General features: G+C 37.8%; 7 protein-coding genes and 1 long non-coding RNA gene across 24 annotated transcripts; 6 read left to right on the plus strand and 2 right to left on the minus strand.

The window, feature by feature from the left end:
* The first annotated feature begins 13,717 nt into the window (after window positions 1–13,717).
* LOC104608994 (uncharacterized) lies at window positions 13,718–15,140 on the plus strand. The gene is made up of 3 exons (XM_010275144.3): window positions 13,718–14,555; window positions 14,684–14,788; window positions 14,880–15,140. Exons 1-3 carry the CDS (start codon window positions 13,833–13,835, stop codon window positions 14,991–14,993), a joined length of 942 nt encoding a protein of 313 aa, XP_010273446.2. The 5' UTR covers window positions 13,718–13,832; the 3' UTR covers window positions 14,994–15,140.
* A 10,271-nt stretch (window positions 15,141–25,411) lies between these two features.
* PP5.2 (protein phosphatase 5.2) lies at window positions 25,412–46,525 on the plus strand. Of its 4 annotated transcripts, none has more exons than XM_010275146.3 (14): window positions 25,529–25,644; window positions 26,278–26,318; window positions 30,783–30,978; window positions 31,238–31,407; window positions 31,490–31,561; window positions 31,782–31,932; window positions 38,005–38,113; window positions 38,205–38,322; window positions 40,471–40,618; window positions 41,685–41,933; window positions 44,290–44,415; window positions 44,511–44,611; window positions 45,943–46,017; window positions 46,146–46,525. In XM_010275146.3, the coding sequence occupies exons 3-14, from the start codon at window positions 30,900–30,902 to the stop codon at window positions 46,203–46,205; spliced, it is 1,458 nt and encodes a 485-aa protein (XP_010273448.1). In that variant the 5' UTR covers window positions 25,529–25,644; window positions 26,278–26,318; window positions 30,783–30,899; the 3' UTR covers window positions 46,206–46,525. The 4 variants fall into 4 exon arrangements, with proteins under 4 accessions (XP_010273447.1, XP_010273448.1, XP_010273449.1 ...); XM_010275147.3 differs by having other exon boundaries at window positions 25,554–25,644; window positions 26,248–26,318; XM_010275145.3 differs by lacking the exon at window positions 26,278–26,318 and having other exon boundaries at window positions 25,412–25,644.
* A 2,014-nt stretch (window positions 46,526–48,539) lies between these two features.
* On the minus strand, window positions 48,540–53,373 carry LOC104608997 (cyclic phosphodiesterase-like). The gene is made up of 3 exons (XM_010275152.3): window positions 52,858–53,373; window positions 52,342–52,396; window positions 48,540–48,849 (listed from the first exon to the last, which is right to left on the minus strand). The coding sequence occupies exons 1-3, from the start codon at window positions 53,161–53,163 to the stop codon at window positions 48,650–48,652; spliced, it is 561 nt and encodes a 186-aa protein (XP_010273454.1). The 5' UTR covers window positions 53,164–53,373; the 3' UTR covers window positions 48,540–48,649.
* Window positions 53,374–53,472: 99 nt separating this feature from the next.
* LOC104608996 (ARM repeat superfamily protein) lies at window positions 53,473–58,535 on the plus strand. 4 transcript variants are annotated; one of them, XM_019199713.2, is made up of 3 exons: window positions 53,473–53,805; window positions 54,208–55,871; window positions 56,019–58,535. In XM_019199713.2, exons 1-3 carry the CDS (start codon window positions 53,606–53,608, stop codon window positions 58,223–58,225), a joined length of 4,071 nt encoding a protein of 1,356 aa, XP_019055258.1. In that variant the 5' UTR covers window positions 53,473–53,605; the 3' UTR covers window positions 58,226–58,535. The 4 variants fall into 4 exon arrangements, with proteins under 4 accessions (XP_019055258.1, XP_010273450.1, XP_010273451.1 ...); XM_010275148.3 differs by having other exon boundaries at window positions 53,514–53,805; window positions 54,208–58,229; window positions 58,310–58,535; XM_010275149.3 differs by having other exon boundaries at window positions 53,514–53,805; window positions 54,208–58,229; window positions 58,319–58,535.
* An 8,502-nt stretch (window positions 58,536–67,037) lies between these two features.
* On the minus strand, window positions 67,038–71,405 carry LOC104608998 (inositol polyphosphate multikinase beta-like). Of its 11 annotated transcripts, XM_088899748.1 has the most exons (4): window positions 69,822–71,404; window positions 69,564–69,600; window positions 68,783–68,917; window positions 67,038–68,461 (listed from the first exon to the last, which is right to left on the minus strand). In XM_088899748.1, exon 4 carries the CDS (start codon window positions 68,308–68,310, stop codon window positions 67,429–67,431), a length of 882 nt encoding a protein of 293 aa, XP_088755874.1. In that variant the 5' UTR covers window positions 68,311–68,461; window positions 68,783–68,917; window positions 69,564–69,600; window positions 69,822–71,404; the 3' UTR covers window positions 67,038–67,428. The 11 variants fall into 11 exon arrangements, with proteins under 11 accessions (XP_088755874.1, XP_010273461.1, XP_088755875.1 ...); XM_010275159.3 differs by lacking the exon at window positions 68,783–68,917 and having other exon boundaries at window positions 67,038–68,403; window positions 69,822–71,405; XM_088899749.1 differs by lacking the exons at window positions 68,783–68,917; window positions 69,564–69,600 and having other exon boundaries at window positions 67,038–68,403; window positions 69,822–70,014; window positions 70,111–71,404.
* Window positions 71,406–85,232: 13,827 nt separating this feature from the next.
* On the plus strand, window positions 85,233–103,567 carry LOC104608999 (integral membrane protein (Protein of unknown function DUF92, transmembrane)). Its single transcript, XM_010275161.3, has 5 exons — window positions 85,233–86,039; window positions 86,207–86,460; window positions 91,792–91,915; window positions 102,345–102,449; window positions 102,638–103,567. The coding sequence occupies exons 1-5, from the start codon at window positions 85,650–85,652 to the stop codon at window positions 102,731–102,733; spliced, it is 969 nt and encodes a 322-aa protein (XP_010273463.1). The 5' UTR covers window positions 85,233–85,649; the 3' UTR covers window positions 102,734–103,567.
* Window positions 103,568–103,703: 136 nt separating this feature from the next.
* LOC104609001 (uncharacterized) lies at window positions 103,704–107,497 on the plus strand. The gene has a single exon (XM_010275163.3). The coding sequence runs from the start codon at window positions 105,798–105,800 to the stop codon at window positions 107,229–107,231; it is 1,434 nt and encodes a 477-aa protein (XP_010273465.1). The 5' UTR covers window positions 103,704–105,797; the 3' UTR covers window positions 107,232–107,497.
* A 29,894-nt stretch (window positions 107,498–137,391) lies between these two features.
* Window positions 137,392–138,169, plus strand: LOC148801727 (uncharacterized). Its single transcript, XR_016083360.1, has 3 exons — window positions 137,392–137,613; window positions 137,716–137,954; window positions 138,057–138,169. It is a non-coding gene; the product is annotated as an uncharacterized LOC148801727 (long non-coding RNA).
* The last annotated feature ends 6,010 nt before the right edge of the window (window positions 138,170–144,179 follow it).

Below are 144,179 nucleotides of genomic sequence, written 5' to 3' on the forward strand. Positions count from 1 at the left end.
CTTTGGAACTTCATGTTTGAACTAAGAACTAAGTCGGTTTGGGTCGGGTCAGTTTCGATTTTCTTGTGTGAAAACCGAAACCAACCCGAATCATCGGTTTAGGAATTTGCACAACCCGAAACTGACCCGTGCTGATGAAAACCCGACCGACTCGGGTTGGATCAGTCCGGGTTGATCGGTTTGATCGGGTTGGGCCTTCTTATGAACATCCCTACTCATGAGGTACACTCGATTTAACACACACACACTCTCTCTCTCTCTCTCCTACTTTCTAGCTCTCAAAAAATCAAACTCGCTGACTTAAGCATTAGAGTGCCCACAACGGGTAAAAGTATCTCAGGTACTCTGATCTTCTCTCTTTCTTTGCAACTTGACCAAGCAACCTACATAGTCTGGCATCCGAGGTATCCTCTAGTAGGGAGCTACCAAATTGCACACCATCAATTACATATACTTCTTTTTGTAAGTATTTCATGAGGGAACCTATCCTTCTTTTCATATTAATTCAAATATGTTTTTATTAGCCTATAAAAAAATTAAAATAGTGTCATTTGGTTTGAACTTTGAGTTGCTCTCTATAAATATGGAAAAGGGATGTATCAATGTCAGATTAAAGAAAAGTAATTGTTTTTTGCATAATTACCGTGAATTGTTATTCCTTGTGAAAACTCTAGTGTTTGTCCTATGGAAATATGGAACCTTAAATTTGTAATTTCTATTTTTGCTAAGAAATTGTAGATTTCATTAAATAAGCATCAAGAAGAAAATCCAAGTGTGCATTGGGAGAGAGAAAAGAGAAAAAGAGAAGAAAGCATATCAAATTGGGTTTGTATTATTGAAAATTATTCTAGTTGTGTTCTATTATGTCCTATCAATAACTACCTACTACTAAACATGCTTATATTGAAAGTTTTATTTTTTATTTTTGTTTAAATATGCGTTTACGCTTGGTAGAAATAAATGTTTCATTCATAGAATAGAGAACTACGCAATATGTATTATTGAATATGTAGATTTGCAAGGGACTTTAAGTACAGATGAACTGTTTAGTTGGAAACATCATATTTGCCAAGAATTTGTGGTGACTGATCTTTGAAAAGAGCCTACTAGTTCCCGGTGGACATCAAATTCTTTGAAGAACACATAAGTCCTATTTAAGTCTCAAAGCCTATGCATGTAAGAAAGCCTCCCAATCCAATGGCATCTCTACCTCCATGTAGGTCTATGTTTGTATTCACCTGTCACTACAGATTTCCATAAAGCATAAGCATGTTAAATAGATTGTGATGTTGTTATCATAAATATTCTTATGACCTAAGATTTTGAGAGAAAAGAAATGTTAATCCTGTGCTTTGATATTAAGGTGCAATTCCACTTTAGAGCCACAAGTATCTCTATATTTTGCTCCTAAAATTGCTTTACAATTTCCAAGAAAACATGACAAACCAACAAACAAGAATTCAACCGCAGGAATAAAGACATTAACATAACTTAACCTAACTGATGGCACAATCATTTAAATTTTAACAATTTGAGCCATTCTTGACTGAGACAATAACAAAAATGAAATTTCTAAAGAAACAAAGATGAAGAAGAGAAAGAAGAATAATAAGATGAGGAAGGGGTGTTTGACCTGGCACCCATCCCTAAGAAGAAATCTAGATGATTGCTGAGAAATCAAGAACTTAGCAGCACTCGGCATACTATAACAGAGCATCTCCAAATCCAAGTTGGAAAGATGTAAGTCAGTGAGTGTGGGAAAAATTAGGGGAATTCTCTGTGAAACTATGTTACAACCAACTACTCAGTCACCAGAATTCAAATTCCCCTCATAAAGAGGACTGGATACCTCAGATTTCTTGAAAGGCAGCTTTCTTACTATGGTCTCTAGTCTTGAATAAATGCCTAACTAGAGAAAATCTAACCAGAAGGGGGCATTAACCTACAAGTTACCTATTCTTGCACCATCTAGTGGTGAGAGAGGTTTATGCTCATTTATGTAGACTGGTCAATCTGAGTTGGTGTATGCCAGAGAAGATGACAGATCCTTGGTGTATTCTAGAGAATATTTGAGGATAATTTTCACTCCTGGATGGCTGCAACAAATCTTTTTATAGATGTTCCTCTTCAGCCCTATTTTGATCATGTTGTTTTGTTTTGCAATAGCAAGCAAGAGATGTCCACTACTGATTTTTTTTTCTTGTGAATCTCTTTTTGGCTTGTTGATAATCTGCTTTAGGAGAGGAAAAAAGTTTTACTCTTGGTACATATAATCATTTATTGTCCTGTTATTAAATAACTTATAACTACGTTATGCCTTATTATTCAACCTTTTATATTGTTTCAATATACAATAGAGAATATTTGTCTTTCTTGATCATCCTTTGTGTAAGTACATAGTGGTCGCTTAGGCCATCAAAGTACAGAACATACCAAATTGATATCACATGGACGCTCGTGATGAGTTCATAATTCATCGATCATTTGCGATGAGTTTACAACTCATCAAACGTCCACGATAAACTTGTACTTGATACAAGCTGGGATAAACTTTGCCTAATGTGAACATGCATTTAAGTTTAGGTGTGCACAGTTCTGCGATAAACCTTGGACGCACACGGTCTTGCAATAATCCTCGGACGCATAATTTCGTGATAAACTTCGATCGCATGCAGCTTTGTGATGAACCCGAGACCATTATAAAACCACGGATCACTATGAATTGGACTTAAATATCGATCACACATGCAACTTTAAGTTAGGTGCGTGATGAAGTGTCACGTAGGTTTAGTGAAAGCGTGCCTGCTAAATAATGATGCCACCAGCGCCACATAAGTTAAGTAGGTCATGAAAGGAAGTTGCACACACGGATTACGAGAATCCTCGGACAAAAGAAAAGTCAAACCTTGAGAGATCTCATAATACACGTGGCAAAACCCTAGCAGTGCTTCTTAATGACCGACAATGAATGTGATATTCCCTTTCCTATTGGGAATTTAACACTTCTGACTCCTTCCTTTCGGGACCTTGGGATCTCTCCTTATAAAAGAGGGTCCTCCTCATAACAATTCATTCACCCAATCATTCATTCATCCAATCATCTTATCCTGCTACCCTATCAATCCATTTACCCTAATCCCTAAAACCTACTTCCTTCACCCAGTCTTCCTCCATCCTTCAAGGAGACCCCCAAGCGTAACCTTACCACCCCACTTACACTTTGAGGAATCATACAATTTGATCTTCCAGCTCCCACCATAGAGTGATTTTCAAGATAGTTGGTTCTCTTTTATCCTTACTTCGTACTGTAAAACGACAGTAATCTTGTATATTCTAGTTCATTTGATAGTTGATATATAGGCTCATGAAGGGCATAGTGTTGGAACTACCACATCAGATTACTGTAAAACGACAGTAATCTTTTTGTGGCATTTTTCTTGCAACCATGTTAATTGGTTGGTCGCAGGTACCTGATGCAAATATGTGTCAAGGAGTCGAATCTATTTGTTCTCTAGTGTTGGAACATAAAGTTTTTCTATGTTAAGATTGGTCCACCAATGAGTTTGAAAAACAAATATGGTAAATGAATTTGTAACATGATAGTTGCAAACCAAACTATAATAAAGCATTCAGAGTACACATCACATGACACTAACGGAGCCCTCTTGGTTAGGAATTGTGTAGATCTAAATTTCAATTTCAAATTATAATATTCTATAACAATATGAATTAATAATTAATACCAGATGCATGCCAAATTAAGGTTTTACCTGCAGAATATGTCAATTGTCAAACTTCACATTGGAAGAAAGGGTACATATTTGGTGGTTTGAATGCATATCCTATACCCACACTCACATGTGTGCTTTGGTGTCCAGTATAGGTACTTGGGTAAAATGGAGTCAAAAGAGTGGGATTGAAACAGAATTTATGCAATTTGAATCTTGATGAAGCACAATCTAACAGCACCCTGGTGGTTGATGACTCATAAGTCAAGCTGGAGAATTCCTATTCGAGTATGGCTTGAATGTCGAACAGACTAGGCTGGATTAAGAGGTTGTTCGGGTGTCGAGCTAGGTTGGTTGCTGAGTTGTGTAGTTCTCTAGAGAGACCTGCAAGGAAACATTGTCAAAGTGTCAGGGTTGCTTTTACCCGGTGTGGGTGCTTCAATGCTTAAGTTAGTACTGAGTTGTGTGAGCTGAATACTAGTATGCTAATGAGCTTATAAGTAGTATATCGTACCTTGTGTCATTGGGGTTGGTGCCTTTATATAGGTGTTGTTTGGCATGGGCTTCACGCATCACGTCTGAGATCTCTAGGAGGTCGTGCCTAACCGGTCCAAAGTCCTCAAAGGTAGTTGTGCACGTAGACCAACCTTCATGCCTTGTTCGGTTTCCTCTAGAGAATTTGGTGTGGGGGCCAACTTTTGAGAAACCCGGGAGTGACAAGATGTGTATGCAGAATTGGTTGGCGAACACATCTCGCAAGTCGCCACCAGGGCCCCAATCAGGTTGGCAAGCCCTCGATGGAGGTTGCTCCTCATCGAGATCACTTCAACAATACTGGCAAGGTTCAACAGGTCGGCCCTGGACGAGGTGTTGCAAGCCACCCTAAGTTGTGGTTAGGTCGGCAGAGGAGGCAGGCCGCCAGGTCGGTGGCAAAAACGCATCGCAACCAGGAATTCCATCACTTTGGCTAGGGCAAATCATCGCCTAGGTGGTGCCTAGGTGTCATCCAACTGTTCTGAGATGCCATGTGTCACGATGTCATTGGAGGGCCAAATCCTCCCCCATCAATTGGCCCCCACTCCTGAGTTGAGGGCAGCTCGACGAAGGGAGTAACTTGTTTCTTTGGCCTGGAATGACTGATTTGATGAGCTCGAAGCCATATACGTTGGTCTAATTTTGCTCCCCAAGTCAGAAGAGTCTAAGTGTTGAATGCAACCTTATGTAAGACCTCGCTATCTTGATCATCGGGGCAAGAGAGTGAATTCATCCGCTCGAGGAGAGGTCGAGCAGATACCCTGAGGACATCTACCTTATTGGGGATGCAATCGTCAAGGAGTTTTGCAATCCGGCTAAGTACTTCAAGAGCAAAGCTCATCATGTTGTCCTCAAGAGGGGGTTCTAATTGCGTGACAGCCTCATCGGGCCGCTCCACTCAGGTAGTCTACAACACAATGTCTCTCGGGCTGGTTCTTGAAAGAGTAGCTGGCAAGGTTGATGCGGAGCCTAAAACCGAGGTAGAGGTCGGCCGTAAGGAGATTAGCAATTTTGCGTATCTACAACAGTGCTGAAAGCGAACTAGTTTCCCCTTCCTTCGTTTCTTTTTCTCTCTCTCCCTTTTCTTTCAGGTTGGCGGTGAGATGTCGACATCCTTTGAGGTCGATTTATGCATGTTTCCGAGCTAAATAAACAGGGGGCCGACCTACTTAGACCGGTCTACCTATTGTCGTCGTGTTTTCGAAATTGGCTTGAGGGCGCCTTAGCTAAAAAGCGGTATGGCTCTCTTACAACTCAATTTGACTAGGTCACCAAAGCGGATAGTCATTCTGCAGTAGCTTTAACTATGGCTACTTCTATGCCATCGCATGGGATTGGCTTCCCCGGGTAGGTCCTTGTGAGTAGACCTGTTCATGGGCCAGGTAGCCCGACGAGCTGGGTCGGCCTGACCCGATCTCAGTCGAGCTTGGACAATATTTCATGCCCATGGGCTTGGGCTCGGGCCTAAAATATCAAGCCTGACTTTTTTCAGGCTAGGCTCGGGCTTTCTCAAAAAGCCTGGCCCGAGCCCAAGCCCGACATGATAATATATCATATTAATAAAAATATATTTTATAGAATAAAAAAGCATATATGTAACATATTTTTCTTCTCTTTTTTCAAGTAACAATGAGACTTTTCATTATTTTTTTAGGTTTTGAGGTCTTTTAGTATAAATAAAACAACTTTTTATTGAATTAAAAAGGAAAAATCTTTTAAATTTCTAGTCGGCCTCGGGTGCGAGCTCAAGACCTAGGCCCGATGGTCGGACTAGGCTTGGGCTCGGGCCTGAACATTTTCTGTTAATGTAGAAGCAAAGCCCGGCCCATGAACAAGTCTACTTGCGAAATCATGGTGTACATGTATTGCACCTGCTCATAGAACTGTTGGCTGCCCACTCCTGCTGGAGCTATTGGAGGCTCACCTTGAGGGGGTTGCTCTACTGTCTGCAGGTCACCTACTCTCACGAGAACCACAAAGGGCTCAACCTATGAGGCCAGTTCTACATTCAGTTCGCTTCCAACTCTCAAGGGAGCCATGAAGGGCTTGATCAGTAGTGAGGCTTCGCAGTTCGGGCTAGAGACAGTCTAGGCCAGATCGTTGAGGATCACTTGGGCTGGTTGCTCATTTCTGTCCTTCTTGTGAGTTTGTTGATATGCATGTCACTCTCTGTGTTGGATGGTAGGTTGATACCATGGCTAAACTGCATCCGCCCTCGGAGACACTGGTCGTCTACTCCTACGAGAATCAACAGGGAGCTCGACCTGTGGGGGCAGCTCTACTAACTGTAACTCGCAAACTCGCACAGGAGCCTTGAAAGGCTCGACCCGCAAGGGAATTTGCATAGTCCGTTGGTCGCTGATTCCCATGGGATCCGCGAAGGGCACAACCTGTAGAGGAGATCTCGCGAAGAGTGCTGATGAGGCTCATTTGGGCTGAATTAAGGTCGGCAGAGCTACTCAGTCTGTTGGCCATCAACTCCCGTGGGAACCATGAAGGGCTCGACCTATAGGGGCGGCCTTACTCCGAGGTGCTTGTCGCCAAACTACTGGTTGTTAATGTCGTTCTGCTGTTGATTATTCTACGGTGTCATGAATGCCCCAAACTTCTCCTCCCATGCCCACATTTGGAGATTCATGCTTCAACTCATAAAATTGTCGCGCTTCAATCCCGGCAGGAACCGCTGATGGTTCTACCGCAGGGAGAGGGGCATTAACAGTGTATTTGTCTAGGGTAATGGAAGTGCTGGGTTTGACACGGTTGCTACTCTAGGAAGTGCTAGGGGCGCTGAACTTACTTGATTGTCACAAAGGGTTCTCAAGGTTCATCACGGATGCTCTTGCCCCCCAATAACTAATTCTTCATTCTTGATGTTGGTGCTGCTAAAAAATGTCATTTAGTTGATAAAGGCAAAAACTACATGGCGAGAACTTAGCAAACTAGAAGGTGAGAACTTAGCCTTTTGTTGCATTTCCCATAGACGATGCCAATTGATGAAACACGATCTAGTAGCTCCCTGGTGGCTGATGACTCAAAAGTCAAGTTGGAGAGTTTTTGTTGGATTACAGTTTGGATGTCGAACTGACTGGGCTGGATTAGGAGGCTATTCGGGTGTGGAGCTAGGTGGGTTGCCAAGTTGTGTAGTTCTCTAGAGAGACCTGCAACGAAACATTGTCAGAGTTCCTAGGTTGCTTTTACCCGGCCTAGGTGCTCTGATGCTTAAGTTAGTATTGAGTTTTGCTAGCTAGATACTAGTATGCTAATGAGCTTCTGAGTAGTATATTGTACCTTGTGTCATTGGGGTTGGTGCCTTTATATAGGTGTTGTTTGGCATGGGCAGGGGTGCCCATGGGTATTTTTTCAAACCGAACCGATCTAATCGGTTTTTTCAATACCCAAACCGATGCAACTGGTTCATCGGTTAACCGATGCACCGGTTAACCGTGGTTCGGTTTTTAGATTTTTTTATACACTTAAAATTAAAAAAAAAATCTAAAACTATCAATGGATCGGTGGTTGTTGTCGCCTGTCGGTGCCGATCATTCGTTACACTCCTATTTTTTGCGAGAATTGTTTAGCTGGCTAGCTCCATGAATTTCAGATTTACTGATTTTAGGCCTTTACAAATGTTGGATCTCTAACTTATGTGATGCAAGATACACACCCGATCATTGTCGTCATCTGTTGGGAGCTTTAGAAGGTTAGAAATGACCTCATTTTTAAATTGGGAACATCGTGGCCCAATTCAGATCCTGCATTGAGCACTTGAGAAGAGAGATGAGAGAGGTTGTTATCGGTTGTTGCGGTGAGAGCTTAAGAGGTGACTCTTGGCGGAGTCGCAGAAAGGAGAGATGAGAGAGAGAGAGAGAAGAGAGAAGAGAGATGCGTAGATGGTGTTGTGTTAGTGCTTGCTTGCTGGCGAGGTGGCGACCGGCGTTGCGTCGTTGCCACTTGGTGCTAGTGGTTGGCGTCGGCCACGCAGTGGAGATAACATATGAGATGCCGAGAAGAGAAGTAGAGAACTGAGAACTGATACTGATAGAGGTTTACTGGTTTAGGTTTCGACTTTGAAGTTGAAGAGACAAAGTGAGAACCGAGAGAAAAAGAGAAAGGTTGAATGTTTAGACTTTCAAAGAGACAGAGTGGCAGTCAACAGACTTTCAGCCTTTTTCTTGGAACTTTTTAATTCGATTTTCAAAAAAATAAAATATATATTATTGTATATATATCGGTCATTCGGTTAACTGCCGATTTTTTTAAATGGTTAACCGAAACCGAATCGACCGGTTCGGTTAACCGATTTTTTGGTTTAGTTTCGGTCAGTTCGGTTTTTCGATTTTTTTTGCTCACCCCTAGGCGTGGGCTTCACGCATCGCGTCCGAGATTTCCGGGAGGTCGTGCCTAACTGGTTTGAAGTCATTGGAGGTAGCCGTGCACGTAGACCAATCTTCGTGCCTTGTTCGATTTCTTCTGGAGCATTCGGTGCGGGGGCCAACTTCCAAGAAACCTAAGAGTGACGGGATGTGCATGCAGAATTGGTCGGAGAGAAAGTCTCGCAGGTCACCACCTGGGCCCCAATCAGGTTGGCAAGCCCTTGAAGGAGGCCACTCCTCATTGAGGTCACTTCGATAGTACTGACGAGGTTCCACAGGTCAGCCTTGGACGATGTGCTACAAGCCTCCCTAAGTTGTGGTTGAGGTCGCCAAGTCAACGGAAGAGGCAGGCCGCTAGGTCGGCGGTAGAGGCAGGTCACCAGGTCTGTGGCGAAGATGAATCGAGATCTAGAATTCCATCACTTTGGCTTGGACAAGTCATCGCCTAGGTGGTGCCTATGTGTCATCCAAATGTTCTAAGATGCCAAGTGTCATGATGTCACTAGAGGGCCAAATCCGCCCTCATCAAAACTTGTTAAGATTCATAGCCATCCAAACTCCTAAATGAATGGTCATTATTGATGTGGCTTTTGGGTAGATGAACAACAATTTGAGGGTTTGGAATATTTATTTTCTAGGCCATTTGTATACAAAGGGTAGAAAAATCTTTTTTTTTTGTCCAACCTTTAGCCTTGTTTCTCTTATTCATTTATTGCTATTTTTCTATTCCTTACATGCTAGATAGTCATTAGTTAAGATTTCATGAAAAGAAACTGTGTCCTTTACTCCTTGCTTGTGTGCAGATCTTTTAGGTAATTTATATGATCTTTCTTAAGCTCCTGAAAAGTCAAGGAATTGATTTTAAACAAAATAGATAGTCAGTAAGTGTTGGAAACCAGCAGGTGGAATCTCCATTCTTAGAAATTAAGGGGATTTGTTTTGTCGCATAACTGTAAAATGATCTCTATATCTACACGAAAACTCATAAGAAGTGATTTGTTAGAAGTTGAAGGGGCTAGAAGAGTTGGGGGCACATCAAATAAGATTTTGGTGGAAGTGGTAAGAAATGATTTGAGTGCCCATATAGTTTTAAATAGAATGGATTGACAAAGTAGGATTCATGTAACCAACCCCATATAGTTGGGATAAGGCATGGATGATGGTAATGGTGATGAATTTGATGATAGATATGATATTGAACAAATCGGAATGTTGAAATGAGATTCATGTAGCCAACCCCATATAGCTAGAGTGTCTTTGAGGTGTTTCTGTAAACCCCTTGCTAAAATTGCTAAAACTCTAGCTCTTTTTGGTGATCTTCCAACATATTGTAGACCTACAAATGGCCCTGGAATCTTAATTGACGTCAAAGATAAACCAAGGTGGAAGCTTTTTTCCACATGGACCATTAAGATTCTTAGAAAATGCCTGACTGGTGAACTCTATCTGAGGAATCATCAATTCATCAATTGTTTTTCTGCATGTGCCCTTTTATGTTATGGAGATGCTGATTTACATATGGTGGGTAGCATCTTAATTAAAATTTAGGTGCTGGTTCTTTTTGTTGTTTAATGGCTAATTTTTCATTTCACTTTTTTTTCATATTTCTCTAATTCTATATCCTATGGTAGGCTTGTTTTGATTTTGCCTGAATCGCAACAACAGTGATGGATGCTGAGTTTGTTCCCTATGAGAAATTTATTTGGTCAATCTCCACTATATTAGGTGAAAATGAGAAGGAGCTTTCAGAACTCAGGTATAGAATTAAAATGTAATCCCTAATGTTTATAATCTCTCAAATTTGGATGTCATGCTGCTTAAAATCTAACTGGAACAAGTAAAGAATTAGAACCTTTGTCCCTTTCACTGTCTCTGTTTGCTTGAGTTAGACAAAGAGAGAATCCATTTTCTTTTGCAATCTGAAGCAACTTGCTTTTAGATCCTTGTGTCAAAGGTTGGAAAAATAATTAGCATCTGTATTTTCACAAGATTTGGGAAATGGTCAGATATATAGATGTAGATGATACATACTTTTTTGCTTATTTTCTTCTAAGAACTTATAATGAGCTTTGGTTGTAGAAGCACAGTAGATGATGCCTCCATGGGTGCATGCCTTCATGCACTATACTCTATTTGTTCGGATGATGTTGAATGCACAACTGGAGATATAATCAATATTTTTTCTCAATCATTGCAAAACACAGAAAGTCTAGAACTTAAGGGTAAATTGGTATCTCAATTGTGTTATTTTAGATAAACACCGTCTTTGTTTCTGTTTCATTCATTAGTAAATATAGTTGTTGAAAGGAGTTAATTGATTGCTGTACATTTCATGTAGCCATGTGCAATGCATACATTCAGATTGTTAAAACTTGCCCCCTTCATGTATGGAGGCTAGAATCTCTTCTCAACATGCTTTGCTACTCAAATCCTTGTTTGCCATTGATATATTGCATTTGTATAGTGATAGATCTACTTGGGCCTGATCTTATTGGAGTAGGAGCAATGAGTGATTGTAGTATATGGGAATGGCAACGGGACAGAGATCATATTCCCCGTCTCCACCCCTAACTCTGAAATTAACCCCCACTCCCGTCTCTGATCCCCGTCGGGGACAAAAATTGTCCTCCATCCTCGATCCCCGACGGGGATGGATTCCCCACAGGGACCTGAATCCCTGAAAATTTTTTAGATAATAGTATTTTCTTGAAAAACAAATTTACTTACAATAAATAAATATTTTAAATTAAAAATAATGTTTTAAATATATTTTGATATATATATATATATAATCAGGGTTGAGGCGGGGCGGGGACCTCAATCCCCATCCCCGACCCTGACCCTGATCGGGGATTCCTATTAATCCCCACTCCACCAAAACAATCCCCATCTTCGACCCCATTGGATCAAGGTAGTTGGGTCTCCGTCGAGGATGGGGAAAATTGCCATCCTTAATAGTATATCGATTTCAAATGGCAAAGCAAATAAAAGCTTGAAAATTGGAAAAAAGAGGCTTGCTCAGAACTTAGCCTCTATGAAGATTAAGCGCCAATAAATGGATAATGATATATTGGTTTCCAATCCTAATGCCCAAATGGGGTTGGAGCTTACTTATAGATATACAGGTGAAAGTAGACCTGTTCATGGGCCGAGCCGGGCTCAGGCCGGGCTTTTACTCTTCACTAATGGAAATATGTTAGGCCCAAGCCCGAGCCCGGCCCGACCAATGGGCCTACAACTTGGGCTCGAGCCCAGCCCTGATAAAAAGCCCGAAGCCCGAGCCCGAGCCCGAGCCTGACCTAATAAAAAAAAATAGAATTTTTCCCTATTCAATAATCAATATAATTCAGAATTTATTTACACTAAAAAAAGAATATAAAGAAGGGAAAGAGGATGTGGAGAAGAAGGGTTCGGCTGGAAAAATAAGGAAAAGAGGTGAAAAAAAGAGGGGTATTCGACTAGGGTTTTTAGGTTTAATTATAAGTCGGGCTAATCCCAAACCCGACTCGAATTTATTATAGGCCGGGCTTTTTGGCCCGAGGTTAAGCCCGCGGGCCCATACACCTGTTCAAGCCCGGCCGGACCAGGCCGGGCCACCTGGCCCATGAACAGGTCTATGTGAAAGAGACAGTGATTATGCAAATTATATGCGAAGATTACTTTTTGTGTTTGTTGGCCTTCTAAACCTCTTTGGGATAAAGCTGATATGTTGAGACCAAAGGTTGCGTTAAGGGCCCTTAGCATACTTTTCATTGTGTTTTGTAATTACCCGCAAACTTTTTTATATTTGATCTTTTTTTTTGTATTTTATTTCAATTTGGATGAATAGATATAATTTGAGGTAAATTATAAGCTCATTTAATAATTGAAAATAATTATAGGTTATTTGGAATGAATTTCAGGTTATTTTGGCATGCGTAAAAAAGTGTAACTGCTGCTACATTCAATTGTCGAGATTTAGAGAAAATTAGCATCTGTCAATGCACTTGGTAGTGGCGACTGCTGCTAAAACTATAACTAGCGGCAATTTTTAATAATTGTTTTAGCGGAAATTTGCTGACTGCTGGTAAAATCTTTAGCGGCAATTTTTAAGACTTTCAGTGGTAGTTTTGATTTTATTGTAGTGTGTGGTGTTAAAGTGGTTAGTCAATAATCATTTAAGATTGCATGTTCTAAAAAAGAATTGAATTCCTCCTCTAGTCTTCCGAAGTCAACGAATCAAAATGCGGTTTTGTGGCCTAATGGATTGGTATCAGATAAGTGTCTCAATGGACAGAATCTGAAAAATAACCATTCCCTTCATCTTTCAATGGGAATTGAGATCTGTTCCTCACCCTGCGTGTCTCGCACTTACCTCACAGCCACATCCCACCCTGTATTGGGAACATCTCCTATGAATGGGAGATGTTCTCCACTTACGGTCAAGACAGACTGTGAGGTCAGCGTGAGGCGTGCTCTGTGATGAGCAGATCCAGATGGACTGCGTAGCTGTGTCAGGACAGAGCCCATTTAGGGGTGTCAATTGGACTGGATTTGGTCCAATCTGATCAAGTCCAATGTGAGTCCATTATAAATGGACTGGGTCCAATCCAATCCAATGAATGTTTTGGACCAGTCCAATTCAATGTCTGGACCATCCAATCTGTTTAAATTCATTTTGATTTAGATTGGTTTCAACCCTAACCCAGTCCATTGACACATATATTCCTATCTTATATCAAGGGACCAGATATTTGCTTAATCCAACCCAATCTAATATAAATTTGTTATGGACATGTCTAATTAAATCTAATAAATATTTTGGAAAGGATTGGTCCAATCCAATATGTCTTGTTAGTTTATTCAATCCATCCAAAATGATTTTGAACTGAACGGAATTTGTCTTGTCTAATCCAATATGTCTTGTTGGATTATCCAAATTGATTTTGGATTGGACGGGGTCCAATCCAAAACCGGTCCATTAACACCTTTAAGCCCATCCCCGTCTTGGGTCTTATCTTCTTTACACCATCCACTAAGCCCAGCCCAATCCAATATGTCGCGACCCGCGGGCCTTCTCATTATAAAAACCACTCAAGGCATTCGAGCTTGGCCTCGGCTCCAGTCGTACGTAGCGAATAGCAAGCACGAAAGCAGAGCAGAGAAGAGAAAACGCAACACAGATTGCGATCTTGATCTTGATCTTGAAGGCGCAGATATGCAGCAAGAGAAGGGGAGCGATCACGGCATGGGTTTAGACTCAGTTATTACGCATCCCATGTCTATGCTCCAGCTCGGGAGCACTGATTTCAGCCACTGTGAGTTGTGTGGCTCCTCCCTGAAGAAACGATCATCTTCGGATCCGCAACAAGAACAAGAACTCTGCACCTCTGAGCCATTAAACAAGAAGATCATGGTCGATCCAACGTTATCATACTCGTCACCGCCAAAACCTCGCTCAATCTCAGACATGGTCTCATCTCCTGTCCCCACAAGCACTGTTCTTGGTTCTTCCTTGTGTACTCTCCGCCGGTGCAACTCTGAGTCGAACCCTCCCTCCGAAAATAAAAAATTTCCACCACCTTCCCCACAGAAACCACAATTTCTTGGTCGATCACAATCTTTCCCCACGCCATCACCACCTGCAGCACAACCGCCGGCGGCGACTGGTTTAGACAGGCTTCATTCTTTTTCTAGCTCATCCGACACACCAAAGACACCCATGGAAACGGGGATGTTGCCATCTTGTCCACCTTTGGTTCCGTCCACCATTCCCTCTGCCGTTCAAGAGCCGACCAAGAAAAATGCCGCATGTCAAGAAACTACAACGACACCGCCCACAAAAGATACAGTCCGATCATCCGATTTCGGTCAGACGCTCTCCAAGATCACCAATCCTGCACTGTCGGATCCTGTGAAGGTGGAGACTTCTGCTACGAAGGTAATTAAAGATTATTTTGGAATCGGGAATAACTAATCCGGCACAAGCTTAAGCTGGGTTTAGTTCAAGCTGCTTTTAATTGTTTTCTATCAGATGTAAATGACCATAGGAGCTCTGTTTAATTACAGAGATCGGAGCAGATAAAGAAACGAGTGAGACAGATAAATGAATGCTGTAACGAAATGATGCAGGAGGTAATGGAAGAAGAAATCGGTGATGGAACCAACAACAAGGTCTCAGTCTCTATCATATATATCATTTTCCCTTGATTTTGTTTTTGTTTAAATCAAACTTGCTTGTTAATTAGTAATGTTTGGGGTGCAGGAAGTTTCAGAGATTAACGAGGAAGAAAGTGTGACAGTTAGGAGAGAGGGAGAAGGTTTCAGTGTCCATTACAAGTGTGGCTGTGGAAAAATGTACCGTGTTCTTATCATCTGAGCTCTAAGAAGACTATTTGTCTGTTTTCTGTGTTGTATATATAGAGACGTAATTTTGATTTGGGTTTGTACTTCTGTTAGTTTACATATATTTGTGCTATATTTTTAGACTTTCTGCAGTTAACACGAGTCCAGCCTTAATTTGCCACGTGGCTAATTAAGCAATTTTACATTGACCATTTTTATTCAAAGAGATTACATCCAGATGCTTGCCTAGGTCTAGAAAGGGAGTTTACATTGGAAAGGTCCATAATCTGATGGACAGGATGCATTAGCCACCTCATCACTGCACATGGATTAAAATGGGTCCATGGATAGGGCCCATTTTGATATAGACCCAGGATAGGGGAATGAAGTTGGAACCGACCTTCGATCATGATTCAGCTATTCCCCCTGTCTTTTCTTACCAGGAGTTTGAAAAACAGAAAAGCAACAGTAATAATAACTGTGTTCAAAACCATTGAGATTGAGGAACCAAGCACAAGCAGAGCCTGTTCACAATTGATCCTTTCGAATTCTACGGTTAAAAGAAGTGTAAATGGAGAAGTGAAGAAGAACCGAATTCTACGGCTAAATCATATGGACTCTAGTCTCCATATCAAGTTCGACCTCTAATCTGTGCTAAGCCTTCTCTAGGGATATGGGTGGGGTTTAATCTAGACTTAAAAAATACACTCATAATATTGTAAAGACCATAACTTCTTACATGGGACTCATGTATTCTATTTGGGTTATTGGAAATTATAATTGGGAGAAGATCTAGACATCCAAATAGACATTAACTAATCCTTTTCCCACTACTTTTGAAAATAAAAAAAAAGAGAGAGAGAGAGTAAAAAAATGAAGAAGAAGATTTTTGAGAAACTAGCATATGGGAGCATGGTTTGTACGTAAATATTCAAGGCCCATTCACTTTTTGGTAAGTTATTTACCTGGGTAAATGCAATTATCTGGCCAATGGAAACTAAAATCGGATTGACCAACTTTCCTCCCTCTCAAAATCTAAAAAAAGAATACCCCCTAAGTATTATATAATTTCAAATCAAACATGTAAAAGTATAATACAAAAATGTAACGGATCATTAGTTCAAAAATAAACCCTGAAGCAATGATGTTTTAGAATTCTACTAAGTTGAACTATAACTAGAGTCATCAATTTGAAGTGAGCTATGTGATCACAATCCAAAGGTTAAATAGTTGCTATAAAGTTGGTCTCTTCCTGTGGTGCTAAATGCCCATCAAAGTCCACAAGTTCCCTGCATTAATTTTGACATTTGTAAATGTGAACTAAAGGTCAACCCAAATTTATATTAAGAAATTTCAATATTTTTTATGACATTATGAATATGGAAAGGAGTGGAAATTAACATTTTTAGTCTAGTTTCTTAATTTTACCTCCCAATAGAAGAAATAACACTCCTTTATGAGATGAAACTTGGCTTTGGAGCAAGTAAGGAAAAGAGAACTCCAAACTTGCATCTTAACATCAGTTACTATACCCCTTATTAACTTCAAATCTCATCCATACTAGTTTGAGAGAGGAAACTGATTAGTAATTACTGTTACTACTATTATTATTATATTTACATGTTGGACGGTTTATGTTTAATTGTTAATAATGTTTTAAAACGCAGAGGTGTGACGCGAGGCATTCCACTACCTAGAGGCATGAGACATAGTTCAAAATGCAAGATGCGTTAGCCTCCTAAATACAAAGAGGCATAAGCCTCCTTAAGAGGAGGGGGGTTAGGAGGAGGAAGGGGGATCTCATTTTTTTCTTTATTTTTAATAAAAACATTTTATATTAAAAAGAAAAAAGATGGATAACATTAGTGGAAGGGGGGGTCTTGTCGAAGCAAAGGCGAATGAGCAAAGCGTGGTAAAAAGATATCACAATAAAAAAATGAAACATAGATATCACGATAATGAGGTTTCCATCCCTCTCTCCCTCATCTCTTGTCACTCCTTCAGCAGCTGGGAACCAAACTGAATTCATCTCCGGCGAGGTAAGTCATTGATTTCTTTCTCCCTCTTTCGTTTTCTTTCTCTCATTCTCTCCATTAAGCATGATGCCCACAATTGTATGTCCTGCCAGTAAACCTTCACAAGAAACCCTAGAATCTATTAAGAGGTTGATTGATATTTTTTATAGATTTTTTTTTGAAATTTTCAAAAAATCAGAATTGATTGCAATAAGGAATATGTTCAGTAGACCAGTTATGTTTGATCTGTAACATATTTCTAAAGACTATGGAAGTGCTCCTATATTTTTTTTTGTCGTATTTGAAAATTTGGCAACTTTTTCTTCCCTCTATTTTGCTTCCTATCTTTATCAGTCCATTTGAGTTGTTCTCACTATCAAGATTCCTAAATGGATGTATCCTTTGGATGGACTTTATTGTTACTATTAATATTATTTATGTTTTTTTTCTTAATATTTTCTTCAAATAGTAGAGATGAACTAAAGATGATAATCTATTTCAAGGTTTGATGCTTGAGGTGATTTTGGAATTTTTGTTTATAGTATTGCCAGTTTTTTATTCCTTTGTGTTTTGTTCATGGTGCCTGTATATAGAGGTGTGAATTAGGCCATGTCACCCACGGCATCGGCCTGGCAAGCCGGCATGCGGGCAGTGCCAAGCCCGACATGATCATGTGGGTCATGTTGGGCCTGGGTTAAATTTGGAGTCCACGACAAGCGACACGGTCCATCACAGGCCAGCACGGCACAGCTCGTAGGCCTGTAGCGGGCCGTGCTTGGCCCACCTGAGAACTAGCCGTTAGGGACCCCCCAACGGCTAGTTTCAGCTTTTTTTTGGGGGGGTTATAGAAGCACCCCCTAACAGCTACAAACAGTTATATAAGGGGTATTTATGTATTTTGGTTATGGTGGGAAGAAAAAATGACACAAATGCCCCAAACATCTATATAACAGCAAGTTTAGGGGGCATTTTGGGTAAAGTGATAAGTAACTTTATAATGACCAAAATACTCATCCAACAACTAAAAAACGGCTTGCTTTTAGGGTATTTTGGGCAATTGAATTATTTTCAATTCCTATAAATAGCTATATTCTCCACTGTTCTCATCACACCAATTAAAAATTTCTTTTAATCTCTTCCTCTCATATATTTTCCGAAGTCTAAAGTGATCTGAACTCTAATTGACTGATTCTCCAATTCTCAACTTTATTGAAATTTTAACAAGAAGAATGCTTGCTCAACCAGGTCAAGTATTTCAAGTTAATTAGCAATTTGAGAGGCTTGGACTCTTGGAGTTGAAAGGCTTCAACCATTCAAATCAAGTTGGAATTCAGAACTGGCAATCCAGGTAAGTTCAATTAAATTAATTTTATTTTTTTATAATTTTAAAAAATGGCCAACTCCTCCCAAAACCAATTCCCCAACATTGTTCAATGTCAACAATATTCAGTTGTATCATGATAGTGTTAGTACCGATATGGATGCTATTGATGTTGATGGAACTTCCACCCTTAGTACTAACACTAGGGGAAAGAAAAAGAAGGCATCTAAGTTAATTAACTCGGTTTGGAAAATATTTAAAGTATAGGAGGTTAAGGGGAAGGGAAAAATAGTTGTTTGCCAAATATGTAGGAAAGACTTTAGCTATTGTAGCAAGAATGGCATTGGCCATTTGGGCAGACATTTGCTCAACCATGAAAAAGAAGAAGAAGAAGAAAAGAAGAAGAAGTAAGAGAAACAACACACACAAATTGGGTAGAGGGTTTTGGTACATTTAAATATTCTCAAGAAAAAATGAATCAAGAATTAGCAAAATACATTTTACATGCTAAACAACCATCTTTGTTAGTTGAAGATACTAAACTTGAAAAATGGTTGTGTAATTATGTAAATCCACAATATAAAAAAGTTTATAGGAATATTATTAGATTAGATGCTTTAAAAATTCTTTATTCATGAAAACAAAATTTAATTTACGTGTTATCAAATCTTAATTCTAAAGTTGCAATTACTTCTGATGTTTGGACTTCTAAATTTAACATAAGTTATATTTGTGTTATTAGTCATTTTATTTATGAAAAATGGTTTTTAAATAAAACAATTTTATGTTTTACTAGGATTGAATGGTCACATACTTGCCCAACTATTGTTGCAAGCATTTTAAATACTTTACATGCTTACGGAATTGAGAATAAATTATTTTCTATTAGTTTTGATAATGCTAGTAATAATGATTATACAATAAATATTTTAAAATATAAATTAAAACCATGTTTAAATGGTAAACTATTTCATATTATATGTACATGTCACATCTTAAATTTATGTATTATGGAGCAAGAAAACAAGAATTTAAATATTTATGTCAAAATTATGGTTTAAAATATAAACATTTTATATTAGATGTTAAACATAAATGAAATTCTACCTATGCTATGCTAGAAAGTTGTATTTCTCATAAACAAATTCTTACTGATCTTTATAATGCAAAAATGCCTAATGATATTATATTTGAGGAAGACTAGGAAATAGCAATTTGTATAAGAGATTTTTTAAAATATTTTTATGATGCAACTAATGAACTATCAAGTATTTGTTATCCAATTAGTTGTAATTTATCTTATCAATTAATGGTGATTAGTGATTGTTTTGCAAAATATATAAATAACCCACAATTTAAAAGTATTGTTGAAATAATGGAAAATAAATTTAAAAAACATTGGGAGAACATTTCTCCTCATTATTGCTTAACTACAATATTTGATCCTAGGATTATGAAAGATGGTTTAGATATTTTACATGAAACATATTATGAAAATATGAATATTGAAATTGAAAATAAAAAATAAGAAATTAATAGTTTATTATTTTAAATGTACAGTTTATATGAATATAGAGTAATAGAAAATAATTCTACAAGTTGTACAGATGCATCTTTTATTTCTGAATCTGAAATTGAGCCCAGTAGTATAAGAGAAAAAAAACTATTTTATTTAATAAATAGAAAGCAAAAATTTGCTACATCAACAACAAGTTCATTTATTGAACTTAATTTTTATTTACAAGCATTTTTTTCTACTTTAGGTTAGGGAACAAATAATTTTGATATTTTAGCTTGGTGGAGTAAATATTCAAAAAAATTATCCAATTATCGCTGCCATGACACCTGATTTACTAACCCCTCTAGTGTCTACATTTCCATTGGAGTCTTGCTTTAGTGAAGGTACTAGGGTTTTGGACGACAAGAGAAGTTGTATGAATGATGAAAGTATATAAATGTGCATCTACTTTAAAGATTGAGTGGATATTGAAAATAGAGTATAAGACAAAGGAGAGCATGACACTACACCCGATATTTCACCTGAAGCAGATGATGAAAGTCATGATTCATGTATATTAGTTGTATAGCATTTTTTCAAATCATTGTAAATTTTGTTTTAATTTTATTTAATCTATTTGCTATTTTTTAACAATGTAATTTTGTAATTTCAATTTGTAACTATATTGTATTAATTTATTTCATTTTCCAATTTTCATATTTCATTCATCCAAGTGCCCAACCATTATATGCTTTGTAATTTGTATAATTTAAATTTAAATGAAATAAAATTTCCATTTTCTTCTAATTTTTTATTCCATTCTTATTTGGTTAAGTATTTTTTCATTTATTTGTTAGATTTCTCATTTATTTTTTATTTTTCAAATAGTTCCCAAAGCCCAAAGGAAAGTTAAATATTTTAGTTTTGCACTTTTACTTAGCAAATAAATAGAAAAAAATCAAAAAATCAAAAATAACAAAAAAAGGTAAAAAACCAATCTAGCCCGATTCAGCCCACGCCCAAGGCCCGACCTGTGGCCTAGCCCAACACGGGCCTGCATGGGCTTGGGTCGTGGGCTGGGTCGGGCCGACCCCCCAAGTTATCCCTAGGGAGGGCGACACAGCTTGGAACGACCCGTGGGCCGATACATGGCCCGCACTTTGCGTGGGCAACCCGTTTTACACCTTTACCTATGTAATATTTTTTTGTTTTCATTGCACTTTTCTTTTGTTGATGGTGTATTTCATTATTTTATTGGTGCTTTGTTTAGTGTATAGTATGATCACTTTTGGGCTATGCCATATACAATTTGAAAATTTTAATTTTTTTTTATTTCATTTTATTGTGATGAAATGACTTATGTTTTGGAGTTTTAATGCCCCTGAGTTGGATGCTTGAACATTTGTTAGTGGCGTCTGAACCTCTCTCTCTATCTATCACTGAAGATGGCCTCAAAACCGTATATCTTTTGCGATGTGACTATCATTGTATAATAGACTTGTTCTCTTCAACTCCAAGAAAAAAGATATTATAAATTTTCTCTTCAACTCCAATAAAAATATTATAAATTTTTCTATAATAACATCGAATTGTCAAAGCAGATCAAGGGTTAATGGGGTTATGTACAAGGTTTTTCTCTTAATTTTAAAAGTTGTGATGAAACAATCTATGAGTGAATGTTGTGGCTAATTCCCACTCTATGTATATTATTTTTATAAAATATATTTATTTAGAGATGACTTAATTGTTATAATCACTTTGATATAATTATAAAATAAATAATATTCACTTAAAGCAAAAGACTTGTCTTATCAATTTCATTCGTCATAATTAATTAAGATTTAGGTAGTGTTTGATAGTGTAGTGAACCCACGAGATAGTGGGTTTACCCCTCTCCTTATCCATTAGTTCACATGTTTATTAATTCATACAATATTCTTTTATTATTTGTCTTCTATCTAACTAATAATATTTATCTTACCATTACAATTGTTAGTAATTGGTATTAAAAGTGATGGTGCATGATCCGGTCACTCCTAACTGGCACTTACATGGCTCGTAGAAGGTACCTGAGATGGAGAAGAAGAAGAATCTCCAGGGGCTTGTCCGGCAGGAACACTCCGATGCTTAAGTTAGTATTCTATAGGAGAAGAAAGGAAAAGATGAAAGCGAAGAGTGCAGATAGCACGAGAGTAGAAGATGATACCTCCGTCCCTTGATATTAGCTCCTTATAACAGAAATCCGTTGTATCAGGTCCACCGGCCTCTGACAGGGCAGGTATAACCACCACTATCAGTCTGTCGTAGCCGTTACTGGCTGGGCTGAGGTGGCACGCGTGGGGCCGTCATCGCAGGGTACGTGCCTGTCAGGTGTAAGACACCCTCTAAAGGTGGTAGGCACGACGCTGTCTAACGAGGGATATGGCTGCTACCCCTAGATTTGTCAGGTACGGTGGTCGGGCAGGAGATTTTCCTGCGATACGCCGAGCTACCCTTCCGCGAGTTACTCTGTGTCGGGCTATCTCGTAAGCGACGAGCTACCTGTGGCAAGCTAAGTTGAGCTGTCTGGCCCGAGGTGTCTTTACCTCGGGGTATCTATAGGCGGATCGGTGTGTTCCTGTCTGGGAGAAGCTTCTTGAGGAGTGCTCATGCGGCCCATTCCTAAGCTACTTTGCAGCGAGCTCGGAATACTTCAGGATTACCTTTAACAGAATTGGTCCTTGGGGTGACTTGTTTGCTTGGGAGCTTGGGCGAGCTAGTTCCCTTAGCTCGCGAGCTAAAGTTACCTCGGAGTATCCCTTCAAAGGTAGCTCGGGGAACCCGAAACTCGCGTTGTGGCAAGCTTCTCCCTTTGTGGGCTATGATGTAACGAGATGCTTTATGGGCCCGTCACCCGGTTGCACTAGACTACAATGCTGAGCTGTTGTTCGTGCTGGGTCAGTGTTCGTGTGTCACCGTTTCATAGGTCGGGTCAAATCGTCCCCCATCAAAAAATATGAATTTTACTTTTCTATGTTTATACTAATTTTAATAATTCTAGATTAATTTTCATTAATTATTTATCATGAATATTAGTTCTCTTATGTGTGTTTTATATTTTTATATAATTGTTAATTTTTTAGTGATTATTAATATTTTGAATTCATTTGTTAATTTTTTATTAATTTGTATTAGCTATGGCTAAATTGATCACATGTTAAATTAATTTGTATTATTAATTAATATTTTGATTGAAGAACACAAAAACTTATTACTCTTGATCAACATCGTAGATAATCTCACATTGTGTATCTGAGATACATAGAATCAAAGCACAAGATGTGGCATGAACCACACCACAACTCACCTATTCTGATATGGCATGTTGTGATTGAGAATATACTAACCAATTTCTCATCCACACTACAGAACACCCCCTTAGGAGGGCAAAAATATGTAAGAAACCATTCAAAACCACTTGAATCTTGGATTAGGTCCAATCCAAGTCTAATTGATGTTAGGGGTTGAGTTAGATTAAATGGATGGGATTCAAACCTCTTTTTTGGAGTTTTAATGCCCTAAATTGGATGCCAAACCCTTTGTTGGTAGAATTTGAACCTCTCTTTATATGTCACTTGAGGGTCTTGTCTCCCTTGTGATGTGACTATATCACTGCATGGCAAATTTTTCTTTTCAATTTCTAATAAAAATATATATTTTTTATAATAACACCAAATCATCAAGAGAGCGAATCAAGGGTTTCATTTGTTTTTACAATATGCTTATATTTATTTATTTAGAAATTGCTCATTTGTTATCATTACCGTTCAAATATAGTTGGATATTTGATCGGATTTGTTGCGAGTTTGGTTGAGGGTGAAAGGCCAATTTAGATTAAAGTGATAACGTTAGTCAGTTTTGTGTTATCAAGAAAACAAAAGAGGTCATTAGATATTCACCCAAAGTAGGGAGATTGGGCTTACATTAAATATTCAGCGAGACACGGATTGCATTAACTTTGTGTGGCCAATTGATGTTTAAAAGAGAGAGAGTGATACGATTTAAATTGTAATATTTACAAGGCAAAATTTATATATTGCATCAATTTTCATACAATGTATTATAGATTTTTCATAACTATAACTTACTTTTAGATATTTCAATTAGGTAAATTAAGAAAATTAATTTAGCATAGTTTAATTAGTTATCTTAGTTAATATATTAAAGTTAACTTAATTGATTAAAGATGGTAAATTGAATAAATTATTAACTTAATTACATATTTTAATTGCATTAATTACTTAAAAAATAATAATAATTTTACAATTACAATCAATAAATTTAAAACAATTAATAATTTCTTTTTAAGAAATGCAGTAAGTGAATTTAAGTAAGTTAACATACATTGGAGGGGAGGGGGAGAGAAGGGGATGTAGGTATTTAATCAATATCTTTTCAAGGGAGATGTTCCCTAGCTCAAAATAAGCTATAATAGAGATATTGACATTTTTATTTTACTACTTTTTTTTTTTTTTGGATCATCTATTTTACCATGGCAATTGATATCTCCAAAACCCTTTGTTGGATTTTTTATCTAATTGAGGGAACCAATGCTTGCTGACCTTATCTCTGTTGGAAGCTGTTTTTTCCTCCTTAGCGTTCCTACATTTTGCACCACTTGCAAAAGGATTCTCGAGTTAGTTTCTCAAGTTCAGATTGGCGCCCCACACGCACATCTCAATATGCATTGGGAACATCTCCCACACTTGTTATTGGAAGATGTTCCTGATTTTATTTTTTTTGACATTTTGGTGATACATGAATTAATTCGGAAATTGAACCTGCAGGACAAACCAGCTAACTACCACCCTTCAGTGATAAGAATGTAACACTTAAATATTATCAAACCGGCTCATATCAAATTTGATAGGAGTGGGTCCAAATTAATTGGAAACAATCATAACCAGATAATTTAGTTGGATTTAAATTGGAATTTAGACAAATTTATACCTTTTACACCTAAGGCTGCAATTTGGATCATGCTAGTTACAAGTTGGGTTGGAGTTCGACTAGTGTTAATGATTGAAAAAGCATGAACCCTAACTCAACTTCAGGTTAGGTTGGAGTGAGGCATTTGAACAGTCTAATCCAATCGAAATGTGACATGTCTTCGTAGAAAAAATCTATGATGCCAGAAAGACGTGATATCAGAAGAGTTTTGCTCGAACAAAACTCATTCATGAATTTTGACAAATTTCACCTGTTTAGTTATATACCAATTGATGGTCACAAAATTTTCAGATATCATGTCTTTCCGTTATCATAGTCAAACCTCCCTTCATATTTATATGTATAAATATCATACAAATATATACATGTATTACTCTTACGCTAATATTCCTGAGACATCCTAACTATATTCTCTAAAACTAACATTCACCTACCATTCTTTATGTTTAACGAATAAGTTTGGGATGAGAACAAATACAACTATGTAAAGTGAGCATTTTTGTATCTGTATTTGTTACTCTTCCCAAACTGAGAATTTTTACACTTCTCCGTTTGGCAAATACAAGATGATGTATTGCCTGGACAAACCCAAAATATTTCCTGGAAATCTTCTCATCAAAAAGCATTTTCCCGGTCAATACAAAGAAAGTTTGGGGCAGATTACGTCAAATTGATTTTCTCGCCAGTAGATCATCTCAACCGCAATATTTATATTTTATTTAATTATTTAGAAAAAGAATAAAAGGAAAAACTCTCCCTCAGACTAGGGTTTCTCTCCCCTCGTCACTCAGCTCTTTCCTTCCAAACCCTCTCCCTCTATCTCCAGAAGAAGAACCAGAGATAAAACTCACAGTGGCTTCAGGTACTTTCTTATCTATATATCAGAAGCGTAGAGATAGTGTCATATATCCGTTTTCAGTACGGGATTTTCAGGGTTCAATGTAATTTAATGGAGTTTCTCGAAACATGTCGGTTTTTCGGACTTTAATGGCTACTGCAGTGTCTCAATCTGTTACTGTGGAGCCAAAAAAGTAATAGGAAAGGTGAAAACGGAAAGGGTAAACGGAGGTGTGTGTTGCAGTTTCGAATGGAGTTTGGCTAAGATCAATTGAATGCCTGCTATAAACCCTCCGTTTGATGTAGAGATCGACACTAAAACAGTCTGTATCAGTTACTTTATCCTTGTATGGTGTGATCAAAATTTGAGAATATAATTAAATCGGTTAATTTGAGGAAATTTATCCTGAAGTGGAAATAGTGTATAAAAGGGAATATACTAGTATCTTCTTGAATCTTTGATTCTATTCACGTTCACTATATTATCTTGTTTGATTGTATATGGAATGCCGATGTCTGTGAAATCTTAATTCTATTCGAAGAGAATTAATTATGTTTAAGTGTTTATATGCCATTCTACTGTATCGAATTTTGAAAACTATTTTACCCGGAAAATTATTTCATGAAGCCAATTCTCAATGACTGCGTCTGGATTCAGGTGGACGAAAAGTGAAACAGGATTCTGCCTTCCCTGAATCGGTAGGTTCTAAATGACCAGCCCATCCATGAAAGCGTCATCCATTAAACTAGAGAATCTGCTATTTTCCAGGTTCCGCCTAGCTTTATTTTGCAGCCGAACAACAAAACATGGAACGTAATATTGTGGAAAGCGGGATTGCATTTCTGCCCCACGTTACCGTTTCCCCTCCAATCCATGTTCTGTATATTGTTGCGAAATTTTTTGCTATTGATCCACTTATAAGTCCTCATTTTCTTGTAATTGGTATATATGGGAGAAGAGCTTTCTACCTTTGGGGATTTACAGAATTGTTCAGATGCATTCTGCTACCCATCTTTGCCCTTTCATTTGTCATTGTTGACATCCTTCCCCTTGCCCACAATAAAGATGCTTGGGGAGTGTTGAATACTTGTACATTGAGCTTTCTTCTTATGTTCTATGATTGATTCCCAGCACATTTTTAGCTGTTCTCTTACTGTATGTGCCTAACATATGACTACACCATCTAGATTCTAAATTCTATTTTGCAATTATTTGTTTCCAAGTTTGGACTCAATGCTGTTTATCTATTCTAGGAGGCCCTGACTGTGTTTTTGCACTTAATTTTTGTATTAATGGATATGAATGTAATTATTAGTGTGGCATCTATTTCCAATTAATATTTCATCTGGGAGATCTTTGGGGTGGAAACCACTTTAGCAAAAAACGTGATCTTTCTATACCTACAACAATCATAACAACAATAATCTAACTTGATGATCGTTTCAATAAGAAAGTGGAGACACACACCCATGACTGTGATAGAAATTGCTGGTTTTGCCGTTTTTTTTGTTCTGCAAATTATTTGCATCATACTGAAGTTTAACCATGATTTCTCTTACAAGCATTACTTTTCAATTGGTTTGTCATCTGTACATCCTTGATTATTTTAAGCTCAGTTTATCCCTTACTCGTCCATATATCATGTTGGATTGATCATCTTGCTGTACTAAATTGAGCAATATCTGCATCACTTAGCAAGAATTTTATAAAATTAAGAGAGCTAATATGCTAAAGTCATTGTAGTTAAAATATTGCTTGGGCAATTGCCTTAGGGTTAAGGAAGACCATCCCCTAAGTCACTAACTAGGTGGCTGTTTAGATATAAATGACATAGTTGGGGCAAATCATGCCCCTTTACATATTAATATGAGCATGTATAACCCATTTTTGGTCCATATGAGTGTATGTAGAGCTAAAAACTAGGTCTCTTAATCCTTGTTTGTGGCTTCTTGATAGTAAAACTTATGAGGTTTTTGTAACTGACTTCTTGATAGCTTTTTATGTGGGAGCTTATTTAGCTTTTGATGTTCTTAATATATTATGGACTCCATTTTCAGTTGGGAAGACGATAATTTTGAAAATGAATTTCTACCTGGAAATTGATGGTGAAAATTGTTCAAGGCAAGAATATGGAATTATTATTTCACAGTATTTACTTACATGACATGAAAAATCTTTGGAATTTTCTAGATATATAAATGTTGCTTACAGATCTAACTTTGGACTAAGCCCATCCCCCCAAAGGTCTCTGTTTTCTGCTGGAAAGTGATCCTTGGGAAGGTTAATACTTTGGAAAAGGTGCTGAAGAAAAGGCCTTACTTGTGCCTGTTCCCAAACTGGTGTTCCCTTTGCAAATCCAATGGTGAGGACTGTTTCCACCTGTTTTTATCTTGCCCTATTGCTATAGCTATTTGGTGTTGGATCTTTGCCTTGTACGATTGCAAGTTGATGCTGCCAGCAGAAGTCTCTCAGCTATTTGAACCCTCAGTCCTTGGCAGGCAATCTAAAAGAGGAAGGTTAATCTGGAGGAAAGAAACTTTGGAATCTTCCAAAATAAGGAGAGAAGCCTCTTCGAGCTGAAAGACTGCATTTTGATAAGGGCAATACACTGGTTGAAAACAACAAACTTATCCCAGCTCTTTTCCTTTGATGACTTCTGGAGGAACTGGTCAATGGTGGCTAGCACTTCTTCCTCGAAACAGAGTTTCGTTGCAGTTTGGGTCCCTCCTCCTGAGGGTTTTGTTAAACTAAACTTTGATGGGAGCAGCCAAGGTAACCCTGGCCTCTCTGGCATAGGAGGGATCTTGAGAGATTAGGACAGAAATGTCTTAGCGTTATTCTCAGGCTCAGTCGGTTTAGGAGATTCTACCAAAGCAAAGCTTCTAGCTGTTTTACAGGGGATTCAGATAGCTAGTCAACTTGGTATAGAAAGGCTGATAATTGAAGGGGATTTCCAGGTTGTTGTGGGCTGGTTGCTGAATCTAGATTCAACTGTCTGGGGTCTAAGAGATCTTCTTAAGAAGGTGGTTTGGTTAACAAGAAATATGATAGTAAGGATCCATTGGATAAGAAGATCAGCAAATGAAATGGCTGATTTTCTTGCAAAACAAGGGGTTAACAGGGACTCTCTGTTTTGGGCAGCTTTGTAATTGTGAACTACCTCTCTACTAGTGGTTTTCTGTTTTTCCTGTAGTTCTGATATTTTCTTTAGAGTGAGGCTGCACCTTGAGCCTCTCTTTGGGTTTATGTGTAACAGATCTCTCTTTGATTAATGAATTAATTCTCAATTATCAAAAAATGAGCAACCTTTATGGAAACCTTCCCTTATCTGTTTATAGTTAAGGACTGCTACGGATTTCTAAATGGAGCTGTGGTATGGAATCCCCAATTCAGGACAAATGTGAATGACTGGGTGACTGGATCAATGGCGGATTTACTGTAGAAAATTCAAAATGTTATTCCACAGGTGGGTGAAGCAGACAAAAGGTGCTGGGAGGGGGATAGGTCAGGTCCTTTCTCCGTCAAGTCTTTCTTCAAGAAGCTGGGCCATCATCATAGTCATGACTTCCCCAGCCATGCAATTTGGCACCCAATAGCACCTTCAAAAGTCTCTTTTCTACTATAGATTGCGATTCTAGAGATAGGCTATTGAGCAAGGAATGATATTAGAAAAATGTTGTAATTTTTCTTGGCTGATATGGAGATGGCAAATAATCTATTTCTTGACTGCAAACATATGGTTTGTAGCCCTGTTCACATTCAGATGGAGTGTTCCCCCCGCCCCAAAGTCTTGAACATTTTCTCCTTTGATGGCAGATGGAAGGTTTGAGCAAGAGAGGAAAAGAAGTTAGGGGTCTAATGCCTTTGGCCATATTCTGGTGTGTCGTGTGTGTGGTCTGAAAGAAATGCCCTGGTGTTTGGAAATAAGTCTAGATCTAGCACATGTTCAGTCATGCTAGATTGCTAGGGAGGATCAAAGGTATGATCTGTTCATGGCTAGCTGTTCACAAAGAATTCAAAGGACTATCCTATATTCCATCATAGATTTTTTGGCAAGGATATTTTGTTCATATGTTAAAACAATACCAAATATACTATGTATAACCCATACAGTGCCTTGGTGTACATGGCTGTTGGATCATCCTGTAATAATTTCTTTCCCAGTGAAACAATACTTGTTAAAACAAAACAATGCAATAGTCAGAAGGGTTGATTTGTTTCAAATTGGAGGTTACACAAAGGAGGTTGGGAAGGACATTGATTTCAGTAATGAGCACGATTTGATCACTTTATTCTCTACTCTAAGAGAAGATACTGCCCTAGAAAGGATAGAATGGAGGAGCTATATTTTCCAATTTTGTTGTAGTAGGATTCCACTTGTGGAAAATGGAACAAATCTAGGTGGTGTTTGGCACGTCTTTTGGTCTGCGGGAAGCTCAAAAGGCCATCTCAAAAGACCAAAAATGGTCTTTTTCCGTTTCGTATTGCATAGACCAAAGGCCAGAAGACAAGTGTGCGGAAAGACTGAAAAAGCTGAAAATTAGGAAGACCATGACGTGAACCAAACAGTTTTGATCTTTAAAGACAAGACCCCAAAAGCTCAGTGTCTTATTGTCTACTGGGCTGTTGAAAGATCTATCTAGACAGACTTGCCAAACAGCACCCTAATTATTGTAGTTCTTTTAAATGACCTTCACTTGCTATGAGCATTTAGTATGTTGTTTAATCTAGGTTATTGTCCAGGATAGAATGAGAATTACTTTTTTGTGAAGGTGATTCAGCTTAATAACGTAAGAGCTCTTATCTCTTTCTCTCTGTCACCTTTTCCTGATAAGTAATAAAAATGATCTGTTAAATTGATGGGAAGTTATTGATGCAGTTCTTTCATTTTAAAAGTATGAATATATACTTTTATTTGTCTTTGCGGGATTTTGTTAGGTCTATAATTAATGTGTTTTAGATACTATACTTTTCTTTTGTGGGGCATGTGTTTTGTGTTGACTAAAAGTGAAGTTGGAAGTCATTGCTTAATATCATTTTTTTTTTGATAAGCATCATGCTTAATATCCATTGACCAAAGTGCTAGTAAACAGGACAGAGCTGCTTCTTGCATGCTTATAGGTCATTATTATTGGCTTTTCTAATCAATTTTTATAACACAGGTCTTCTTATACAAAATGTTTGAGCATTGCCTATGGAAGGATTAAGATTGGTAGTGGAATCTGTTACGTGGTGACTTAAAACGGTCTGACTTCATATACACAACAAACCTTACACAGATGGCAAGTGCAGACATTGCAAATTCAGTTCTTGCACAAGCAGAAGAAATCAAACTTCAGGCCAATGAATCATTTAATGGTAAATCTTGTTCTACCTATTTTGTAAGTTTATGTCTTAAGGCAAAAACTTGCCTATTGGGTCCTTGTTCTAAAGTAGGTAGGTTTGTAACCTTCTTTTGTAAAGAATGGACTTTAGAGCAAGCATGGTACCACTACAATATGATGATGGTTAAGTAGCATTTTTATTTCTTCTTTTTTACACATGATGTTGAAAGATATTCTACTAGATTTTTTATTCTACTTTTCCTGTTATTGACCTGCTGAATTTTGCTTTTCAGCTAACAAGTTTTCACAAGCTATTGATCTGTACACCCAAGCCATTGAGTTAAATGGTAAGAATGCTGTATATTGGGCTAATCGGGCCTTTGCCCACATTAAGTTGGAGGAATATGGTAGTGCTGTTCAGGATGCATCAAAGGCTATTGAAGTTGACCCAAAATATGTTAAGGCATGGTTATTGCACCGTACCTTTCTGCCTTTTGTTTGTATCAAAGTCTCGGGTTCTTGTCTGAAATTTATGAGTTATGCAGGGCTATTACAGAAGAGGTGTAGCTTATCTTGCAATGGGAAAACTTAAAGAAGCTTTGAAAGATTTTCAACAGGTACGTTTATTTCTCAAGGATGAAAACTCACGTGCCTCAAAAAATTTTCACATTTGGTTTATCCTTCTTATTTCTGCAGTGTAATATCTACACAAAGAATTTGTTTCAATTTAGTTTCTAACCTCATTTTTTAATGAAAGATTGTAATAGTCCAACTCGAAAATGATACTAATTTAACTTATTCCTACATATTTTCTTTTCTTCTTCCCACTTCTGTTAGGTGGTGAAAGTCAATCCAAACAATCCTGATGCTGTTAAGAAGTTGAAGGAATGTGAGAGAGCTGTAATGAAACTGAAATTTGAAGAAGCTATTGCAGTCCATGATGTTGAAAGACGATCAGTAGCTGATTCTATTGATTTTCATACTATAGGTATTAGTTTGTCCTTACTATTTGGTTGGCAGCATCTTTGCAGTGTCCGTTTTTCCTCTGTGGGTTTGGTTTATTTGATTACATTCATGCTTATTTTTGCTCCCTTCTAGTCGTTGAAATATATATTTAATTTGAGATGCTTTTTTGCAGCCCTATTTGTGCATATTTCATGTATTATCAATCTCTTTCTACCTTCTCATTTTTTTGATAGATAAAAATTCATTAGATTTCATTAGAAGCAAAGGATAAAGAGTCTGTTACAAGCATCCCAATATGAGGTGCGAGGTGCAGCCTCACTCATTAATACAGAAACAACATAAAGTCATAAGTGGGCCTAGTACAACTGATCCCTAGTTACTCCTTGTTTACCTTGAGAATCAGCAAAAGCATTTGCCTCCCTCCCCACCCATTGTATAGTAACATCCATCTATTGAGTTATCCATTTAAGTTTCTTCATTTCATTTCTGTAACACCAAATCACTGAATCTGGGTCTTTTAGCCAGCCCACCACCACCTTGGAGTCCCCTTCTATCACCAAATTTTCCAATCCCAACTCTCATGCAATCTGTACGCCTTGTAGGGCTGCGTACAATTCTGCCTTTAAAGAGTCTCCACTCCCCACAGGTCCTGAGAAGAGTGCTCTTAAATTTCTTTCCTTGTCTCTGATTACCCCCCCCCCCCCATTCCAGCTGGGCTTGGGTTGCCTTTACTACTCCCAATTGAAGTTTAGTTTCAAAAATCCTTCAATGGGTGGTGTCCAAGCCATCCTTGCCTTAACCTTCTGCACTGAGCTAGAAGCCATTACCTGCCAATTCTCCAAATTTAATCAAATGTGAAAATTTTAAATAGTTCCAGAGTTTTTAGCCAGTGTACAACCCTAGCCGTGAAGATTCTGGCATTTCTCTCTTCCCACAAGGTCCACACCACTGCTGCTCTAGTGTACCTCCACATTACTCTTCCCCTCTTCTTCGGTAAAGTAAAGGTAGATGGGTCAAACAACATTTTATCTCCGTTGGCATATTCCACCTGCACCCAAACAAAGAGAAAAACCAACCCCATATATCTGTAGCAAATGAACAAGAAATTAGTAAGTGGTAACAAGATTCACCATTAGATTTGCTTAGAGTGCACCAATTCGGGGAAATACACAGAAAAGGCTTCTTCTTTTGCAAGTAATCTAGAGTGTTAATTTTCCCACGAGCGACTTCCCAACAGATGGGCCTTAATTTTAGGGGGAATCAGCTGAAACCACACTTACAGAGAGGAAGGGGATTGGCAAAGATCTTTAAAAATGGATACACAAGAAAAGGAACCTTTGGAGCTTGGGAACCAAACTCTTCTATCTGGACAAGAAAACTCTAAAAAAACACTATCAAGAAGAAGGAGAAGCTCAGACAAACAAGTTGCTTTCTCATCCCTCAAACTCCTTCGAAACCTGGGATCTGATTGTCTTGAATCCAGGAACATTGAAAATTTGAAATGACCTTATTTTTATACAAAGAAGGAAACAACTCCTTTAAAGGACAATCACCAAACCAAGTGCCTTCCCAGACAGTTGAACCATTGAACCATTGAAGATAAGAGACTGGTTTAAAGTTGAAATCAATTCCAAGCATAAAAATACATTAATTTTAGGTATAGTATTAGAAAATTTCTCTCTTTTTCCACATTCTCAGGTCCATATGGTTATCCTAATCCTATGATTTTTTCATTCCAATTTTTCCAAATTCTATTTAATTTATCTTTGCCATTTTCTCAATTGCCAGCTCCATATAGTTGGGACAAAGCATTGTTGAGTTGAGTTGCGTTTTCCATGTTCACAATACCAAATTTCACCAACTATAATGAATTATAGAAACTCAAAATAAAGTGCATCAACCTGTTTATCATGATGGTGGTCAGTAGGCTTTTTCTTGTGGGGTATATTTTGGCAATTGGGTACTTGGATTTGGAATTTTGGATATCAAAATTGAGTATGACATGTTCTATAAAAAAAGAAGAAAATTGTGTATGACATAGGTTTTAGCTGCCCCCCCCCCCCCCCCCCCCCCCTCAATGTGATCTCTTCCATTAGCTTGGTTTGGTAATCCCATGGGGGAGAGATTGAAGAGGATGTTGTTCATAGAATAAGAGCAGGATGGGCACAATGGAGGGGTGCATCTGGAGTCTTATGTGATAGGAAAATACCTCTTGGGTTAAAAGGAAAATTTTATATTACAGTTATAAGGCCTGCAATGTTGTATGGAGCAAAGTGTATTTATCAAAAGAAAAATGTTGTATGGAGCAAAGTGTTGGGCAGTCAAGAAACATGTCCAAAAAATGAGTGGCAGAAGTGCAAATGCTAATATGGATGAGTGAAAAAATTATAAAAGGATAGGATCAGAAATTAACTTGTTCTAAAGAACCTAGGAGTAACTACAATATGTGATAAAATTAGGGAAAGCTGACTAAAATGGTTTGGGCACGTGCATAAAAGACCATCTACAGAACTGGCAAGAAATGATGAGGCTAGAAGGGCTAGGAGCAAACCTAACCTAAAAGGACATAGATTCAAGTAGTGAGAAATGCTTTAAGGGCCCATAGTTTAACAATTTATATGACACTGAATAGAATGGAATGGCAGAATAGGATTCATGTAGCCATCCCCACACAGTTGATGTTGAAGTAAGGTAAGATTTGTATTGATAGTGTCAGTGGAAAGTGGGAAAAAATCATACAAGTATAGCTTGTGTGCTATAAAAACTATAAAAAAATGCTAAAATAAACTTAAAAAAATATGAACAAAAATGATTCTCTTCACACATAAATAGTATTATCCTAAAAATAAGAGTAATCTCAAGAGTAATTTTGTCATCCCTGAACAATATGTGTACTGGAAACAGACAGTTACCGGGCCCACTGCTATGCACCCAGTACTGATTCATCAGATTATAGTGTCCCTAATTAATATCTTGGTGGCTTGTCTAGGAGCTGGTCTGCAAAGCTGGACCTCATCTTACTGGCAAGTGGCACCTGAGATTGTTGATTGCTCCTACTCAAAACTTAACAATCTTTTTTGATAAGTTACTCAAAACTTTACAAGTTTCTTGAAGAGGAAAGTAAACCCAACTTAAAAGATGCTTGTTAACTACTGAATGTACTTGATAGACCTAGTCCCTGGATTCAGAATCTGACACTGAATAGAATGGAATGGCAGAATAGGATTCGTGTAGCCATCCCCACACAGTTGATGTTGAAGTAAGGTAAGATTTGTATTGATAGTGTCAGTGGAAAGTGGGAAAAAATCATACAAGTATAGCTTGTGTGCTATAAAAACTATAAAAAAATGCTAAAATAAACTTAAAAAAATATGAACAAAAATGATTCTCTTCACACATAAATAGTATTATCCTAAAAATAAGAGTAATCTCAAGAGTAATTTTGTCATCCCTGAACAATATGTGTACTGGAAACAGACAGTTACCGGGCCCACTGCTATGCACCCAGTACTGATTCATCAGATTATAGTGTCCCTAATTAATATCTTGGTGGCTTGTCTAGGAGCTGGTCTGCAAAGCTGGACCTCATCTTACTGGCAAGTGGCACCTGAGATTGTTGATTGCTCCTACTCAAAACTTAACAATCTTTTTTGATAAGTTACTCAAAACTTTACAAGTTTCTTGAAGAGGAAAGTAAACCCAACTTAAAAGATGCTTGTTAACTACTGAATGTACTTGATAGACCTAGTCCCTGGATTCAGAATCTGACACTGAATAGAATGGAATGGCAGAATAGGATTCGTGTAGCCATCCCCACACAGTTGATGTTGAAGTAAGGTAAGATTTGTATTGATAGTGTCAGTGGAAAGTGGGAAAAAATCATACAAGTATAGCTTGTGTGCTATAAAAACTATAAAAAAATGCTAAAATAAACTTAAAAAAATATGAACAAAAATGATTCTCTTCACACATAAATAGTATTATCCTAAAAATAAGAGTAATCTCAAGAGTAATTTTGTCATCCCTGAACAATATGTGTACTGGAAACAGACAGTTACCGGGCCCACTGCTATGCACCCAGTACTGATTCATCAGATTATAGTGTCCCTAATTAATATCTTGGTGGCTTGTCTAGGAGCTGGTCTGCAAAGCTGGACCTCATCTTACTGGCAAGTGGCACCTGAGATTGTTGATTGCTCCTACTCAAAACTTAACAATCTTTTTTGATAAGTTACTCAAAACTTTACAAGTTTCTTGAAGAGGAAAGTAAACCCAACTTAAAAGATGCTTGTTAACTACTGAATGTACTTGATAGACCTAGTCCCTGGATTCAGAATCTGACACTGAATAGAATGGAATGGCAGAATAGGATTCGTGTAGCCATCCCCACACAGTTGATGTTGAAGTAAGGTAAGATTTGTATTGATAGTGTCAGTGGAAAGTGGGAAAAAATCATACAAGTATAGCTTGTGTGCTATAAAAACTATAAAAAAATGCTAAAATAAACTTAAAAAAATATGAACAAAAATGATTCTCTTCACACATAAATAGTATTATCCTAAAAATAAGAGTAATCTCAAGAGTAATTTTGTCATCCCTGAACAATATGTGTACTGGAAACAGACAGTTACCGGGCCCACTGCTATGCACCCAGTACTGATTCATCAGATTATAGTGTCCCTAATTAATATCTTGGTGGCTTGTCTAGGAGCTGGTCTGCAAAGCTGGACCTCATCTTACTGGCAAGTGGCACCTGAGATTGTTGATTGCTCCTACTCAAAACTTAACAATCTTTTTTGATAAGTTACTCAAAACTTTACAAGTTTCTTGAAGAGGAAAGTAAACCCAACTTAAAAGATGCTTGTTAACTACTGAATGTACTTGATAGACCTAGTCCCTGGATTCAGAATCTGACACTGAATAGAATGGAATGGCAGAATAGGATTCATGTAGCCATCCCCACACAGTTGATGTTGAAGTAAGGTAAGATTTGTATTGATAGTGTCAGTGGAAAGTGGGAAAAAATCATACAAGTATAGCTTGTGTGCTATAAAAACTATAAAAAAATGCTAAAATAAACTTAAAAAAATATGAACAAAAATGATTCTCTTCACACATAAATAGTATTATCCTAAAAATAAGAGTAATCTCAAGAGTAATTTTGTCATCCCTGAACAATATGTGTACTGGAAACAGACAGTTACCGGGCCCACTGCTATGCACCCAGTACTGATTCATCAGATTATAGTGTCCCTAATTAATATCTTGGTGGCTTGTCTAGGAGCTGGTCTGCAAAGCTGGACCTCATCTTACTGGCAAGTGGCACCTGAGATTGTTGATTGCTCCTACTCAAAACTTAACAATCTTTTTTGATAAGTTACTCAAAACTTTACAATTTTCTTGAAGAGGAAAGTAAACCCAACTTAAAAGATGCTTGTTAACTACTGAATGTACTTGATAGACCTAGTCCCTGGATTCAGAATCTGATTGTCCTGGGAGCCTAACTTGGCAAGATGAAAAAAATGGACTCATGAACATGCCTACAGAAAATTAAATAGTTTTGAATTCTAATATTATATACCCATAGAAAAGGGACTAAAAGTTTGTTTTTGAGCCTAGTCCCTGTCTTGTATGAGGCGTCTTCTGCTAATTGTTTTCCCTTCCAATAGAATCTGCTTTACTTATCAAAAATAAAACATTCTATAGGAAAACATGACATTCATCATGCACATTAGCTGCTCACTTGTGTTAAAAAAAGTAAAGAGAAGAAGGAAAATGTTGGGTAGAAGTGTCCATCAAGAATCTATTGAATGTTGGAACCTGATGTGTATCTGACAGACACTTCAACCATTTAGAAGAGTGCATATAAGACCGTTGGAAAGATAATAAACAAAGAAGTTGGTTCATTTTCTTGATGTCAGAACTTTGTGTCCATGGAAAGAAGGGGATTCATGCGGAAATACCATAAATATTTCAACAATAAATATGAACTGAATATGCTGATTGATGGGATAATATGATTATTTGGTCTTGTGGTGATATTGACATTAATTTCTAATGTATCTTTCTTTCTGCCTTCTGTTTTCAATCACAGAGGTGGAGCCACAATATTCCGGTGCAAGGATAGAGGGTGAAGTTGTAACTTTGGATTTTGTTAAGAAAATGATGGATGACTTTAAGAACCAGAAGTGCTTACATAAGCGGTATGTGTATATTGAGATAATAATCGATATTTCTATAATACATCTGCTGAATATTATATACTTAGGATGAATTGGTTATTCTCTGTTGTAGATATGCATACCAGATTGTACTGCAGACAAGAGAAATGTTGCATGTTTTGCCTTCTCTAGTTGATATAACTGTCTCAGATAACAATCATTTCACTGTTTGTGGCGATGTACATGGCCAGGTAGCTATATTACCTTTTTCCTTCTTTGACACTTTGATAGTGGATAGAAGTCTGTTTTTGAATTTAGTTCTCAGATTTTTCTCATTTGCTGTCTTGTAGCCTTATTATCATATGATTGATATATTCAGAGTTTCAGACTTTTTGCCTACTGGTGTATTAACGTTGTGCAGTTTGTGCCCTAACTGATTTTGACATACAAGGCTCATTAGTTTATTCTCACTTGTTATGGATGAATTGGCTAACATATTCAGGTGGATGTCTTATGGTGCTTGTTGTTTGCTGATGACATATTATTAATTGATGAAACTAACAAATGACTAAATGCAAAATTGTTATGGACAAATACCTTAAAAAGATTGAAGTTTTAAAATAAGCAGGATTAAAGCATAATATTTGCAATGTAAGTTTAATAACAATAAAAGTGCAAATCAGGGTACACTTGCAATTGGAGACCAAGAGAACTTTTTTTTTTGAAGAGTAAAACGAAAATTCGTTATACAAAAAGGAGATACAATCCGATAGGTGACAAGACGGCACCTAACAAAAAGGAGAGATTCAATCCAAGAGAGAACTTAATGTAATCTCTTGTGTTTCCTTGGTTCAATAATCCATAACAAGGGAGAGATTGAGGAGGATGTTGTCCATGGAGTTGGAGCAGGATGGGCAAAATGGAGCGTGTTGCATCTGGAGTCTTATGTGATAACAGAATACCACTTAGGCTAAAGGGAAAATTTTATAAAACAGCAGAGTGTTGGAAAGTTAAGAAACAGAGTCTGACAATGATACCAGAAAGGCATGATATCTAAGGAAACTCATAACCAAATTAACCAATCAACCTGTACCATAAAAGTGGTAATCAATCAGTTGGTGTTCATCAAATATCACCTAGGGGGATAGATTGGTCATAGATATTGACTAAGAAACAGCATGTCCAAAAATTGTGTGAGGCAGACCTGCGAAAGTTGAAATGGTAAGTGGGAAAACTAGGAAGAGCAGGGTCAGAAATGAACTCATTTTAAGGAACTTAGGAGCAGCTCTTATAGGTGATAAAATATGGGTAAGCAAACTGAGATGGTTTGGTCATGTAGTGAGAAGATCATCTACAGCACCTGTACGAAGAAGTGATCTTTTACAAGCTGAAGGGGGGTAGAAGAGCTAGGGGCAGACCAAAAAGGGCTCATAATTTAACAATATATGGCACTGAACAGAATGGAATTGTGAAACAGGGACTGATGTACCTGACCCTATATACCAGATGATGATGAACAGATGAAGGCTCATTAATTTGTATGTGTATCATATTTGGAATCTCATGAATTTTTTGGCATTTTAATTATTTTGCTTAATGTTGTGTGACTGTGTGTGCAAATGGTGAACTGGAATTCTGAGAGCTGTAAAACTTGGTTAGCCTGGTCTGGTTGATTGTTTTATCTGGTGACATGGTTATGTTGGTCCAAGTATGTGTGTAGTGAGCAATGAAGGGAGAATGATGTCAGCCTAACTCTACAAACAGATAACAGGAAAAGTTTCAAGGAAGAATTATGGTTATGCATTTGGGAGGGGAAAAATGAAGGATAAAGGTAAAAAAATGGAAGAAAAATAATGAGGCCTTGTGGGAAAATGTAGGGGTAGGGAAAGACAAGTTAGTGTACTAGAAAAAGGGATAGGCAGAGAAGGGAGGGTAACTATATGCTGATCATAAAAATGGAGGGGGACTATAAGGGGATAGAGAGAGAGAGAGACAATTATAAAAAGGAGTTGTTTGGAGGATGTTGCTATTTTTGTGATGGCCAGTTATTATAATCATTACTCGCACTCACCATTGTAATTGTGGAAGCATCTTCAATCCTTTTCTATAGCAATCATTAGAACCATTATTACTCTGGAGGATTTTCACACTGATCATGTTAAAACTTCAAGAGGGATTATTATTGACTCGATTATTGGACAAATGGATCATAATGATTCGATTGTCAAGCAGTTTTGTTGCCATGTGTAGCACATAGCTACAATTTCATTATCCATATTCAATGGGCATCAGAATTTGGAATTGACATTAAGTTATTGTGTTTACCAATAATTATGGCGCATGTCTTTTTCTTCATATTTTTTTCTGGAGTTTTAACTCTCCTTTTCTTAAACTTGCAGTTCTATGATTTGTTGAATATATTTGAGCTCAATGGACTTCCCTCAGATGAGAATCCATATTTGTTCAATGGTGATTTTGTTGATAGAGGATCCTTTTCACTTGAAGTTATTCTCACTCTATTTGCATTCAAGTGTATGTCGCCAACAGGTAAGCCTCCTGTGCTTTGTGTGCTAAAATGCTCAAAATTCTCAGCTTTTAATTTGTTAATGATTCTTTGGTTTAACAACCTTACTTATTGGGAGAATACAATAAGACAAATATAGACATGAAAACTATGCATTACTGGAGAGAGTTGAAAGAAAGGAGTGTACAAGCACCAATTCTCTGTAAATATCGGACACCAAAAGACCTGTAGGGAGACATCCAAAAGCCAAAGTACAACAGAACCCAAAAAGCATTAAGCAAATCCCAGATGAGCAATTTCCCAGTTGAAAAATACTCCTTTCAACTAACACTTCTAGTAATTACTGAGCTGGAAATTTATTTGAATGAGACTTTGGGGGGGGGGGGTTGTACTCCAACTCTGCTGAATGTAAGATTAGGAGCAACCAACCACCCAATGACCTTGTGCAACCACCCCCTTAATTTTATGGAAGAGGATTCTTCTCTGTGTGTGTGGGGGGGGGGGGGGGGTGCAAACCATGGATTAACTCATCTTTTTAACTTTCATCTTTGTCCTTCCTTAGCAATGATAAGCTCTTTACTGGAATCTTGCCTGAACTCTAATTACATGCCAGTGAAAGTACTTACCTGCATACTTGGCATCATAATGTTTTAATATGAGGAGACCTACAATTTAACAGAAGCTATGGCCCTTGGTGGAGTGGAATCACAAAATAGGATGTATTAAAATGGCCTCAAGTATTTGGTATAAGGATGAGCTGAGAGGTTGATGCTTCCATTTTCACATGTTCCATGATGACAAATCAGATTTTCTTTGCAAGCTCTAGGCATTTTAATGTTGTATATTTGCCATCATATATGTTGTTTGCACTGATCTTTTCCATGTCTTGCATTTAATGCTTATACTCGTGATGTTTGTTTTAAAGATAAGAAAGGCCTTTCTATATTTTCTTTGTACAACATGCATTAACTGTGTTTTCATATGCCATTTTGGTGTTTGAACTTGTTTATAGGTGCTATATGCCTGTAATCTAGTAATTTTGAACTTCATCAGGTTTCATTCTTTTAACCATTTTTTGAAATATTTCAGCTATTTATTTAGCAAGAGGAAATCATGAGAGTAAGAGCATGAACAAGATATATGGTTTTGAAGGAGAGGTCAAGTCAAAGTTGAGTGAAACATTTGTTGAAATCTTTGCCGAAGTATTTTGTTGTTTGCCTTTAGCACATGTTATAAATGGGAAGGTCTTTGTAGTTCATGGAGGTCTTTTCAGTGTTGATGGTGTAAAGCTTTCTGACATTAGAGCAATTGATCGGTTTTGTGAGCCCCCAGAAGAAGGTAAACTTCACAAGTCCTTTGTATTTCTTTTCTGCTTTACTGAAACTTGCTTTTCTGTTGTGCCTGGACTATATATAGTTATATACACACATGTATGTAATATAACATAATTTCTGAGGGCGGTCGCTTTGTTCTAAAATGCCAAAGGTTAGCCAGCATTGGGTTATGGCCTTTATATAATATAACATAACATAACACATGTATTTCTCAATTTCTGATGATCCAAAAACTGCATTCCTCAGTTTCTTCTTCAACTGCCATAAATTAATTGTTATTTTTTCCCTTCTCTATCTGTGTTATGCTGGGATTGACTGGTATAATCTGACATCAAACCTGAATAAATGCAACTTAAAAAAGGCAGAAAGTGCACATATTTTATTGATAAAAAAAAGAAAGTGCACATATTTGTAATAAAGAATTAAAAATTATTTTGCTATGTTGTATATAATTTAGGTAAGCACATTTGTCCATTGGCTGTGATGATGTTAAAGGATTAGTTGGTGACTCTATGGTTAGTACCATTTAAGTGTACCTGCAGACAAATTAAGGGACTGAGTGAGATATTAGTCTCTCACGCCTTTTAGTTGTTTCCTTCTTATGGTAGGAGGTCAAGTGAAATGCCAGAGTCAGGAAGTTGGCAGAGGAAGAGGGAGGTAAAGATGGTAGAGGACATGTGTAAGGAGTGGCAAGGTGGTGAGCATATGTAAGTTGGATGTGGACAGAAGGAAAGAAGCCATGGAAGAAATATTCTCCATAGTCTTAACTCATGTTGGAGAGTATTTATAATTCTGAGAAGTTAAAGTTGCAATGAATTCATCAAAAAAAAGTTGAAGTTGCAACGTTATCACTATTCTTTTTTGTCCTATTTTTCAAGGGTCAAAACTAGTTCATTTATTATAATTTTTGTGCCATTAGAAGGTTATTATTCGGTTATCTATCCCACAAAACCAAGATCTTGTAAATCCAGCATATTTTGAGATCACAAAGAAGTACACCATGTTAAGATGGTAGTCCTGTTGCTGAAAACGTGAAAGTTCTTAGAGCTCTTCAATGTCAAATTTCATCTTGTAGGCAATACTGGTGCTTAATGTCCAGAAGCAAGAGATGGAGGTAGGACCAAGAGTTTGGAAAGGGAGCAAATCATTGGATCAGTAATTTTGAGAAGCTGTAAAGTTTTGGAGGATGTCTGGAGCATATGTGTATATGTGAATGTGTTTGTGCATTCGTATACATATGAATGCGTACTTACATATGTCTCAGAAGGGCATTAAATATAATTAGTTAGTTCAACTATTGTTTTTTATGAGATGTTATATAAATCTCTATTAAAGAATTAAAGAATTAGTTGTATTGTACACTTAGACACATATTCACATGGGAAAAGGTAAAAAGTAGATGGAGTGGTTTCAAAAGAGATAAAAAGGGGATGGTAGATAAATAGGCAAGCAATTTTATGGTGCAAGACTTACCTTGTACTAGGATTCTCAATTACTGGATTGTGGTTCACAAAACCTCTGAATTGTGTTCCAAATATGGTTCTGTTCCAGAATTGCCTGATCCACGATATGACAAATTTTCAATTTTTTGGTAATTTGAATTTTTGTAAATGGGGTTCTTTGAAATAGTTGGGATTGAGCTATCTGCACTGTCTTTTGATATGGTGGGGAAGGTGGTGATTCTTTTTTCTTCTTTTTTTTAACCCATGGGCATTTTCCGTTTTCCCCACATGTGATCATATCATACAATCCAATCTATTTGAGATTTTGTTCTTGATAAAAAGAAGAATAGGAAAGCATCTTGTTTAATTATTCACTTATTAAAGTCCACAATAAAAATGATTTGAATTATAGGTATAAGCAAGGTGCCAACCGGCTGGTTGGTAAGGTCCCCTGCTGGTTGTAGTGGAGACTTGGGATCGAATCCCGCCTGCACCTGGGTTGGGGGGGGGGGTTATGGTTTGGGGGATGGACTTTCAAAAGATATAAAAAAAGCACAAGTATGATGTACAAAATGTACATCAGACAATAAATGGTAGTTCATCACAAATCTGTGGAAATTGTACTGTTATAGAAACTCTATAAAAGTAGGGAAGGCCTACCATACATCTTGATTCTGAAAACCCTGGACTTTGCCTAGTTATTACCTATTCTTTCCCTTCCTTGGGAAATATGCTTTGTTCCCCAAACTCCATTCCGCCCTTTTTCCAGATGCCTTTTGTTTCTGTTTTCAAGGAGGTAAAGCAGGGCGTCATTGAACAATGAACCTTCAGAATGCATAAACTTGGGTATTCTTCAACAATTTTTTTTTGGTATATATGTTTCACGTTTCCTTACTTTTTATTTTTCCTTTTTGTCAGGATTGATGTGTGAACTGCTTTGGAGTGATCCCCAACCTTACCCTGGAAGAGGCCCCAGCAAGCGAGGCGTAGGACTTTCTTTTGGTGTAGATGTTACTAAGAGATTTTTACAGGAAAATAATTTAGGTAATTTGGTATCCTATTGTTCTTTGCTTTAGTAGATTCTTCACTCCCCCCCCCAAGGAAAAATAACTCACACATGTGCATGACTGGTTTTTCAGATTTAGTTGTTCGATCACATGAAGTGAAGGATGAAGGATATGAGATTGAGCATGATGGTAAACTGATTACTGTGTTTTCAGCTCCAAACTATTGTGATCAGGTAATAAAAAGTATTGCTTTCATCTCTCTGGCTTTTCATTTTTGACAGTTATAACAATTTCCTGTCAAATGTTCTTCAGTAATTTTTCCTCCAATAGCATTATGTGGAAAATTTGAGCCATCAGAGTATCTATTTTTGAGACCCTCAAAATTATCATGAGGAAAGGTTTAACCATAACATGGTTTATATTGATCTTTCAAAATCCCTGCTCTTGTGCATTTTGTATTCCACCTGGTTTATGAATTGGGGTTTCTTTTGCTCAAGTAATTGTGATGAGAAATTTCAGGGTGGTTTCATCTTCTTTATGAGTTATGGCAATTACATGATGGGCATGCATGAGAACATGTCTTCTTTGATTACCAATTCACCAATGTAGCTCTGGTTATCAGTTTGAGGACCACATTCTTTTGCATACAGCATGCTTGCTTGTTTAAACCGGTTTTTTCCCTTTCTTCATTGAACAAACACCTTTACAAATTACAACACAGGAATCATATGCACATCTTTATGTACCCTCTGATTTGTTGGTATGCACTTAATAATCAACTTTTTAATGAAGCACACTCTCTAGGGATAAGCTTTTATTTTTCTTTTCTTTTCTTTTCTTTTTTTGATTAATGACTGAAATTAAGCAAAATCTAGAAGAAAAGAGGAAACTATGTTCACTGATTTGGTTCCTTATGATCTGTTAATTTTCCTTTCCTAGTGCAAGAATTTTTCATCTATTTGTTTTACAAAATAAAATAGTTTGTAGCGCAAAACAAGAATATGTTGTTTGATGGTATATAGATTGTTCAAGTAGGTATTGCACATTATGGTAGTTTTCATTATAGTTCTCTTCTTTCTATTGGTCCCTTTCTTTTTTGGTTAAGATTAGATTGACGATTGATTGGGCCAAACTTGTAGGATAAACCAAGGAATCCTTTTAGTTTTTTTAAGTTGTATGTTATTCATTTGTTTTTTCCCCTACAGCATAACCTACACAAGCAATACATTTTTAAATCCATTAATGCTTTTATTTTTTGTATTTTCGTTTTTGAAAAAGCGATTGGCAATTTCCCCTTAGAACTAATTTGAACTGATTCAGAGTTCATCCGATGATTGTTATCTTGTTGTTGTGTACATTACCTTGTTTGTGATGCCCAAACATTTTCTAAAAATCCATGCATACTCTAAGCATTGAAGGAGTTGAAGAATCCAGTTTCTATGTTCCATGCTGCATTGTTGCCAATAGTTGGATTTAAAAATGTCTATTGCTTTTGACATTTTAGCTATTCCTTGAGAATGGTTTCTTTCTAGGATTGAGATATATTCATGATTGCATGATGCAGATGGGGAACAAGGGTGCTTTCATACGGTTCCAAGCTCCTGATATGAAACCGAACATTGTTACTTTTTCAGCAGTTGTGAGTAAACAGTTTTTTTCCCCCTTTATCATCTCATTCTGTTAAAATTATTTAATTTTTACCATTTTCTGAAAGTAGGGTCTATACTTGTTAAGGTTTCTAATAATTTTTGTTTGATCAATGTGCAGCCACACCCTGATGTGAAGCCGATGGCATATGCCAATAACTTCCTTAGGTTGTTCTCTTGATTTATTTGCCTGCTGACCGTCCCTCCTTTTGTTAGATTTTGGCATAAATTTCAATCTAGGCGATGAAATACTGGGAATACACCAAGTGCACGTTACTGTTGGACTGACCTGATAAACTGGTTACAAAACAGAGAGGTCCAGTTTTTGTGTCATGGAAGGAAAATATTTAAAGATGCATCATTTTTTTCTCCTCCCTAGTTTCAGTTGTGATTTACCAAAAGGAACTTATCCCCCTTGTTCCAGGTGAAGATACTGGTAAAAGGAGGCCGTGTAAATTATATGATTCTTTATTGGCTACTATTTTTTGCTTGATTTTGCTATTCACTGTTCATATTTTTGTTTCTTTTGTTTCGGTGCTCGATTGTTCATAGTTAACATGCATAATGCCATGCTTTATTAACTTTTTTTTTTTTTGTTTTACTGCTATATTCTATCTAATGACCATAGTACAAAACTTGATTTAAATGAGAGAAATGTATGAATATGCAAGGAAAAGATGAAGATTGTGCCTTTATAGAAGAGAGAGACCGAGTTAGGATCTGGCCTTCTGCTGCCCATAAATATGCTACCCACTTATACCCACAAGACACGACAGCCGCAAATCAGGATTTCCAATGAATGACGAGTCCAGATATGCTCCCCACACCAATCTCAAAACACGTCCCAGCCGTACGTTGGGAACATCTCCTGTACTTGTGCATTATTTATTCACGGGGAGATGCTCCTAATACATGGTGGGATGTGCTGTGACGTCAGTGAGGTAAGCAAATTTTGATTCATAAATGACAATTGAGATATTCTGTGGCTGGGACCATCTTATGTATTACTTAAAAGTTAAAAGTTAAAAGCAAACGTCTGTGCATACTCTGATTGAACTTGATCATTATAATGGGTCAGGTTTCTCTTATTCTCTGATTTCAACTTAGAAACTGACCAATAATAACTTCTAACTGCTTTTTAAAACTATGGGCCTGTTTGATTTGCAGGAATAGGGGTCAAATTGGAATTGGATTTCAACTGTTTGGTTAGTCTAAATGGGAATTCCATTCCCATTTGAGGGAATGGCTATTCCCTCCTCTTCCCTTGGGAATGAAATTCCATTTCAGGTTATTTCAATTCCGGTTCATGTCTGAACCAAATAGACTGGGAATAAACCCATTCTAATTTCAATTCCAAAATTAAAATTTTAATTTTGATTCTGAATGAACCAAATTGACCCTAATAAAAATCCATAACTTGCCCCTAACCCATAAAAACTGGAATGTACTCTAAAAATTAGTCCTTACCATAAATATATACAGTATTTGTATTTGTATTACTTCCAAACTGAGCCTAAGTGGAATAATGGAAACATCTAAATGTGGTTGTTTTATCACTCCCTTTGAAATGAGCACGATATGGCCGAATTTAACCATTTAATGTTACTACAGCCGGACAGAGCATTTCATTCACCCATCTTGCCTTTCTTGGGTGCAAAGAGACGTGTTCGCAAGTTTTTGGCAAGGTTCTAAATATCAACATGGATCGGCCTGTATTGGTGCTTTTTTTATATGTTTTACTCTTTTTTGAAACCAGTTCAAAGGGGTTGGTTTAAGGCCCTACTACCCTTTGACTCAGTGGCTGGCCCAATACAACCCGTGTAGGGGCGTGTTGAAAAGCCACCGGCACGATACGTCTCTGCTTGAGTTTTTATTTCTTAAGGTGCTCTTATGTTATAAGAAATGGCTTTGTACTTGGTGAATAGATGGTATCGCTGGAGTTCCCGCTTCCCGGTTTAGATTTAGATTGGAAGTCTTTAACAGATTTATAATTCCGGCTGGTTTTTGGATGGTAGAATTGATATTAACCATGGTCTTTTGTCTGTCAAATCCAATAAAGTTTTGAAAAGATCTCCACCATATTTTTTACGAGGCACCAATCTCCATGGCACCAGCACCTGAAAAACTTTAACCAATCAGTACACGTTCCCTGTGATGGATCATGGATCCCTGAAGTTTGGAATCATCAAAAAGAAGGATAATGCTAACATAAGAAGTCATGAAATTAAATTTATGAAAATTAATTTCTCATGGAAATAAAAAAGCATAAGGAATTTCTCAAATCACTTCTCATAAATCATATAGGTCATACTTGTCAAAAATCATTGCCTAAGCCTAACTGGTCCACCTAGGCGCCTGCCCAATCTCTAACCAGGTGACAAGACGGTACCCCATCACTTGGTTGTGCACAATTTCTTTGCATCCTGATTACTATGTTTCCCAGTTCATTTTTATTGGGTTTGGACAGTTTGTTATTGACTACAAGTTATGGTCATCCACTTCCATCATAGCACGGTTGATCACTGAATCCATGGCAAATTACATAATACCTTGCATGTATGTTACAGTTTGCATAAAGAGCATCATGTGCAGATCTTTTATTAGACATCCACAGGAAAAAAGGGACTAACTGAGACTGCATTCAGCAACCTTCACCCAGGATTTAAGGGTTTTGTCTTCAGTGTCTGTTTTGTATAATGCAAGGCAAGAGATCTGGAAGCTTAGGGTGTTGACGTCCTCATCAAGAAGTGTAGCTTTCTCTTGAGCACTTTTCTTCTCATCATCAGTTAAATCCCCATAAAGAAGACTCAAATGCGGCATATAAGCTAAGTCAAATCAGAAATATTGCAAAAATATTTGTTAGGCAAAAATATAGTGACAAAAGGTAACAGAATGTATATGTTTTGTATATTAGATGCTGGTGAAGAAGATGCATAGATGTATATGTTTTGTATAAACAAGGAATCTTTATAAACAGTAGAGTTAAATTCTAATTTGCTTGTGCTCCAGAACTTTAAAACGAGTTTTCCTATTATAAAGAGAGCAGGGTAATGCAAGTTGGGTCCAGGGCCCTTCAAATTTTATGTTTTTTAAGTAATACTCAACCAAAGCCCACCCAATTTGCACCCGAATTTTATTTTGCTCTTTGAAAGGACTCAAATTGGAGCACAATTTGCATCAACCTGTATTCAAATGGATTACTTCTGCTCAACTTCAGGCCAGTTTGGATTGGGTTTTTCCTTGTCATCAGGTGGTTGAAAGTATTTAAAACCCGACCTAACTATGAACCAGACAACCAGGGCCAACTAAAAAACAACCATATGCATTTGTATAAAGAAAATTTGTGGACAGCCAACAGCAGTAATATGAAAAGGTAGATTAGTGCCAAGTCTTGTATTAAATGATAAAAGGTTATGGCACAAGTAACTCATATGTGGAATGGAAGTTGATCTTAGTGTAACATGTACAAGACCAGAAAAGATGAAAGAAGACAAATGGTAAAGCAAACAGGGGGGCATATAAAGACAATTTGGACACATGCACAGCTGGAATCCTTTGTCTCACTCTGAACTCCACTGCTTTATGTTTAATAGAATACTATCTTTACTGATCCAAATTGTACAGTTGTAAAAACTACCCTTATTTTTCACATCCTAATTCACTTCATTAGTGTGTCATAAAAAAATAAAGGTAAGGGGTGTCAGTTATGGCCAATGCACTTTAAAGCTAACCTAGATAACTTGGGACTCTTTCATCAACTTCAAATCCTTAATAGTCTTTTATTTTCTTAGAAACTGGATAAAAGTATGCATTTCCATACCAAAGTTCTCAATTTTAAGAGTTCCATAGCGTTGAGACAAGGAGACCCATTGTCTCCCTTGCTCTTTCTAATTGTGATGGAAGGTCTCACCGTCTCAGTAAATTAGTTGGCAGGGCCTCAGAACTGGATCTCTTGGAGGGTTTTGAAGCAAGTTCTAATGGGACAAAAATTCCCATTTTGCAATATGCTGATGATACCCTCCTTTTCTGCAATGTATCAGAAGACTAAATCCTAAACCTGAAATATCTACTTTTCTGGTTTGAGATTGTATCAGGGTTGAAGGTGAATTTAACAAAAAGTGAATTGTTAGCTGTGGGGGAGGTAACTAGTATCCAAAGCCTGGCTGATCTATTGGGCTGCAAAGTGGGTTGGCTGCCTTCAAATTATTTGTGTCTGCCCCTTGGCGCCAAATGCACCTCTAAAGCTATTTGGGGTCCAGTCTTAAAAAGGATAGACCAAAAATTGGAAACTTGGAATACAAGATACCTCTCTAAAGGTGGCAAGGTCACACTAATCAAAAGTGTGCTAGCTAGTCTTCCAACTTATTTTATGGCCCTATTTCCTATTCCTTCAGAGATTGCAAAGGAAATGGAAGAAAAAATGAGAAATTTTCTTTGGAAAAGCTGGAAAGACTCCCATAAGTACCATCTGGTGAGCTGGGAGCAAATCTGCAAGCCCCAGTCACAGGGTGGGCTGGGAAGGTTATAGAGGAGAAATATGGCTTAAGGAATAATGGGTGGAATGCTGGATTACCCTCCTTGACTTATGGATGTGGGTGTGGAAAGGAATTTGTAAGGTATCCAGGCAGTTCAAGACTTGTATCAGATTTAAAGTGGGAGATGGAAGAAAAATCAGATTCTGGTTAGACCACTGGACCAGTGACAGCACTCTAAAAGGGTTGTTCCCTGCCTTGTACAATGTGGCTTCAGATAAAGAGACCTTAGTGGCTTATTCTTTCATGATACATGAAAGTAGACTATGCTGGGCTCCTTCCTTCAGGAGGAGTTTTAATGACTGGGAGATTCAACAGGGGTGCAGATTTTCTTGCTCTGTTACAAAACCAGCAGCTAAATCTTCATTTGCAAGATTCAAGAGTTTGGAAGTGGACCAAGTCTAGTGAATTCACAGTTAAATCCTTCTACAATTTTCTAGTTGGGAAGACCAAAGTCCCTTTTCCCAGTCAAGCCATTTGGGGGATTTTGGCTCCTTCAAAAGTCGAGTTTTTTTGTTTGAGTGACAGGTTTGGAGAGGTGCTTGTCCAAAGCAGTGTTTTAAAAGGCGTGGGAGGTGTATGCTTGGAGGCACGCTTCTAGGCGAGGCACTCCCAAAACGCCTTGAGGCATATACCGGAGGCGCTGACCTCTGAGGTGTACGCCTCATGCACACATCATATAAAAAGACTGAATAAAAAAGAAAAAAGAAAAAAAGGAAAGGAAAGAAAAGAAAAGAAAGGGAAGGGAAGGGAAAGAAAAAGAAAGAGAAGAAAAAAAAGAGAGAAAAGGGAAGGGAAGAGAAGATAAGGGGAAAGAAAGTGGTCTGCCCCTTCGGCTGGGGGGCTTTGCCTCTCAGAACCCCCCGCCCCCCTTTTTCCATGCCAGCCCAATTTGTTTTTTGTATTAGGGAAGGGGGGGGGGGGGTCTTGCTCCGCCCTGGCTCGCTCGCCTCCATTTCGACAAGACCCCCCCCCCCCCTTTCAACTAGTGTTGTGCATCTTTATTCTTCTTAATATAAAAGATTTTTATTAAAAATAAAGAAAAAATGAGATCCCCCCTTCCTCTTCTTCCTCCTTCCTCCTGACCCCCTCCTCTTAAGGAGGCGTAAGCCTCCTTGTGTGTTCGGGAGGCTTATGCCTCTTATGTTCTGAACTATGCCTCATGCCTCTAGGTAGTGGAACGCCTCGCATCATGCCTGATCCAAAGAGATTGTGCTGAAAAAAAGGCTTTAATGTTTCAGACATAATGTGTTGTTTATGCAATGTGTAGGTGGAGTCCTCTGGGCATCTATTCCTTCACTGCAAGTTTAGCTCTGCAGTTTGGAGTCACTTCTGGAAGCTCTGAATCTAAGTTGGTGCATGCCAGTCTCAGTTAAAGCTCTGTTAGAGGAGTGGCATCTACCTGGGTTATCCAGGAAAAGGAAATTCTGCTGGTCTTCCATCCCTCCGGCAGTTCTATGGGCTGTATGGTTAGAAAGGAACAAAAGGATTTTTGAAAACAAAACTACTACTGAAGCCAAGGTCATTAATTCGGCTATAAAGGCTATTAGGAGTTGAATGTCTATACATTCTGAATTCAAAGACAATACTTCAATACTTCTGATTATACTTTTTTGAGGGTGTCCTTTCTTTATGTACAGCTACTCATTGTACACAGGACCTTTTATTAATACAACCATACTTTACCTTTTCTCAAAAAAAAAAAAAATCTAATCATGCCACTTGTCATTATTAAATCTGGATGACAAAAAAGTATAGACAAAGGCAAGAGTATGGAGAACTCACGGGTTGAGCTCTTGTATCCAAAATGGCTTGTGCAGTGTGAACTAGTTGACATCACCTACAACAACAAATTCATATCAAATGACCAAGGAATAATTCCAGAGAACCAAATAAGAAACTCCAACATATACTGCTCATAGAGTACTCTTTTGTGCTAGGAAGGAGAGATAACACATTGTTGCAAAGATCAGTAGAATTCAACCAAGACTTTATTCAATTTCTCTGCAGTGATCGAATTTTCATCACTATAGAATATCAACTCCAACCCTAATATCAAACTACTGACAATCACCTTAGACACAGAAACCATCACTCATGGATTTAAGTTTAACAACCATTAACCATGAATTTTGGAGTAGTGGTAGCTCCTGCACATGGGTGTGCAGTGTTGGTAGACCATCATAATTATGCCCAAACCAAATTTACCAACAAAATCATACAAAAAAAATCCTTAATTTATTAACAAGATAAATTAAAAAAAAAGAAATTTTGATTTATTAATCTGATGAAATATATTACCTCCGGAGTGGTATGAAGGAGGAGGTACACGCACTGGTAGAAGAATGTCCCTGTAGAAACCGAATTAACACGGGCCGTGTAGGATTTGAGACCTTCACAGGCAGAGTTGAACTTGTGCAGAGCATCGGCCTTGGTGAGGTGAATGGCTCCAACGACGGTGACGTGGGGTTCGAACTCTGGACCTCCGAACTCTGATCGGAGACCGTGCATTACCTTCTTTAACCTATCCCTCACGTCTTCCATCGGAAGTGCCCACACCGAATAAACATCTTTTGGTTCTTCTGAGACCCCACTGCCTACTTCCATGATAATTGATCAAAGCAACAGAGAAACCACCAGTAAACCTAGAAACCCCACAAACCTAATTAAGAAAAGGCGTCGAAACATTCACCGGAGCACAGAAACAAGGGAATGAGGCTGAGGGATTCCATGTTTATATGATTTCTGTTCCTTTTTTTTTTTTTAGATTTTTAGAGGATGACAGAAAAGCAGAGGCTTTTCTTAAGAAGAAGGAAAGGATCGAAGGAATATACGGTGAGGCGGTGAGAATTTGTAGGGTTAGATGCTGCGAACAAAGACGTGCAAAACTAGCTACGTGACCAATAACAAGTGAACACGCCAGTGTTCTGTAGACATGGGGCCCACACCATTAGAGGCATTGTCTTCCAACCTTGGTGCTTATTCAAAATCAAATTCTTCTCTGTAAAACATCTTTGGACTCTGCTTATCTTCGAAACAAAACCCTTCAATGGAAGAAAATACAGAAGACAGCGGAGGTTTCAGCGCCATGAACGACGAAACCCTAAGTGAAGTCTTCTCTCATCTCAAACCTTACTGCCTAGAGCTTCTCGAGCTTCTCCAAAACCCTAAAAAGAATGTTAAAGCGGTTTCTGAACTGGCGGAATTTCTTCGCCGAGCTCCACCTGATGCTTTACAGCCATTTCTTCAGTATGTGCTCATGGTCTTTTGCGTAACACAAGTTTGATTTGTTCCTGACTTTTCATTTTGAATAGATATTCTCCTGCTTTGGTTTCTTCTGAATACTTGGGTTACTTTCTTGTTTGTTTATAGGGGATGGTAATTGCTGTATTTGATAGAAATTGAGGTCCTTTGAAGGGTTTCATTATTTGTTGGAATACTTTGACACTTACTGCTATTTCGAATTCCTCTTCAGTGTATATATTTACGATATTTTTATCAGGAAAATTTATGTAATTTAAGTTTCACATATGCTGCTACACCGAAACCTGTTACTTACTGTAACCTGTGTGTATTGCAATTTTTTTATTTTTTCCTTAATTGAATTTTGACATTTGGGTCATTTTCTTTTATGGTTTTTGGTTTTCCCAGCTATATATTGTTCCCTTTGCTGCTTCTACTGGATGCAGCAGTCAGTTGCAGATCTGCACAAAAGGCTGATTCTGATACGAAATCACCCAATATCCCCAAAATGATGAATACTGTTAGTGATAGTGTGGCAGAGGGTGTGCTTTTGTGTCTTGAGGAGCTTCTGAAAAAATGTCATTTAGGATCAGTGAATCAGATGGTTGTTGTGCTGAAGAAATTAACATATGGAGCTATGCTTTCGCCATCTGCGGCAGCAGAAGAATTTCGAGAAGGAATAGTTAGGTCACTCAGGGCAATGCTTTTGAGACTACCACCATGCTCCATTGAGTCTTGCATCTGTAAAAGGATTCCTGGCTTGCCTGCTTCTATAGAGAGCAGTGGTTTGCAATTTCCACCTTTTATTCCTTCCAAATATCACTCAGAACCAGAAGAGTGTTTACTTGCATTTCTACAGTCTCAAAATGCCTCTTCTGCTGTTGGACACTGGCTATCACTTCTTCTCACGATTGCAGAGAATGAGGCTGTGCGAGGACATCGTGGAAGTGCAAAGCTGCGTATAGAAGCCTTTTTAACACTCCGTGTCCTTGTTTGCAAGGTTGGTACTGCAGATGCACTAGCTTTCTTTTTACCTGGTGTTGTTAGTAAATTTGCCAAGGTTTTACATGTCTCAAGGATAATGATAAGTGGTGCTGCTGGAAGTGTGGAAGCTGTTGAACAAGCACTAAGAGGTTTGGCTGAGTTCCTTATGATAGTTTTGGAGGATGAGGCAAATCTTTCTCGCTTTAATATGTCCATCAATGATATTAACGGATTCTGCGAAGACAAAGATAACTCTTCCCAGTCGCTTCTGGAGGCTCTTCGTCATTTGTGTTCTAGTGCTGAACGTCAGACGGAGACATTGACAGGAGCTTCAATTGGTCAGACAGTTGCTACTGTTAGTACCAAATTTGATTTGAAAGAGAACAGATCCCCTGATTCTTCCAATATTACGGAATCGTTTTATGTGAATCGTGTGGAAGGTTGGATCGAAGAAACTTCTGTACATGTGGATAAATTGTTATCTGCAACATTTCCTCATCTTGTTATTCATCCTTCAAAGAAGGTCAGGCGAGCTCTAATTGGTGCTATTCAAGGACTGTTGTCAAAATGCCATAACACACTTAGGAAGAGCAGGTTGATGCTTTTGGAATGTTTATGTGCCTTAGTTTGTGATGATTCAGAGGAGGTGTCTTTAGCTGCACAGGAATTCCTTGAATCTTTCTTCATCTTGGATGAGAGACATCATATGGAAGGGGAGGTTGCTGCACTTCTTAGTAGGCTTCTTGATAAACTTCCGAAAGTTGTTCTTGGAAGTGATGAAACAATTGCAGTGTCACACGCTCAGCGATTGCTTGCTTTAATCTATTATGCTGGTCCTCAGATAGTCATGGATCATTTTCTTTGTTCTCCAGTTGCAGCAGCTAGATTACTGGATGTTTTAGCACTCTGTCTAAGTCAAAATTCAGTATTTGCTGGCTCTCTTGGGAACCTTATTTCAGCAAAGACATCTTCAATTGGGTATTTGCACTCTGTTGCTGAGTTAAAACCTAGCAGGCTCCTCTGCAGTGCTGATCAGGCTATGATAATTGCTTCTCCATCTGACATTGCTCAGACCACAGGATTTCAGGGTAAAGATTTACAAAGTTCACAAGAAATTGTATGTAAATATTATGTCCTTCCACGTATGCCTCCTTGGTTCACCTGCATCGGTAGTCAGAAATTATACATGTTCCTTGCTGGAATTGTAAGACTTACTGGTTTATCTTTAATAGCAGATTCCAGACATGAAGTGTCATTATCTATTATAACTGATATTCCATTGCATCATTTGCGTAAGTTGATAGCCGAGGTCAGAATGAAGCAATACTGTAAGGAAAGCTGGCACTCTTGGTATGCCAGGACTGGTTCAGGACAGCTACTCCGTGAAGCAAGTACTGCAGTATGCATTCTCAACGAGATGATCTATGGTATGTCAGAACAATCAATTAATACTTATACAAGACTGTTTCAAAAGTCCAGAATGAAAAGTGAAAATACAAGAGGATATGTTGATGTAAGATATGCTGATAGTCATCCTAACCAACATGAATGTGCTGCTTCTGATAAATCTGTTTGGAAGGTCTGTCAGGGGGAGGATACAAGGAATCAGTTGATTGATTGCATTGGTCGCATACTTAATGAATATTTTTCTCCTGAAGTGTGGGATCTTCCAATAGATCAGGAACATTCTCTTCTAGAAACTGCGTGTGAAGCAGAAAATATTAATCTGCATCTTTTCCGTGATACTGCAATGCTACACCAGGTTATTATTGATGGAATAGGCATTTTCAATCTGTGTCTTGGAAAAGATTTTGCTTCTAGTGGATTTCTTCATTCTTCTCTATATATGTTACTTGAAAATCTTATCTGTTCATGCTCTCAAATAAGAAATGCATCTGATGATGTCTTACGTGTTCTTTCTGCTTCTTCTGGTTATCCTACTGTAGGATGTTTAGTTGTGGCTAATGCAGACTACATAATTGATTCGTTATGTCGGCAACTTCGTCATTTGGATATCAATCCTCATGTACCAAATGTCCTTGCTACTATGCTTTCTTATATAGGAGTAGCACATGAAATATTGCCATTACTGGAGGAGCCAATGAGGTCTGTTTCCCTGGAGCTTGAAGTTCTTGGTAGGCATCAGCACCCAGATTTAACCATGCCATTTTTGAAGGCTGTGGCTGAAATTGCAAAAGCAACAAAGCATGAAGCTTGTCTGATGCCAACTCAAGCAAAGTCCCTTTTTACTGATGTCAAATCTAAAGTGTCTCGTTTGGAGAAGACAAGAAAGGATCACAAAAATTTCATTTCACATGATAATGGTGATACTGAATTATATTCAAGAGAATTAGATACAGATGCCTTGTCCAATGAACTTGATTTAAATCTGGAGAAGTGGGAGAAAATGTTGTTCCAGCTGAATGAATCCTGCAATTATAGACGGACAATAGGATCTCTTGCAAGCTCATGCTTAGCTGCTGCCACCCCTTTACTTGCTTCAGTAAAGGACAAAGAATGCCTGGTGACCCTGGACATAGTCGAGGATGGAATTGTCACTCTATCAAAAGTTGAAGAAGCCTACAAACATGAGAGAGAAACAAAAGTAGCAATTGAAAGAGCAATTGAGCTTTGTTCCTTTCATGATTTTCAAGATACTCTTGATGCCTCCAATGAAGGAACTGATGAGAATAGATTGCTTCCAGCAATGAATAGAATTTGGCCTTATTTGGTTGCTTGTATTAAAAATACACAGCCAGTGGCTGTACGGAGATGCTTGGCTGTGGTAAGCAATGCAGTGCAAATATGTGGAGGGGATTTCTTTTGCCGCCGGTTTCAAAATGATGGACGCCACTTCTGGAAATTGCTAATGACATCTCCATTTCAAGGGAAACTCAAATTAAGAGAAGCTATGCCATTGCAACTTCCATACAGAACTACATCGTCAGAGGACCCAATTGCTGAGGTTTCCAGTTTGAAGGTCCAAACATCTGCTCTGCACATGATTGCTGATCTATCGAGGAACAAGAGAAGTGCTTCTGCTTTGGAAGTCGTCCTCAAGAAGGTTAGTGGCCTAGTTGTGGGGATAGCTTGCAGCGGAGTTATTGGCCTTCGTGACGCTTCCATTAATGCTTTGTTGGGGTTGGCATGTATTGACCCTGATCTTATTTGGCTTCTGTTGGCTGATCTTTACTATTCTTTGAAGAAGAAAGAATTACCTTCACCACCCACATCTGATTTTCCGGAGATCTTCCATCTCTTACCACCTCCATTGTCTTCCAAGGATTTTCTTTATGTGCAGTATGGGGGAGAAAGTTTTGGTTTTGATGTCAGCTTTTCTTCTGTGGAAATCGTGTTCCAGAAGTTGCATCAGGAGGTGTTTAATTTGCAAAATATGCAGGCACTTCAAATCCCAAATCAAGGTGGATCTAGGGGTACCTAAGCAGGTTAGTGACCAACAATCTTCTGTAGTGTTTTTTTTTTTGTTGGATCAGTAACAATCAAATTTTTATTGATATGTAAACAGAGTGTACAGATTTACAGGATAAAGAATGTAGACCAGCCCAACTGTCTACCCCCAAATGTCTCACATCATGTTCCAGTAGGCACTGAAGTATACAAAGAGGAAATGTCCAAGATGTTTCTCTTATTTTTATCCATAAACTTGAAGCTCAATTGCTGGCTTGGTTTGACTCCTTTACTGGTAAAGGCTTTCATATAAATGGGTTCTGGACTCGTCATGTCATTAAAACATGAACCAATGGGGTTGCAGCGGGATGAGTAATATTGAATACATGGTTTTGTGTGTGTGCGCGCGCACACGAGAGAGAGAGAGAGAGGAATGCTTGAGAGTTTAAGTTTTTCGAGGGAGGGAGAGAGGTAAGATTAATACAACGTAATACAATAAAATTTTAATAAATCAAATAATCTAAGTAGGTTAATGTTGAACAATAAAACATAATACAACATAAATAAATATGTTATTCTAAAAAATTGTTAAGTTAAAATCCACTAAATTTCCATTTAAAAATAATAGATATTAATAAACTTAGTAAAATTAAAATACATTTATCTTATAATAGTTCATAAAAATTAAGAAATTTGGTTTTTTTAAAATGTTTATTGAAAACATTTTAATTCCACTTAAAAATCAAATTTAATAAACATTAATAAAAACAATAAATTTAAATACAATAAAAATATTAATTGGTAGTCTTAATAATATTATGATTAAAATCCATTGGACATAATAAACATGGGTTTGGCATATTACACATAGAGCCTGTGTTCTAATGTTGTATTTTTTTTATTCTTTTTACCTTTATTAGATGGCTTTGTATTAATGTATTTTAAATTAATTAATATTATTATTAAAATTAATATTTTTTTATGAGTTTGGACCTATATTGTGCATAGTGCACATACTACATAAGATTTGGATAAGCTCAACCAAATGGAAATATCTTAAGGCTATGTTTGGGAGTGCTTAAAAATAAGTGCTTATTTGGCCCATTAAGCACGTATTGGTATTTGGAAAATAAGTGCTTATTTTAAAAATAAGGGCTTATTTTTTAAGCCCAAATTTCTAGCTTTTTTTAAGTGCATATACAATAAGCATTTATTCAATTTTTTTCTTTCAAACATAATTATCCGTAGTTGAATTTTAAAAGACCACTTATAAAATTATCCCTAATTGAATTTTATAAAAGTACATTTATGAAAACTGATGCCAAGCTAACCCACATCAAAAACATTTTTACAAAATCAATTTTATAAAAGCACTTTTATGAAAGTACTTTTACAAAATCACCTTTGCCAAAACGCTTTTACAAAAGTACTTTTATGAAAGCACTTTTACGAAATTACTTTTACAAAAACACTTTATAAAGTGCTTTCGTAAAAGTGCTTTTGTAAAAATGCTTTCATAAAAGTATTTTCATAAAAGTGTTTTTATAAAAATGTTTTCATAAAAGTATTTTCTTAAAAGTGCTTTCAAAGGGTATATTTTGAAATTTTGAAAGAAAATGGACAAAATAGTCACAAATGCTTATTTAAGTGTTTCTTAAAGAAAAATGCTACCAAATGCCCAATATAAAATAAGTGCTTATTTTAAAAAATAAGCACTTGAAAAAGTTGGATGCCAAATGAAAAGTGTTTATTTGAATAAGCATTTATTTTTAACTTAAGCACTTCCAAACATGGCCTAAGACTCCTTGGGATTGTTACGACCCTACCCATATAGCAGGAGATGGGCTTGTATACATGACATGTATATAATACACTGTACTTACGATAAAAAGGGACAAGGGGTGCAACTTGGGAAAGCCCAACCCAAGCTTGAACTGACCTGGCCTACATTTTTTCATGGATTGGACTTTGATTTTCATTCCTTGGGCTGGGCCTAGGCCTAAAAGACCTAAGCTTTTCTGTTTTTGTGTTGGGCAACTTAAACTTAAACCCAACTTGACCTTGGCCCAACCATATATACATGCAACTTTTTAGTAACCTTAACCTAGCTTAAACCAACATGCATACATACATATATAATGGCAATTTCCACCCTACCCATACCCATTGGGTATTCACCCTTACCCTCGAGAAGGTTTTTTTTTTTGGTTGAATAATGGGTTTTGGAATTTTACAACCCATACAGGTATGAATAAGGTACAATATTAGGCTAAACCTAACCATCCCCGGTCCATACATTGTAATTACTAAAACACCCCTAATGCTTATAATTAAATTACCGTTGTAAGGCATTTAAACTTATGTGTTTTTCTACATGTTTTAATTAAATAATCAGAAACTTTGATGTTTGTTCATATTATTTTACTTGTTTATTACTTATATAACAAGAAATAATAAAAAGCTGGACATGGATTCTAGAGCCAACCTGCCAATCCCACCTGCCCCACTCGTAAATGCAAAGAGGGTGGGTTAGGGAGGGCTTTTGTGTTTTTATATGTGGGGAGGGCTTGGATTTTGAAAATCCAATCCACTATGGGTTTGGAGAGGGTATGGGTTGGGAGGTTTTGGGAGGAAAAGAGGGTCTAGAATTTATAAAGCCCTCCCCGAAATACATAAAATTCTTTTATGAAAAGTTCTTATTTAAAACTTTAAATTAATTATAATAAATAGGTTCATGCAACTTTTTAGTTTATTGAGCTTTAATAGGCCCACTTTAACCCAATTGACTAGGGGTGTTAATGGATCAGATCTTGATCCGATCCTATTTGGCTGAATTCAGATCACCCATATCCAATTTGAGATCTGATCCGATATATATTATATATTTATAAATATATATATAATACATATATGTTATTTATTTATTTTTTTTATAAAAACATGTATATATGTGATGAAAATAATTAAAAAAAAATACTTGTATTTTTTGTTTTTACTTTAATTAAATTAGTATTTTTTTTAATAATTTATTGATTTTTAAAGAAAACAAGTTGGATCAGATCAGATCCGAAGATTTGACTTACCGATAGGATTCGAATTCAAATAAATCCTATCAGATCCGACTAGATTTTCGGATTGGACTGGATCCGGTATCAATAGTGTCGAATCAGATTTGAATCTGATACAATCTGTTTGCATCCCTACAATAGACCAACCCAAGCTTGACTTAGCTTGGACCCAATCTGAATGTTAGTTTTTATTTCAAACTAGGCTTGGGTTAGAAAGATCTGGCTTGACCTTAGACCTAATTCAGACTCAAGCCTTATGTCAATATTTAGGGTTTGGGCTTGGATTGACCTTAAACTTGACTTGGTTTAGAGACCCCTATGTGCTTATGTTGCATGGTTTTGAAAACCAAACTGGAAATAAAACCACTTTGGCCACTAGTTCTCGTGTCAAACAGTCCAAACATGGGACGGACGATTTTGGGATCCAAAACCAGATCTGAACCCATGACCGTTCTCGGGTCAACTGGTTGGATCGTCTGGTCTGGTATTGTTTTCAAAACCATGGTACCATGCATCTCATTAAATAAGTGAGCCTAAATCATTTTCTATACATAAGTCATCAAAATTTAATTTTTAAAGCTCATTTAAAAATAAAAAAATTAGTAAAAAGAATAATTAAAAAATAACTTCATTATTTATGAGCAAAAGTAAAGGACATACAACTATTTAAGTTACATTTAAAAGTAAAAGAATTAATAAAAATAAGTGTAAATTTCTTAAATTACCCTTATGGTTTAGCTAATTGACTAAGTGTATTTGCTATTTGAAAATTGATAGGAAGACAAAAAAGACTATTTTACCCTTTATTCTTTTTCATATTTTCAAAATAAAACGTTTACTCTCGGTTAGTTCTAAACACGTTCACCAACCCAAATTCAAGCCCTTAAAAGGTCTATAATTCTCTTTGTTGATTTTTTCGTTTCTTTTCTTATTTATGCTGAATTATCAATTCTACCATGCAATCCAGAAGCTCATTTAATGGCAGCCATTAAATGAAGCAAAATAAGCTCATTACTTCAGACTAAAAACGAAACCAAAAAACAGAGAAAACAAATATGAGAAGATGCGGTGATAATAGGATTGCCTTCGTAACCAGGGAACAGGGGATAAGAGCAGTTTGGAAATAGTCGTCGACGAGATGAAGGGGAAAGGGGAATGTTGGAAATGGCCAGCGACCATTTCGACTAATAGATGGCCACATCGAAAGTGGGAGGGAGCGCCATCCATCAACGCGGCCGCCATCACCATCACCATCGCCAACGACGACGTAACTGCAACTACTGAAGGCGAAGCGTGCACAGGCGGGCGGAGATCTCTACCGCACTCCCCCTCTTGTTTGTCCAAGCGCCATTTGGTTTGATGGACGAGAATGCAGAGGGCCTGTCGTTCATGAGTGAATGTTATTAGGTGCCGGAGCCAGATGATAACGGGCATAGATCAGGAGCGAATGTTGTTCGGCATCAATGGAGAAGACAAGAGCCTGTCGTTCATGCACAGCCCAAAATTCCTACCCAGCAGACCCACCCATTACCCAAAAGGTGCCAACCTCAGCCGCCGGCCGCCATGCCTTATAAACCTTCTCCTCATTCCCTTGTTCATAAGCAAGATACGATCTTGGGAAAGCCTTTCGAAGATATTAAAGCTCATTACATGCTCGGAAAGGAACTGGGTAAAGGTCAATTTGGCTTGATGGACGAGAATACAGAGGATCTTAAATGTTTGTGGGTGGATTTCAAAGGAATCTCGGTCTCCCTATAAAACCCAGACCCTTTGAACCTTTGTCTGAAATCTCACCATTTTTTTCTGGAGATGTCTGACGGTCTCCGCTTCTCTCCTTGCGTCCAATCTCTACCGAACGGGAAAGACCTGAGAGGAACAGAAAAGGCAGCTGCACTGTGACGGAGATCTCTGCCGTAAAGGAAGGCAACTGCAACTACCGAACGAGGGAGCATGCGCAGGCCGATGGAGATCTGCCCTCCCCCTCCTTTAACAATGCAGAGGGTACTTTGGGTATTATGTCAAATACATGAAGGTACGTGTAAACGGACACAGTTAATCAATTAGTTATGTCAATTTTCGAATAGTAAGGACACAGTTAATCAATTAGTTAAATCATAAGGGCAGTTTAAGAAATTTATCCTAAAAATAATTGTATTATTTTAGAAGCAAAAGTAATTACATATAACTTTCTTATTTATAGGAAATTGAAATATATGGAAAGAAAGGAAGTCCACGTAATACTTTCCTTTAAAACCCCAAGAAAGTTGGTATTTGAAAGAAAAAGGCAAAACTTTAATAAAAACAAAATTAAAATATGCGAGCTAGGTCCAATAAAAAATAACTAATATTAATGGAAAAATTAACATTAACAATAAGTAGTAAAAAATATTACAAGTAATAAATCTCAATTGGAAATATCATAAGGCTCCTCCTTAGAGATCAAGGTTCAAAATATCGACATGCCCAATACGTCGGTAGGGGCATATTGGACGATATCGATACTGTTTTTTTATTTTTTCGAAACCAATTCAAGGAGACCGGTTTAAAGCTCCTCCACCATCTGAACCGATCAGAACCCCGATACACCCATTATAGGGGCATATCAGGGAGGTCCCAAAACGATACGTGTCGATACTTTGAACCTTGTTAGGGATGATCATTTATGATCTAGACCAGCCTAAATTTCTAGGCTCAAGCAATTATTTTCTTCTAGGCCATGCCTAGGCTAGGCAACCCCATTTGCATTCTATACAAAAATAATAAAAATAATAAAAACAATAATGGATCATTTGAAAATGTCATAAGGCTCATTTTCCTTAAGGATGATCATTTATGACTTAGACCAACCCAACCAAAATTACAATTTCATGGCTTAGGCAACTATTTTCTTTTGAGCAGGCCTTGCTCAACTCTACATAAGCCCATAATCTGGGCTAGGCTCAGGTTAAGTAATCCTTAAACTTAACCTGGAAGTTATATACAATTATGGTAAATATTATATATAATATTTAGATAATAAATTGTATATAGATATATGGTATAATATATTTTTGTATATAATTGATTATAATTAAATAAAAATTATAATTTATAAAAAAATCATAGTTTGACCTTGTCCTAGGTCCAAACTAGGGGTGGACTCAAGCTGAGTCAAGCTGAATATTTGGCTATTCGAGCATGGTTCTGTAAAAAAAACATAAATAAATAAAAAGGCTTGAGTTTGAGCTGAGAGGCATGAGGTTGAATTCAGCTTTACTCAAAAGCTCATATATTCAAGTTCAGCTCAGTTTATGAACGATAGTGAGCCAACCTTCATATGAAAAATAAAAAGTTATACATACCAAAAAATAAAAAATAAAAAATATGCATATAAAAATTTAGAAAATATTATATAATATAAACTCAATTAGGCTTGTAGGCTTCATTGGACTCGAAGTCAACTTGATTAGCAAATGTGCCTATATATTAGGCTCTAACTCAGCTCAAAGCTCGATTTTAAACCAAGCCGGATTGAGCTTCTCACAAGTTAAGCATGAATATCTCATGAAAAAGCTTGATTTGTATCCACCCCTAACCTAAACAAATATTATCAAGCTTGGGAGTGCATCGGGTTGGGCATGGACAACTTTAAAAATTGTTAATACACTATCAAAATATAACTCATAATCTTTTATTTTTTTGTTCATTAATGGGGTAGCCCATCCCCCTCTATACCCATAACCTCAAAGCCCTTATGGTAGTGGGATTTGATCCCAAGCTAGCAGTGATACCAGGGTTTTTAAAACTGCCTCGGAGAACGAATTGGTCAGAGGTCCGGTTCTTGGGTCAAATGGTCCGACTGTTCGAATCGAACGATTGGCCCATTCTGACAAAAAAATAAAAAAAAACGGTCAAAACCGTTCAAACTGTTCGAACGGTTAACCGCCTGGGTCAGCAGTTTGCTGATCAAAATCAACGGTTTTTGGGAAAAATTCGGTTTTGGGGAAAAACAGAACCGGTCACTTAATCAGTTCTTGGTTTTTCCAGTCCAGTCTGGTTTTGAAAACCATGGGTGATACCAATAGAACCACCCATCAATTAGGTGGCTCAAGATCACCTTGACTCGTGTTCATATATATTTCTACTTTAATTTTAGGGTTTCTACTTTAATTTTACAGAAAACTACAGATAGACCCAATATAAATGAACCCAATGCAGATTTCTGATTTTCACTATAAAACTATAAACATTCATAAGGTAAAAAATCCACACTCTATAACCCACCCGTGAATCGTCATTCTCCCTTAATTTTATGGGTTCCTTGGGATTTAATTTCACTGTATTGCACAGATCCTAACTGGTGTATGTATACACACACGTGAATACAATCAAAGTCTGGCTTGCTATCAAATCAAATTGATCTAAATTATTTGTACATACTCTCTCTCTCTATATATATCTCTCTCTATATATATATTTTATAGCCCAGGAAATGAGAGATGAAGGAGAATGGAGAATGGAGATTTAGGCGAAATTTTCTAACGTGCACTTATGATATGTATTCTTCAACTAAAATCCAACCAAAAAATTTTCTAACGTGCACTTATTTAACTTTGGATTGGGTTAAGATTGAGGCATTGTCCAATCCGACCCTACAATATAAAAAAAGAAAAGTCATTCTAAATTGACATAGGAAAAATTAATGGAGCATGTTAAAGTTAGAATTGGGATTTCAAGAGATCAAATTGGCTAATTATTGAGAGAGAGAGATTAAAAGTGATTAATTTTAATAATGAAATGGAATTGGATTAAATTCCATCCAAAATCTAATATATCCACCCAAAGACCACTAGATCCAATTGGATTTTGGATTGGGTTGAAGATTAGGGGAAATTCACAATTAGTACCTTGTACTTTGGTCCCCAAACTTTAAAATGCGACAGTTTAATACCTTAACTTTCAAAACGTGTCAATCTAGTACTTGCCATTAACCAGCCGTTAAGTGGCATTTGAAAAGACACAAATGCCCATTCAAGTGTCATCTAATTCTCTTTATCAACCATCCAAACATTGACAAAAAATAACCCCAAATCCTTGCCTCTTTTGTTCAAGAAAATTGAGGTCACGTCCCAATGAGCATTTTGGTGACCCTAACTTTTTGAATAAAAGATGAAGGATTTGGGACTGTTCATTCTTTTATCAATGCTTGGATGGTTGGTAAAGAGAATTAGATGACACTCAAAGGACATTTATGTCTTTTCAAATGCCACTTATAGACTGGTTAACGAGTTGATTAACGATAGGTACTGAATTGACACATTTTGAAAGTTCAGGTATTGAATTATCGCATTTTTAAAGTTCATAAACCAAAGTGACACTAAACCCAAAGTACAGGATACTAATCAAGAATTTTCCAAAGATTAATCTGAATCCAATCAAATTACAGCCCTAATCCCAACTGCTTCATCAATACTACTTACTCAAGACTAGTCAACCAAAAGGTGGGTTAGCAGGAATTCAGATCTCCTACTCACCACACCTACCCAAATGACACTACAGTTCTAAATTGGGAAACTCTTCCCATGAATGATAACAAGCAGATATAGGAGATGTTCTCAATATACAGCTATAGTGAGGCATGGGTAGGTACCGGTAGGGTTCTTGTGGGTAGGAGATCCAAACTGGGTTAGCCGGTTAGGAGTTAACCATGCCGAAGCAACCCATCCCTTCTCAGTTGGGTTAGTCGACATGATAAAGGGCCTCTTGCTAGTTGCTAGTTGCTAATGAATGGTGAGCATGAAAGCAATAGTCTCTTAGAAGTTTAAATAGAGGAGATCATAGTTAAAGGAGATTTAATAGAGACTTCAAGTATATTTACAAAGTTCTTTTATCAAGTTGCTAGTTGGTTAATTAACAGCTACTTGGGTCACAGTCACTTCAAACGTCTATCAAGTTTTGGGAAGATTGACCACATTGTGCAAATTTCTTTTTATCATTTTTTTTCTGAAACCAGTCCAATCTCTCTCACTAAGCTCAATGAAATCAAAATTTTCTTCACTAGAGTAAGGCAAAAGGAACTCCATCCTAAAGAGAAGAAGAAATAGAGATGTGCAATTTAAACCCAAGAGATGCAAGCTAACCAGTTGAGAGTTCTCTGCTTATTCTTGTATACCATTTTCAAAATAGAACATTAGAACCTGTTCTCAAATTCCTTCAAAAAAGCATTGCTTGTTTGTTCATCTGGACTGGTGAGTATCTCCGAGACACACTTTATCAAAGAGCATAGCCCCCCCAAGAAGTTATGATCAATAACACCTTCACCCTCCAAGACATGAGCAAAATCAACAAGCTTGATTTCTGCACCCGGAATCCCTTTCAATGCCCCCTCCTTTTCATAAACCATAAGAACTGAACAAGAGTAGAAGTGAAAAATAGTTTGATCCTCAAACCATGCTTTCAGCTCCAGTAACTGTGCCAGAATTCCAGTGGAACCTCCATAAACAACTGAGGCAAATGAACAATCTGGGACCCCATCTGAAGATGGGTTAGAAGAAACAAACTTCCTCAGAACTGACTTAACGTCCTTCATGGTAAAACTCTGGGTTTGCTTCTTATTAGGTTTCCAGAACCCTGACTCCTCACTCTCATAGACTTTCAAACCAGATATCCTAAAGCCCAATTGCAAGCTTGTGGACTCTCCGTCTTTCTTGATGCATCTCTGGAAATAATCATCAGATGCTTGAGGGTACCAGGTCCTGGAGCCAATCTTGATGTCGATAACAGATGGGAGGACACGATTTGAGACCAGATCCTCCAAAACAAGGTGGGGGTGCAGCCCGGATCCATCTGAACCTTCTAAAAGCTGGGTTCCATGGAAAATGGGGAAGAATCTTCGGACATAATCTGGTATTCTGGTGTTGGAAGAGAAAGAAGTATAAAAGGCCACCTCTTTGGACCCACGTTCATCATTCTGAAGAGGCTTGTAGAAGTGACCTGAATCATCAATCAATGGACCAAGCTTTCCATCGCAAGCCTGGTACCCAGCAACTTGATGTTCAGGGGTCTTAAACATAGTGAAAATGCACCTGGCAACAAATACTTTTTCTCCACGTCTATTCAGACTATGGTTCAAACTTCAAACCAAAGAAATGAAGAATTCCACAATCTGGAGTCAAAATTCCTGTTTTCTGTTAGAAAGCTCCAAAGTACATTAAATTGTATATCTGAAAAAACAAAGAACATTCAGATAAACCATGAGGTTTCTCTCTTCTTTTATTTAAGAGAAAATTTCAGATATAAAAACTATGATACTTTACAAAGAAAGAGTGAGTAGATGTAGGAGAATGACATTCCTCCTGAAGTTTCATAAACTATTTTCCCATTAGAGGGCTGACCCTCTGGTTTTCCAAGTTAAATCAAAAAGGAAAATCAGGAAAATGGTTTTTTCCTATTAAATATCATTGTCCTTTGTTATATATGGAACCAATTGCAGCCATTAACTAGAGTATCATGAATAAAGAAAAAAAGAATGAACACCAACTTACTGGCAACTACAACCACTGGAATCAGAATGGAAAAAGGAATCTCTCAAAGGAAGCAAACTAATACATTATTCAGTACATTATAGAACATAGCCTCAGTTGTTCTGCCATCTACAACACTTCAAGGACTTCAAATTACTGAAATGGAGCAAACTGATGAGTAGAACACAGATTGAGAAGGAACCAAAACACTTGAAATTGGCAATTAATCCAAAATGCCAAAAAAGGAAAGGAAAACGTTTTCATCTTTTCACCATGCAAACAAAGATCCATCTCAAATAACGTGAATAAAACTCCATGAATGTTAATTTTAACAAGGAAAAAGGAATCTAATTGGAAGGATAGAAGAATCAAACAAGAGAATGCCATATCTACCAAAAGCAGAGGAAGCTGAGCATTCAATACTGATTAAGACTAAAAATTTGAAAATGAATGAATAAAAAAATGATCCATGCATGTTCTTCACTCTGCAAACCAAATATTCTAAATCTAGGATTTTTTTTTTTATTGACATGAAGATCGGTAACAACCTTTCCACAACCCTTCACCATATAATCAATTAAACACCAGAAAATCCTAACCTACTTGAGAAAGAGCAAAGGAATGCAGTTCGCCAATTCACTAAGGCATTCAAATAAAATAACTAGGAAGCATCTCAATTCCCTTGGGCTATGTTTGGTTTGAAGGAAAAGGTAGGGAAAGATCAATAAAACTTCATAGCAGCCACAAAATTACAGAAATTCGATTGCAATAAGACAGCTTTCGTTCATTAAAATGTACAAACCTTTTCATTTTTTTCAAAAAAGCAACCCGGTTGAATCCTGATAAAAAAAATGGAAGACAGAAGAAAACCCAGATGAGAAGGATTTTAAACCAGCAAGTAGTGATCCAAGAAAGAACATTTTTTATTGATACACGGATAAAGAGAAAAATATATATATTTAAAGAAAAGGAATCATGTGATCATTATTGATGAAATCTGAAAAATGAAGAATGTTTCAGCTTTTAATAAGGAAAAAAGTAGAAAATGAAAATCATTTACCTTCTGGGCATCATCCAAACTGGCTCAAACTCCATCTAAAGTTGAACCTTCAAACTCGAACAAACAAGTGAACAACAAAAGTTTGTTTGGCAGACGCAAAACGCCCAGAAAGAACCAAACGTCAATATCTCAGGGATATTGACTCGTGTTGTCACAATCACACGTCCCCACGTGACAATCACCCCAAGTTTCACTGCAACCAAGACACAGAAAAGCTGCTTAGCTCTCCTGACTAGTCAATTTTGAATTCCAAGCATAACAGAGAAGAGTGGAACAGTGTGATACCGACACTTAAGATTTAAGAAGGTTTCTTGAACTTGAAGTGGACATGCATGGCTTCTCCGAGTCATTCAGCCATGGAGAGAACGGTAGCTTGGGTAGATGATCTGAGCTGAGTGGAGATCAGAAAGAGCTAAGACAGTTTCTGTTGAGAGTTTGCAGGGGATAACTGAGAGTACTCTGAACATGTGGGGGGTGAAGGGTTAGATGTATGGATGAAAACTGCAAAGGAGACAGCATTTGGCAGCTCTGTGTAGGCCAGGTCTGATCACCAAGCTCATTTGGTCAAATCATTAATGAGGTCGGTCATCAAATAATAATATGGGCAGTTGGGGATCCAAAGTTGGGTGACTGGGTCCATGACCTTAAAAGGAATTCCATCACCAGTGGCCACTGTAGAGTACAATTGGACGATGACAAGACTTGAGATTTTATTCATGAGACGATCCTTATTGGCGTTGCCTTCAGGCATGAAGCAGCTTTTGTTCAGCTAACAGTTAACACCATCTTACTCCAGATTAGCAGTAAGTAGTAACCTTAGCCTATGATTATTAACTGCTAAGAGAGCAGAACTTAGAAATCCCAAGTTTCAGATTTTCAGTCTCTCTCTCCCATTAAAATCTTTGCAACTTTCCAAGTTTCTGAAAAAAGATTGATTGTGATCCAAGAAATGATCTTTCTGGAATATTATAAAGACTCATAGAGGCATTATATTGGAAAATATGTTGGGTGCCATTGACCATCTTTTCTCCCAACTTCCAAAGGAAGAAATATCCCAAATCACTGCTCCTTGTGCACGTGGGAGAGGAATCAGTCGCTCAACCAGTTGCTGCATTCATCTTACTTTATCCGAATACCACATTTTTGTTGGATTGTGGTCGACGGTTGATCATCCCCAATTCCACAGCAAATGAGCAAATCCATCTTCCTTTATCTTGTCCGGACGGAACTCTTCCCTAAACTCTCTTGCGTTACACGACTATCTTGAGGTTAGATTTCATTCTTTACTCTGTATGCGAGGGAACCCTTTATCAGGAACCCCACCAGCGTGAGCTCTGGCAATCAGAACCGGTGGCGGCAACGAAATTCCGACAATCAGAACCGCTGGTTTCAGTTCTTGATCTTTCTCTTTCTGTAATTTCTTTCTTCTCCCTGTATTTTACTTTCCCAATTCTTAAGCGCTGCCGTCATACATGAAAAAGGAGAAACCAACGTCGAGCAGCGGCCAGCGGCAAGGGTGGAGAATAGGGGTGGATTCAAGCCGAGCCAGGCCGAATACTCGCCAAGGTAGTACGAGTTCGAGCTCGGCTCAGCTCGATCTGATAAAAATGTTTTATAAAAATAAAAATATATATAATATTTTTGTTATATATATTATTTTTTATAATTTTATATTATTATTATTATAATGATGATGTAGATCGGTTGACACCAAGATGAGACGGGCTTGAGTAGCTCGTGACGAGATCTCCTGGCCACCTAGTGGAGAGAGAAGAGGTGCCGCCAGTGATGCCTTATTAACTAGTTAAGTGTATTTACATATTTTAATTTTGAGGTAAATACTATAATGACCATTTTAGTGATAAAAAGATATTATTAAAAGGGGTAATTTTGTTCATCAACTTTTTCTCATATGAGAAAATAAATTTTTTGTAAGCCCCACAAAAATCTTAAAAAAAAAAAACATCGAGTAGCTTGGTCAATGGATATCAAAATTCTATTGACTAACTTTCCCCTTTCAAAGTCAAAAAATAAAGGAGTCATAAAGGTTTTTCATGCTCTATCTCCTCTTGTGAAGCTTGAACACCATTCATGAGGATCCACCTCACTTGACCACCAGATTGTGGTGTCTAAATCTAGTAGACATAATATAGTAAGCACGTTCAATGAACACTTGATAAATATTCTAAGCCAACCAGTGGCTTGGTAAGGTCACTTGCTAGTCGTGTTGGTCATAGCAGAGACTTGGGATCAAATCCCACCTACACCTAGGTTAGGGGATGGGCCACCCCCCAATTGTGTAACCCTTCAAAAGATATCATAAAAAAAAAAGATAAATATTTTGACAATTGTCAAAAGTGTTTTTTAATCTTTTTCAAGAATAGGTTGGGGGTATATTAAGAAACATGTGTCAAACTTTTTTTTTTCTAAATTCTTATTGAATGTGCTTATAATGTTGTGCCTACCTGATTTAATGCTTTCCATGCACAGAGGATCTCGATCCATGGTTCAATGGGTCCGGTCCAACATATTGCTAGTCTATGATCTGCAACATTAATTAAAATAATAACTTTAGATGATTTTAAGCTTTGGTATAAGCAATCTTGGGGTGATACCTTTAGTGATGTTTGGGTTTATCCTAATCATGTTCATGTCAAAATCGTGACAACCCATTTAGCATGACCAATAAATGTGTTAATTTTGGGTCAATATGCATAACCCAAAAATGACCTATTTATGACTCAAAACCCATTTTATTGATTTTTAATCATATAATATATATTTACATATAATATGTATTAATATATATCATATACATATTAATTTATATATAATTCATATTTATTATTTTATAATATACATAAATATATATATAATATAAAGAAATATATGTATATCAATCAGTTCGGTTAACTGCCAATTTTCTATATTGGTTAACAAAAACCGAACCGGTACCTTCAATTTTTTAAAAACACCAAACCGGAACCAAATAATTAACCATGTAAACAAGTCGAGTTTACGTCTGAAGATTTGGCATAAATAATTAACCATGTAATATTCGTATCGATTTATATATCCGAATACCCTTATCTCAACACAATACAACAACATGAATTGTCACTCCTAAATCTAATAAAGGTATACAAAACCAATTTGAATCCATGATTTTTTTCTTCAACTTCTAATAATAGCTTTTAGGATATATATAAATTGTGAATAGCCATTCTGTACTTAAAGGGTGGCACCACCTACCACCTTAAACTTTGTTTTGTAACAAAGAAACCTTAAATTGTGAATAGCCATTTTGCCCCCTAACCCACTAGGGGGTTGATCATAAAGGTAAAAATACCAAATTGCCTAGTCAAGATTCAATGGGTTAACAGTAACAAATATTAAAATAAGGAATATAACTAATCTAAAGCACAAATTGTTCTTAAAAAAATGAACTTTTTTGAAAAAATGTTGATAGAAATATGTAAGAGCTAGGATTTTAGAAAAATTAAAGGGGTATTATACAATGTGAATTGTTTTTATTGTTGTCCATTTCAAAAACAAATCAAAACTATTTGAGTTTGAAAGCAAAATTGTTTTTCACAACAACAAAAAAATAGTGTGTTCTTGGTTGTGTATGTGTTTTTTTTTTTTTCTTCAAAGTTGAAACCAAAACCGTGTTCTTGAATTTTGATTTCAAAAAGCATGTTTTCATCTGGTTTGAAAATAAATTATTTTTCAAAACAAATACACAAAAAAAACATGTTTTTGGTTGTGTATTTGTTTTTTTTTTGTTTCAAAAATATGTTTTCATCTAGTTATTTAATATCATGTTATATTATTTTAATTTCTAAACTACACATTTTTTTATTTTAAAAACATTATTTTAATGGTTCTAAAAATATATATTATTTTTTGAAACAAAACCAACTTATTTTTCTCTTTGAAAACAAAAGCAAAGTTCAATAATATGTTTTTGTTTTTTTTTGTTGATGTGGCAATTCCAAAAACATTCATGTTATAGAATTATACATGGTTTTGGAACCATCAAAATAATAGTTCTTAAAACAAAAATAAATTTTCTAGTATAGAAATTATATAATTTATGTAATGTAACATTAAATAACTAGATGAAAACATGTTTTTAAAACCAGAATTCAAGAACACGTTTTTTGTTTTAGTTTTGAAAATAAGAAATGCGTACAAAACTAAAGCCGTTGTTTTTGTTTTTATTTTGAGAAACAATCTATTTTCAAACCAGATGGTTTTGATTTGTTTAAAGAAATATTATACCCTATAAAGTTAACTAATGGAGCATCAACGATTGGGGCAAAGTGCTAGAATTTAGAAGTTCATATAGGTCTTTTTGCAAAACAAAGTTGGAAGAGCTAATTAAGTGACACTACCCCTAAGTACAAGGTAGTTTATAATTTATATAAGGAGTGGGTGTGCTAAACAAGTCATTTAACAAGGTTGAAAAGCCAAGAATCCTCTACATGGAAAATGTCTTTACGAATCAGTTTTCTTAGAGGTCTTTGTCACTATCTTTTGATAGGGGGGACAAATTTCAGCTCCAAAACCCTTACCATGTTATGTAGAACAAGCCCCTAGGCAGAGGGTTAATATGCATAAGAGGATCAAGTGTTGAATTCAATGTAAAGGTCCCCTAGTTGATGGATAGCCTTGATTGGCCATATCACCCTTCCACGTGGAGAAAAACAAGGCAGGTACTAAGACACATCGGCCCACATAATGTAATGGTCTTGAAGTCTCATATTCTATTTATTCTCTATCTTGATTGTTATCTATTAGTTATCTTATTTTTTAAGCATTGTTATCCTTGAGTTATGTGATGTACTCATTCTTTTACAATTAGTAATACTAGATACTCATTATATTCATCAAGTGGAGGGACTTTTCTTCAATTACATTGCATTGTATAAGACTTATTATGGTATCAGATCCTAATACCATCATGTCGACCGCCAGTGATACTTCAACCTCAACCTCACAAAACATGATTCATGGGATGCCTAACACGAGTTTCACTAGTCTCATAAAAGTGAAACTCGATAGATCCAATTATTTGTTATGGCATTCACAAATCTACAATGCATTCAAGATGTTAGATTTGTTAATCTTTATAGATGGATATAGCCCATGCCCTACTAAGCACATTACAAGGTCAAGTGATGAATAAAACTCCTCTAGTATAGAACAAACAATTAACCTAGCACATTTGACTTGGGAAAAATATGATATACTTCTTCTTAATTGATTGTTATCTACTTTAATGGATGTTGTGCTGGGACAAATGGTTGGTTTCGCTACAGCAACTACACTTTGGAGAACACTCAAGCAATTGTATGTATTGAAATCACACATGAGAGTAATGCAACTACACTTTGAGCTTTAAAATCTTCAAAAATGTATGTTCAACATGGATGATTATCTTCAAAAGGAAAAATTACTTGCTAATAACTTATCTACAATTGGATCACCCATCACTCATCATGATTTAAATTTGAGAATATTAATGAGCTTAGGCCCAGACTATGAGGCTTTTGTGACCTCTATTAGCACCATATCTAATGAATTCTCTATTGAAGAATTAGAAAGGATGTTGGTGAACCATGAACTTCGTTTGGAGTATTATAGAACTGTCTTTGCTACAAATATGGCTACAAGAGGTTAGCAATACAAAAGCAATAAAAACCCATCATCTTGTGAAGATAAATTAGACTATCCATCTCAATGCCAAGGATAGGGCAATGGTAGCCAATCACAATAACAAAATAACAACCAACAATCCATTGGGCCTTACTAGATCTATAAGAAGAAAAGCAATATGGTTGTAAAATGTTATTATAGATATGAGAAGAAGAAGAATAATAACAGTAAAGCTAGCTATATTACCTCCTCATCCCCTCTAGTGAGTGATGCTGCATGGTACCCAACTCCAGTGCCACAAATTATATTACTTTAGACCTCAACAACCAAAATCTACATTTAGAATATTTGAGTACAAATCATATTTGGATTAGCAATGGGGCAGGCTTGCCTATACCCCACTATGGTTCTTTTACTTTGCAATCATTATTATGCTTTCTTGTTTTGAAATATATATTACATGTTCCTTCTATTACTAAAAATTTATTCTAAGTGGGCTAATTTTGTTCGGATAATGATGTATACTTTGAATTCTATGCTGATCATTTCGTTGTAAAGGATTGCCAATCCAGGAAGATACTTTTGCACAGGGTGAATAAAGGTGAATTTTATTAGCTTAGTCTAGGTGGGCTTCCTCAATTTAGTACTAGTCTTGCACTTGTTAGAAAACATTGTTCAATAGATATGTGGCACCACCGACTAGGCCATCTATGTCCTCGCATTGTACAGTATGTTCTCTCGTCTAATAAGTTACCTCTTTCTTCAAATAAATCATTGAGTTTTTGTTCCTCTTGCCAACTTGGCAAAAGTCATAAATTGTCATTTTCTTATAGAAGTTCTACTAACTCTTGCCTACTAGAATTAATATTTGTTGATTTATGGGAACCAAGCTGACCAATCCTCATTGCTTCAGTTCAAGATTACAAGTATTTCATCTTATTTGTTGATAACTATAGTAAAATCATTTGGATTTATCCCCTGCATATCAAATTTGAAGTTCTATCTGCATTTATTAATTTTAAAACCATGGTGGAAAAATTGTTAGGCATGCCTATCAAATCTCTTCAATCTAATAATGGAAAGGAATTCTTCATAGTTACAAGATTTCTTCTACAAAATGGCATTATTCATCCTCATTCATGCCCCCACACATCTGGACAAAATGGGATAGTTGAAAGACGACATAGGGCTTATGTTGTTGGCCCATGTCTCATTTCCACATCGTTTTTAGTGATATGCTTTTCAGATAGTAGTTTATTTGCATAATAGGCTACCATCTCATGTCCTATAATACAAATCTCCATGGGAACTACTCTTTAATTGCAAGCCAGATCTATCTGACCTTAAGGTATGCTACCCTTGCTTAAGAAATTACAATGCTTGAAAATTTGCATACAAATCTTAACCTTATATCTTCCTTGGGTATAGTCTTCCACACCAATCTCTCATGCATCTAATTCATTGGTTGTTCTGCCTAGAGGGCCTCCTATTCTCAATGTTATAGGTTCTATTAATGGGTCTTCCCTAGCTTTAAGTGGCCTAATTGCTTATATCTCTTGTGAAAATGAGCAGTCTATTTACTCACTTAGGCCCACTTTTGATTCAAGTAATTATGTTGTTGACTCAAATCCAACAGAGCCCATCATTGTTTCTCATCAAGCTGTCTCCATTGAAACAAACTACTACTTTACCAGTTCAGCCCAATACACGACCACAGGCTTCTCATCCTATGTTAACCCGAGCTAAAGTGGGTATTTTCAAGCCTGAAAGAGTATTCACTATTGCCAAATATCCACTTCCATCTTTACTATTTGTTTCATCCTCTTTCACAAACATTCTTTAAGATCCCAATTGGAAGGTTGCAATGCATGATGAGTATAATACTTTACTTCGGAACAAGACTTAGATACTTGTCCCTCCACCACCCAACTACAACATAGTAGGTTGTAAATGGGTATTCCGTCTCAAATAGAACCCCAATGGGAGCATCCAATGATACAAGGCCCAACTTGTCACCTAAGGCTTCACTCAACAAGAGGACTTGGACTATATTGAAATTGTCAGTCCACTTGTAAAGCTCATAGCCATCAGAGTCATATTGTCACTTTCTCTCATTCACAAGTGGGTCATCCAACAATTGGACGTGTAAAATGCCTTCTTGCATGGAGATCGACGTGAAACCATATATATGCGCCAACCACTTGGCTTTATTGACAAATGATAACATAGTGTGTGCTTGCTACGTTAGTTCTTAAATGGATTGAAACAAGCCCTACGGGCTTGATACCACAAGTTGAGTACATTTCTTATTCGATATAGTTTTTCATGTTCTAAGTCTAACTCTTCCCTATTCATCAAGCAGACACAATCACTTTCTTTGTTTCTACTAATCTATGTGGACGACATCATTGTCATAGGGTCTGACACTCAATTCATTGATGATTTGATGAGCCATATGGGCCATACATTTGCAGTCAAGGATATGGGCCCTTTGCACTTATTTTTGGGAGTATAAGCTATTCCTCTATGGTTTAGTTATTCCTCACACAATAAAGATATATTGTTGATTTGCTTAAGAAGCTACACCTCAAAGATATTAAACCAACACCATCACCTATGAGTATGTCTATCTCACTCCAAATTTGTTGGTGACCCACTTCCTGACCCAACTGAATATAGGCACACTGTAGGTGCCCTACAATACCTCTCTCTTACTCACCCCAACATTACTTACTACGTGAGCAAAGTCTACCAATTCGTGGCTGCACCTACGACAAAGCATTGGAAAGCTGTGAAGCACATTCTATGCTACTTAAAATCCACTATTCACTATGGCTCGACGCTCACCCCCTTTGATACAGCCACGCTCAATGTGTTTCAATGGTGTTGATTGGGCTAGATTCCCAGATGATCAAAAATCACATGGTGGGTTCTATGTATACATTGATAACATTTTCATTTCTTGGTCTTTCAAAAAGCAATCAGCGGTCTCTCGTTCTAATACATAAGCGGAGTTCCATAGTGTTTTCTTCACTAGCTTTGAAATTCAGTGGATTCAGTCCTTACTTAAGGAGTTAGGTGTTACTTCTTGTATGCCTATACTTTGGTGTGACAATGTCGGTGCCACGTACCTAAGTGCCAATCCAGTACTGTCTCTTGTAGCAAATATATCGAGATAGATATTCATTATGTTCATGACTCAATGGCCAAATAAATGCTATCTGTATGCTTCATTCCCTTTTGGGATTAACTTGCTGATGGTATGACTAAACCACGTATCATGCCTCATTTTCAGCTATTATAGGACAAGCTGAACATTGTTGTTCCCATGCTCAGGTTGATGGGGGATATTGAGAAACATCAACCCACATTATGTAATGGTCTTTAAGTCTCTTGATATGAAGTCTCCCATTTTGTTTATTCCCTATCTCAATTGTTATTTATTAGTTATATTATCTTTTAATCATTGTTATCCTTGAGTTATGTGATGTATTCATTCTTTTATAATTATTAATACCAAATACTTTACTCATTGTATTCATTGAGTGGAGGAACTTTTTTTTACATTACATTGCATAAGCTCTGTTAGCAGGTCGTGTAAAGAATCTTATTACACTATGTATGACATTTTTAGCACATGGACTCACAATGTGGCTAATCAAACACTTTCTAGATCCACAACCTCTCCACCCCCACTCCCAATGAATAGATAAACCATTTGTATTTTGGAGTTTTGATCTACTGATCACAAAACAATGGCCAAACCATGTGCATAAAATACTATAGTTGCACATCAAAAACATCTCCCCATGAATTATAACATAAAGTACAAGAAATATTCTTGATGTGTTGTTGTAGAGTCTTGTAGCTAGTGTTTTGTGGTCAATAGATCCGAACTCCTTATTTTGGTAATGTGCCAACTATCAATAGATTTTAAGCTCAATTTTTTTTTCATTCTATAAAAGTTGATAAGAGTAACATATGATCAGCCATTATGAGCCCCAATTCATCATTCTATTTAGAAGATTTATTGATAGAGGGCCAACTCAGGGCCAATCATCAACCAGGCGACAACTCATAGATAGAGAGGCACATGCACTGGATAATGCCTTCTACCAAAAATCATGCAAAGGATAACCAGATAATCCATGCATTGGATAAAGACAGGCTATCGGACGGTGGATATCAGAGGCGACTAAGGAGGTTGTTGACAGTAGCTAGAAAACTAGATGTTTTAGTTGTTTTACTTCTTTTACAATTTTTCTTTCCTAGTTATTCTACAAGTTTTCCAGATGTATTATAAATACTGTTATTCTAAGTTAATAAACAACACAAGAATTTTCTCCAACTTTTCTCTCTCTTCCAAGGCATACGCCTAGTTACAACAGGCTTCACGAACGAAGCCTCGTGTTCTTCCGGTGCTTGCATAGCTAGCCCAATTTATTGCTTCCACGCTGCATCATTTATGAGGTTATTAGGACTTTTTTGATAGATCTATTCATAGGCTAAGCTTTACTACTTATCAATAGAAAATATCCAAGCATGAGCCTGACCCTTGTATAAAGTTTGAAACCTGGTTTGAATAGGACGTAAAAGTAAAATTGAGACCTAAGCATAATTTATTATATATTATTAATATATATTTTTATTAAATCTATAATAATGGAAAAGTATGATACTTGGTAGAAATTTGACCAGTCATTCCCCATGAATAACTTTCTTGAGGAATTTATCAAGAAAACTTTCCTTATTTTGGGTATTCACTAAATTATATATTGGTTCAATGTAATGCCACCTAAGCTATTTAGTTTCCATTTAAAAGATTCTTAGTTGTTTTAGAAGCTCACTAAAAACTGAATAATTAATCTATTAGTCTATGTTTTGTTTGATAGAAAATAAGACAAATTGAAGGAATGCTGTTAACAAAAATTTGTGAAATTGCTTAAGAACTTTCTCTCAACTTTTTATTTCTTTTTTTTTTAATTTTCTATTAAACCAACACATCCTTAAGAATGGCACCAATATTTGAATCTATATATATGCATGCTACTATTAAAAATAAGAATGAGCTTGTGGAACTTTTCTTCTTGAGTAAAATACTTGTATTTTAAATTTGATCCCTCTCTAATTATGAGGGCAAAAATGTAATTTGAACTACTTGGTAGAAAATGTAATTTGGTCCCTCTCTAAAAGTAAAATTGAGACCTAAGCATAATTTATTACATATTATTAATATATATTTTTATTAAATCTATGATAATGGAAAAATATGATACTTGGTAGAAATTTGACCAATCATTCCCCATGAATAACTTTCTTGAGAAATTTATCAAGAAAACTTTCCTTATTTTGGGTATTCACTAAATTATATATTGGTTCAATGTAATGCCACCTAAGCTCTTTAGTTTCCATTTAGAAGATTCTTAGTTGTTTTAGAAGCTCACTAAAAACCGAAATAATTAATTTGTTAGTCTATGTTTTGTTTGATAGAAAATAAGACAAATTGAAGGAACGTTGTTAACAAAAATTTGTGAAATTGCTTAAGAACTTTCTCTCAACTTTCTATTTCTTTTTTTTTTTTTTAATTTTCTATTAAACCAACACATCCTTAAGAATGGCACCAATATCTGAATCTATATCTATGCATGCTACTATTAAAAATAAGAATGAGCTTGTGGAACTTTTCTTCTTGAGTAAAATACTTGTATTTTAAATTTGGTCCCTCTCTAATTATGAGGGCAAAAATGTAATTTGAACTATTATTTTCCACTTCATTCAATTCTCACTCATTAAATATTATATTTAAGTTATTAACTCTCATTCTCTCTGATTAAATCCTACATTCAAAGTTTCTCTCACCAATAAATTCTCCTAATAACATCTATATCTAGCACTTTTAACGATATAAAACCCATGCTCCTTTAAAGTTAGCCCCAAAACAAAATTGATCTTATTAAATAATAAAATGGGTCAACCTATGATGTTGTAGTTAAATAATAAAATATGAAAATAAATATAAATATAAAAAATTAGGCACATTTCTAATATTTTATACAACTAAAGAAAAATATATGTGATAAACAAGAATTGTTTTTATTGATGATAGAAATAAAATACAAAATTTAAAACCCACCTAAAAATTAAATTATTTTCTTGTTTGATGGCAAGTCAACACTTAAACCTTTCAAATAAAATGTGCCAGCCCTTGATGTCATAATTTTTAAAAAGGTAATAACAAAAGAATTACAAAAATACAACAATTTTGTAAAAAAATTTGGGCACATCTCTACTATTATATACTCATTGTATTAAATAAAAATAAGTGTGATAAATATGAAATATTTTTCATACACATAAATATAAAAAATGTAAAAAATGGATATTATTATTATTATTATTATCATAACATCATCATTTAAAATTGTCATGTGCAAATCATGAGTGCATTTGCTAGTATAATTTAATTTAGTGAAATCTATTGAGTTTTAGTAAATTTGATATTGAAATGCCTAGTTAAACTAGAAAAACCACAACCAATCAACCTTTTCCTTGTGGTTGATTTCATGTTTCATTTAGTTTTGGTTCATGAAACTACTATTCTAAAGGACATTTTCATCATTTTGTTATTGGTAGTATAAGCAGCAAACCATGGTTCAAAAACCAACAAAATCCCCATTTTTTTAACACTTTGGAAGATAGCTTTTTCAATACAACCACATGATTCAAAAAAAAAAAAAGGGTTGACATAGCCAAGTGATTCTATGTATCTCATGCCATATTCCTATATTGTATAAAATGATTTTTATATTTTATGTGTGACAAAATATATAATTATATATATTTTTAACATATTATATGTATTTTCACATACTATATATTATTTTTAATGTTATATATCTTTTAACGTATTATATTATATTACATTATATTTTTAACATAATATAAATTATTGTTAAGGCATGATAAATAAATGACCATACAATCAAGGTTAAGTGGCGATATAGATGGATTGCTTTTATACATGTGAGTTATACTAAAAAGTTGGCAATGTATTGAATTTAAGAAATGAACCACAAACTAGACATTAGTTATGGTTTTACGTGATTTAGTTTAAAACACACCAAGAATCATATATAATAGAACACATGTGATGGTTCAAAACCAATATTGTCATTTTAAAAAAGAGTTGGTATAGTTATAGATATAACCACTCTTTTTTCAACCTCAAATTGAACACACCATTTAAATTATTGATTAACATGTTTTTCTTAGCATGACTGCATCTAATTAGTTTGAATTTATTGACCACAAAACATTGGTTGCATCTTGTGCACAAGTGACTACTGCAAACTGAGAACATCTCCCCATGAATGACTACCAAATATACAAGAGATGCTCTTGATGTGCGGCTATAGGTAGGGATGGCAATAGGGTGGTGCATTTAATGATGGTTTTGTAAATTCTAGACCCTATTGCCTCCCTAAACCTCCCAATCCATACCCACCCCAAAATCCGTAGTGAGTTGGGTTTTTAGAACCCAAACCCTCCCCACCTTCAAGGATAGGGTGGGTGGGGTTTAGAATCCACATCTAATTTCATATTATTTCTTTTTATATATAATCATTAAGTAAAATAACATGAACAAACAACAAAGTTTCCAATTATTTGATTAATACATGCAACAAATACATAAACTATGAAATATCCTTCACATAAAGTTCAAATATTATTAAATTCAACACTTAATACATAAAGTTCACATGCTTTCCAACAATATGTGGGTCGGGTTCAGCCTAATACCCTACCCTACCTGTACCCATAGGGGTAGTAGAATCCCAAAACTTGTCCTTCAAGCAAAAACAAAAAAAAACCACTCCATAAGGGTGGGTACCCACCAATAGGGTAGAAATTGCCATTCCTGGCTACTTGTAGGATCTGTGGCTAGTAGATTTGAACTTGTATTTTATAACCATTGTGTTGTATGTGCTTGTCAAATTAATTAGCATGTTGGAGGAAACAAGCAAATCATGTTTGCTTATGCCTATTTTGTCTCGAATAGCAACATAATGCAAATGCCAACATTTTTGTGTTGGAGGAAATATAGCAAAATTTGATACGTTGAAAATCCAAGGACTGACTTGGCTAAGTAAGAAGTGAATCACTACATTAATTAAGTTGCATTTTGGCATGTTTTCTTAGAAAAGTTAATGTTGATTTTGCTCAAAAAAGAAGTAAGGTATGGTTGAAACCCACAAATTTTCCCATACTACTCTAGAAGGTGAGGGTATTGAAAAAGTTAGCAAGGATGCAAGTACTTCTTCTTCTTTTAATTTTGGGAATGTTTCGGATAGAACCCACCCCCAAGCCACTTGCCAATCCTCTAAGCTTAGATTACAGGGTGGAGTTGGGATTGCAATTTGAGAGAGACCTTGGTCTCTTTTTTAGAGGTGAAGAAGATGGTGCTTGTGATCTTTTTGGCAACTGGAACAAGACTACCTGATGCCCTCCAAAGAAGTTAACTCGTGGGATGATTTGGTGGATGAAGGAACTCAAGATTCAGGTGTTGTTTGGCAAGTCTTTTTTGAAAGATCTTCTAGAAGATCTAACAGGCAAAAGACATAGTGGGCTTTTACATAAAGATCTTGGCAGCCCATATACCGTTTAGTTAGTGGCATGTCTTTCCATGCATTTTTCTATGCGAAACTAGACAAAAAAAAAATTGAAAAAGCTCAATTTGGAGCTTCCTGAAAATAGCCCAAAATGGGCTTCCCACATCTTTTCGGGGTGGAATATTTCGGTGGTGATATGCCAGGGCCTCAATTTCTCTAGTGGTGTTGATGGGCCTCAGTTTCTCTAGTGGTGCTTATGGGAGCTCGGTTGATGTTGCCAATATAGTTGACAATGATGATGAATTAGTTTACTATATTGGTGTCATCCTCGATTTGGAAAGTCAAAAGAGTTGAGGGATCTCCATTTGGATGCTGGTATGGAAAAGTAAAAGAGGTGGGAAGAATTTAAGAGGGCGAAGAAGAGGCGTAAGGGGAAGAAAGCAATGTTAATTCTTCAAAGTGACACCATTGAAGAGATAATTTTGTCCGGTCATATATTAACAATTTTCTGCACAAGTAGATAAATGATTTACCCAAGTCTCAAGAAGGTATTATTTGCCTAAATAATATTCTACTCGATAATTATTCTTTTCCACTGAACCTATTAATACCGAAATACAAACTAGGTTATTTCTTTTCTATAGGATGTATCAACTTACTCACCTTCATTTATTAAAAAACAAATGAGCTCGTAATTACAAACCTTGTATTTTATATTATTATATATATATATATAAATAAATATATTTATATTATATTTGTATTCATACTCTTTCCAAACAGAGCCTATATGTATCTAGATATTTGTGAGACGGGCTTCAGTCAGTGCAAGTACATGCTTAAACCGTTCGAACAGCCTTTTGCACCCTTGTATTGGGAATATCCCATGATATAAATCATATAAATGCAGAGATATTCCTAGTTCATGACTTTTAAAGGCTGTTTGAACGGTCATTGCACTGACTGAATCTCACTGCTTTCCTTTGCTCTATTCATCTATTGTAATCTGAGGAACATGAATGGATGAAATATGTTTTTTTGTTGGCTTAAAATGCAGACTTTAGATGACGATGACGATAATGATATCTAAGACAAACATTTTTTAATGGATCGATAACATCCGAGCAAGGACTAAACTAACAACAGAGATTTGTATTACCTAAAGTGTTATCCCTGGTATATTGTTTTTCCAGATGTATTGACTATAATGTTTTGGAGTGGTAGGCAGAATTTCTTTCCAAGTAATGGCTTCAGTCACTGCAATGCCAGTTCGAGCAGCCTTTACAGTCTTGTTTCGGAAATATCTCCGCACTTCTGTGCTTTTTATCGAAGATATTCTCCGCACTTCTTTGGTGTTCGAACGGGGGTTTTGCACTGACTGAATCCGGTTACGGTCAAAGTGCATTGCGATTCCATGAAACTTCAATGAATTTCTTCTTCGGCATGTAATATGTAAAATTTCGCGCGAAATAAAAAACAGAGAGAATATTGACAGTCAACTGGAGGAAAAGTTTAGTCAACTCTGAAGACATTCGATACCTTCCCCACGAATCTTCCGATGGCATTTTCAATTTTAACTGTTCAACCGATACCCCTTGTGCGACATTCGCCTCTCTCCTCCCCACTCACCATCAATTCCCCCCGAGGGACAAGCCTAAAGCTCGATCCGAAACCTAGGGGTCTCATGATGGTTCCTATCAAAGCTGTCCGTGTTCCTGAATCAGGGTTTCAGGGAGCTGTTTCAGGAGTTCTTAATATCATCCAAGCGTCGCCACCCACATGGCAATCTGCACTCTTGAGTAACCTCCTCATTTTCGTGCTTGGTTCTCCGCTTCTCGTCACGGGGTTATCGCTTTCAGGAATTGGGGCTGCTTTCTTACTGGGTACCTTGACTTGGCGGGCTTTCGGAGGTTCCGGCTTTTTTCTTGTAGCGATGTACTTCGTCCTTGTAAGAGAAATCTCATCTGGGTTTTCTGTAATTCCTGTATTTGATCCTGGGTTTTCGTTTTTTTTCTTTTCATTTTTGTTCATAGAAGTGTAAAAGTGGAGTTCCTATTGGTCGATTGTAGGATTTTCTTTCATCATCCTTTGAACCCGGGTATTGGGATCTCGCAGGGCACGGCGGCGACAAAAGTGAAAATGGCACAAAAGGAGTCTCAAGGAGTGGCTGAGAAGAGAAAAGGAAGAAGAGGCCCTGGTAGTGTTATTGGATCCAGTGCTGCTGGCTGTGTTTGTGCTGTTCTATCGATATATGGGGGCGGTGGAGCTGCAATTTCACGACTCTTGCAACTGGGGTTTGTGGCGAGCTTCTGTACGAAATTGAGCGATACGGTTTCCAGTGAGATAGGGAAGGCATATGGGAAAACAACGTGAGTAATGGCCCTTTGCTTTCAAGTTTCAACCATGGTCTTCTGAGCTTTCTGTGCATGATCGCTAGTGATTTCATTAGGTTGTATGCCATTAACGCAAGCTTTGAGTTATTCAACATTACAATCTGCTTATCTTTGACTGCCACTTTTATTCCTTTAATTGCTAAGAAATCTGATGGGCTAGGTCCATAGGCCTTCAGGTCCGTTGGTCTAATAGAGATCATTTTATATGTTCGCATTTGCTTTATGTAAGCCCCCAGCCTCCTTGTTAAAACCGGAAGTGGAGAAAGCTTTTAATAATGTCAACTGAAAGTTCTAGGTTTCACTATGGAGAGAAAAGGTTGAAAGATGAAGGTACCGGCTAGCTTAGGACAGAATTGCTTATTGGGTTTCTAGTGTGGAATAATTCCAAGCATCTAAATAGCATCTGTTGTGAGGGATTTCTCTGAGGTTTCAATTGTTGCTTGTTTTGGAAGCCTAGGGTTGAAGATTTTTTTCCTCAAAGGGCTATTTGGTGCCTTTCTTGGGGGTGACTAATTCTAGGTCAGATTTATGCAGGATGAATGATTTAATAAGATCTTGAAGAACAGAATTGCTGTATAAGTTAGACATGAAGAAAGCTTATGATTATGTGGATTTGCGCTTGGCACAATGAGTTTCTGTAAGAGATGGATAAGATGGCTTTAAGGGTGTTTTTCATTCACATGTTTTCCCATCTTAACCCTTTTAGGCCGAAAAGGAGCTGTGACAGGGAAACTTACTGCCTCCATTGTTGTTTATTTTGATGGTAAATGCCCTTAAAGATTAGTGATCCAATGGATGAAGTGGCCAAGTGGGATTCTTAAAAGGATTTAGTAATGGGAGGAGAGGGTGGTAGTATTGCACCTTCTATTTCAAGGCAAGACACTTGCAGTATTTTATCAGGTGCTTTGAATAAATTTCCTCCCTCAAAAATAACTTGGGGTAGAATGGCTTAGTGGATCATTAGTTTTGGAGACAGGAAGTAGAGAACCTTCTAGGATCTTAGGGTCTGAAACATCTTTGAGCTTTAAAATGAGGGTTGAGGGACTTTGAGATCTTTGTTGTTCTCACTCTCTTTGGTCTCTTGGAAAGTGTTTCTCTTGTTTCCTCCTATTATGATTGTAGGATCTGGACTCATGGTTCTTTGGGCCCATTATTTTAAAGCCCTTCCTAAAACTCCTCAACTCGGTTTGTTCTGTTAGTGCTATTTGGCAAGGACCAGTGCTGCCTAAAACTAGAGCTTTGTGTTGAGAAGTTTACACATGGAAATGTAAATATTTCTGAGACTCTTCAAAGGAGAAGGCTTTATTGATCTATGTTACCTCACATACGCCTTTCCACCATGGATCTCTTGTCAGTTTTGGCTAGCTGAGGCTAGTTTCTTAATTGGTTTAGCTCTAGTAGACCATATTCTTCTGGCCACATCTATACTATTATAAAGTGGATACTTGCCTTGGTTTTTGTGCAGTCATAAAAGTTAAATTTGATTGCATAATGTCTTGCACACGTGCATAGCATGTGCCTTACACTAGTGATCTTAAATCTGAAAGGAGCAGGGATTCTTAGAATTCATCTACAGTTAAGAAGCATGGGGTGTTAATTTGACATAGGACGTTGCAAAGATTCTTTGAAACAATGGTAAAATACTCTTCGCAATCAGCTGATACAAGAAATCTGTCAAGCCTGAAAGGGTTGGGTTCTCTTGGTTGTTTGTTCAAGTGAATTTGGCACCTCCGATTGGTTGATTAATCAACTCCCTTTTATTTACAAAATTTGAGAAATTTCTCATGCTTGGAGTGATCCTTGAGCATGGACAGCCCTATTTGTGACTAGTCACTCTTGCCAACTATGATCAGTAGACAGGTTAGCCAGTTTTGATGCATCAAGCAGAGGTGGGGCCATGGGGAGGTGGTGATGGGCATTTGTGGGTAGGACTCTCTACTGTAGCTGGGCTAGCTCTAAAAGAGTCATATAGAGATGCCATACTCAACTTTCTCACTGCCACTAGATGAAGGTGATCCAGGAATGCTGTTTTTGGCTAGCTGTGTGCCTTTCTTAGGAAGGCAGGTATTGAACTTTTTTTTTTTTTATCAGTAAAACAGGTATTGAACTTTATTTTTTCAACAGTGTTCAGTTCTCTTGTTGATTGGGATCAAACTCAGCTTGCATGGTTGAACTGGGGCAGGGGCTCAGCTGTTGAGTTCTCCTCAGCTCCTACCTTTGAGAAATTACCCCTCCCTCCTCAATACCTAGTGGGTGGATAAAAATGGTCATTTACCCTTTTATCTTCCTTTGTCTTTTGGGAGGATCCTGCCTTTCTATTGGACAGATTAGGATGGAAGGCCATGATCTTTTCCATGGCATGTGCATTTCCTTCACCTGCCATGTGGTGCTTTTAGTGGGGTTTCTCACTCTCTCTTGCTCCTCTAGTGACAGAGCTCACCTTGTCTGGTCTTTCATCACCTTGCAGAAATGTTCAGTACCCTTGTATTAGTTTGATCACCATCTCTCCTTTGTTCAAGAGGTCTCCTTCCCATGGCTGCCTATAACCCTTGAACTAGAGATTGTTCAAGAGGGTTTTGGTAGCTTTGAATTACCTCCTCCCATGTTAGTTCCAAGGCCTTAAGAAGTATTGATGGCATTGGACCCACAAAAGGCTGGTAGTCCAGACATAATGGAATTAGGGATGGGAACAAATCAAGCTTTTCACAAACTATTCGAGTTTGGCTTGTGAAAAGCTCGATTTCGCTTGGTCTAAACTGAGCTTTGAGTGGAGCTTGAGCCTGGTATATAGGTTTGTTTGCCTAATATATACATATATAATTTTTATTATATGTATAATAGTATTTTATATATATATACAATATTTTTTATGTATAATAATAAATTATTTTTATAATTCTTATTTTTTGTATGTAAAATAAAAAATAAATTATATATATAATTTTTGTTTTTTATAGGAAGGTTGGCTCACAATCGAGCTCGAGCGGAGCCAAGCTTGAACTTGTGAGCTTTTGAGCTAAGCCGAGTTTGAGCTCAAGTCTCTAGTTTGAATCGAGCTCGAGCTTGAGCCTAACTTTGTTTTGACAAGTCAAGCTCAAATAGTCAGGTATTCGGCTCGGCTCGAATCCACCCCTCATGGTATACATTGGTTGTTCCACCACAACATTCACCCTTGGTAGGACATGACCCCCCCCCCCCCCCCCCCCCCCCCCATACACACACACACACAACCGTTTGCACCCATTAGTATAAGCTCTGATTTAGCATTATCTATGCAAATAAGCCCTCAATAGAAGTTTCCCTTTTTAGGGGTATGCAAGGAAGAGGTGGCTACACATGTCAGGGGATAGCCCTTCTCCATGAATCCTGAAAACTTAAGTAATCTAGATTAAAATCCTGATAATTCGTGCGAGTCTATATTAAATGTATGCCCTGTACCAGCTAAATAGTCTGCCATTTGGTTGTCTTCTTTATAGACATGCACAAAGGACACCTGCATTCTCACTTCTCTTATCATCTGCATGCAGTCTGTTATCAGCACTTGTTAATATGGCATGGTTGTTTGACCTTTTAGGCAATCTATTACCACGTTTGAGTCTCCTTTGGTCATCACTTTATGAAATCATCTATTCTTTACTATAGAGATGGCTCCTCTTGCTGCCCATACCTCGGCCATGTTGACTGCTGTGTTGCCTATTGGTTTTTCTCTTCCAAAGGTAATGCTTCCATTGCTATCTCTACCTTGACAACCTATAGCTGCCTGCTCTTCTTTTGTTATTGATGTGTTGATGCTAATTTTAACCACCTGTTGGTTTGGTTGCTTCCATAAGATTCATCTTTGATTTTTGATATTTGACTGATACTTCGAGCCTGTTGGCTCTAATAGGTATTCTTTGAACATGGCCCATGCTCTTTTTGTTTCTGGTTTTCCATATGGCCCCTAATAGAAATGAAATTGTTTCCCAATAATGAGTGATCTTTTTACGTCATTTTTCCTTGTTGAAGAGTTGATATTTCTCCATCCTTTGGACCAGGGGAGTATGGTTCAATTGTAGCCCAAATTAGTTTTACCATCAGGCATGTGCAAAATATATGGTTCATATTTTCCTTGTACCCACAGCTTGGGCATTCAGGGTTGATATTTATCCCTCTCATCTTAAGGAATTCCTTTGTTGGGAGTTTTATATTTATTTTTGGGTATCAGTTGATTTTCGAGTGGGGCCCATGAGTTCATCTAAATCCACAGCTATTCTATAGGCTAAACTGACTGTGAAATCACCTTTGGGATTCAATCCCCATATTAACTGACTGTGAAATCACCTTTGCTTGAAGGTCTAGTCTTAATGGGGTAGGAATTAACTGTTCCAATTCCACAAGTGTCTTATTTATCTGATGATTTCTGGGCTCTGTAAAATGGAGGAAGACCATACATGTGAATACCCACAGATAATCCCTCTAGTCTTCCTTTGGTTCATTGGAGGAACAGCCAGCAGGAGTGCTCCAATGATAAAGTTGCAAATGAACTTTCTCGATAGATCAGAGGCCCTTCTGAAGAACTCTTTGGGTCTTTTGTTTTGAAGACAAGATGAAAAGAAATTGATCGTGGATGATCTTCTTCACTCTGACCCCAATCCATTGGTTTCTATACCAAGGTGCCCAGGCCTCCATTGCCTTGATGTTTGTTATTTTGCCTTCAAAATTCAAATTGGCCAACTGGACAACCTCCGAGGAATTGTTTTTCTCAAGTCCACCCTAATCACATCTTTTTCAAGGAAAAATTGATTACCAACATATTAGAACTTGACCTACCCATCAGCTGGCCAGGATGGTTCTTCCACTTATTCTTTCTATAATCTCTCTCATTTCACAATTGGTGATTATCACCACTTCACACCATCCATCATCACTTCTCAGGTGAGCAATGCAGTCTAGAAATCCATGACCGGAGAAGCACTAGCTGCTAGGTTGAAGTTGTGGAGCAAGAGAGTATTGACCAGACTTTAGTACATAGAATTATCAATTACGTGTTGCCAAATAAAAGTAAAATGGATATACAGCTTGTCACTATAAAATCTGGGCTGACAAGTGTGAGAGAGCAGGTTCAACTCTGAGAGCAACCACTTTATGCAAAAAAAGAAAAAAAGAAGAAAAGTGTCGAAGGTTAGGTCCATATCCAGTCCACCTCTTCCAAGACCTTAGATAACTCGGAGTCTGGGACCAACATTTGGTAGTGGCTTTTTTTTTTATATTTTTTTGGACATACAAGTTCTGACTTTCAGGTTTTTTTCTGGTTTGCTTCAAGAACAGGTATCTAGTGACAACATTCAAGGTAGTCCCAAGAGGAACAGAAGGTGCTGTGAGTGTTGAAGGAACCATTGCTGGACTTCTAGCTTCAACGTTGCTTGCTTATGTTGGCTGTCTTGTGGGTCAGGTATCTCTGTCTCTCTCCCTCCACCCTGGTGTACATTATCCATGGTTACTATTTGCTCTTTATGTTATCCCTCCTGTATTGTTTTGTGAACATATCAAATGCTTGTTTGGCATTTATTATGAGGTGTTGCAGTATTAATTCAAGGATTATATTATGTCACTCTCCTGCCTATTGATCTCTTCTTCTGCAAATAATTCCTAGGTTAAAGGAGCAATGGAAATGAATTTTGGAAGGCTCATCAAATTAAGGCCAGCCTTTTTGTCCCACTAGTCTTATCATCCAATATCCATGTGTTGGAGGGTGAGATTTCTTTTGTTCAATAGAAAGAGTTGTTGATGAAATGGTAAATGACAATGAATTGGTGCATAGAGAAAGGACAGGGAGAGATAGAAGGGACTGCTGCTTTGTGCAATGTTTGTATGTGACCTCACATATGAGAGTAAGGGTAGGTGTGATCATGGGCAAGGTTGGGCTGGGCTTTGCACCTATGATAAGGGCTATAACCTGGGCCCGGGCCCAAGCCTGATTTTGGGCCTATGTCTTTTACATGTAAAATATTATATATATACTATTTATATTGTATGGCGTATAATATGCATATAAAATTTATTTTATACATTATATAATTTAATATATTATATATAACATATATTATAAATGTCATATTATAATGTTTATATATAAAATATACAATATAACATAAAATAACATAACTATATAAGTATAAATTATGTATAAAGTACATATATTTAAATATGTGCACCTAGCTTTGGCTTAGGCCGGGCCTAAACACAAAACCTTGGCCAAAGCCCGGAATTTCCCGACCAAGCTGAAAATGATCACCCGAGTGGTAGAGATTCCATTATTTTGTTACTTGGCATAGTTGCATGTTTTGATCTCCCATATGCTCTGAACTACCAGGAAACTTTCAAACTCCATATATCTATACTACTTTAAAAAGTACAAATAGCCTCAATAATATTTCTGGAATTTTTTGAGGACAAAATTTATTCCTCCATATTTAAATTTATTCATAAAAAAAGAGGGCAAATAGGGTAATTGGTTATTGATATTAAATGACTTGAAAAGAGGTAATTTAAAGATATTCAATGCATTCAATCCAAAATTTAAGGTATTAACTTGCATTCACCTTCATTGAATCCTATATTTAAGGCATTTAAGGTATTAACTTGCATTCACCTTCATTAAATCATCTTGGGTCAAATGGGACAATCCATGTTGTCACAATTAAATAATAAAATTCAAAAATAGATGAAATGCAAAAAAAAATATAGAAATTAAAAAAATGGGAACATTTTTAACATCATATATTCTGCATATTAAACAAGAATAAGTATGATAAATAAGAAATGATTTTATTAATGATGGAAATGGAATGTAAAATTTAAAACTAATTGGAAATAAAACTATTTTCCTATTTTCACTCATTAAATATCATATCCAAGGTATATTCTCTCATTAAATCTTATATTTAAGATATATTTTTCTCATCATTAAATTCTACTAGTTAAATCCATAACATTAATATTAATAGTATAAAAATAAATATTTAAAAAAAAGAATTTAAAAACAAAACCATTTTCTTCCCTTCCGGTGGTGGGTAAGCAATTCTACCATATCGGTCAAATGGGTTAACAAATAATGCCATAATTAAATAATAAAATAAATTAAATATATAATACAAATAAAAATAAAAATAAAAGAATTGGGTATATCTCTAATTTTGTATATTCGTTATACTAAACAAAAAAAGTATGAAATGTAAGAAGTATTCTTATTAATGTTGGAAATGGAATGCCAAATTTAAAATCAACCTAGAAATGAAATGATGCCATAGTCAAATAATAAAATTTTTAAAAATAAAAAAATACAAAGAATCACAAAAATAAAAAATAGAGAAACATTTGGGCACATATCTAATGTTATATATTTATAAAAAAATTAAATATTGGGTACATATCTAATATTATACATTCATTATATTGAACAAAAATAAGTATTATACATAAGAAATAATTTTATCAATGATGGAAATGTAATACAAAATTTAATGTCAACATAGAAATCAAACTATTTTTCTTTTTGGGTGGTGGGTTAGTGGGTTGGGTCAAATGGATTAATTAATGATATGATAGCTAAATAGTAAATTTTTAAAAAATAAAAAGTACAAGTAATCAAAAGAATATATGAAAAATTATATATTAATTATGTCAAACAAAAATTAAGTATGATAAGTAGAAATTATTTATATAATGTAGATGAAATATATAACTTAAAACTAATCCGAAAGCAAAGCTATTTTCTTATTTAGATGGTGGGTCAATGATCCAACTTTTCAAAGAAACTCATGATGTCATAATTGAATAATAAATATTTAAAAAAAGATAGAACACAAAAAATGAGAAAAGTGCAGAATTTTGTCGAAAACATTTGGAAACATTTCTAATGTTCTATATTCATCATATTAAATAAACGTAATTGTTAAAACAAGTATTTACGTTTAGTTTTAATTATATTATTACTTTTATTAATTTTCAAATTCTATCTTAACCATGATGTATCTAAAATTCAAGTAATTAATATGAAGAAAAAATTCTCACGTGCAATGCACATGCTTAATTACTAGCAAAGGAAAACACTTTAAACTGCTTCTTTATGAAAGAAATCATAATATCCTCCTAACCATGTCTAGCAAGTTCTCTTTGGTTGACAAAGGTTCCTATTTTTTGGATAGAACAGTCTAGGTTGGGGAATAGTAGTAAAGCCCATGTCCAAGCCTAGAATACCAGCTTGCCACAAGAAGCCCAGACATAGCCTACAACCTACTCATGACCCATTTGTTTTGTTTCTTACAAGGAGGCCACATTAGCAACCAATTAGATCTAGATCCAAGAATATTCTTGATCAAATTCCAATTAAAACTGAAATATAATGAGTATATAATGGAATGCAGGGGGAAATAGAAGGCGTTCAAGCATTGATCCAATTCTCTTCTCTCTTCATTTTTATTGTAAGGAGGCTGCTTCACCCTTGAAGAGAACCCTAAGTTGAACAGTAACTCAAGTACTCAACAAGTTGGTAACAGAGCCATGGCCAACACCAAAGATGAAACATTCCTCAACAAGTTGATGAAGAATAGACTGGGTTGAGTAGCAGGAAGCAGGGGAGGGGTGGAGGTAGAGCCTATAGATGGAGTTAGTGTCATGGAATGTGGGGGACTTAAGAGAGGAAAGAAGAAGGATTTCAATGAGGAATGTTCCAAGAAATCACATCCGAGATGCAGTGTTGCTGCAAGAGACGAAGCTGGAGACATTCAACTTGAGAATGGACTAACAGTGGAGAATGGGTGGAGGTGAATGCCATGGGTCTATCGGATGGTCTAGTGGTTATCTGGGATCCAAGGGTTCCCTTCTGCAATACATTGAAATATTTGGAGAGAGAATTTTTTGAAGACAAAGTTGGCCAATGAACAGGATAGCGGCAACAATTAGCAGATCTGTTGCAAAGTGGGTGTTGATTCTACCAGAATTTAGACAAGTCACCAACGAGGATCTTGGATTACTCTTGGGGATCGACCTGGTAATCTAAGGAAGAAGAATTTAATCTAAGGAAGAAGAATCAATGTTCTAAGAACCGGACCGGACATCGACCTGGTAAAGGAAAAGGTTTATGGATTAGAGGTTCAACCGAGGTTGAACCAGAGGTCAAACCATGCTGATGTAATAATATATATATCGAAAAAATACTAAATATAAAGGAAAATTAATCCAAAATAATCCAATATAGAAATAAAATAACAATTAAAACTTTCAAAGTTTAAGACAATATGTCCACAATGAAAACAAATACATCAACAAACAAAGTTTAAGACTCAATTCTAACAAATTAGATAGTATAAAATTATAAATTAAACACAATTAGTTATCCTAATTCCTAAATTATAATATTTAATTATTTAGTTTATTTCTACAAAATTCAAAATATGATATCAATTTATTGAAGTTTAAATTTCACTATTTATGTATATCTGTTCCAAGCTTTGAAGGGGGCTTAGTCTAACCTGGAACTGAACAAGTAGGTGGGTTGTCTTGTTTATTGTGTAAGAATTTGGTGGATTGAAAGCTTGAAACAAAGATCAATTGAATTTGAGCAAACCTGTAAACAAAACTAATGAATGCTAACAAATTTTCAAATTCAGAAATTAAAAAATAAATATTTAAAATTTAAAATAAAATAAATTGTCGGAAATTGTAGAAACAGGCACCAAGTGGTGGGAGGAGGAGGAGGAGAAGGAGAAGGAAAGAGGAGAAGAGAGGAACCATTGTCATGCAAGGAGGAGGAGGAGGCGAAGGAGGAAGCAGAGGAGAGAGAGAGAGAGTACCTGACATCGTCGACTACTGCTTGAGGCGGTCGGTGGTGAGGTAGCGAGTCGTGAGTGTTGCTAGCAGTGGAGGAGGCGATGTTCGGTGATGGCTGGAGTTCGAACGAAAGAGAAAGAGGGACGAGGGTTTTGGGGATTTTGATTTGGCTTAGGTTTGTAAATTAAGACCTTAAGTTTTGTTTGGTTCAATTTTGCATTTTTTGTCTTCTTGTGATAAAAGTTGGGGTGTAACAAAACCGGCTGGTTATGCAAAATCGGGGCCGATTCACCGGTTCCCAGGTTGAGCCGGACAAGTGGGCAGTTTTTTACGGTTTTTTAATAGAACGGTTTTGGGGGTATGTCTGAACCGGCGAGGGGCCTGGGTCACAGTTCGTCTGGTTCAACCAGTCGGTCTGGTCCGGTTTTTAGAACATTGAGAAGAATACAACTTTGTTAGGCAAATGGCTTTGGAGGTGGCCCCTAGAAAGGGACAGACTGGCACAAAGTTGTAAGAAGTGTGCATGGTAATGTAGGGCAATGATTGGGATACTGGTGTGTGTCAGTGGGCTACGCTGATCTCCCTGTGGAAGGCTATTCATAGTATTATTCCTACTTTTTTGAACTTGATCAGGTATGATGCTTGTACTGGAGATAGGGTTATGTTTTGGGAGGATGTTTGGATTGGTGACTTCACCCTCAAGGACCTTTTTCCTTGTATTTCCTTTCAAGATTTAAAAATGAGCCAATTCAGAGGTTTCTGTCCTTTTCCAACTCTGGCCTCACTTGGAACTTGGGTTTTAAAAGAGATCTAAGAGATTCTGAGCTTGACCAAGTTGTTTTGCTCCTTAAAACTCTTGATTTTGTTTGCTTGGGCCCCTCTTCCCAGATACTCACATTTGGAAGCCTCTGCCCCTGGGCTCCTTTTCTTTGGTCCAAACCTATCCCTCCAATAGTGGGAGTCCTTTGTTGGAAAGTCTCTCTTGGAAAAATAAACACCCTAGATGTTTTACAGAAAAGGAGACCTGGTCTTTGTATCTCCCCTAACTGGTGTACCCTCTGCAAAGCAAATGAAGAAAGTTGTTACCATCTACTAATCTCTTGCCAGTTTGTTCTAGGCCTTTGGGAGAAGCTTTTTGATCTTTTTGGGTGCAGGTGGACAGAACCGGAGCAGATTTGTAGTCTCTTTGACCCTACAACTTTCAGGTGGCCAAAGAGGAGAGGTAGAGTCTTCTGGAGGTGTGCTAGAGCTGCTGTGGTGGACTATGTGAGAGGAATGGAATGCCAGAATTTTTAATGATAAGGAGAGGGATCAGTCTTGTGTTCTGGAAAGTATTTTAAGTAGGGCCATAAGCTGGGTAAAGTCTTTGGACCTGTTCTCACCCTTCTCTTTCAGTATATAAGGAGGGAGCAAGTAGCCAAAAGTTCTGATGTTAGAAACAGGCCTTTGGTGGAGTGGAAGCCTCCTGAGGCAGGTGTTATTAAATTAAATTTTGATGGCAGCAGCTTGGGAAACCCGGGGCCATCTGGAATTGGGGGAGTCTTTAGAAATGCTGAGGGCCAGATTGCTGCTCTATTTTCTGGTCCTATTGGGGAGGGAGATTCAGTTAACACAGAAGTCCAAGCTGTTCTAATAAGGAGCAGAAATTGCAAAAGAGCTGGCAGTGGAGCATTTAATAATTGAAGGTGACTTCAAATTGGTTATTGGATGGCTAAAAGAGCCAGAGATAGCAGCCTGGCTCTACAGGGGGGCTTTGAGAAGATTTAGGTGGCTAACATCAAATATCTCAGTCACAGTTCAATGGGAAAGAAGATTGGCAAATGGCCTGGCAGATTTTCTAGCCAAACAAGGGGTACATAGCCAAACAAGGGGCTTTATGATATAGTCTAGAGGCTGCACCTCGCGTCTCATTGCGGGGAGCTGTATGTTGTATATGCTTGTTAATTTTAATAAATAAAACTACCATTATCTATCAAAAAATATATGAGCTACTGGTCAAAACTTCAACTCAAGACACTAAGACTGAAAGTTCAAACTAGGGGTGCAAGTGAATGGTGGATGCGTTGGTGCTACTTTCAAATTGGGAAAGCTGGATTTTCCCACATTCACAAGTGAGGATACAATCTCCTTGATCTTCAAGGTAGAAAGATATTTTGAATATTATGAAATACCTGGTCATCAATGTGTATTGGTTGCCTCAATTACATAGATGGTGAGGCCATCATTTGGTTCCAATGGTTCAGACAATTCAATCTCCATGTTTCTTGGTTTGACTTATCAGAAGCCCTCTACGCCAGATTTGAGCCCTTTGGTTTCAAAGACCATGTAAAAAATCTCTCATAATTATGACAAGTTGGCTCTATGAGAGAGTCAACTTGAATTTGAGAGGTTGGCTACTTGGGTGCATAGATAGCATAAAAAGCATTTGTAGGATGCTTTTTTGAAGGATTGAAAGATGAAATTTGTCTGGAAGTTAAAGAATAGCAACCTGCAATTGTCATGGCTGTGGCTGATTTGGCAAGAATATAGGAGTGGTTGAATTGCCTGAAGGTCACCGGGTGATTGTCCTCATTGATAGTGGAAGTTGTTGAATTTCATGACCATGGACCTAAGACCTGACTAAACAACTTGGCCTCACAATACAACCCATACAACCATTCTTAATACATGTTATGGGTGGCGACCACCTCACATGTGATGGGATTTGCAAAGATATCCAACTCAAGGTCCAGGGGAAGGAACTCAAGGTTAACCTATACTAAGGCTCAATGAGGCTGACATGATTATGGGAATATAGTGGCTATGCCAATTGGGCCCAACTGACCATTGTTGGGATTAAGGGATTTGCAAAGATATCCAACTCAAGAAACATTTAGGTCCTACATCATTAGCAACCCCCACCTTGCCACTAGTTACTGAAGAAGGTGAATTACAATCACTCCTTAGTAGATTTTGGAGCATCGGTGGATTAAAGATCTTAAGAAGATTGTGAAGGAAGCCTTAGTGATGTGGGTTGGGTTGCCCCCTTAAGATGCCACCTAGGAGCTCTGCACTGCCTTTGACAGAACTTCCCTCAACTTGACCTTGAGGGCAAGGATAAGCCTAAGGAGGAGGAGTTGTTAGGGCCTAACTCAATAGTGGTTTTCCGGCCCACATCGGAGGTCATACCAACATCACAATGCTAGGAGCACCAACCCGACCTACCATTGCTCGACTTTATTCTAGAAGGCCACGTAGGCATAACTAACTATCAGAGTTTGTTATGAAAAACCTTTGTGCATGTGATGTGCAGTGTATCCCCTAGGCATAGCTATATATTGGCCTGTATCGACTATCAAGTAATAAAGGCTGACATTACTGAGTAGTTTATCTTTTCTCCCTCTCCATTTCAGGATGTTGTGCCACCCTTGAAGGGGTACTTTTGGTGGGCAGTATTCTACCACAATCCTTCTCTTTTATTGAGGAAGGGGTCCTTCAGTTGGTGCCACTCAGAATTTTAGCCTACCGAATGGTGAAGCAAGGCAAGAGACATGTGAGGGAGGCATTAGTTGCTTGGTCCAACCTCCCTCTAAAGGATGCAACTTGGGAACCATGCCACAAACTACAACAATACTTTCTCCCATTTCAACCTTGAGGATAAGGATGCTACTGAGGGAGCAATTGATAGAAACTCAGAAGGGTCTAGGTCGGGGAACAGTAGTAAAGCCCAGGTTCAGGCCCAGAATACCAACCCACGACAAGCAGCCCAGACAAACTACAGCCTACTCACACCCCATTTGTTTTGTTTACACATGTGCAGGGGTGAGTCTGCGTACATCTGTCCGTCCCCAGACCCTGCATTGGTGGGAACCTTGTGCACTAGGCTGCCCTTTAAGGAGGCCACATCAGTAACCAGTTAGTTAGATCTAGATCCAAAAATATTCTAGATCAAATTCAAATTAAAATGGAAATGTCACAAGCAAGGTTCAAATTTTCAACATGATGCGCCCCGTTTTGTATTGTATCATATCATATTGGTAGGGTATTAATACTCGAAATACAGGCCTTTTGGCCTTTTGACCTATTTCAGGGGTTAGGCAGGCTTAAGACCTACCCCTTGGTCTATTTTTGACAAAAAAAGGCTGGAATTAGGTGCACAGTACCGATACGCCCCTTCCAGTGATTGGGGTGTATCGATACTTTGAACCTTGGTAACAAGTATATAATGGGGTGTGGAGGGAAATAAAGGGCATCCAAGCATTGACCCAATTCTCTTCTCTCTTCTTCATTTTCTTTGTAAGTCGGCTGGTAAACCCTCGAAGGGAACCCTGAGTTGAGCAGTAACTCAACACCTCAAATCCAGTCTATCATGTGAGACTTCATGTGTAAAATTTGACAGTCACTCATTTGGATTGACACCAAAAATCATATCCTTTTGTTGTCTCAGGAATATGTTGAATGAGTCCAAAGAACCACAATAATATAAAGTGTCATATTAAAGAGTTTTTAAAATTTTTAAGTTCCATGTTTATCACTTTCTTACAGCCTAAGTTAAGGTATCATTAGATGAATTTTATCAGTTACCCATCCAATAAAATGCGCATAGAGAGAATTTTTGCTGTTTTACTTACAAGTTACAAGGTGCCAGTTTGTGATGGGAATTGGATCTTTTACTTTTTGGGCTTGGAATTCTCTTTGTTTTATTTAGTTGTAGTTGCTGATCCCACCTGTAATAATCTGAAATAAAGTAGAAAATAGAAGAGAAGAAGATGGAAGAGAGAAACAATGGAGGAAGAAGATGGAAGAAAAGGGAAGAAGGAAGAAAGTAATTGGAACCTCTCTCCAGTCCCCCAAAATTTTTTATTCTTTGATTGTAATGTGAGCACAATTACATGAATACCCTTAGTAGGGCAGCCAGCACTAAAAGCAATAAGAAAAAAGAAGAAAACAGGCCCATAACTAAGGCCGCTATTCACAAACATAAAACATAAATAGAACTAAATAAAAGAAGGAAACTATGGACCATTCGTTCCATCATCTATATGGTTGTAGTAGGATTAGTAGTTGATTCTTAGAGTTGTTACTGCCTAGCTTTCAAGTCTAAATTTCACTCTGTGAAGAGAGGTCCCATGTGACTGGATTTTTGGAAGAGTGAATGTGTAAAGAATTGAGATTCTAGAAGTTTCCGTGGTTCTATTTGCTATAGATCGTTTTTCTTGTACTTTTCTCCTTTATTCCTTGGCAAGATCATCCCACATTCTCTTTCTAATTTCCTGCACTTTCTTTTTTTTTAACTTTTGATGGTCTTGATCAGCGTTTTTCAAACTATCATTGGCCTGGGAATTTGAACTGGTGAACTGGACAAATGACCGGGTCCTGGGTTTTTTCAGTTTTGTCTGTTTCACCTGGCTAACCGCCTGGTTGAATGACCAGACCTGCCACCGTACTAACTTTCCAGGTTGATGGTCAATTTGGTTTTTGAAACAATGGTCTTGATGGCTTCTTGGTTAATTCCAGTTAGTCTCTCTCTCCTGGAACTCATAAAATAAAACACAGATGTACTAATAACTAAGCTGAACCATTAAAACTCCCAATATAAGATCAGAAGTTTACTGGTCCAACTTTGCTATTGCTACATCTGTGTTTTATTTTCCTTGTCCTTATTCTCTGGTTCAACAAGCACTTAGAAGTCTGAGGTTAAGCAAAAATTTGAAAGCCTCTAATTTGCCAATTAAGACAATCAAACAGTACTTAGTCTTTTTGTCGGGTTGTCCTACCTACATAATTTATCATCTGTTTTTTTTTTTTTTAATCATTGCTGGTTTAGCTGGCCTCAATCACAAGGAAATCAAAATGGGTGGTCTTGTTTGCATACAAGAAATAAGGGTACCCTGGTTTAATTTTTTTTAATACCAATACATGTTTGCATATAGATGAACTGCAATGTTGTTTGATACCATTAAAAAAATGGTGTTTGGGTAGCATAGAATAATACTGACATAAATTATCAGTTTATTTTATGGAGATTAAAATCTCTTGTAACCTAAGTTTACTATGTTTTCATTATACAGATAGATGCATCTGAAGTTGTAATCTGTATAGTTGCTTCCCAAATTGCGAATCTTGGGGAAAGCGTGCTAGGTGCTGCCCTGCAAGACAAGGAAGGGTTTCAGTGGGTAAGGAACCTCTCCAATGCAAAACTGTTTTATGATTTAACATCCTCGTTCTTGTTTTTCTTTTTATTTCTTATTTTTATGCATCTTTGCTTTATTTCAATTCGGCAGTCCTTTCTTTAGCTGCCCATTAAAGAACTTTATTCATAGACACCAACAATGCCTCTGATCTGCTCTGCCACTTTCTGCAGCTCAACAATGATGTTGTTAATGTAATTAACATATCACTAGGAAGCATTTCGGCAGTCTTGATGCAGCAAGTCGTACTTCAGAAATGGTACCCTTGAGCAGGCAGTGTCTAAAATAACCTTCATACAAGATTCACCAGTTCCTAATTTTTGGAAGCATGTATAGATGATTTCTTTACCCATCATTGCTTACAAGGTCAGTTCTTGGCATTTAATGTACTTCGTAAGCCAGAAGACACTTGAAAAGGGTAGAAAAGGAATATGCATTGAAATTCTTAATAGAAAAAAGTGCTCGTGGCACATTGCCAGGGAAAAATGTTAAAACTTTTATACTTAAATATGGAACAAAGAATTGAACACAAGGATGGCTGATCTTTTATAAAAGTGGTGCAATTTTGAGTTGCCTATTTAAGGAATTTCAACTACATCAACCTTGAGCCTGAGCCCTATGTCCATTCAAAATTTTTCAATCCAACTACTCGACCCCAAGTTGCACCCCTATTTTTACATCCCTCCTGAACGACCTTTCTACAGTCAAGCAATGAGATCCAGTATGAAATGCTCGGCTTCATTTTTGGCTCATCATCTCTATATCAAAGCCACTTGAAATTAGAAAAGATTGAATCAAATGGAAAGACCAGGAAACATTCTAATTTTAAAACTGGAATTGTGAATTCTTGCTTGTGACTTGGATGTTTGTCAGATTGAACAAACAACATTCAATCTCAGTGAAAAATAATGTACTGTTGTCTTGGCGGAATACAGAGATGAATGTGTTAGCTCTTATTCAATTTGCATTATTTTTCCTTGTTTATGACCAACAGAGAACATGAACAGAGAGAATGATGTTTCTGTAAGGATGTGACTAAATAAAGCCACCTTTAGTGGATACTTGTAACTTGTGATTCATCTAAGCAGGCTTGAGATTTTTTATATTCTTTTTCAATACTAACAGCCGTGACAGTGTGATGAGTTGATATTTGACCTATGGAGTTCTACCCTGTTCCTTGTCTGGTCTATCGTATGAGTACTTTGGTTTCCCTATTTTATTCCTTTTGCTGGAACTTGAAAAAAGCATAAATTACTGGGAAAAGTAAAGATTAAAGAAAGGCAGGGGACCCGTTTTTTCTCTGCAAAGTTGGAACATTGCAGGTTCTGGTAACGTTCTATTTGGAATTGGATTCTCTGGCACATTTGTCTGGGTAAAACTGGAAAACCCGTTTCCCATATGAATAGACAGTTCTGCAGGAAATATGCTTACAGCCATTTTGCTTTCAGTTTCATCTAAAGTGTGTTTTCCATTAAGTAAGCTGAACCATCCAATTCCAATACAGATCATGCTCTGTGATTCTATGCGGTTATCAGAAACATTGGATGGTCCAGATTGCTCAGGCAAATAACCCCCCTAAAAAGAAAAAAAAAACTGACACAATGAGCATTTCTTCTGTCTATGTTAATGGGATGATCAGAGCCTTTGGTTTGAGACACCATGATGGATCTTTCGTCATTTACCACCAAGCCAAAGGCGTGGATCAACCATTGTCATCTAGTAATTGTTGTGTTCTGCCTAAAGGTGGGTGTCATTGTTTGTCATTGATGATCTGGACTCTGGAGTTCAACAAGGATATTGCTTGGCCTGAGGGGGACTCTGTAGAACTAGTCTGTCTGGTACTGAGGGGCTGAAAGGGTCTGAACTTTGGATTGCACGTCGGCTTCATTGCCAGCTCTTCTAAAACCTATTCATTTGCATTTTTCAAGTGGGATGCGTGTTCTGACTTCTGAGAAATGCAGGGGCTATTACTATTCGACGGTGTAGTGGGACGCATTAGCAAACTCATTACAGTAAGGCTAAGTTTGGGAGTGCTCATTTGAAATAGGGGTAGTACTTGCTTTAAATAGGGGTAATATAAATATTTTAAAATGAGGAGGTGGGTCATAATAGGTAAAAAAAAAAGTACTTATTGAATAAACACTTAAAGTAAATCCAAATTTTGAACTTATTATTTTCAAAATAATAAACACTTATTTTTAAGCACCCCCAAACTTAGCCTAGACAGTTTAACCAGGAATTAGGCCTTACGGCCATGGACATTTCGGTTCTTAACCAAAGGGCACGTAATGGTCCCAGACTCCTAGTAACCCCACATGACCCAGACTGGCCAGTGGAGACCAGAATTCTAAGTAACATCAGGAGTTGACTGGCGTCAGAATGTTGTCCATTCAACGTTGTTCTCAGGTGTTGGACAAAACTGAAAAGTGGGCCAAGGGTATATGTTCCGATACTTTTAAGTGCATCTTCACATTAAGATTAGACACCATATCTAGGCATTCATCACATAGGATGCAAGGGGTGGGTCCCTTTCTGACCCTGGGGACCACTGTATGATATGCTGCAATCTTTTTCCTGCAATTCCAAACAGTCCGTGACAAGTGTCCCTTTTCATGTGCTGTCTCATATACATGGGTCCTTACACGTTAAGTGCAGGAAAGGAAGTGCAGAATCCCAAAATTCCTATAACCTGTGGCTGTGCCCCTGGCTTTAGATTGACATAAATGTGGCCCACGAGAATGCACAAGGGAATCGTGGCCCCAAAACGGTACAGGAATCAACTGCACATGAACAGGGATCACGTACTCATTTGCACGGTTGGTGGATCTTCCTTACTGCATGCAGGTTGCTGGGAGCTAACAAGATTCATTATATTTATAGTGCTTTTGGGAAAACTAGCTGCAATGGGTTTGATTGGTTTCAATTTTAAATTTTTAATTTTGTTTCGGTTTCAGAGAGGAAATGCCGTGAAAAAAACAGTCTCCACACTTTCACAGATACAGACAGAGTTGGAAGGTATTATATTTACTAAATAGAAATATGTCAGAAGCTTGGAAGCCTTGGGGACCCAAATGCAGAAACAGTGATGACTGATGAGAATTCATGTACCTCCTCTCACAAATATCAAATTCTGTCTTTCTTTTGTTTCTTCTTTCTTTTGAATTCCTTCCTATTTTCCCCTCCTGTTTTCAATCCTTTTGACCCTACCTGGGCTTCCAATTCTCTCACTCAATGGCCCCACCCATCACCTCAATCACATCCCCCTGCCTCTCTCTCTCTCTGAGCTTTGATCTTACTCGCTCATGAAATCCATTCCTAAAGCTACCCAAACAGATGTTGGAACTGAGAAGCAGAGAGCCAAACATCTCCACAATGGGTCGGTGCTTCTCAATCTCTCCTGTACTGCTTTTTCTGCTTTTCACATTCTCACCACCTTATGCTCTTTCTCTGCCCATTCATGAACAAGGGAATGAACAACATCCCGACAACAACGTCCAGTCCATTGACATGGACCCGGTTGAAACCGAAACTTTGTTCAAGATCATGGAGACCATGTCATCTGATAGAAACTGGAGAGTCTCCAATCCACACCCATGTAAACCAGGCTCTTCATGGCCTGGTATAGAGTGCAAAACAGGTGAACACAACCGCCTCTATGTCTCTAGGCTTGATTTTGGCACGCCACCCAACCCAACCTGCAAGGCCACAGCCACCTTCCCTTCTGAAATCTTTGATCTTCCCTACCTTCAATCTGTGTTCTTCTTCCATTGCTTCTATCACACCAGAACAACCATCTCTCTACCCCAACATAGTATCTCTACTTCTTCACTGCAACAGCTCAGTCTGAGATCAAACCCAGCACTCGTCGGGCCAATACCGCCTCAGCTATCTGCTTTGAAATCTCTCCAGGTCCTCACATTGACTCAAAACCACCTGGTTGGGGGAATTCCAGAAGAGATCTTTACTTTAACCTCATTGATACACCTTGATTTGAGCTACAATTTCCTCACAGGCACTATCCCAAACCTACTGGGAAGTCTCAAGAATATTGAGGGGCTTGATTTAAGCTATAATTTGCTTACGGGTCCTATTCCAGACAGAATTGGACAACTGGGTCTTCTTCAGAAGCTTGATTTGAGTTCGAATTTGCTCACTGGTGGCATCCCTGACAGCATTGAGAACCTTAATTTCTTGGTTTTTTTGGCTCTGAGCAACAACAGATTGACAGGGAAGTTTCCTGAAGGATTGGCGAAGTTGGAGAGCCTAGAGTACTTTATCATGGACGACAACCCAATGTTCGTTCCCCTGCCACATGAGCTTGGAAGATTGGTGAAGCTGCAAGAACTCAGGCTTGCAAATTCAGGGTATTCAGGAAATATTCCTCAGAGTTTCTCTCAGCTTCTGAACCTCAGCACTTTATCACTGCAGAACAATAGATTAATAGGTGAAATTCCAGTTGGTTTAACTGGCCTCTCTCACATATATCACTTGAATCTAAGCAGAAACAAGTTGTCTGGTGTTGTTCCTTTCGACCCACTCTTCCTGAAGAGGTTGGGAAGGAATTTGGATCTTAGTGGCAATCCAGGGCTCTGCTTAGATAAGTCTGAAGCTTATGTAAGAGAAAATATTGGACTCAATGTTTGTGGAAGCAACAGAAGTGATTCTCTTGTCCAACCACTGAAGGCTGAAGCTTCGTCTGAGTTCTGTATATCGATCTATCTGCTGGATGTTTTATGTCTCTGGGCATTGTATCAGCTCTTACTTTAACTTGAATTCTCTTTTTCTTTTCTCCCTTTCAATATAAATTAAATTCCCTGTTTTTGCTCTCATCTAGTTCTAATTCTTTAATGGTGTTGTGAAAATAGCAAAAGCAGAAGGTTAAGGTCTTCCATTGAAGATACTCTACCAAGTTTCTGTAACTTTCTGCTTCTGGGGCTCTTTCTTCTAGGCTACACTTGGGTACTGAGCTTTTGGGTTAAGAGTAGGATTAAACAAAATTGTGTAAATTAATCTAAAGTTATTACTAATGAGTCTTCTGTGTGAGGAGGGTATTATCATTCTTTAGTAACCCTTAAATGAGTCTTCTGTAAGGCTTTATGTGGACTGTGGAATTGAGATTGGTCTCATGTTTTTTCAAAGAAAATAAATTTGTAATCTTCATCTCCCATGCTCTAAGTTTCCTAAATGACTTGAACAAATTACCTTAGTCTCTGCTGATCCCATATTAACCAAACACTTAATTCAGATTTTAGACAAGGATGTGGAGTATCAGGTGAACCACATAGCTTTTTACCATGTGGGCTTTGAAAAGTGAAAAATCTATACACCAACCAGCAGGATAACCTTAATCTAATGGACCCAGATCTTTTAAAACTGGGACAATCGGTCCAACCAATCAGTGCAATTCGATGGATTGTGGGTCACCCAAGTAGCAGATAAACTCAAGACCTCAAGACTCAGTTCACCTAAACCTTGGTTCTGAGAACATACAATAGTTACCAGATGATTTCAGATTATGTCAAACCTTTGTGCTGAGAAATTCCCACCTTGGGAACTCTTCCTGCTTTCAGGCCCCAGTTGTACAGTTGGGGGAACTGATTCCTGATTCTTCTCAAAGCTACAAAGCCTCTCTTCCATAAAGAGAGGGAGGTGGAAGTGTCAACCAGACAGGTGGACCTTTGTAAACATCCCTCCATATGTAAAACAAGGGAATAAAATAAATGAATTAAGTTTGTGCTTTAAAACCTCTCCCGAAAGAGGATTTATGAACTAAAACCCTCTTGAGGGTGGATTAGAAAAATTGAATTTCTTCAGCTACATGGCCAAAAGAAACAGGTGAAGTAGAAAACAGTAATAATAAAGGAGAGGGAGTAGAGTGTACTTGACTGGAGTCAACCCAGCAAAATTTTACCACCAGAAGTCCAGAACACTTACAAATGGAGGAGCAGGAAATATCTATAGTATCCTACATAATTTTACAGTTTACTAACTTTTTAATTCCTAGCTTACCCTTCTCACTTAGTCTGTGTTTGGTTCTGAGTTTCTTTGGTTTTCTTGTAATTTTTGTTATATTTATCTAAGCAGGTAAATTTCATAGGCAATATGATTTTGGTTAAAAAAACATTTGTTTTGTCAACATAAAATCAATTTACTATTTAATGTCATTTTTGTTAAGCTTGTATTATCAAAAATGAAGTCCCTAACTTATTATTATGATATAGGTAGATATATAAGTATAATTGGGTCAGACCAGATTATCCCAATTAATAATTGGTTCAGGGGTGGTCTGCCCTGTTGTGAACCAGACCTGACCCATTGACAAATCAACTTGATTGTATCAGTTTCTATGCGTAAATTAGCCACAATCAAAATTCAAATTTGAAACCATTTGGCTTGATGGACAAAAACAAGGGAATTTCCGTAGTGTGTCATAGATGGTCATTCCACAATGAAAGATATAGGTCGCCTGATTGGTCTGACCATAGAAGTGGAATGGTTTTGGCAATTATTCCTACAACCCTTTTTGGTAAGGCTCAATTTAGAAAGAGTATAAATACAAATATGCACAGTGTGTTTATATTCTTTACAAAAGGAATAATATAAATGCAAATATGTATGGTGTAAAATCTTAAATTTTGTATTTTTAGACATTATATTTGCACTGTACTGATTTGTATTTGTGATTTGTACTCATTTCAAACCGAGTCCACCGGGTAAAGCAATAAAGCTGTATGAGAAAGAAACGCCAGACAAAAAGCCACACCCACATCAGCCATTGACTCCAAAGGCGAAAATAGAATAGGACGTTGGTAGGGACAAAGGGGGGAAATCAAGAGAGGCTCTCTCTCTTTAATTACAGAGAGGCTTCTGACACGCAACACAATCAGAAAATGGGCATGACCGCACGAGGGGTAGGGGGCTACGGTAACCGGAGGGGATAATAGGCCAATCATTAGAGGACACATCAGCTGGAAATGTGGGACCCACGTGCAAAGAGAAGATTTGCCTTATTAGGATTTGGCCCCCCCCCCATCACAAAGGTGAAAGGACAGCCTCGTTGCTTGTTCAAAGCCTCACTGAGAGAAATGCATCAGAGCCTCACGTGGGTAGACCAGTACTCGGTGCAAGGACGAATGTTACTGTTTTCTATATACACCCACCGACTCGGCCTCGGGCCCCGCTTCCCCCTCACTCTCTGAGTTCTCACTCGGTCACTCCCCTGAACCTCTCTACACGGACCGGGTTTGGTCGGGTTTTGTTTTTATATTAATAGAATACATTTAAAGCCCAGGCCTAGTATTGAGCCCGAGTCTAGTTTTTATGTCCGAAATCTGGATAGAAATTTTGAAAAAAAAATGTATTAAAGATTTTTTCCTTTTCCTTTTTCTTTTCTTTCTCTTCTAATTTTACTTTGTTTTTTCTTGAGCCTGAATGCCTATGTCATCCCTGTTACATTCGACTGCTTTCCCTGAAAGATGAATGCCCTGTTTAGAGAGAGCCCACCACCCACATAAGTTTGAAAATTTCAGGATATATTTTAAAAATTTGAAAGAAAATAAAGAACAAAAAAGTCAAAAATACTTATTTAAGTATTTATCGAAAAAACTATCATTAAACACTTAATATAAAATAAGTAATTATTCTTTGAAATAAGCACTTATTTCTAAGCACCTATTTTTAACATAAACACTTTCAAACATGTTTTTACTATGACTTGAAAAATGAAAAGAATAATAAAAAAATAACATATTATATATATATATATATATATTATATAAAATACACTTTTTGCTATATAATATATCCAAGGTCAAGTTAGATTGGGCTAGTCCAGCTCGAATACTCGGCCATGAACAGGTGTAGACTTCTCTTCTACTGAATGAAAAATAGACTCTACCCAGCCAGCCAATATATGTAGACTGTAGATGATCAGTTTCCAAATTCTGGATGGGGTGATAGATATAGACAGATGGGACCCCCCCGATATGGATATGTTGTGGGCGTGCGATGTTTGTGGGCGGCTTCTTTTTTTTTTTTTTTTAAGGATTTTGCTTTGGGATTTTTTTGGGAGAATGACGTTCAGCTCTGTGTCAGAATTTGTAGGCCCAAATTATTGTTGGGGTAGGTGTCAGTTCGGAATTGATGCTAATTCATTGTGGGTCTTGGTGCATTGAATGTGGGTTCTTGACATTTTGAATGTTTATAGTTCTGTAGTGGAAATCAAAAATCTACATTGGGCCTGTTAATACTTATTGAGAATTTTTTTGGTGCCTATTCCTCTATTGGATTTATTGGATTGGGTAATGTGATTTGATGGGAGTGAATTTTAGGCCTTAGGGAATGCAATGGGTAGCAAGATTTTTAAAACCGGATTGGGTCCGGTTCCTAGTCAAACCTAATCATCCTGTCTGAATAGACAGCCCGTTTTGATAAAAAATTAAAAAAACAAAAATGGCCAAAAGCCATTCCTAGGTCAAACGGTTCGATGAATTGACCGCCTGGGTTAGTGGTTCGTTGACCAAATCAACGATTTTTAGGCTTTTAGCCAAATAGTAGTTTTGGGGTAAAATGGAATTAATTACTTTCGATCTGACTGTGCAGTCTGATCCAGTTTTGAAAACATTGATGGGTAGGATCTAGATTTAGGTTTTTATTGTGGGTCAAATCTCCGTGTTTGGACCCGTTTTAGTTGGTTTCGGGTTGGGTTGCATTTAGGAAATTGATCATGTGGTGAACTGGTGACCCATAGATAGCAAAACTTAGGGCCAACCCGAGTTAGCATTTTATGCTGATTTGGGCTTGGGCTATTTATATTTTGACAAAAAACCTAGCCGATGTCCACCCAAATTGTAGCACTAGCAAATAGGGGTGAGCAAAAAAACCAAAAAATCAAACCAACCAAAACTGAACAAAAAAATTGGTTAATCGAACCAATTGGTTCGGTGTTTTAAAAAAACTGAAGGTACCAGTTCAGTTTTGATTAACCAATATAGAAAATCGACGGTTAACTGAACTGACTAGTATACATATATTTTTATATATTTTATATATATTTATGTATATTATATATTATATATATTTCATAATTTTTATATATTATAAATTAATAAATATGCATTATATATAAATATATATTTATAATATATGATATATTATTTATTATTTAAAATATAATATTATATATATATATTTATAAATTTTTATTATATATTTATATATTTTTAGAATATATATTGTAAAAATAAAAAAAAATCGAAAAATTGACGAACCAAACTGACGATTAACCGAACTGGTCAACCAATTAACGGATTGGTATCGATTATCGATTTTCCAAAAACCAATAATACCGATTCAGTTAAAAGAACCGTGAGCACCACTACTAGCAAAAATAGGTTGAAAAAAGAGTGACACAACGAAAATTTTAAGACATACATAGGGTGCAATTCGGGTTAGGTTAGGACAGGTTGAGGTAAACCTAGATTTGGGTTATGAACCCCTAACCCTAACCTTAACCCAACTTGACCTAATCCAACCTTACCCAATGGTAGGTTGATAATGGATTGGACTAGCCTTGGTTTGGGTCTAACTGGATTTTTGTCCCATCTTCTTAAAATTTTGGGAAATTGTCCAAAAACCCATCATCACTTTTTATGAATTCTCTTAAATTCATCACAACTTCTCAAAATGTTCAAAACTCACCATATCAGTGAGATAACGGTAATTTGACTAAGGCGTTGTTAATTTACTATTTTATCCTTCATTATATTTGTTTCATTTTGCAATATACCAAAATTACCCCATCATTCTTCAACCCAAAATCCTAACAATGAGAAAGCATTGGCTGCTACTTTCTTCCTCCATCGGCTGTTGCTTCTCCCTTCGTCTGAGAACTTGAAGATTTGAGGATTTGAGACTGATTAATGCTTTGGTGTTTCAGAGAGTATACTTTGAAGATGAGAAGCGTTGACGTGACAAAATGTTGGTCGATCGGTGGAGATGGGAAGGAGAAGAAGAAGAAAGAAGAGACTGAGAAGTTTCTTCCGTCGTTAACGTGTTCGAAATATCGGTGGTGGAAGGACGAGCTCGAGTTGGTGAGATCTGCGGCAGCATCAACGATGGCCGTCGTTCCATCGTTGTCTCCCCACCGTGGATGGAGAACCTGTAAATGAACAGACTGGTAACGGGCTCACACCACAAAGCCTAGTGTTTCCCGCAACACTTCTCAATCGAGCTCCTTAGCACTCCAATCCAAACAAAATCCAAATGGGTAGCAGTGACATCACTAAAACCAAACTTCAGTTACTAGGTTTCAATTGGAGAAACCAAAAGGACAAAGTGGTTTTCTGGTGAGCATCCAGCGGTAGAAGCTTGAGCAAAGTGGATTTTCTAGTGAGAATCCAGTGGTAGAGGCTTGAGCAAAGTGGATTTTTTGGTGAGAATCTAGTGGCAAGAATCCAACGACAGCGACAATGAGTTGTTCTTTCTTTAGTCTAAAGAAGTAGGAGAAAATCCGATGACCGGCGTTACTCTCAGCGACGGCACCTGTGCTGATCGGAGAAGAAGTGATGGAGAGATGGAGGTGAAGAGCTGGAGACAGAGAAGGGCGGAGATGCAGAGGTAGAGGGAAAATGGTTGAATAAAATCAGAGAGAAAAATAACTATTCATTCAATACATTACAGAGACCATTACTGCTCATGTTTATACACAGGCACTACCATCCCTTTAGAATTGAACCCAGTGCTGTTACTTCTCATTCCCAGTGCTATTACTCCTCATTCAACATTGGAGTTGGAGTTGGATCTGAGCTGTTTGATATTTTTCAGACAATGTGTTTGATTGGGGTCGTTGAAAAGTACAAGGAGTTATCTGAATTTTGATTTATAGCCCTGTAATTGACATGCTCGAACTCTCCACTTATTGATAATCAGGGTTGCCTTTTGATCTTATCCTTTGAGAAACTATTGCAATGTTATCATTTATGACGATATTTAGGGAAAGTTCTAGTCGCCATTAACATGTTTCTGGATTCAAATCTGTCATTTTAACCTTCTCAAAAACTTTGATATCAACCCCAATTTCCTTTATTCGACTTTGTGACGTGAATATGATAATGGATGAGCATGCTTGATAGAACAAAACTTGGACCCAGAGTTTTCTTTCCTTTGCTCTTTCTTTCCAAGGTGGCATGAGTATGTTTTCTTTAGAAGGAATCATTAATCTGCTTAGGATATTCAAGAGGCAGGATTTGAAAATAATCCGCTTAAGACTTCCTATTTGGATCTGCAATTTCCAAAACCATTGCTGGAAATTTGCCTTACCAGATGAGCTCTTATTGGAAAAAGATGACACCTTGGTGTTTACTTGAAGTGACGAACTGCCAATCCAATAGTTGTTGGTCATGGTTGTAACTCGGTCTAGGCTCAATTCAAATCCAATAGTTGAAGGTGAAATACCTGGTAAGAGCCTAAGAGGTTCCTTGGATGTTGAGAGCAAGAAAGACTCTCAATGAAGAATTTTATATATGAAATAGGATTGGGCGCTTAAGGGCATTTCGGTCAAAAAAATGTCACCATTCAGGAGCAGTTTAGTCATGAAATATGCATTTAGGTTGATATGGACAACTTGGGTAGATGAACTTTAACGGTGTTCTAACAGATGGTGAGCTTTAGAAAATAAAATCACACCCACATGGTGAGTTTTGAATGTTTTGAAAAGTTGTGGTGAATTTAAGAGAATTCATAAAAAGTGATGGTGGGTTTTGGACAATTTCTCTAAAATTTTAGGATTCGATCATTTATTGGTACTTGTATAACATGTTTACCCAAGCAAGTGATTTCTAGTCAAAAGTTGTTTGAGTAATTTTCTATGCTAGTGGTCACACTTCCACTTACCCAGGTAGAGACGGAGGTGGAAGAGGATTAAGCACCCTCCACGAGGTAATTGATTCTCTTTGAAAAATTCATTTTCATGGGACCCATTATAGCAGTGCTAGAACGCAAAGACCCAATTGACCAACTTACACCGTGAGAAACGGACAAATAAACAAGGCCTTATAAGATATCTCAAATTCTCGTAATATTTTATTAAGAGACATAAACTTAACCTTTATGATCATATATTAATTATATTTTTATTGGTATTTGTTTTTTGGAAAATTCCACTTTAGTACCTTGAACTTTGGGGGTAGTGTCAAGTTAGTACCTGAACTTTCAAACGTAGCTATTTAAATTTTCAAAAAGTGTCAAGTTGGTCCCTGTCGTTAACCGATCGCTAGTTATCTATTGAAAATGTCAAAACTACCATTCAAAAGAAGACACTGTCCATTGTCTTTTACTGTGAAACTGAATCGATTATCTTCAAAGAAAACGAGAGAAAAAACATGAAATACGATTGAGGGAAACAATAACTGAAAGCAAAGAAATAACTAAACAAAAATGTGTTTCAGATCTAAAGGTAAAAGACAATGACTTCATTAGTGTAGAATCTCAAACACCTCAACCGGTTCAGTCTCAAGGTAGAAGACAATGAACAATGTCTTCTTTTGAAGGTAGTTTTCATATTTTTAATAGATAGTTGACGGTCGGTTAATGGCAAGACCAATTTGACACTTTTTGAAAGTTTAGGTACTGTAGTGACACGTTTGAAAGTTCGAATACTAACTTGACACTACCCCCAAGGTTTAGGCCTTAGGGTACTAGAGTTGGAATTTTCCCTTGTTTTTTATCTTTTTATTAGTTCTTTTAGTGCAAAAGCAAAGAAAGGAATGTTTCAAATGATTATAATCTATTATGAATTATAATAGTTCTTCTATTGAAATTCTAAAATTATAAAATTAGCAATAATGAAACACAAAATTATAGAATGAAAATCACTAATAACAAAATTATTAGGGTTAGGGCTTAAGAGTTAAAACAAATTGATTATGATAAGTTGATTTTGGATTGTCCAATGGGTTGGGCTAGGGTGCATGTCGGGCGGGTTGGGATTAAGGCCCGAGCCCTAGGTCAAGCCCGATCTTCCTAACCCGCATTGTAATTTGATGCACTTAGGTTGGTCTCGGGCCCAAGCCGGGCTCAGGTTGGTCAATGAATGAACCCGCTCTAATAGTATACATATATGTATGTATTTATGCAAATATGAATACACATACGTATGTATATATGTAAATATGTATGCAAATATATATGTATGGCTCAGTTTGGAAGGAGTACAAATACAAATATATACAAAGCAAAACAAAATGTAAGGTTTTGCACTCTACGTATTTGCATTTATACTCCTTCCAAACCAAGCCTATATAGGTAAATTTGTATACAGATGTATATACATGCAAATATATATGCAAAATTTACATATATATATATATATATATATATATATGTATGTATGTATGTATGTATATATGTATGTATGTATGAATATGTATAGTTGGGCCGGGTTTGAACTACCTAAGGACTAGGTCCGAACCCAGGCCAAAAAAATAAAAACGCAACTTTTTAGTCCCAAGTTCAACCCATACAAAATTTCGGCCTGGGTCAATTTGGGCTCGGGCTAGGCCCGCCCAAGTTGCACCCCTAGTTTGGGTTGACAAAAATTCCGTCCTAACCCTAACTCGATCATCAACCTGACCCATATTCTTTAAACTAGAAATCATTAGATAGTGAAAATGTTCTAATGTATGGAAACATCTCCTTTAAACTAGAAATTCAAGAATACGTTCCAACACAAATACAACTTAAAAATAAGTTTTTTTGTCTCATAAACCAACAAGTAAATGGTTTTGAAATGTTTTTGGAAAGCAGAAGAAAACAATTCACATTAGAGATGCCTCCCTCCCCCCCGCCCTCTAATTGTCGAGAATCAGGTCATGACAAACGGATAACCCCAAAAGCACTAAATATAAATTGGACCCCTCTTTTAAACCAACTATTAAACTTTTGACTGTACTTGTCTTACATCAAGGCCAAATATTTGTTTCATTCATTGACACTACATGAATATATGTGTTTGATTTTCCTCATCAGATTCACAGATCAAACAATGGGGGAATTTGGAATCTAATGGTGAAAAGCGTTTTTTGTCTAGCAAAAACAGAATGTACATGAAGTATTACAAAGTTACTTTTATATGTTTTAGATAACAACCTCAAACAAGACAGCTTTTCACTGTCCAAACGGAGGATGCTAGACTTTATGTGGATTTTCCTTCTGTTGGGCGGTTGGGCCCATAATGATCTTATGAATACCCAAGGGCCAAGAGGCACTATGACCATGGGACCCAGTAGCTGGAATAAGAGGTGACAAATGGGTATCCAATTTACTCAGACATCTGAACATGGTTTTTGAATCGCCGTTGATTCGGACGGTCAGACTGTTCAGTCTGAAACCGTCTAAGCAAAGCAACTGGTTCTGTTTTATTTCAAATTCAATCCTTGAACAAAAATCATTGAATCAGTCAATAATCTGTTGACCCGGGTGGTTGAACTATCAATTCATTTAATGGTTTTGGTTGTTTTTTATTTTTAATTATTATTTTTTAATTTTTTTTGTTAGAATGGACTCTCCATTCGAACCGGACAATTGAACCATCGACCTGAAAACCAGTGGCCAGAACTGTTCTATTTTCCGGGATGTTTTTTATAACCATGCATCTGAACAACCAGCCATAGTTTGTATGATTTTCCTTTTGGTAAAATAGTTAGTAATTCACAAATTTTGACAAATGGGTATCCAATTTGTCACACGCAATAAAATTTAGGTTTGAATTTATTCAACAGGCTTTTGTTAATTTCAAACTCGTTTAGGCTACATTTGGGAACGATGCAAATAAAGTATGAAAGCAAATATGTAGAGTGTAAAACGGTTCATATAAATGCAAAGTTGGGTTGGTTTTGCATTGATAAAATTACTTTCTTACCAAACAGACTTTTAGCGGTAATGGATGCAAACATAAATGCCAATAAAATATATGCCTTTTTCAATAAAAGCCACATTGAATGCAAATTTACTTCCTTTTTATCAATATACATTTACATCACATTTTGGATGTAAACATGCATTGGAAAATGTATTTTCTGTCATTTATTGATGCATAATTTCATTCTTGCCAAACATTGGCAAAATTAAACCAGAATACACATTTACCCTGAACCGGGATTTACATTCCATTTGCATCATTTCCAAACGGAGCCTTAGCTCCCATCATTTGGTGGATTTGGGTCCACAACCATTGTCATACCGAGCCTAAATCTGGCAATAATTGGACTCATGTAGTGCATATGGACCCAGATTGACCGAGAAAAGCCTCAATTATCATACTTATCAGAGTTAGACCTCTTCATGGAATGGGTAATCCAATGGGCCATTCCTGCCTGGACCATTTTGGTGGGGTTTGGATACGAGTTTAAGCTCATGGGTTTGGGCTCAGGCCCAAAACATCAGGTCTGATTTTTTTTTGGGCTGGGCTCAGGCTTTCTCAAAAAAAAAAAAAAATCTAGCCCATGCCCAAGTCAGACCTGATAATATTTTATATAATAAAAAGATAAATAATATATTTTATTTACTTTGTTCGTCTTCTCTTTTCTCAACCTATAGTGAAAATTTTTAGTACTTTTAGGCTTTGAGGTCATTTAGTATAAATAAATCAGTTTTGTTGTTGAATAAAAAAAAGAAAATCTATTTTTTTTCTCAATTTTTTGATTGAGCTTCAGGCTTTATATGAGAATCGAGTTCGGGTTCAAGATTTAAGTCCGATAATTAGGCTGGGGCCCAAACTCCTGAACATATTTTGTTGACATAGAGGCAAAGCCCAACTCAAACATGGCCCGTAAACAGCGGAACAGGTATAACTAGAGTGCATATGGATCTAGGACCCAATATCGTTCAGCAAGGGCATTTTGATGATCATCGAGTAGTTGAGGTTAACAAATTCGTCCCCACTTTGTGATACTTTTTACATCATTGTTTGAGACATTCCTAGTTCACGAATTCACATGCTTCAAACTGTTGGTGCAACCACTTTATGGCTGCAAACCACATTCCTTTGTAAGGGTGGATATGAATTAAGTTTTTCATGAGCGATTTGAGCTCAACTTGTAAAAATCTTGATTTGGGTTGATCTAAACCAAGCTTCAAGTTCAAGTCCAATATATAAGCTTGTTTGTTAATTGAGTCAAGTTTGAGCTCAATGAAACTCGGCTTGTGAACTTTATGAGCCTAATCGAGCATATATTATATATAATATTTTTTATTTATTTATAATAAAAATTAATTTTATATGAATAATTATATATATATATATATATATATATATATATATATATATATATAGTTTTTTATATGTAAAACTTGTAAAATTTTTATTTTTTTTATGAAGCTTAGCCCATTATCAAGCTTGAACATATAAGCTTTTGAATTGAGCCGAGTTCGAATTTAGGTCTCTAATTCAAATCAAACTCAAGCATTGCATTTTTTCTGCTGAGATGAGCTTGTATAACCAAATATTCGGATTGGCTCAACTTGAATCCATCCCTACTTCAAGGCTCATAATAAACAATGAATGCATGACATAAAGAAGAAAGATTTCTAACACCAAAAAATGTTTATTGCATGTAGTGACCAAGTTACAAAGGCATCCAGCCTTATGCCGAAAAAAAACATTATTGAGGATTGTAGCAAGGCAGCCAATGGCCAGTACAATATATTCCGATTTTTCTTTATGAAAATTTATCTTCGGAGAGACATAGGTATAGAGTTACACAGAAAAAAAGGGTTAAATATTGGCTCATTAAAAAAAATCATGGATATTAGCTGGGGGGAAAATGAGTAAGTGAAAATGAAGGGAGATACTGAATACATTGAAGGCATTGTTGGTATTACGTTGGAATAGGGGTGTTCATGGTCTAATTCGATGTGGTTTAGCCAGTAAATTACAGCTTGAGAAATTTCCAAATCAAACCAACTGTTATGGCATGAAAACCAAACCAGACCGTTTTATTTCGGTTTGGTGTGGTTTCTAATACAGTTTGGAAAATTTTGGACCATTCGATGATTCTATTAGGCTTAACCCAATTAGAAAGCCTAAATACCATATTAGCACCCCTAATATTTATACATCATTTATTTATATAATTATATATAATTTCATTTGTGATTTACAATTTGGTTTCGTTTATAAAATTCAAGAAACAAAATCGAAACCACAAACCGCAATTTATCAAAATATGAAACCAATGTGGTTTGGTTCGGTTCGGTTTTGTAGTTTGAACCAAACAATGAACACCCCTACATTGGAAGCCTATTGTCTTGCTTTTTGAAAGTGAGAAGTGTGTGACCTAACGTTGGAACATGAATTTGAAAACATCGTATATATTATATTTAGGGTAAGTTGCTGAAATCTCCCTTGAACTTTGTGACTGTTGCTAAAACTTAGGGGTGGATTTGACTCGAGCCAAGCCGAATATCTAGCCATTCCAAGTTTGGCTTGCCAATAAACTATATATGAGGCTTGACTGTGAGCTAAATGCTTTATAAAAATAAAAAATTATACTTATACATATAAAAATTAGTTATTATTATTATATATAAAAAATAAAAATATTATATATAACAAGCTGAATGACAGACAGGCCAGAAGGAATGGACACGGGCCCGTGTCAGAGTATTTGGGGATTTGGGTCGACCTCCACTGAGTCCGAGAGGAGCACAATGGGGCCTAGGCCCCCCCCCCTTAACCAAAATATTGTTGACCTACAAGCACAGCTCGGAGTCGTCAAGGACGAGCTCCGCCAAGTCAGAGAAAGTCGAGCCGTAGCCTCGGCCAACCAGAACCCTCCGCCCGAAAGGATTGATGCCTTCACCCCAGACATCATCTTCGAACTTCTCCCACCACACTTCAAGGTGTCCACGCTCGAGATATACGATGGGGCAATGGACCCAAACGACCACCTAGAAAGTTTCAAGGTGCTCATGCTCCTTTATGGATACTCCGATGCTTTGACATGCCAGACTTTCTAGGCAACCTTCAAGGGGGCAGCTCGCTGATGGTTCTCCGGGCTCCCCCCTCGGTCCATCAGCTCATGGGAGTAGTTTTCCAACCTCTTCCTCGCCCACTTCATCAGCAATAGACAATGCTAGAAGAGTGTTGTCTCTCTCATGGCCGTCCAACAGAAGTGAGGTGAGAGTCTCAATCCTACATCGACTGCTTTAAGAAGGAAGAAATCGAGGTCCAAGACCTCAACCCCATGGTCTCCATGCGCACAGCTATCATTGGCCTACTGGTAGGCTTGGCCCTTAGGTGCTCGGTGGCCAAGAGACCACTGAAGTCTAAGGCGGAATTCCTGAAGAAGGCCTAGAAGTACATCGCCGCTGAGGAGGCCTCGGCCAACAGTCGCCAAGAAGGAGAGGTTGACTGCCACCACAGAGGCCCGAAGAAGAAGAAAAGAAATGGAGACAGCCATAACAACAATAACAACAGTAGAGACAACAAGAAGCCACCGGTCCCAGCCCTGGCTTGCAACAAGTATATGCCACTCACCTCCACCCAGATGTAGATTCTCATGCAAGTGGGGAAGGAGGAATACATGAAGTGGCCCGAGAAGATGAAGAGGAACCCCAAGAAAGAAAATCCAAAGAAATACTACAAGTACCACTGTGGCACTAGCCACAACACCAAGAACTGCTACAAGTTGAAAAATGAAATAGAGTCCCTCATCCGCCGCGGCCACCTGAAGCAATATGTGGGAGGCGAGGCCGGGGCCTCGACCTCACAGTAGCAGTAGAGGGTGTGTTCTTCCTCTCTTCGGCTGAGGGGTCTGGAGGTCCTCGGTAGTTGGCTAGCACGCCGGTTGCTGTCAGATTCTGAGGGGTCGGCTTGGTGGGAGTCGATTGGGCCGATGGCTAATGGGTCCGCGGATGCACGTTCGCCCTGGTGGCCCGAGCTCCCTGCGGGGCGGCTTCCTGCCTGGTGGTGCACCTCGTCAATCGGTTGGGCGAGGTGGTCCAGCCGGTCGAGGACCGCTTGGAGTTGATCTCTTGTGACCAGGTTCTGGGTGCTTCTAGTGTTTCTTGCCATGTCGGCTGGAGCTTAGGAGTTAATTCTTTAAGTTTGAGAGAATGCGAGTTTAGTTGAGGGAAGTCTTAGCGACGTTCCACACAACGCCAATTGTTGCTACCCGGAATGGGCCAGGGGCAACACTATTAATTTGCTTTTGAGCCGAGGCGAGGCTGAATAATTTGAGGCTTGAATTGGCTGAGGGCTAGTAGGCCTGTCCTGCGAGGAGTGACAAAAGGAGAGCATCAAAGGCCTCGGGTTCTGATGGTCAAGTTAGCTCAAGGTAATAGGAGGTGGACGAGATCTGAGGTGGGAATGCTCAGACGAGGTCACAAGCAATCAGAGAGTTCTTAGTTCTGTATTCCAGATTCCGGATCTTTATCTTGAGAGGGGTTGCCCCCTATTTATATTTGAGTCTGCCTGGAGGTAGGTGTGCTCGGATGGTGCAGATACGGTCCGTACACGAGGAGCAGGATCATATGAAGTCACCAAATGACCCCACGCTATTGGTTCTGGGATGCACGCTGAGCTATGCTCCGCGCACCCTGATTGGGTCTGCTCTGAACGCTGCTGCCGCATAAGCGCTACCGTCTCATTGGTCCGGGCCAGGTGCGCCTACATCAGCATCTAAACAATTCTCTAAATCAACATTCTGACTATCAACACAGATTTGGCCTATGAACTCAAATGGACTAAAATCAGTCAGAAATCAACATGGTTGAACCATTGGATCACAAAATAGAAGACAAGTGAACAAACTGCAAATCAAGTAATTCTACAACCTATTCAATGATACATCAAGCATTTGCACCAACTAGTCTCCTATACCTGCTTTCCCATCGGGACTGCAATGCGGCAACTATAGCTCTGACTTGCCATAGTACACAGGAAACACACCACAACCTGCTAACACTAACAAACAAACACACTATCTAAATAATAGTGTTCATTTGAAGCAGGAATCGACGCCGACGGATTGCATAGGCTGTGCGCATGTATGACTAGTGTAGCTTGGAATGTCTGGGTTATAGATGACCATATATAGGATCAGAAGTCACTGCATACACCATTAACGCCATTGGAAGATGTGTTTGCCGGGGTCCATTACCACTAGAAGCAGAGGTGAGACCGGATGGTGTTTCCTGTAGATTGTAGTAGCTAGAGCCATTTCGTGAGCCTCAAAACTTTCTTCGGTAGATTTCAAAATGTCATTAGCCGCCATTCAAAATAATTTTCACACAAAGAGGTCTCTAGTGAAGTGAAGGTTGTTTGATTACCAAAAGAGAGATGTTATTTCAAGGTTGGACAATAGGAGACCGACAAAACAGACTCTCTAGAGGGAGAAACAAAACCCTACTTAAAAGAAATTACGGACAAGTATGAATACATACATACGATGCAGAATTCTGAATTCCAGCCCCCCTATTACTAGCCCTTTCCCTCCTATAAACCACATCCTGCCCGTGAATTTGACATCAATTCAGTCAGGATGCATTCCCCCTGTACTTTAGGACTATAAAATTCTGATCTAGACGGATTTGTCATTCTCCCAAGAAATTATATTACCAAACTGTGTATACATGGACCAATTTAATAATGGGAATGCATAGAGTATGGGATCTTTTTGGGTATTTTGGTTAAATACATTGAATGAGTGCTGACGTATATAATGTCTATCGATCGAATAGGGGGGTTTCACTGCTATTTTAGTTTTAGCGCTGAATTTCATTGGCTGGGTTTTAATCGGATACGCTTTATGAGGTTTTAGTTTTGTGAAGGGGGGCTTAGAGTCATTTGGCCTAAAGAGGAAAGGGGGGAGTGGACAGCCTTGGCGAATACCCCTTGTTGCTGTGAACATTTTTTACGGATTTCTATTAACAAATACAACAATAGAAGTAGTCTCTATCAAGGTTCAATAAAAAAATACATTAATAACAATAAATAATATAAATTCCATATGACCTTAAATAAGTTATTTAAACGCTTATAAAGAAAACAAGTTATTTAAACATACAAGCCCATACCTCAATAATTTATATAAAATGTGAGATATAAGGACAAATTGGTAATCATTCAAGATAATGGAAGGAGTAAAATGTGTATTAATTTTTATAAAATCAATATAATTTATATTAATGTTTATTAATATATAAATTTTAATAATCAATTTTAACATTAATTAATGAACATCCATTAATAATCAACTTCGAATTTATTGCTTTAATGGTGGGTCAGATTAAAATTTGAATTTGAATATTATCATAAATGTAGTAATTAATTATTAATTAAGAGAGAAAATGAGTTATTAAGAAAGAGGTAATAATTATAGGGGATTATCAATTACGAGTTATTTAGGGCAAGTTTCCTTAAATGTAAGAGTTATTAGAGAGACATAATTATTAAATAGGCTTATTTATGAGAGAGAGAATCTAATATTACAATATGTATCCACCCATACATTCAAAAAGTCGGTCCTTATTGGTCCTATATCGGTCGATCCAAACCTAAAACAATCTGATACGGGTTCGTATCGACCCGATACAGATGAAAAGAATGAAGCTATTGGATTTGTAGCATTCCATGTATCGGAATGTTGTTGCAATGATACGTATCGGCCCGCATCGATCGATATGTTGCGATTTTTTAAACCTTGGTCTCTATGCATAGCCTAATTAGTGCACAAAATCCTTAAGAGAAACTCATACTTTCCATTATTCATAGGAGAAAATCCCACTCCAAATGGTTGTACACTTTTGCCATATCTAATTTGAGCATAAATAGATTCATTTTGCCTTTTTTTTCTTACGCATGGAATGAATGGGTTCTTGGGTAATCATAGCGCTGTCAAAATTTTGACGTTTGGGAACAAATGCATTTTGGTTAGAAGTGATCACCTTGTGTTGGAAAATAATAATAATAATAATAAACAGGGCAGAATGGAATTTATCGATAAACGCTTTTCAAACCAAACTTCGGTAGAATTGCAAAATTGTGAAGATGAAACTGAGAATTGCAAAGAAAGGGAGGTTGAGTCGTGCCACTTAGCGCTTGTTCATTTCCTCTTAACTCTTATCTCTTAAGAGAAATCTTTTAACTTTAAGAGAAAATTAGTTGTTCATTTCCTCTTATCTCTTATCTCTTAAAGTGCAATCATACAACTTTTTATTTTTCAATGATACCCCCAAAAAGACAAACATAAACTCTCATATATGGGGTCAAAATGGATATTTGATACTTTTTAGAATTTGGAACAACATTCTCTACATTTAGAGTTCAGAGGAAAGAAAAGTTCCTCAATAGCAATATACTTGTTAATGTAATTATTACACTTTCAGATGTCAAACTTCTGAGCAAATGAACAAGCCCTTAGTCACTTTGCTTAAAACCACATTTGCCCCTTAAAGTGCGCAGCTGGATGTTTACAAATCAGTCGCCAAGATAAAACAGTCCACATGCCACTACTAGACGTGCACTCACTTACTAGACCTCCATGAACCACAAAAGAGAATGCTTAGGAAAGAAAACAGATAGAGAACTGCGAATTTGTTGGTTTGTAACACTAGGTTGACCACCACTCTTTTTATAGTGTTCTTAGTCACCCAAATGGACACAGAGTTGTCCTTTCAAAGAGAAGTGTCTCTCTAACATTGGGTTGACCACCACTCTATTTATAGAGTGTTCTCAGTCACCCAAATGGACACAGATGTGTCCTTTTAGAGAGAAGTGTCTCTCCAAAACTGTGCAACAAGGCGTTTGTTCAAAGAGACATAGAGACAAAATGAGACACAAAATGAACAGGTAGAAGAAGATAGAAAATGTTTTAAACCGAATTTTGAAATTCAAATGTCAAAACAGTTTAAACCAGTCAAAAGAAAAAAATGTATCAATGTAGAGTGCGTATACATACACACACGCGTGCCCCATCCGGGTTTGGTTCGATGCACATGTGTGAAAAGCACCCTAACCCCCCTCACGTACATGTAGAGATATATATTGCTCTCCTCCTATGGGTCCCTACCCATAGGGAGAGCAATCCTAGTAATATACTCCAAGCCAACTCTTTTCCCAAGCAATGAGGGACAAGAGTCTCCTACATGCAAGAAGGAAAGAGAGAAAAGACAAAACCAAAACAAAAATGAGGGAGAGAGGAGATTCTTAAATTTTTTAATCGGCCTCCAACAATCCCCCACAAGATTCAAAATTACAAGAAGATCGGACACCTAAGCATCGTAGTGAGAGAAGTATTCATAGTGATGTCTTTTGGACTTCAATCAACACTTAGGTATCACAAATTATGTTATAGAGTATGGGTAGAGTTAGGCTCCTCCAATCTTTCCCCTTTGTTGTAACTAGCTAATCTTCCAACCAACTCAACTCACATTTCCTTAGTGATTCTTTTGTTTTGGAACATTTCGGCTTTATCCCGCTCTTAGAATCATGAGTGTTTTAGAAAGTTAACCCTTAGAGCCCTTATAGAAGTGGCCACACTTCACACTTACTTAGGTCGATTAATTAATGTGCACTGTACACATTGTTCTTAACTGATTAAGAGTCTTATACTCACCCTCCTCAAACTACAGTGAGCACTATCTTAGTTCAACATCTATAATGGGGCACAAATTGATAATGCTTTCCCAAATCATCTAGCAACTTGTTTTTACCCATTCAACCTAATTCGATGAATCTCCTTTCACATAAGTTGGGTGTCCATCACTAATGACTTATGCATGGGCTTTAACCCCATTCCTACCAATGCCTCATAAACCACTTTAGAAGTTTGTGGTTTGGTTAACGGATATACAAGGTTCTTTTCAGACCTTACAAAGTCCACCGTGATTGTACCTTCGTTGAGGTATTCTCTTACCAAGTTGTGCCTTAGGCGGATGTGTGTTCTTTATAGTTATGTTTTATTTTTAGCTTTGGCTATTGCTACTTAACTATCACAATGGAAAGATATAGATGGAATTGGTCGTGGCCAAAGTGGTATATCTGCCAATAAGTTACTTAGCCACTCTGCCTTGGACCTTGCGAATTCTAATGCAATGAATTCATCCTCCATTGTCAAACTTGTATTACAGGATTGCTTTATTAATTTCCAAGAAACTGTTCTATCTCCTAGGATAAAAACATACCCACTAGTGGAAGTACTATCCTTTGAATTTGAAATCCAATTTGCATCAATAAATCCTTCTAAAATAGGAGGAAAACCTGAATAATGCAAACCAAAGTTTATAGTTCCCTTTAAATATTTTGATAATCTTACTAGAGCTTCCTAGTGTTTATTCCCAGGATTATGGGTATGCTGACTTAGTTTTCCAACTGTTATTGCTATATCTGGTCTTGTGCAATTCATTAAGTATGATCTAAATCAATTATACTTCCATATTCCTTTTGCGAAATAGGTTCTCCTACATGTTTTCTTAAGTGGACACTATAGTCAAGTGGTGTCTTAACTAGTTTATGGTCATAGTGCCCAAACTTCCTAAGTATAGTTTCCACATAGTGTGATTGAGAGACAATAACGTTCCCTTATTGTTTATGGACTTTAATCCCTAGGATTACATCAGCCTCACCATGTCTTTAGTATCAAATTTGGACGTTAGAAATTGTTTTGTTTATTTTACTACTTATAGATTTGTACCCATTCTTAGAATATCGTCAACATATAGGCAGATCATGACTATATTATCATCTACAAACTTGCTATAAGTACATCTATCAGAATCATTTCTAATCAATTTATATACTTTGTTCTCTTGTCCTGGTCCTATGAAGCCTTCAAGTTGGTTAATATATATTTCTTCCTCTAATTCCCCATTTAAGTAGTTGTTTTTACATCCATTTGATGGACTACTGATTTATAAATTGATGCTATAGCAAACAAGACTCTAATGGTAGTTAATCTTGCAACTAGGAATATGTGTCAAAGAAATCTACATCTTTTTTTTTTTTGTCTAAAGCCTTTAGCAACTAATCTGGCTTTGAATTTCTCAATAGTACCATTTAGTTTTAGCTTCTTCTTAAGTATCCACTTATAGTCTATTGCCCTAGTCTAGGTGGGAGATCTACAAGTTCCCAAGTGTGATTAGTGACTAAAGAGTCTATTTCACTTTTTATGGCTTCTTTTCAGAATATTGCATCCGATGAGGTTACGACTTCCTGATAGGTTACTGAGTCTTTGTCCCCCAGAAATGTGAACATTTCATCACCTAAGTTTGTTTATTTTCTTTGTCTTTTACTCATTAAGTCTGGTTCTTAATTCATAGAATTAGAGGTGTAAATTGGGTTGTGTCGGACTAGCACAACATGGCCCATGGGCGGCCCCCGTAAAGTGCAGGCCATGCTGTACCAATCCACGGGCCATCCCGGGCCATGCTGCCCTCCCCGGGATAACTTGGGGGTTGGCTCGGAACGGCCCATGGCCCAAGCCCATACGGGCCCGTGCCGTGCCATGTCGTGCCACAGGCCAGGTTGGTCCATGGGCCAAAGCTATTTATTTAAAAATTTTGAAAAAAAATTAAAATTTTAATTTTATATGAATTTTGATGTATACAATTGCTTATATATACAATAATTAAATAAATTAATATAATTAAATTGAAAATAATTGTTTATTTTATTAATATATTATATACTATATATTATTATACAATTCTAATTTATATAAATATATAAATAATATATATAGGTCGTACCGGGTCAAGCCGCGGGCAGCACAACAGCCCGCTCGGTCATGTCGTGCCGGCCCGGGGATCTAAAACCCCAGACCTAGCATGGACCACATGATCATGCTGGGCCTAGCATGGCCCGTGTGCCGTCAGGTCGGGCCACGGGCAGCATGACCCGATTTACACCTCTACATAGAATCGTTGTTTCCTTGATTAAGTGAAGTACTGACTCCTTAAGCATTTAACTCTTTTCTTTGGTTTCTATTATAGACTTGGGGAGGTTCCCTATTTATTGTTTATTTCCTCCATGGAAAATATGCTCAAAGAATTTTGCATCTAGTGACTCAATTATTTTGTTGTACTCTACAACATTATCAATAGTTTTAATTACAATGAACCAATAAGTTGCATTGTTTTGTGCATATTCAATGAATACACGATCATAGGATTTTTGTCCCAATTTCTTTCTTTTAGGTTCATGTATTCCAACTTTTGCTAAGCAACCCCAAACTTTTAAGTAGTTTAAACTGGGTTTCCTGTTATGCCAAAGTTCAAAAGGTATTTGTCTTTTCTTTTTGGGAGGTATTCTATTATACAGGTGACAAGCCATTAGAATTGCTTCCCTCCACAAGTTCATAGGTGCACCTGAACTAATTAACATAACATTCATCATTTCTTTTAATGTTTTGTTGAGTCTTTCTACAATTCCATTAGATTCAGGTTGGTAAGGGCTTGTGGTTTCATGTATAATTCCATTTTCTTCAAAGAACTTCTTGATGGTTTCTTTATCATACTTAGTCCCTCTATCTGCTTTAAATCTTTTTATTTTTTTTTCCAATTGATTTTCTACTTCAGTCTTGTATGTTATAAAAGCTTATTTAGCCTCATGTTTTGATATAAGTAAAACAACCTTTGCATATCTAGAGAAGTCATCTATGAAGGTTATATAATATCTCTTTCGTCCTCTAGCTTCACGAAACTTAAGATCTCTTAGATTACTGTATACAAGTTATAGTAATTTGGATTCTCTTTCTACACTTTTATGAGGTTTTTTGGTAAATTTTCCTTATATGCATACTTGACATTTTTCACTTGTAAAAATTATAGGAACGTTCAACACTCCAAACTTGCATAATCATGTTAAATAAGGAACACTACAATGTCCTAATCTAGCATGCCAAATATTAAATAATTCAACAATATAAGCAGAAGAAGAAACATTCTTTTTCATAATAATATCAAGAATATTCAGTACAAATAATCCACTTGTAGGATGGGGATACGAAGCTAGGTTGGGGAGTGGTCTCTTTGAAAGATGAAGAGAGGCCTCGAGGGTGAGGGAAGGCGAAGGCTTTTAGGTGGATGGTTTAGAAAATGAGAGGGTTGTGGATACTTGACAGTACCAGTGACAAATGCATAGGATCGGATGAGTTCTAACATGAGGGGGATCCCTATTTATGGGGGGAGGGGGGAGTGGGGGAGGTCCCGAGATCTTAAAAGGTAGGAGGTGAGGATATTCGCTCCGTATTGGGGAAGGGGATATTTGATTCGTTATCAATTATTAGATGTGCTACTAAGGTATTGCCATGTGTCTCATGAGGATTTTCTAAAGGATTGACTTTCCTTATCCTTGAGATCCCTCATTACTCATGTGTGCTACTACCTTTTTGCGTGTCATAACTAATCCTATGTGGCAACAGTGATGCCATTGTTTGGCGGTTGGTGCTTTGTTAATTCCGCATGGCGATTAGTAGGGTCCTTTGCTATCGTGGGCTCGTGTGTGTCTAGGCACACTCGGGCCTCATTTTGGGCTCGACCTACCGTCTTTTCTAACTTGTCGTCTAGAGCAGGCTTGCGGGTTGTGAGTTCATCGTGCATCGTAGAAGGTGTGGCCTCATTGCACACTCAGGTGTGCTTGGGTCTCTTGGACGGGTCTTTCTAAGGTTTATTTAGGTTCGGGTGTTGACTGGACTCGGTGGACTGTGGGTTTATTGTGGTTCTGCTTAATGCGTTGCGGGCTCATCACAAAGGTGGCATTGTGTTGCAAATTCATCGCAACGTAGGGGTTGATTGCAAGCTACTCGTAAGTGCTTATGTGGCGTTACTCTTGGTGTCTGAGTGTTCTTTGAGGGTCTGGGTGAGCTGTACATACCTACATTAGCCCCCCTACTTATCAGTAAGTAGGTGCTTATCGATAAGCACACTGCATTTTTGTCTTCGGATTTCGTGGTTGTTTCACCTGTGTGCGTTGGGTCTGGTGTTTCTACTTGAGCTACAGCTTTGTGTCGATCACATGTACCCTGTGTTCGTGTTTGCTGACTTATTATAATATGAGGCATAGCCCCCCTGTCTTTTGGTGATTTGTTTTTTGGCAACAGCCAGTGTTGCTCGTTAATTGTGTGCTCTAGCCCCCATGACTGTTGTCAGGTTGTCAGGAAGGAAATCGCCAAAAGACAATATGGATTGTAGTGGTGAGTGCAGCCTTTTGACTATGGTCTTGGGAGGTAAGAGGTGTCACGTGTGTCGATTGGGTTTCTAGTGTTTAAGTGATGGTGCTTGGTGTATCATTACGTCTAGGTAAGTGTTTCGTGGCGTCCCGTTTTCTTGCGAGCAGATTTATTAACCGTGTTACATTGCCTTCCGCGATGATTCTCCTGGGTGTGCCTGTTCGGCTCCCTCTCATAGGGTCGTAAGTTCTTTATAAAAGAAGTGTGTCTTCTTTCTTCTTCTTGTCTGTGTTCAATCTTACTCATTCTGGTTGTCTTCTTTTCTCCTGTGATTTGCGGTTTGTGATAGCTCTTGCTCAGATGGCTATCAATGAGTTTGTGGGCTCTAATTCGCCGTCTGCGGTGGAGTCAACACCTAGTGGGATAAGCAACGATTTGGAGCTTATTCTGGTCCGTCAATTGCTTATGCGGTATTGTGAGGATAACTTTATAGCTCCGTTAGGGTACGAAGTTGTCGATGGGGTTCCTGTCCAAGGTGTCCGTCCGGGTGACAGGTTTGTAGTGACGGGGGTGGTTGTGAGGTTCGCAGAGGCTTCGCTTTGGCTGGCTTCCACTGTTCAAACTTCCCTTTGTTGTCGTTGGTCCGACACTAAATACGCTGGTGACCGTGATGTCTAAAATTATGAACCTCCCTCTCGACCAGGTGTCGTGGTTTGTCCTGGTGCAGTGGTTGAGGACTTGTGAGAGCTTTTCTACAATTGGCTTTCACATCGCATATATTGAACAACGCGTTGTTTTACTGGCGTGTGTGTTCTAGAGGGCCGGCCTTGGGAAGACGCCTTTAGTGTACAGACAGTCTCTAAGGGACGTGTGCCGTCGTCTGGAAGCAGCGGAAACAAGGTTGGCCGGAGTTGCTAGGTGGCTTGTGGACCTTGAGGTGCAACGTACACGCCAACGCCCACTGGTGGTAGAGCACGAAGCAGAGGTGAGTGAGCTGACAACGTATGAGGCTCGGAGACCTCTGCTTGAAGATATAGACACAATACGGGATGACTGGGCCGCTCTCTGAAACTTGTATTTTGTTTGTAATTATGTAACTTAATTTTTGAATGAAACCAATGGGCTTCTCTACTTAGTCAATTGTATTTTTGGTTGAGGCTGATAGAGAGAAGATTTTAAATAAGATACCTATTGTCCTAAACATTGAAAATGATCCAAAAACCTATAGTGAGGTCATGACCTCTAGAGATGCTGCCTTTTGGAAGGAAGCTATAAATAATGAAATGGATTCAATAATGTCAAATAACACATGGGTACTAGTAGACCTGCCTCCAAGATCAAAACCAATAAAATGTAAATGGGTGTTTAGAAGAAAATACAACACTGATGGAACTGTACAAACTTTTAGGGCTAGATTGGTAGCAAAAGGATTTAGTCAAAAGGAAGGGATTGATTATTTTGACACCTATGCACCAGTGGCTAGAACAATTTCCATTAGAACACTCATAGCATTAGCATCCATTTATCACTTATTTGTTCACCAAATGGATGTTAAAACCACTTTCTTAAATGGTGATTTAAATGAAAAAGTTTATATGGAACAACCTGAAGGATTTGTTCTTCCTGGAAACGAGAAGAAAGTCTGTAAACTGGTTAAATCACTATATGGATTAAAACAAGCACCTAAACAGTGGCATGAGAAATTTGATTCTTGCATCCTAGCTTTTGGTTTTAAACATAATAGTGCTGATAAATGTATCTACTCTAAATTCACTAAAAATTATGGAGTAATTGTGTGTCTTTATGTTGATGATATGCTTATTATGGGTATGAATATAGATGGCATAAATGAAACTAAAAACTACTTATCCTCTGTCTTCAAGATGAAAGATTTAGGAGAAGTAGATACCATCTTGGGAATAAAAGTTAAAAAGCATAGTAGGGGCTATGCATTAAGCCAATCACATTATATTGAGAAAGTACATAAGAAATTTAAGCATTTAGAGTTTAAAGAATATAGCACGCCATATGATTCTAGTATAAAGCTAGTAGAAAATATTGGTAGAGCAATTGCACAGCTTGAGTATGCTAGTGCAATAGGGAGCTTGATGTATGCTATGCTTTGTACCAGACCTGATATTGCATTTGTAGTAAGTAAACTCAGTCGCTTTACAAAGAATCCTGGTGCAGAGCACTGGAAGGCAATTGAGAGAGTTCTTGGGTATCTCAAGAGAACCTTGGAACTTGGCTTGTTTTATTGTGATTATCCAGCTATACTAGAAGGGTACACTGATGCAAGTTGGATTACCGGTAATGGAGATAACAAGTCCACATCTGGATGGATTTTCGTCCTTGGTGGGGGTGCAATCTCTTGGGCATCCAAGAGACAAACTTGTATATCTCACTCGACCATGGAATCCGAATTTATAGCCTTAGCGACTGTTGGAAAAGAGGCTGAATGGATTAGGAATTTATTATTGGATATAAAACTTTGGCCTAGTCCTATGCCTCCAATTTTCATTACTATGAAAGTGAGGCAACTCTTTCAAGGGCCTACAGTGGTACGTATAATGGTAAGTCCAGACATATAAGTCTGAGACATGAATTTGTTAGGCAACTGATTCAAGATGGTATCATCACTATAACCAATGTGAGGTCAAGTAAAAACTTGGCTGATCCTCTTACTAAGGGCTTGACCAGAGAATTGGTAAGAATGACAACCAAAGAGATGGGATTAAAACCCTTTACTTAATCACCTGTAATGGTAACCCAACCTGAACTGGAAAACCATCAGTATTGGGTTTAATGGGTAACAACAAGTTACAGCAATGTGATTGTTAGCACTGACATTGAGAAATTTTCCATCACAACATAAACCGTGTTGTCCGTTATGATGAGAGGTTGAGATAAACTCTTAATGAAGTTCTGAAATGTGTCAAATAACGGAGCACATAGTGGAACTTCACCTATGTGAACATAGAAGTGGTGTCGCTTCTCATTAGGGTTTGGGTTTGCTCTCGGGATTGTTCATGAAACCAGGAAAGAAGCACATGGCCATAACAGTGCTGAGCAAAACTTTAAACTCTTGCAGAAACTGGACATTTTTGTGTGTATAGGTGTCTCCGGTCTGTCTTGAGAGTAATTGGTTTAAGGTCTTACCACCAATAACTATGACAAGGCTCTGAGATAACTATACTAACAAGAGGTTTAAGTTGATAAACACCTTTTGTATGCATAACTGTGTCATAGTAGTTTGGATTGAGAGAGAACTATGTAATTGATCAATCAATGTGGGGGATTGTTGGATTTTAATCTCATAAGAGATTAAATCCAATGGGTTTGATTGGTCAATTACACGAGAAATTTCACCTACACACTTGGTTGAAAAATCAGTTTTTCTCTTATAAAAACCCAGTTTTGAACTTGTCCCACATTGGAAAATTATAAGTTTTGATTTCAGTATTTCAATAGGAGCTGATTTACACTCCTTAGAATTAGTAGAGGAGAGTATGGGGATTCGATACCGCGCAATGCACGCGCACGCGTGTGCGGCGCAATGAGGCGCTTTAGAGGCGCACTTTGCTTGCGATGGACGTCTCTGGTTTTGGTGCGTTGATGACCGTTGATCACCGTTGATGAAATCAACAGTCACGATTCGATCGGGTGTGATCAAGAGGCACAATTCAAAGTTAACAGTCACCAACTGTTAACTACTTTTTAAACAGTCACAATGTTTGGAAGTATGACTGTTCAAGGTGCCTTCTCTAAACCAGCACCTACCTTTTCTTCATACCTCTTCACAAATTATTTAAGGAGCATGAATCAGACTCCAAATCACACAATTTCAAAATTCACACACTCTCTCTCTCAGTCCGGTCTGCTACAGTCTCATAGAAGGTTTCTCTGGAGACTCTTCAACTTTGCTAGTTGTAGGTTCTCGCCCAAGGCTCTGTTGTATCCTGGGAACGAATTTGCCTATAACCCAACAGCAAACTCAGTAAAACTGAGTGGGGGCAAATAACGTTCTAAAGACAGTGTCTTCAGACGTGCCTCAGAGCTTCTCCTCCAAAGTTACAGTGACCCCATTCTTTCCCAACATCCAGTGTATTTAATTTACTGTCTCTCACATTGTGTTGTGTTTCTGGGAATGGATTGTGTGAAGCTTCAGTCGGATTTAATTGTCTACGCCCAGGGTGACACCCATGGTGTATAGGTGTTTTTTACTAATTTGAGCAGTGCTTATTTCGATTTCCTGGTTCGGCTATATTGTTGACTTGGGTGTGGGTATGAGGATGATTAACCTAGGTGCTATTGCTCTTTACTTTCTTTGTGTTTCAGCTTCGTTGTCCGATTTCAGCATAATGATTATGTCGTCGGCCCTTCTCAGGTTGAAATCCCTGTGAGGGAGGGATCGCAATGTGTTATGAGAGGAACTTTCTCCCTGTGCCCGTCGAATCGAGTTTGTTTATGTCCCTCATCAAGTACAGATGTCATTCTATCGGTGCCCTATGATCGATAAAGACTGGCGAGTCCGTCGGGGATGGGCATGTGGTGACCGGTGATAGTGGCCCCTCAATTGTTGCTTTGGAATTATTGCATGTTAGTCACATGTGTGGGGCGAACCCGGTATCCGATACGATCCGGTGGCGGTTACTGACATGTCGCTTTATTTGAATGTGTGCCTTTATTTGAATTGTTGCTTTGGAATTAGTGATGTCCCACCTTTATGGGGGTATTTAAGTAATTGCCTTGGTTACTTTTCCGCTAAGCCTTATTTTGGGTAATGGATAAGCGTCTTTTCGTCTTCGCCAGCGTTGTTTGGTCTACTGCACGTGGGAGCATCGGGCAATCCCTATAAAGCCAGGGAAAGGGACCCGGGTAGTTTTCCTTTCACCGTCAGCTTTTGCTTTCGTCTCCTGTTACGTTCTGTTGTTGTAGTTGCCATATTTGCACATTTTCCGTTCCTACTATGTTTTCCATCCATGGCTCCATGTCGCCGTCAAGTTCTTAGGGTGTCCGAGCAATAGGTGAGAGAGAAGATTGAGAAGAGGGTTGAATGCCCTTTCGTTGATTTTGTTAGGGAGGTCGATATGGCGGAGCTGTTACCGGAGAGTGAGGCCGCTCTGGCCGTCACAGGGGAGTAGGGTTTTTGGCCTTCGGTCCCGGTGTCGAGGGGTGTAGAGGGTATATTCAATCCTATTTGTGGGAATGAATTGTTATGCCTGTGTGGTCAATCCGACCAATCCATGTCTTATAAGTGTTAGGAGTCTAGGACTAACAATTCAACAACTCCCAATAGCTACACGGGTTTAGCTGCAGGATTCTGGCCTGATCTATCTTGTGGATTGTTACACGGGTTTAGCTGGTAGGGAGGGCATGAAGTATGTGGGGCGCCTACGGGAGCACTGGTGTTGCCGCACCCACACATTTGTTGGGGCTTTTGGGGAGTTTACAGTGACCGTTAAGGATGCGACTGCCTTGTTGGCATTGCCCATTGGTGGTGCTCTATCCACTCACCATCTACAACATGTCAAGTCTATTCTGGCAAATTACAGAGAGTTGTGCGATGAGCTTCTCCATGAAGTGGTTGTGTTCAAGGCGCAAGAGGATCGGACCACCTCTCACGAAAAATGTTGTTGGATCACTGATTGGAGTTCTAGTTCGAATCTCGTGGCGGTCGAGATGTAATGGTGAGAGGCAGGACAGTCAGTGCCATCTCGCGGCATTCATTTTGTACGTGGTTTCCCGATCCCTTGGACTACAGACTGTGGACTTCTTTGGTACCGCTTGCTATTCTTGTCGTGTTAGGCCATCAGCTTCCCCTGGCTTCGATGTTCATGAGGTATCTATATGGGCATCTTGACGACACTGTGCAATAGCTGGTGGATCCAAGTTGCAAGTGGCATGTCAACTATATCTGCGCGCCAATCCTATGGATGTACTTGTGCGAGTGGTTTGATCTTGCTGTTACTCCGCGCCGGCTCATGCGCTTCAAGGTCCCTGTAGCGACCTTGCATGGTGATGAATTTGAAGAGAAAATTTTTGAAGTGTGTAGAGGGAAGCAATGGTTGTAGGCCACTCTCCACAAGAGCTTCAAGATGGCTGAAATTGGTGTGTGGTTGGCCTCGTTGGACAGGTTTAAGTGGAGACCTTATTCTCAACTGGTTTGCAATGCCACGTCATTTTGCGTTGGAACGCTTGTCCCTTGCAACGCGGATCAGCACTGTGTTCTAGATGTGGGCCACCCTACAGCAGGTATAGTGCGATTAGTCGCATGGCCTGGGGTATTAGTCTACCTTGATCGCAAGGGTGAGGTGCAACTAGCCGTCTACCGTCTAGATCGGGTGATGTGTCAATTTGGGTATGACGATTTGGGTGGACAATTTCTGTAGACTTCGGCAAAGGATGCTTTTTGGACTTGGCAGCACAACCGTGCCTTTCTAGGTTGCTCACGTTTGCCGGTCGCAGGCTTATTCAGGGCGCCGATATGCAGGGCTCTGCAGCTATCATATCTTTGTGCATTGCTTGCGGACTTCCAGGAGGTGGTCAGGAAGACCTCCAAGCCCCATGATTCCCTAGCACCTCCGGAGGGTCGCACCACCAACCCGGGTGCCATCCCCAACCCTGTCGTGCTATAGTCGTCTAGAAGGGTTGGGGCCAAGCGTAAGAAAGGGCCTTTGGTGATGAAGGAGGGAGAGAGAAGTCGTCCTCCATTTACGAAGAGGGTGAGGTCTGTGTGGGTGCCCTGCCTTCCATATGGGGAGGTGCCAAAGCCTCCAATTATCGCTTCATCGCATGTGTCTGCGGATAGCTAAGGGGCTCCATCAATAGCTTCTATGGGAGGAATTGCCCCAATCGAGAAGCAAGGAGAATTTGCGATTTCGGTGCCCTCTTCTGTGGGGGCTATCATTCGGTTCTCGAGCGGGCGAATGAAGAGGAAGGCCCTTCCTCGCTCGAAATGCTGTCTCGAAGATGATGGCTCGGTAAGCCTCTTGGTAGTCATGCTTTGTTTTCTTTCTAGGTTATGTTAAAACACAATTTTTCTAATTTTATTTATCTACTTCGCTTTTGCAATCTATGGGAAGTGGTGGCGAGCAAGCTGTTAGTGAAGCTCTTGTGGTTTCTCGAGAGCAGACGATGGAGGTCCCGGTGGGTTCGTCTGCTGGGTTAAGTTTGGTAAGTATATAAACCTATGTCATTATCTTGAATTTCTTGTATGTTGTGGGAACTGACCGTGGAGCAGTCTTTTATCCTAAAGCGAGTTGATCATGATGAGGTTCATCCCAGCCAAGGTGTCTTCGGGGGCGATGAGTTTGGTCATGAGGTAAGTCGTGGTTGTTTTTCGTTTTCTCTCTCTCTCTCTCTCTCTTTTTAGGATTTGGCATGTGAATGTTAAATTGATTGGTTATGTCTAACTTTATTATAGGCTTCATTTTCCGAGTGTGCTGGACATGCCCTTCTTCAGGCGTTTAGTGGAAGAATTGAGGGTGATATAGCCCCCCAGGGTTGAATCTGTGGGTGCAAGGAGCATTGAGGGTGGCGACAACACTTGCGATCCTATTGTTCGGGGGATGCGCCAGGCCGAGTAGCTGGTGGTCGGTTTGGATGTGGCGATGCATTGCGATGAGGTTGTTGTTGTTGCCGATGGTGTTAATGTCTCTGAGGATGTCGGGGTGAGGGAGAATACTGAGCCTCGGTCCCCTGTTGAGCAAGGCGGCATGTCTTGGGGTGATTCTCCTCAACCAAAGGCTTTTGGTGACTCGGAACGTTATTCAGGAAGAGGTGACATAGAAACAGAGTTCACTCTTCCTTCCGAGGAATTGTCCTACGAAGAAGAGTTGCTTCAAATACAGTAGGAATTGTTGGGCTATTGCGATAATCACAACATCCTGCTTTTGCACTTCCCGGTGGTGGATCCAGTGTTGGTCTAGGGTAAGGGTGTGAAGTATAGCATCTCCAACGCAATTGCCTCTTTCGCGTCTCGTGCCATTTAGGCGGAGTGGTTACCTGAAGGGAGGTTGCACTCGGAGATCGTGGGCCCCGCTCTAAATACGGTGACTACTTTGATGAGTCATTTAATGGCCCAACCTTTAGAGGAGCTATCGTGGTTTGATTTCGCCTGCTAGTTGGAGGCTTGCCGAGCTTTTTCGTCGATGGGTTTCCTTATAGAGCAAATCGAGAGGCGTGTTGTGGTATTGGCACATGCCCTTTGGGAGGCTGGTCGAGGCATACCTGAAAGAATGGTAGGATCCATCGAATGGACGCCATAAAGGTTGTGGAATGGGTGGGCGAATTTCAAAAATTTTCCTACCTTCTCTCAACTGAGAATCGTATTCCCTAAATTTAGAATACAATATTCAAGTATCCTACTTGAACCATAATCGAACCAGATCTGAACCAAAAAGAAAAATGGTGGATTATACCTGATCCAGAGAAGTTGAATCTCCCAAAGTTGGCGTTCACACCCAAAGAAGACACCAAGTTCCGCTCCTGCTGAAGATGACACAGCTGTATGTGGAACGGAACCAGAAGAGTGCGACTACACACTGTATCCTTCTCAAGAACCCTCTGGAAACTCTGAGCACCAAATATTTTTCAGTCTTTTTTGCAAGACTGATGTCAAGAAACAATTTCTTGATCTCTTTCTTCTTCAAAAATCGAATCTTGTAAGGAAGAATGGCGGCGGCTGAAGGAGAACTCCTGGGACGAAGAGGGCTGAATTGCTGCTCTTCTCTCAGGAGTCTGTATGAGATTTGATCTCAATTCATAGGATGTATTCTTGCAAAACCCCTGTTCGAAATTTGATATTTTTCTCTTAGGGTTTCTCCTCTTTTTTTCTTGATTAAGAAACCTCCTAATTAGGAGTTATCCCAATCCAAATCAGTATTTGGATAGGGGATGATCTTAATCCTATCTGCATCTTAAGTTAGCTTACTCCTAATCTTATTAGGAGTTTACCAGATTCAAATCTAATTTGAATTTTGTCTCCCAGAGTGGATAAGGTTGAAGGCCCAATCCTTTTGCTAACATTAATCTCAAATTCGCCCCATAGATGGGTGATCATATCAGCCCAGCTCGAAATGGACTTTTGGCCCATTAAATATTCAGTGCTTAATTAGTTTCCAATGTACTGCCCAATTGGGCTTTTTTCTATGGCGTGGGACCCAAGCATTGATCTACACACCAACAACATGGGTTCGGCCCAGCCTTTATTACAAGGCCCAGCCGAATTCACTAAAAAAGCTCAATGAACCCCTGAGCCCATCACATGGACCCTATGGGCCCAACACTTACATTAAGTGATCCCTGGGCCAAGCCATCTTATAAAAACCCAGGGACTGTGGACAAGTGCAAGATTAGCCCATCAAGTACTATCCTAAGTGGTCTTACACTTAACCTCTCAGCCCTTAATGATCAAGCATTGCCCGACAAGAGAGGACCTCTCCCTCGGCTGCAAGGAACAGTGCCGCACTCTCTACTCACATGGATCCCGAGAATTAAAACCATTTGCAAATATTTTGAAACCGTACATATATATATCATATATAAATTTTGCAAAACAAAATTCCAACGATTGAAATCAACTGCCGACAGTTTGGTTTCCATCAGAGAGAGTGCATTCCCGATCATTACCTTTGTCCGACAAAGGGGCTGATCCTGTCACTATGATCACCCACTCAGATGAATTCTCAGACTGTCCCAACATACCCAGGTTTGATCCCCGCTAAGGATCTCACTGATTGGCATATCAAAGACAGCCCGATCCGACACCTAGTGAAGTGTCATAATCGAGTCTAGGGGTCAGGTGTAACTTTCCAGTTTTTCCCATCTGTCTCCAAGGTCCAGGGCAATACTGGAAATCTGGTCCGGTTCATGGATTCAAGTAATCCCATACTGCATGTGCCTTGGGTCTTACCCTAGTGGCCGAGACAGGCCATCCCAACACTTGGTGGCAGACCAGTATCAGCCTTGGCAGGATAAATCTCCCCAGACTTATCCAATGGATGTTAATATTTAAAACTAACACGAGCCTCTATAAGTGTCCAGTTTTAGGGTCTTACACAGAATTATTATAGATAATTAATCTTCCAATCCTGCATCTCATCTGCAAAACTGTACCTAAATGAAGAGTTTGGCTTTTATTATAGGCATTGAATTCATTAAAATCCATGCATGACTCAGAGAAAAACCAGTTGTTCATCATCCAAGCCTTATCCCAACTTGTAACAATCCCTGCATAAGCTGACACATTGCTTTATCAATTGTGCTTACACATGAATTATTTCTGATTCATAATGTGACAACTGATTGTGTGATTCTTATCTTGCCACGTTGCATTTGAAACATGTCATTTTTTGCATCCAAACATGTTATAAATTCCAATTGATCACCATTTTTTATTCATCATTATTTGCTCAATTATAACAAAGCACTTTGATGCATCTTAACCCAACTAAGAGAGTGATTGGTGAGTGTGACCCATGAATGGTTCGAATGGTTCATTACTTTTGTTGTTTGGGTTGGGTTGATGCATGATTTTTTACCAAGTCAACAGATTTTTACAATCTACTAGGTTTTGGGGAAAATTAACCCACCATTGCCTCTGGATGATGGGTCAATTGGTCCAACCATTCAGGTCGACGATAAGTTGCTAGTATTGGTCTAGAAAAGTAAAAACTATTGTTTTGATGAAAACCCATCAAACAAAAACTTGAGCCATCGAATCATGCAACCTGTTTTACAGACAATATAAGCTTGTAGCTTTCAAAAACATTGATAAAACAATTCAGAGAGTCGTTTGTGCAGTAATTAATCTATCTCTCTCGGTGTTTTTGTGTATTGTATTTATAACTTTGAACTGTACATGATAATGATATTGTTATAGGGATTTGAAATTTGAATATAAGGTGGTATAAATTATTTATGGTAATGTGAGTTGGTCATGCCCTTAGCTTCAAATCGATTTGATGTACTTTGATATTTAGTGTAAATAAATGAAGTGCATAATCAAACATGCACTTTATTTATTTACACTAAATATCAAAGTACATCAAATCGGTTTGAAGCTAAGGGCATACAAAACTGTCTAACAGCTCCCACTTGCACTTAGGTCCAATCTGGTACAAGCCGGAGTCCCATACTTTCCATGTGTTTCTCAAACACCTTCTGTGTCAATGGCTTAGTCAATGGGTCTGCCACATTATCTACTGATGCTACATTCTGAATTAGGACGTCCCCTCTACCAACGATCTCCCGCAATACATGGTACTTCCTCTCGATGTGCTTTGACTTTGAGTGGGCCCGAGGCTCTTTAGCCTAGGTGATTGCTCCATTGTTGTCACACAATAACAAGATGGGTGATGTGCTAGATGGAATCACTCCCAATTCGTGTATGAATTTCTTCATCCACACGGCTTCCTTGTCAGCTTTACTTGCGGCAATGTACTCGGCCTCGGTTGTGGAATCTGCAGTGGACCCCTGTTTGCTGTTTTTCTAGCAAACAACACACGATCCTATCGTGAAAACATACCCAGATGTAGATTTTCTATCATCTGGATCCAACTGGAAATCGGCATCGGTATACCCTAGAACTTGTAGTAAACTACCATCGAATACCAGACAAAATTCTTTTGTCCTTCGAAGGTATTTAAGTATGTTTCTTCACAGCAGTTCAATGCTCCTGCCCTGGGTTGGCTTGGAATCTGCTTACCACACTCACTGCCTGAGCAATGTCCGGGCGAGTGCACAGCATGGCATACATGATGCTCCCTACAGCTGAGGCATAGGGAACGTCTCTCATGCCCTCAATCTCCTCAGAAGTCTTGGGAGACATCTTCTTGGAGAAAGTAACTCCGTGCCTGAAAGGAACGTTTCCTTTCTTGGAGTTTTCCATGTTGTATCTTTTAACAATTTTGTCAATGTAAGCAGCCTGGGATAATCCAATTATCCAGTTCGATATATCTCTATAGAGTTGAAGACCTAGTATGTATGAAGCTTCTCCAAGATCTTTCATGGAGAACTACTGTGATAGCCATACCTTGACCGAAGTCAACATTCCTACATCATTCCCAATGAGTAGGATATCGTCCACGTACAACACTAAAAAGGTGATCTTATCCCCAGTGGACTTCCTGTAAATACAGGGTTCATCCGGATTCTGCTCAAAGTCAAATGTTTTGATGGCAGAATCAAAACGGATGTTCCAACTCCTAGAAACCTGCTTAAGTCCATATATGGATCTATTAAGTTTACATACCATGTGTTCCTAACCAGTAGCTATGAAGCCTTACGGCTGCTGCATGCAGATATCTTCACTAAGGTCTCCATTCAGGAATGCGGTTTTGACATCCATCTGCCAAATCTCGTAGTCATGGTATGCTGCTACAGCTAGCAGGATCCTAATGGATTTAAGCATGGCCACGGGCGAAAAGGTTTCCTCATAATCGATGCCTTCTTTCTGAGTATACCCTTTCGCCACCAGACGAGCTTTGTAGGTCTCAATCCTGCCATCGGGGCCCTTCTTCCTCTTGTAGATCCATTTGCAACCAAATTGCTTTTACCCCGGAGGGCGGATCTACTAGAGTCCAGACTCCATTGGTCTCCATCGAGTCCATTTCAGCTCTCATGGCCTCCACCCACTTCTGGGAATCTATGTCTAACATAGCTTCTGCATAAGTTATGAGATCCTCCTCACTAGTCAAGGCTTCCACCAGGTAACTATCCTGGTCATAACTATATCGAACTGGTGGCTTGGATACCCGAGTGGATTTTCTAGGTTGGTCACTACCTGGAACCTATGGGACATCTCCCACTGCTCTTGAGCGCTCCTCATCAAGAACTATTTCCTGACGATGGGTGTCCAGGATGTATTCGGTTTCTAAGAATTGGACGTTTCAACTGCTCACTTGGGTCATAGAATAGATAACCCACCGAATCTTTTGGGTAGCCTATAAATAGGCAACGACTGGTTTTGGATTCCAACTTGTCCGCACTTGTTCTTTTAACGTGTGTAGGACAACCCCAAATCTTCAAGTGTCTTACACTTGGCTTCCTTATGGTCCATAGTTTATATGGAGTTTTTGGAACCGATTTGGTTGGAACCCGATTCAGTACGTATATAGCAATCTCTAATGCGTATCCCCAAAAGGAGGTGGGTAATTCTGAGCGTACGAGAAGTGACCGGACCATGTCCAATAAGGTCCTATTCCTCCTCTCTGAAACACCGTTGAGTTGAGGTATAGCAGGAGGAGCTAGTTGTGACACTATCCTGCTGACCTTTAAGTAGTCACAATTCGTCAGAGAGATACTCGCCACCTCGATCCGATCGAAGGGCCTTGATTTCTCTCCCTAACTATTTCTCAACTTCCTGTCTGAACTCTTTGAACTTTTCAAAGGATTCAGACTTGTGTCCCATTATGTACACGTAACCATATCGTGAAAAATCATCTGTAAAAGTGATGAATTACACGTGTTGATTCCGTGTCCTAACACTCAGGGGACCACATACATCAGTATGTATCAGGTCAAGTGTGCCTGCAGATCTTTCAGG

Source organism: Nelumbo nucifera, chromosome 3, assembly GCF_055504915.1.
Source record: "Nelumbo nucifera cultivar China Antique chromosome 3, China Antique-T2T, whole genome shotgun sequence".
NCBI lineage: Eukaryota > Viridiplantae > Streptophyta > Magnoliopsida > Proteales > Nelumbonaceae > Nelumbo > Nelumbo nucifera.

What these genes read in the sequence shown, in the direction of transcription:
- LOC104608994 (XM_010275144.3), top strand. Translation starts at nt 13,833, where the DNA reads ATGCAGCAAGAGAAGGGGAGCGATCACGGCATGGGTTTAGACTCAGTT. An exon ending in TGGAGACTTCTGCTACGAAG is followed by an intron (nt 14,556 to 14,683) that starts GTAATTAAAGAT and finishes GTTTAATTACAG; the next exon opens with AGATCGGAGCAGATAAAGAA. An exon ending in GTGATGGAACCAACAACAAG is followed by an intron (nt 14,789 to 14,879) that starts GTCTCAGTCTCT and finishes TTTGGGGTGCAG; the next exon opens with GAAGTTTCAGAGATTAACGA.
- PP5.2 (XM_010275145.3), top strand. Translation starts at nt 30,900, where the DNA reads ATGGCAAGTGCAGACATTGCAAATTCAGTTCTTGCACAAGCAGAAGAA. An exon ending in TATTGATTTTCATACTATAG is followed by an intron (nt 31,933 to 38,004) that starts GTATTAGTTTGT and finishes TTTCAATCACAG; the next exon opens with AGGTGGAGCCACAATATTCC. An exon ending in CAGAAGTGCTTACATAAGCG is followed by an intron (nt 38,114 to 38,204) that starts GTATGTGTATAT and finishes TCTCTGTTGTAG; the next exon opens with ATATGCATACCAGATTGTAC.
- LOC104608997 (XM_010275152.3), bottom strand. Translation starts at nt 53,163, where the DNA reads ATGGAAGTAGGCAGTGGGGTCTCAGAAGAACCAAAAGATGTTTATTCG. An exon ending in TCCTTCATACCACTCCGGAG is followed by an intron (nt 52,397 to 52,857) that starts GTAATATATTTC and finishes TTGTTGTTGTAG; the next exon opens with GTGATGTCAACTAGTTCACA. An exon ending in TGGATACAAGAGCTCAACCC is followed by an intron (nt 48,850 to 52,341) that starts GTGAGTTCTCCA and finishes GATTTGACTTAG; the next exon opens with CTTATATGCCGCATTTGAGT.
- LOC104608996 (XM_010275148.3), top strand. Translation starts at nt 53,606, where the DNA reads ATGGAAGAAAATACAGAAGACAGCGGAGGTTTCAGCGCCATGAACGAC. An exon ending in GCTTTACAGCCATTTCTTCA is followed by an intron (nt 53,806 to 54,207) that starts GTATGTGCTCAT and finishes TGGTTTTCCCAG; the next exon opens with CTATATATTGTTCCCTTTGC.
- LOC104608998 (XM_010275159.3), bottom strand. Translation starts at nt 68,310, where the DNA reads ATGTTTAAGACCCCTGAACATCAAGTTGCTGGGTACCAGGCTTGCGAT.
- LOC104608999 (XM_010275161.3), top strand. Translation starts at nt 85,650, where the DNA reads ATGGCATTTTCAATTTTAACTGTTCAACCGATACCCCTTGTGCGACAT. An exon ending in TTGGCTGTCTTGTGGGTCAG is followed by an intron (nt 91,916 to 102,344) that starts GTATCTCTGTCT and finishes TTCATTATACAG; the next exon opens with ATAGATGCATCTGAAGTTGT. An exon ending in ACAAGGAAGGGTTTCAGTGG is followed by an intron (nt 102,450 to 102,637) that starts GTAAGGAACCTC and finishes CACTTTCTGCAG; the next exon opens with CTCAACAATGATGTTGTTAA.
- LOC104609001 (XM_010275163.3), top strand. Translation starts at nt 105,798, where the DNA reads ATGTTGGAACTGAGAAGCAGAGAGCCAAACATCTCCACAATGGGTCGG.